This window comes from Rousettus aegyptiacus, unplaced genomic scaffold (assembly GCF_014176215.1).
Source record: "Rousettus aegyptiacus isolate mRouAeg1 unplaced genomic scaffold, mRouAeg1.p scaffold_m13_p_2, whole genome shotgun sequence".
Taxonomy (NCBI): domain Eukaryota; kingdom Metazoa; phylum Chordata; class Mammalia; order Chiroptera; family Pteropodidae; genus Rousettus; species Rousettus aegyptiacus.
In genome coordinates this window covers 114,954,785-115,074,343 of record NW_023416295.1, presented here as the reverse complement: position 1 = coordinate 115,074,343, position 119,559 = coordinate 114,954,785, and the positions used below count along the sequence as shown (strand labels likewise).

The 119,559-nt window shown below is 38.8% G+C and overlaps 1 protein-coding gene and 1 pseudogene across 2 annotated transcripts; one reads left to right on the top strand and one right to left on the bottom strand.

Annotated features, from left to right (window-relative positions):
* Positions 1 to 3,576: 3,576 nt before the first annotated feature.
* LOC107512618 lies at positions 3,577 to 10,634 on the bottom strand (annotated as a pseudogene).
* TPH2 (tryptophan hydroxylase 2) lies at positions 7,478 to 98,444 on the top strand. Of its 2 annotated transcripts, XM_016148373.2 has the most exons (11): positions 7,478 to 10,737; positions 13,195 to 13,347; positions 15,889 to 16,072; positions 16,183 to 16,283; positions 20,966 to 21,033; positions 42,597 to 42,793; positions 46,274 to 46,409; positions 62,008 to 62,134; positions 87,664 to 87,759; positions 95,935 to 96,068; positions 96,197 to 98,444. In XM_016148373.2, the coding sequence occupies exons 1-11, from the start codon at positions 10,633 to 10,635 to the stop codon at positions 96,369 to 96,371; spliced, it is 1,476 nt and encodes a 491-aa protein (XP_016003859.1). In that variant the 5' UTR covers positions 7,478 to 10,632; the 3' UTR covers positions 96,372 to 98,444. The 2 variants fall into 2 exon arrangements, with proteins under 2 accessions (XP_016003859.1, XP_016003860.1); XM_016148374.2 differs by lacking the exons at positions 7,478 to 10,737; positions 13,195 to 13,347 and adding an exon at positions 13,366 to 13,576.
* Positions 98,445 to 119,559: the final 21,115 nt, after the last annotated feature.

Here is a 119,559-nt window from a genome sequence, read left to right as displayed (position 1 = left end):
GAGAACCGTTGCTATAAATTATTTAATGTGAGAATAATATAATTTATGACCCATGCTAATGATTTTATATGTTAAACCTTCTTTAATGAAAATATTTTCAGAGTACTCATTTCCAAATCCTTGGTTTGTATTATCAAAATTTATGTCCAGGTTCTAATTCAGATCTGTGGAATCAATCTTTGGAAGTTAAACCAAGGAATCTGCTTTTTATCAGGCATCCAAGTAGTTCCTGAGCCTTCCCGAAGTTAGAGAACTGCCATTATATATTGTATTTCATAGGTTGACATTTTGGTTTATGGTCAGGTAGACAGGTCCCTGCATTTTTAAAAAAGTAGTTCCTTGATTTTCTAAGGTGAATTTGCACTAGTTCTGATCACCATTTTTAGTAAAAAGTGATGCCAATCATCTTAGCCTATTTTTATGTAGATTTCCCCCTTCCATTCTATGTTTTGAAAATAAGCTTTTAGTGTCACTTTACTTCTAAACATGAAACGGGATTAAATTTGAAATTAATCTGAAAGGTTTCCAGCAGTTATCTAATGTCATTACCTGATTACTAAATACCCGTCCTTATTTGTGTTTTTAATGTGAATACACCGCCATTTGAATGATGCAATGTATTTGGCTTGTTCTCTCCTTGGGTCCTTACGGGGATTTTCAGTTGTAGATTTTTGAGCATTGTTCTGGTTACAAATATTTTTCTAACTTTTTTGTAAGTAGACTTTTTCAGGCTATTCATCTCGACATAGGAAAAAATGGTGTCTTGCTCTTAGATGCAAGGGGTGGGGCAGTCAGGTAGGGCAGTTAGACTGGACATACATGTATAACTCTTGGATATACACTCTTTAAGCCCATGGGAAATTAACACTGTTTACGAACTCACTAAAGAAAAATTACAAAGTCTCTCTAAGAACTACCAGGAATCAGAAATATTATATTTCCTTAATGTAGTTCAATCCCTGAAGTTAAAATTGGAGAGTTAGAATAATAGGCCGACTATTAAATATGCTTTTTAAATATATAGTGTATTGCTCCTCACATATTTATGTGCAAAAGAAGACAGAATGAAAAGAATAAATTGCAGTAAGCTTAGCTGTGATCAATGAGCAGCGGTCCAGTTCTGATTCAGCTTTTTTAATTAAAAGGACTTATTAACCGCAGAGATGGGCTTTTGCTGCCATAGTCAGTGATAGATGGTTTCCAACACCACACTAGTCTCATTGGAGGCATCAGACCCTGTGGGTTCATAGACTGCTTTAAAAGCACAAATAGGGCTGCTTTAAATTGCTTTAGAAGTTGTATGGCCTGGTTGTACAAGGGGCAAGGATCTCTTCCATGGTGGGTCACAGGCTCACTTTGAAAGCAAATTGCTCTCCAATGGAGAAGCTATCAATGTACTTTTGAGTGCTCAGCAATTACACTGTAAGCTGCTGTCACTGTTGGATACTGTTAGGATAGACCCAAAGAAAATTTGGGCCACGTGCTTTTTGTTAGCTGAGTCAAGTGTTAAGTGAGCGAAATGGAGTATTTGCTGACTATGAAGTCATTAACAGTTAATAGTAACCCAAATAGATGATGTAAAGATTTAGATTGCTAAATTGGTTAGGTACTTTTACTTTTTGTACTCTTTAATGGAAGCAATGCTATTATAAACATATGCTCCTATACCTTCCTTTCTACCTTCCTTCCCCAAAAAGACAAAATTCAAGATACTCTTTTGCACATGTCAAGGTGTAAGGAAGGTAAGTCAAAAATCAGTTTTGTTAAATTGCTTATTTTAAATTCAACTTTTGAATAACTTTGGGACAAATATTTATTCTCTTGGTTTACAGAGCTTTTAAGGAGGCTATATAAAGGCTAATGGACTTCCTAAAGAAGGGGAAATCCTGTGTTATGGTTCTCACTAGCTTTCATATATTATTAAGTAACAGTGTTTTTCCAAACTAGCCTTTAACGTTTTTTGTTTAGTATGACGTGCTAACATACTACTGACTGGCAACGGTAGAGGGGGAAAGAATCTCTTTCATTGGATTTTCATACATAAGAATGGTGATGAACCCTAGTTTCATAAACTACAACTTACATAATAGATGGGTTAGTCTTGGCAGAGGCACATATTGAGGAAATTTAAGAAATAAGAAGGTATCAAGTGAGGTTCAGCAAATTAAATTTAGAAGGCAGACTTCTGGAGCCATTACTCAGGCTCAGCTGAATCCTTTTCCCTAATCTAGTTCCTTGGTATTAACAGGACCAGTGAATCATTCCAGATGTGAGAATGCACATTCTTTTTAAAACATTTGTAGAAAAGGAGGTTCTTTACCACAGAAATTCTCATTTCTTTCGGTCACTCTAGATTTGATTTTACAACGTTTTCCCCATGTCTGGGTTGCTGAGTTTTCCATATCTCCAACTGTATTTCAGAATTAGACATAAGGTAAATAAATCAGAGAGGGAGTTTTTTCTGTGAGAGGCTCAAGTAATTGTGAACATTTTTTACATTTAAGTCTTTAATCTGTTTTGAGTTGAATTTTGTGTATTGTAGATGACAGTGGACCATTTTAATTCTTCAGTACACCTTTGATACCTACACAGTGTGGAGAGAATCCTCGAGAAGCGCCACTTCGGTTTAGGAGGTTTCTTATTCCACTCTCTTTCCTAAGTTCACCATAAGGACTCTTAACGTCGTCTGAGAGCATCACCATAACTTTAAAAAATACACACACACACACATACACACACACACAATCTTAAACTTGCTTTTAAAAACCTTAGAGGTTTTGCATGCCTGTTTCTCTTTGTTTTCTTATTTATTTGCTATCACTGACTCAGAGTTTCTTGGTTACAATTTAGAGTTCCATACTTACGTAAATACAAATAATATTAGTTTTATTAGTTTTTTTGGTAGTACTCCTGGGCAAATAGTACAACTTGCTTGAGGCATTTGTTTCCTCAAGGATTTCATGGTGGTTTAAGAGGGTCGTGTATGGATTCTTGTATCACCTTATGGTTTATGTTCTTGCCACAGACGAAGAGTTTATTCTCTAAGCTCTGGGAGTCAGATGTTATAAAAATTGAATCAAACTGATGGAATTATTTATTTCATAAAATGTCCACTGTACTTATGCATGTGCAACAGGAGGGTTAAACTATTTGGGTAAGGGCACAGGTTTTGGAGTCAGCTAGTCATGGATTCGAGACCTGACTCCGCTGCTTCTTAGTTTTGGTGCCATAACCATTCTTTCTTGAGTCCTGGGTTTCTCATCTGTAAGTGGGGATAATATCTACCCCATTCGTGAGGAGTAAATGGAGTACATATAAAATACTTAATATGGTTTCTAGCATGATTAAGCTTTAATAAATGTTATCTATGGCAAGTAAATAGATACTGCCACAGGCCATCTTTTGTAATCTTAAAGCTCTGTGGTTTATTTTTCCTCCCCAAACATACTATTCTATAGGAACATCCTTAGGGCACCATCTGGTTGGTTTCCCATTGACTGAGGTAATTTTTTTTCAATTCAAAACAGGCACTGTTTAATAATTGACCAGATTACAAAAATAACCATGGTAGATACCTTAGTTCATCATGCTAATAAACCTGTTGATCTCGTCTTCCCTGTCGCTAGCATCTCCACCTTCTACAAAATGGGTGGCCTTTTCCTTCATTCTTCCTCATGGAGAAGATAACTTGAAGGGCCATAGGAGGATATTTGCTTCTTTGAAGTGTTTTCCAGTAGTGTAGATCTCATGAATCAGATGCTCCATGTAATCATGCCATGTTTACCAAGAGAATGAGCAATCAATGTGTTATCTGTCAGAGCAATTAGGTTTTTATTGATTTTGCCATAACCACGCTTGTAGATCAATTCATTGACTGACTTCAGATTTGGGTACCCCCACATAGTGTACAGCTCCACCGTCCTCAGCATGTTAATCAAAGTTTTGTTGAGCTTAACAAAGCTGCCTTTAAAGATCTGGTGAAGGCAAAGAAGCTGCAGGACCTTTCGGACCTTGGAGCTTACATCATTGATGCCTCTGATCCTGATGACAAATGCCAATTTGGGTCCTGCAGGTAAATTGAAGTTGCCAGCTTTTCTTGCTATCCTAGTCATCTCAATCTACGTTCTATACATCTGCCTATATTCTTTGTGATAGTGCTTAGATTTTTCATAAGTTTCCTCACCTTTTGAAGCATCTTTTGGGCAAACTTCTTTCTTCGGCGCTTGATCTTCAACTCTGCAAAATTCCTTCGCTTTTTCTTAAGAGTTTCTGGCACAGAAGGAACTTTCGTTTCTGCACCCTTCAGGGTTCCAGCCAGGAAATGAGCTGACTGAGGTAATTTTGATTTTAAATTTGAACTCTGTATTTCGGTTTCATCTGAGCCACTGCCTCACTGACCTCAAAATAAATCACTATCTCCTTTGTGTTTCAGTTTTATTCTCTTTAATTTGCGCTTAAATGTGCTTGCCTTTTTGAAAGTTGTTATAAAATCAAAGATCACAAGATATATCATATTTTGCTTATTAGTGAATTCTGATCATTCTCAAGTCAATCTTCTTGGCCAATATAGCAGATAAAAAATTAAAACGATCATAAAACATGCCTACATTAAGCATTTTAGTAGCGTGGGAAATTACAGGGTCTATTTGACAGAGAACATTTTCTCTCTTTACCTGGCTGGAGGGTAAATTCGTGCCTCTGGGCTTCCTGAGGTTTAGGAGTCTCAGTAATAGTACATAGATTCATTTAATCACCCTCTTTTCAAAATAACTACCCCTAATCTCAGCTATGTCTGGTACCCTTCAGTCTAGAGATACTCTACCCTTTCTAGACAATAAGCACCATTCAATTACCTGGGGACAGGAAGGGAATCGGCTTGGCTATGTAGAATAGGGGAAGGAAATAAGGAGTTTTAACTGCCTCTTCCCCCAAATAACAGCTATCTGAAGATATAATTCATATGCCATGAAATTCACCCTTTTAAGGTGTACGTCTTAGTGGCTTTTAGTATATTCCCAGGACTTACACAACTAGCATCAATATCTAATTTTAGAAGTTTTCATCACCTTCAAAAGAAACTATTAAGTCATCCTCTTCCCACCTCCCTTCAGCCCCTGGTTACCACTTATCAATTTCTTTCTCTTTTCTTCTCTTTCTCCCTCTCCCTGTCTCCCTGTTTCCCGCCTCTTCTCTCTCATCTCCTTGTGTGTGTGTTTTTTACCACCTCCAGACATTTCATATAAATGGGATCACAATATGTTTTTTTGCTTAGCATAATGTTTTCAAGGTTTATTCATGTGATACGTAGCAATACTTTATTCCTTTATATTGCTATTTATATACCATATTTTGTCTTTTCATCGGTTAATAATTGAGTTGTTTCTACTTTTGGCTACTATGAATAATGCTGCTATGAACATTCATGTACAACTTTTTGTGTGGATGTACATTTTCATTTTTCTTAGGTGTATATCTGAGCAAAATCACTGTGTCATAAGATAACTCTAGGTTTAACTTTCTGAGGAGCTGCCAAACATTTTTCAAAATGATTATACCTATTTATGTATATCTAGGAATAGAATTGCTGGGTCATATGGTAACTTTATGTTTAACATTTTGAGGAACTGCCAAACTTTTCCAGAGTGGCTGTACATTTTTCAATCCCACCAATAATGTACGAAGGTTCCAATTTTTCCACTTCCTGCCAACACTTCTCTATCTTTTTTATTTTAGCCACCCTAGTGGTTTGTGAAGTGATATCTCACGTTTTCTGATTTGCATTTCTCTAATGACTAATGATATTAAGCATCTTTTCATGTGTTTTTGGCCATATTTTGAGAAATGTCTGTTCAAATACTTTGCCCATTTAAAAATTCATTTTTTTTATTGTGAGTTGTAAGAGTTTTTTATATAGTCTAGACACTGTCTCTTATGATATACACGATTTACAAATATTTTCTCCCATCCCGTGGGTTGTATTTTCATTTTCTTGATAGTGTCCTTTGAAACATAAAAGTTTTTAATTTGGATGAAATCTGTTTTGTTTTCTTTGGTTGATTATGCTTTTGACATCATATCAGAAACAATTGCCTAATTCAAGGTCATGAATATATACTTCCATGTTTTCTTTAAGAATTTTAGCTCTTACATTTAGGTCTATAACCCATTTTAAGGTAATTTTTGTGTATGATGTAAGGTAGGAGAAGTTTAACTTTATTGTTTTTTTTTTTTTTCATGTGGATATATCCAAAGTTGTCCCAGTGAAATCGTTAAAGAGATTATTCTTTCTCCATTAAATTGTCTTGGCACTTTTGTTCAAAATCAGTTGACCAGAAATGTCAGGGTTTATTTCTGGTCTCTAAATTCTCTTTCATTTATCTATATGTCTCTCCTTTTGCAGTATCACACCATTTTGATTACTGTAACTTTGTTGTTAAGTTTTGAAATTGTTTAATTGCTTCTTAAGTAGACTTTGAACCATTGTTTTTCAGTATCCTTTATTTACCCCCACACCCTGACCCCTAACACACACACTTCTATAGATATTTGAATCTTTAGGGGATTCTACAGTATAAATTGAGTTGCTTCTCCATCTTCATTGATAGATTAAGGTTCAGCTTTCTCATGTCTGCATAGTCTTTGATTACTTTTCATTCTCCTGTCAAGTCTCCAATATTTTCATTGCTGCTGTTTCTTCAATTTATGCTACTATTTTGTGCCTTAAAAAGGAAAGGAAATCCTTTACTGTTGCTTTAATAGGTTTTCTGGAGCAAGCAAAAATAGTTGTCTATATTCTTAATTAGGAAGAGTCCTTTAATATCTTATATAAATGATCTAGACCTCTGGACTTCAGCATCCACATTCTCTTTAACTCTTGTAATCTGGGTTTTATTTCCTCTCTTTTGCTAAAACTGTACCCTTTAAGGTCATCGATGACAAGTTTCATAGCCAAATCTAGTAGTCTTCCTCTAGTCTTCATTCCCTTTCTCTTTGTAGTTTATGAAACTGTTATCACAAGTCATATCTTTATTTTATTTTATTTTTATTTTTTAGGTGAGGCAACCCTTGGTTGGTCTCACAGATTGCAAGGACCTTGTCAGTTTACAATCCCTTATTTTTTTTTAGTTTTTACTCCTACAGCACCTGGTCTTCTTAGGTGGTCTCCCAAGGTCATGTCTTTTTTAAGCTTTCATATTTTACCTCCTTTAATCATTCAGTTACCTGATGACTTCTTTTTTTTCGTTCTACCTTTAATTATAATACATTCACGTTGTTGTGCAACCAATCTCCAGAAGTTTTTATCTTGTAAAACAGAAACTCTGTACCCTATTTTTCCCCTCCCCCCCAGCCCCTGGCAACCACCATTCTATTTTCTGTTTCTATGAGTTTGACTACTCTAAATACCTCACATAAGTAGAATCATACAGTATTTGTCTTTTTGTGACTGGCTTATTTCACTTAGCATAATGTCCTCAAGGTTTACCCATATTATAGCATGTGTCAGAATTCCCTTCCTTTTTGTGGCTGAATAATATTCCATTGCATATATATGCCACATTTTGTTTATTCATTAGTCGATGGACAGACACTTGGGATGCTTCAACATTTAGGCTATTGTGACTAATGCTGCTATGAACATGAGTGTACCAATATCCCGTTGAAACCCTGCTTTCAAATTCTTTTGGATATATATACCCAGAAGTTGGTTTGCTGTATCATGTGGTAATTTTGTTTTTACTTTCTTGAGGAACCACCATACTGTTTCCACATTGGCTGTGCCATTTTAAATTCTCCCTGATAGTACACAAGGGTTCCAATCTCTTTGTCCCCCATTTATATATTTTATTTGGAGAGTTCATGTCCTATATCAGCTAACATCACTGACTTACTCTCAAATTTTTATTGCCAGTTCTAATATAGTTCTCAAACTCCAGCGCCACATTGAATTTTATGCTTATAAAAGTTATTTGGTGTTACTGTGGTCAACTTAAATTCACTGTTTCTAAAATTCCCTTTTTTCCAAAACTTATTCCTTCTTTGGAAGTAGTGGAAATCCCATTATTTCCAGCCATAGAGGCTTTATAGTTTAGTTTAGTTTTTTCTTATATTTGAATTCATCTTCTTTTTCAGAAGTAATAGTCAATGAGCCACCAATGCCTGTGGATTCTTATTTTGAAATTTTCTGTTTATAACTGCCAATGCCTAGTTCAAGTTTTTAACCAATTTTCTTCCTTCCAACTGGTTGTCCTGCCTAGATTAAATCTTACTAAAGAATCATTTTCATTAGGCTATCATCTTAATACAAAAATAATAAATGTATCCTCTTTAAATATACATTAAAAAAAAAATCCTGGCATTCAAATTTGCAATCAGTCCTTTATCCTATCTTTCTTGTTTTTTTTTTTTTGTCTTCTAGAAACTTCTCTTAGCTTTCCTTTTCCTACCTTTCTGAACTTTTTAATTTTATTTTTCTTGATTTTTTATTTTAAATTGCTTCTTAAATTTGGTATTTCCCAGGGTCTGTTCTTGGCTTCTCAAACAACATATTCTCCATAAGCGAAGCTATATTCACATAGTTTCAGTTATTTGATAAGACCAAACTGCTATATTCAAGTAAGTCTCATTTTGCTTATTGGATGTTGTCACTTAACCATTCACATGCAATATGTATGAAATCGAACTTTAAAAAATTTCTCTTAAATTGCTATTATTTATGTGTGGTTTAGGTAAGTGAATGACATTATCATTGATCTCTCAAGTCAGAAATTTGGGAGTTATACTGGAACTTGTTTTTTCTGCTCCCACATCTGAGTAGAGATGTTGTCCTGTGGATTTTACCCCTTAACATCTCTTGTTCTTTCCATTACATTCTTCATGCTTCTAATGTCTTCTGTAGAGAGGTCAATACATTTTGTTTCACTTATCTATTTGCATGTATGTTTCTTTCAGCTAGTCCGTGATCTCCTTGAGGGTAGGCACTGTATCTCACTCATTGTACATCTCAAGTTTCAATGCCTAACACAAAGTGAGTGAACAAATCTCTGTTGAATTACACATCTTCCAAAACCCAGACCTAGCTGAAATAATCTATGTATGACCTCTTGAGTCATGTTAAGATATTTTTACTTGTTTGAAATTCTCAATAGGCGGTATACTATAGTAGTTGAGAGCATGGAGTTTGGAGCCAGACTGCCCAAATTTAAATACTACTTCAATCACTTTTTAATTGTGTGAACCTTTGGCAAGTTACCTAAATTATTTGTGCCTCAGTTTTTCCATATATAAAATGTAAATAGTAGTTACTGCCTTGTAACTGTTGTGATGGTGAATCCAGTTTTTACCTGCTTAGTATAGAAATTGGCAAATGTTAAACACTCAGTAATGTTAGCTACTATTATTATCATTACTTCAGTTAGTGTGTTTAAACTTGACTTTCTTATTAGCTATTCAGAGCTGATTTTTAGGGGACATGCAAGACAAATAATATTTCCAAAGTTAGATCAAATAATTATTTCTCTTCAAGACTTCAGTAACAATTAAAATTCAGTTAATATTAGTTTATTCCTGTTTTGATTTTTTTCACCTTGTTTTCTGTATAGACAAGGAGTGTTAGCTCCTGGTTTTGTGTAGTTATTCATTAAAGCACATTTTGTCAAGAGTCTTCCATTTTTCAGGAAGTTGGCAATATTTTCCTATGACGGTGAATTTTGTGACTTACTAAAGTTTTAATAAAACTACATCAATTAATACATATATTTCAAATTTGTTGGATTTGATCTAGTTACAAGTAGAGAGAAAATTCAGTACCCATCAATAGCATTACAGGAATGACTAATATATAGGCACTTAGATTCCTTTTCCTACCCACTTAGGAGGATTCTAGGGTCAGTGTCTCAACTATATCTATGTAGCTTATCAAACATATGGCTAATGTATTTGTGGCTAAATCAAAGCCTCATATTTTCTTACAGTACAATTGCCTCATTATCACCACGAAGCGGCATCATGTAATTGGGATGCAGCGCCTTTTATGAAAGCTATTACATACACACGCATGCACACAATCATAACACATCAGAACAGAAAAAGCTTATTAACATAAAGTCAAATGGCTTAGGGATTCAGCAGTGTTGATTTTTCTTAAATTATTTTCCTCCTTTTGGAAAGAAAACACAAGCCCTCTGAATTCATAGGCTAAAGGCTGAGGTTAACTTGCCAGTAGCAGGTTTGAGAGATGAAAGCTAATGTCAGGGTACAGATGCTTTCTTTTACAAATAATACCCCGTTATGTATTGTTCTCCACCACCCATACCAAAACTGCTACTCGACCTATGAAACAAATCGCACCATGAGCACAGATAACCCCAGGCTTCAGGTCTGTAATCTGACCGTGGCCATCAGCAGCCCGAAATGAGTTTCTTTCTAATCAGCCTTCCATCAGTCCCCAGTCACTCATATAAAGAAGCCTGGGAAGGGGAGAATTCTCATTGCTCTTTTTTCAGCACCAGGGATCTGGACAGCACCCCGAGTGGGCTACTGTTCTCACGTTCCTTCCTCTCTCAATCTCCTCCAGCGCTGCTACTGCCCCTCTAGTCCCCCCTGCTGCAGAGAAAGAAAATTACATCGGGATCCATGCAGCCGGCAATGATGATGTTTTCCAGTAAATACTGGGCAAGGAGAGGGTTTTCCTTGGATTCAGCGGTTCCCGAAGAGCATCAGCTACTTGGCAGCTTAACAGTGAGTACTGAGTAGCTGGCACTCTCTAGAGAGTTTTCTAGGGTAGCGATCATCTTATCCTGCCATGTGAACACCTGGCGTAGAAGAAGCACAAACACCTCAACACCTTCTATGATCTGTGTACCCTGACTTCCTACTGTCTGCTTTCAGTATTCCTTCTCTCCCCATAAAGTAAAGCAGATGTGCTGATTGCTAGTGCTAAACTTCCTTTCCTCAAAGTTTATAAGTAGAAAGCAAAAAAGGTCCTGAACATTAAGAATGAGGGGTTGTTATGAACCAGTCAGTATCTTACATCCACAACCAAAAAGGTGTGTAGAATTTTGAAAGGCCATTTGTTATGGAGTAGAAACAAGGAGAAGAAATAAATAGATTTCTACAGTTCCTGCAAGATTGTTGTGTATTCTATACCCCATTCTATCCACAAAGCCTGATCTTTAAACACAGAAGTAATTTTTTTCTACTTTTGTCTATAGGTACTGGTTATTGGAATGAAAGAAAGATCGAATTCTTTTCAAAAGTTTTCCTGCATTCCTCTTTACTTCATTTTTTTTTCAGGGTAATTGATGGAGTAGTGAAAGCAATACACTACTTGTTTCAATCTTTAAGGCAGTTTTTATATTTTATTATTAACAGAATAAAAAAGTAATATTTTGCATGATTTTAGATTCTGACTTAAGGTGATAGCCATGGGATTTAATAAAAAAGACAGTGAAAGAAAAATGTATTCAGATTCACAGTCATTAAAAATATTAAATGATATTTCATTATTCTACTAGCAGACATTATCAAACAATTACAGTTCCATCTGTATCATAGAAAAATTTGTTTTAATATTGTAGCTCCAAATATGTGCCAGAGGATTGTATTGTATTGCTATATTATTACTGCTAAAAATGTTGAAAAGTAATCAGAGCAAGTTTTGTAGAATTTATTTAAATCAACTTGCAAAAATGAGATCAAAAACTTAAATTTTTTTTAACACTTAAATATCATGAATATTTGGATGAGATATTATATTGAGGAAATTTGAAGTCTTAATGAACTTCTAGAAGAAAGAAAAGAAAACTCAGAGATATGGTTAATATATGACCATTTCATATAATAAAAATGCTACTTAAAGATATAAGATCTATGTGTTATGTAGTGAGAAACAGGCAGATGTTGAGAGTACATTTCAGCTTTTAATGACTGAACATACTGTCAAATGCCAATATTGGCATAAACTTCTTTCCTTCAAGTCATAAATAATAAAATATTATTTTTTATGATATGTAAATCTAGTGAGGCAATCCTAACATGTGAAAATAAAGCCAGTAGAGAAATCAGAGGAAGACAATGGCAAATCACTATTCACTGGGTTACATTTCTAATGTACGTTTCTGTTTCATGAGAAAGTAATAGATTGGTGTGATTGTATTATATCACTATTTGGCAGGGAGAAATTTCTCTGTTTACTGAATTCTTCATTTGCATGTACAAAAAAATATGCCCTAATTTAGCTTTGTCTGTCAAAAGTTTCCAGCTTTTTATTCTGCATTTCTGACAATGTGACACGTTTCTGAAATCTGTCATTTTTGTCTTTAATCAATAGTACTAATAGTCATTACTTAGTCATGCATTATAGTATCTTGAATGGCTAATGAAGTGTTAATCTTTTTCAGTTTCTCAGATTCTGCTCTTTGCTCCTAATGATTAGTTCTCTCTCTCTCTCTTCAACTCCCTTCCCCCCTTCGCCCCTCTTCCCCATCTCCCCCCATCCCCCACCCCATTTCTTTTCTTTCTTTTTTCTTTTCTTTGTAGCTGAATTTTAACAGTCACTTTTTCAGATATTATCTGCTGACACAGATGGCCTTATTTGAATATATATATTCCTTTGTGCAGAACTCCTGTAGATAGATTTATTCACATTGGCAATGTGGATTTAATTGCAGAAAGTAAGGTTATCAATTTCAGTGCGTGGCCTCACATATTTCAGAATAAAATGAATATTTTGTTTTTAAGACTTAATTGAAACTAAAATGAGTATTGTGAAAAATACATTTAGTCTTTTTTTATATTTAATAATGAATGTAGTTTCCATGGTTCAACTAGGCTCGCAGATCAAATTTTATGATGTAAAATAAATCTAGAAAGGCAGGAATTATTCATATGAGAGATTTTTTTACTTTATGACAGTCAGATTTCTGTTGCTGTTGAAGTGAATCAAATCTGATCCCCCTTTACTTTCAACCACTGGATGATATCTTAGAGCATCAGGAAATAGTTTCCCAGAGTGAATTTGACCAATATTTATGATCAAAAGATATGGGTTGACATGGCAACTTCTCCTTGAGTTTATATGATTGCTGGGGCTTCCAGCATATGAATGGAATACCTGAAAAAAAAAAAAATCTAGTCGTAAAAGAGAACTCTAGAATCCTAATTAATATTTTTGTGTGTATTTCTTCCTTCTTGAAGCTAAATAAAGCTAACTCTAGCAAACATGATGATAAAAAAGGCAACAAGGGAAGCAGCAAAAGTGAAACTGCCACTGAAAGTGGCAAGACGGCGGTTGTATTCTCCTTGAAAAATGAAGTTGGTGGATTGGTAAAAGCGCTGAAACTCTTTCAGGTGAATGTAAAATATTATTGTGTAACTTTAAAAGTGACTGTGTGTATGATTACAAATCTGTCGTCTGTTCTGAAACATTGTTGAATCAATTTCTAGATAATGTGTTGAAAGTTTCAAAGAAACAAAACTTCATGGGGAGTTTGACAAACAATGGAATAAGCAGATTTGTGTGGACTATGTTTTATTAATTCAGAGTTAGCCTACTAGTAGTTCTGCAGACTGTTACCAGGTAAGGAAGTCAGTAATTAAAACATGTGAGCGTCACACATGAAATGCAGACACAACGGAGTCAAACAGGGTATCTTTAATATCAAGAGCCTGCAGCCTTTTTTTTTTTTTTTTTATTCAATGTTTGAAGTACGCCCATGTCCTGGGATAACATTTGCTGCATAAAATGAGATATATGAGAATAGGCATTTGGTATTTCTCTAAACCTCATTGTTTCATGAACTTAGCATGTCTTTTGTAAAGATGAATCATTCTCCTTATGTATTAACTGAGACTACTCTCTTTATCTTACAGAAATGCAGTGGCCTTTTCCCAGGCCCAAATCAGTAGTTTAAATCCTCAAGAAAGAGCCTAGTTGAGGGTGAGGTTAGAAAAGCCTAGAAAAACTATTGCCTTCTTGTAGGGTATACCTGATGGCTTCCCTTCTCTTCAGCAATCACCCTCCCTTACAAATGTATTTTGTTTTGGGGCAATGGCTGCTGATTAGATAAGATAGGGAACACAGCTTTTCATGGCGCCTTGGGCTGCTAGTGCAGTGGAAAGATGGTTGGAGTTATAGTCAGAGGATTCAGACTTGTGTTCTGGCTTGGCTAATCACAGTTGCTTCTTAGGTTCAATTTCTTCATTTGTGAAATAGCAATAATATGTCCTACTTAACAAGGTTGTTGTGATGAAGTAATATGAGTGAATGTGCTTCGTAAAGTGTACAGATATGAGGTATTATTGTAATGCCTCTTTGATGACTATAGAGGGAAAATTAGCAGCCTCATTTGGCAAATATTTCCTTGTTCTCTTTTGACCTTGAAGAAAGGATCAAGCATCATAAACAGTGGTAATGGAAATCTGGGGAAATATTTTATGCATAATTCTATGATCCAGTGCTGTCTCCATACAGTGCCCAAAGCTGGGTGCAGTGGAAAAACCCCTGGAGAAGACGTTAGCAGTCTTGGATTTTTACTTGGTCATCAGCTAGTCACGGGTCCTTAGCTAAACCACTTACTCCATCTGGACTCAGTCCCCTTGTCTAAAAATACCTACTGTGCTTCAACCAAAGGACATTATAAGTCCAAAGTGACTGAATATGTGGGAAGACTCTTGAACTTTGAACTTAATGATAGTCTAAATATGGCGTTAGTGTAAAGGTTAATCAAAACAGAAACAGAGCATTTAGTTTTCTTGTCATGGGACTCATTTTTTTATATAGAAGATGCTGGATGCTGTTTGATTTAATCTTACTCTGGCACTGGAAACTACCTATCTTGCTCCTGTGCCAAAAATTCTGAGACTATCCAGCATTTTATTAGGAGTTGTACTGATGATCAGAATATATCACGTGGAGTGATGGGGAGGTATCTGCCTATTTGGGGAAGATTTAGGGTAGAGAGGAGATCTTAGTCGACACCTAATGACTAACGAAGACTATATCTCTGGGGAAATTTAAACCTGAGGTTTAAGTATTAAATTGTTGCCATTCCTCGGACATCTTATTGGAAGACTTTTACCCTTGAAATCCACTATGGGGTGATAGTTGTAACAAAACATCCTTCTATGAAGCTAGCCTGTGGGGAACTGAAAGAGAACAGTTACTAAGGGGTCTCATTTAGGATTTTTACGTTTGTTTTGTTTTGTTTTTTTCTCAGCTTTCAGAGATCTTTTCTTAGCTGCTTTTCTTCCTTTTCTTTTCCTAGGATGTGGGCTACGTTTGGGTCCATGTTTCCCAAACATCAGTCATTTTTATATCATCTTCCCAATTTCTACTTTATCTGCCTACCATTTGCACTATTTACTTATTTTTTCAAAGATTATTTTATTTTTAACCTTTAAATCATTTATTTGAGGACTTTATAGTAGACTTTATACCACCATAAAATCAGAGGTTTGAGTTTTAGTTATGTTTTTGGAAATGTATAAAAATAAATATAAAAATCTGGGGATTATATGATAATATGGTAAGTTAATGCCTCCTCCCCCTAAATAATCACACGCACCACTTATGGATGTGAACTGCTCTGGGAAATGATGATGTTCTCTATCGTAATATATTTTATATGGCTCTTCACATACCTTAATACCCCACTTTTTTTTTTTTTTTAATGAGACAGAAAAACCTACATACAGTCTCTATTTCTATTAATAGAGACACTGGTGGAAAACATGTCCATATTTTCATCAAGCCAGGAGTCAGGTGATTGTCTTTTTTTCTTCTAGGACACCTGGTACCTTTTTTTCTTAAGGGCACAACGAGAACGGCTGGTGGCATCTCTTTTATTGTGCCCTGGAGGTGATGTAGAACTGTTGCTTATATTTCCACAGGAAAAACATGTCAACATGGTTCATATTGAGTCCAGGAGATCCCGGCGAAGAAGTTCAGAGGTTGAGATCTTTGTGGACTGTGAGTGTGGCAAAACGGAGTTCAATGAGCTCATTCAGTTGCTGAAATTTCAAACTACAATCGTGACACTGAATCCACCAGAGAACATTTGGACAGAGGAAGAAGGCAAGGCCAGTTTTTGCTTGTCGGGTGATCTTGCAATCTGACAAATGTTGTGAAGGAGAAAACACAATCTGTGAGCTAATATTTTTGAAACTGCACTGTGTTTTCAACAGAGCTAGAGGATGTGCCCTGGTTCCCCCGGAAGATCTCTGAATTAAACAAATGCTCTCACAGAGTTCTCATGTATGGTTCTGAGCTTGATGCTGATCACCCAGTAAGTGTCCAGTGAAACCCATTACATACATGCTCTTTCAGCTCTGCCCACCTGCCAGGCTGTGCGCCATGTTCTGTGCCATAATGCTTTATTGTAGAACAATTAATTATTTATTGCCCATAATCGAGAGCAGACTTTTAAGTGATAAAACTTCCCTGTAAATATGTGTTGGCTGCAAGCAGGTTAGAAAGATAGCATTTTCATACAGCATTCATTTTTTAAAGGGTTAGATAGAGAAGGAGATTCTAGATCTTGGAGAATATTCCTGTAGAATTAGACAGTTTGAAATATACTTGCAGATGGCGGCCCTTGGAAAAATGATAAACTGAAATGGATCATTCCTTTGGGGAACTGGGGAGGACTTGGCATTATGGGGTTCAGTGAGAGAATAAACTTTTCCTTGCTTTTCCTTGACTGGAGGTAGTTAACAGTAATGTAGTGGACTTCAGTCTCAATGGTAAGGCAGAGGGTTTAGAATAAAGTTGTGATGGAAGACAAATCTCTTCCCACATCTACCAGAATCTATTTACCATCATCTTTTATCTACTCTAATAAAAACAACCACCTTTAAAGAAATATGATACGTAGGTCGGCATTTCCCATTATTCCCTTCCTCTCCCTTTACATCAGTTTTTATTTAACACAAGAGACCCGGAACTTCTTTATGGGTAGAATGAAGTACAGTTAATAGTCTGGGAGAAATAAGCAATGTACTCATTCATTACAAACATTTTTTTTTTTCCCTCTGTGCCTGTTGTCTAAAAACAGGCAGATAAAAGGGTGAAACTCAAGCAGATTGGTCATGCTTACAGGAGGGCTTTGTGGTCTGAGGGTAATGGCTTATGATATTTGTTTTATTTAAATGGAGGAAATCTAGAAATCTGATAGTGGGACTATATACTATCCAGCGGCCTCAGTAGCACCTGGGAGCTTGTTTTAATAAGCCCACACTTTAGTTTGAGAACTCTGATTTAAATATGACTGCTTTAACAAGAGGGAAATTTTCAATCGAACCAGTCATTTAGAATAATAAACCGGTTCAAACTAATTCATAACATATCTTTCAAACAAATGGTCAAACAGATCTAATTAAATTGTATTATTTCCAAAAAGCTGAATTCATTCCAAGACACAGTATATTACATTTGCCATCATAGCCTAACATTTCAGAATAATTCATAGCAATTCACATGTAAAGCTCCTGAACATTAGTAAAACGCCCAAAAGTGCCTTTAATAATCATCCATTTGTCGTCTTCCCCTTGTCCATCTCCAGAGAAGTCAGAATGAGCACGGAAGTATGATTTAAGAGATAGCAGTATTAGGACTTTCCAGACACCAGCCGTTAGTTTGCAAGATGACCTTAGGCAAGTCCCTCCACCTTTGCTCTTCAAATGCCTTGTGTAAAAAGTGGAAATAAAATTCTTATTGACCTCAAAGGGTTGTTTGTAAAGCCTAGTTAATAAAACAGCATTTTGGCAAGAGTAAATACTTAATTCCAGGAATGGAAAATGCTGTGTTAAATCATCCAGATCGATGCCTGAACAGTAAAGGATTTTTTCCTAATCTCATATTTCCAAATCCTCCCCTTAGTCTAGTTTGAAAATTACTCAGCTGCAGAAAGGGGATCAACCATTTTAAAGGAACAGCCACAGGAACCACTGACCTTGCTGTGAAAAAATTTATTCCAATATGCAGCGTGCATTGTCCAGTGCTTTATTTTGCTCCATTACTCCTAATTACACCCACCTTATGGTACCTTCTCTTATTTTCTGTGCAGCCACCTGAAATAATTGCAAGTACTTAGCAGTCTTCTACCTCCCTCATTTTTTTTTTTTTAACCACACATTTCTTTTACGAGCACACGAAATGTTTATCATGCAAAACTTGATGTTGGCAAGCTGGTGTTTTCTATAAGTTATTATTTGATGAGGATGGGAAAAGTTGTGTAAGAACTTTCTGTGCTTAGGAGTAATCCTGCCCTGAGACAGGGGTGATTGTGAGAGTATGGTCCCTGACCTCTCAAACTTTATTGGACAAATAAATCATCGGGAGGTCTTTTAAAAATGCAGACGGGGGTCCTGAGATTCTAGTGAGATTCCAGTTGAGGCCTATGCTGAAGGTCTGGGGACCACACTTTGAGTATCAGGGATCCAGACTGGGATCTTTCAAAGCATGGTCCACCCATGAGGTGCTTGCTCAAAGTGCAATACCTTGAGGCTCATGTGAAGCCAAATGAATTAGAACTTTCAGGGATGGACCCTGAAATCTGCATTTAAAAGGATTTTCAAGAGATTCTGATGAGCTCTAAAGTAGTAGAACTAATGTCCTAGCTCCATGATTCTCAGCCCTAGCTTTTCCATTCAAATAATCTGGAGGATTTAAAAATATATTGAGGCCAAGGTCTTGCCTCAGAGTGCTTAAATCAGAACCTCTGGGAATGTGGCTAGGTTTGGAGTAGTATTTAAAGCTTCTCAGTTGATCCTAATATTCTATCAGGGTTACTTACTTGGGATAGCTGCTTGGGTGCCAATATGCATTTAGTTGAGCCCTTCAGGGTGGTGGCTTGTCTTCAGTTTCTCTTGATTTAAATTGAGAGAGGAAGGGTGGGTGTGCGGAAGATACTTTCTGGGCCCTAAGGCTGCCAGATTTAGTAAATAAATATATAGGAATGTTTAGTTAAATTTCAATTTCAGATAAACAACAAATAATTTTTTCTTACAGTATGCCCCAAATATTTCACAAGTGTCATGTATTTTATCTGGTAACCTTGTTCCTGGCTTTAGGCCAGAGTAGATGGCCAAGGAATGCCGTGTCTCTGTAATTGTCAGTGAAGCCAGCATCCCTGCTTTATTTTGCCAGTCCATGGTTCAATCCTGGAGGCCATGTATCGCCCACACATTTGCATAATCACTGCCACACTAGGCTAATGAGGCATGTTGAGTAAATTACTCTCTCCAATGCCTGGAAAAGGTGCAGGTGTTTGCTGAGGAGAGACAATTGAGATTCTTCAGGAAGCCCAGCAGATTACGATGCTGTTACCATGGTGTCCGGTTTGGCAGGAACCGGAGAACAGATGCTGTGCTTTTCATATGGCTCTTTCTTTTGTCATGGCCTGCTTTCTTTTTGAGTGATAAAGGTACATGGAGCTCTTCAGTTTAACCAGCCTGGGTTGCCCGGTATTACTAGTGAGTGTCATAACTTGTACTCTCTAGCATGACCTTACATAGCCTCTTCACCAAGATACCCCTTTTTAGGTTGCAGACCCATTTGCGAATGTGGTAGCTATGGTCATAGAATTTTGTATATACATATTTTAAGGCTTCACAAGCTTGCCCAGGAGCCCCAGTTAAAAACAAAAACAAAAACAAAAACAATTCATTGCAAAAGGAAAACACCGCTAGCTTCTAGGGTGGGATACTTTATTTCTGCAGGGAGTTCAATTGATCACAATGCCTTCACTATCTCTCCCTCTATAATTAACTCCCTTGTCATTGCTAAGAGAAAGGTTGTTCGCAATGGAAGTTCTTCATTTCCATCCAGTGGACAGTTCTGCAAAGATTTCTGGCCTGAAATCTGGCCAGTTGTCCTTTCAGCAGAAGAGAGATTGGAAGGATTCCCTATGAGTTCAGGGTTTCCCTTGAAAGGCTAACCTTGCAGAAGTGTCTGAGCTGCGGCAGAGGTGGGCTAGGCACTTGTGGGCCTGTGGCAGCTCTCCTCTCAGAGCTCAGGATCCCAGTGGCCCATTTCCTTGCCTTGCCTCTATTCTCCTAGTGGCCGCTGTTTCCTGGTTATCTTTTGGGGCTGCAGTGGTAAAAAGTTAAGTTGAAACAATTCCTTCTGGGCTTCCAGCAGTTTGAAGAAACAACCCTTGAAATAATTGATTATCTGAAAGTATCAGAAGGGAAGGAAAATGGAAAGTCTTTTGACAAGAGGAGAGATTCTTGAGTAAACCCAGAAATCTTCTTGGAAGGATTCCAGCTGACTGAAGAATGACAGTCAGGATGTTTAATTTCCCAAGTGTTATGACTTGGGATAAACGTGGATAAAAAAAGTCTTGAAGTTGCTAAAGATTAATCAGAATTGTAGGAACTTAGAGTAGAATGGAGCTAACCTGCTATCCTGCGCATGAACCCCCTAAAATCAATTTTGCATTGTGTGGCTATGCTCATAAAATACAGCAAAACCTCTTTAATTCATGTTAATTTGGGGGATTTTATAATTATTGTGAATGCTAGAACTTTTAATGAATGCACATTTATTGGCCATTTATATAAGGCAATTAAATTTAGTTTAACTGATCAAACAACCATGTTAAAGGGATCATTTTAATGACCAAGATAAGATTAATTTGTGATTAAGATCAATTACATGTAAATGATACTGGAAAACCAAAGGATACTGTTCTCAATATCAATTTGCTTAGCTAATCCAGTCTACCTACTTAGTGGAAAGGTAAACTTTAGCTGAATTCTCACACATCGCAAATTAGTGCAGACAAAATATAATGAGGTTTTACTGTAGGAACAATTTGCTTCTGCCTGTGTCATCAAGATGGCCATACAAGGATAAAAATTTACATTTGAATGGAATGCTCAGTCAACGCCAGAGCAATTTTCTTTTAGGCCTTCTGCAGCTAATTTTTTGGCACTCTTAAATAACTTAATCTTATTTTTCTTTAAGGGATTTAAGGACAATGTCTATCGACAGAGAAGAAAGTATTTTGTGGATGTGGCCATGGGTTATAAATAGTAAGTACCTGAATAACTCTTTTCTGCAACTTGTCACTGGCTAGTTAGGAAAAACACATGTTGTGTTAAACAGACCTGTCTTCTCTTCACTTTAACTTTTCCACAAGGCAGACATGAAGCATTTTAAACACTCACCAACTCCGTAGGCTTTAAAGGCTAACACTGATATTTGACATCTGGGTATAACTGTAAAAGAATGAGACCCGTGGGCCCCATGCCAAGTGCTACATTTTCACCACTGTGTTTGCAGCTCTACTAAAGCAAGGAGCCATTTTTGTACACTGTGCAGGACCCAGGAAATGTATTTTGATTTTATTTTTGACTTCACTTTTCAGTAACCTCCTTCAATGTTTAGTTTCCCCAATGAGAGTAGAGAATTCAGCAAGAAATGGCAAAAGGGCTTGTATAAGCAGCTATAATAGAAAAGAAATGTGTTCGTTTTATGTGGACAGGGAACCTTCCTGTAAATTGGCGGGTTTATGAAAGCGTTTCATACCCAGTCCTGGACTAGGGTTGGGATGACATTGAAGAACCTCAGGATTGGGGTGAGGACTGTGCATAGTGCATGGTGTTAAGTAGCAATGACAGGATGTTTGTGACAGGCAATAATGTAGTGTGTTGCTTGCAGGTCATGTCTAGAAAAGTGGAGTGGGCGTTGGGTTTCCGTCTATTCTGCTAACACTAATACAACTTATAGACTATCACAGTACTGTCTTTACTTTATCTAGTATGTGATCAGCCACATAAATCTTGTCATCAGAACAAAATGTAAATCCGTAAGTGGTAGTAAAGTTCTTTTCTAATTGAGACTAGGTGAGAAACTGGGCTATCTTGTGGGGCAAGTTTGTCCTTGGTGAGAATTTAGGACATTATATGTTTTATAAAAGGTGTGCTTTCCTCCCTCCCTCCCTCCCGCCTTTCCTTCCTTCCTTCTTTCCTTTCCTTCCTTCCTTCCTTTTCCTTCCTTCCTTCCTTCCTTCCTTCCTTCCTTCCTTCCTTCCTTCCTTCTTTCCATCCATCCATCCATCTTTTCTTTTCTCCTTCCTTCCTTTGAGAAATATGACACACAGTTGCTTAAAGTGAAGTGAGAGAGAGGATTCTACATCGCACCTCTGATGATACCAGTCATTGCTCATTTCTAATTTCCCTTGATGCTTTGGTTCTCATCCCCTCTTCCTTGCAAGCCCCAGGCATCCTTCATTCTTTCTTAGCTATGTTTATCATCCTGAAAACAAGGACTACTTGGCACATGCTTTTCTACACATGTCTACTCCCTTCTAATCTCCTCTGTTCCACACAACTTCTTGATCGTCTTCAGACTACCGTGACTTTTTACCTTCTCACAATCTCAGTGCTCTGTTAGCTTGTTGTAGCGCAAGCCCAAACTCATGCCCCCAAACTCAGCACCATTGCTCACCAGCCCTATCTTTCAGTGTTTCCTAGTCAAGTAAGCAAGATAGCACCCTGATGGCCTGAGCTCACTGCTCACTTTTTCACATCAGGCCCTGGGAAGTAGTTGTGTGTGTTAAGATTAGCTCACCTTGGTTTACAGACCCTCCCCATGGAATCAGGCCATGTCTGCATAGATGGACCCTTAGAAGAAGTTTGGGCAGGCCATGCCTTTAGGGTATTATCTGTCAGGATATAGTAAATGCTCAGTGCCTGGCAGAGTGTTTTCCTTTAGAAAAAAGATAGATCAAAAGATATTTTATATATAGGTGCTATATGTGATCTATTATACATATAAGAACAATATATGTGTATTTTTATCGTATATAAAGGATTTTGTGAACATAGCAATCAAGGCACCAGCTCAAATGTTACTTATTTCTTTATAGAGCCCAGAAACTGGACAAATAGGCAAGCCGATATTGTGGTGACACTAATAGATTTGACATATATGAGTCAACCAGTTTTAAGAAGCATTGATAATAGGAAGGTTTTTTTTTAATTATTTTACTTTAAAGAAAACATATTTATATGGAGAAGAGGATATAACAGAAATGATGGAGGGTGAGACTCTCAAAATGTTAACGAGTTTTCATTTGCCATCTTCCCTTAGCTAAAGAGAGACACTGAGTAGCAGTGTTCATGGAAAACAAAAGTAAAAATTAGAGGTTGGAAGTGGTGGAGATTTCATATAAAGGAGGGCTGGTTGGAGTTGGAGCCTTCTGGGATCTGGCCCCCATTTATGGAGCTGGAGTGTGCTCAGGCTCAAGGGCCTGACTCTTGGTAACTGACCATTCAGAAGCCTGAGGTAGGGAGGAAACCACCAATTCATCATTTTACAGAGAGAAATTACTCTCATATGACTCTCCCTGCTGTCATGATACCAGAGAGGCCAAATTATAGCCTGAAAGTTATTTGGTGGATATAGAGTCAAAGCGAAGGGTTTTAACTAGAAGAGTTTGGGATCCAGGGCCTCTATAACCCTCTCCCCTGGAGTGCTGAGTTCAGCCTGACTACATAGAATAACAAAGTGATTAAAAACTGGGGCACTGGATTCAGACAATCTGGGGTTTGAGTCCTGACTCCACTGCTTCCTAGCTGGGTGATCAGCATCACTCTGCCCAGTTCTTCATTTGGAAAGTGTGTCTAATAACAGGACCCATCTCACAGGGTTGTAGAAAGGGTTACAAAAGAAAATGCATGGCTGGGCTTAGCACAGTGCCTGGCACGTGATTTAAGATCTGAAGTGTCACTTGTTATCATACCTCCCCTCCTCCCTTTCCCATAGGCCATCTTCAATTTCTGGTTGACCTATTATTTAATTCTGTAGCTATGTTAACACTATTGTTTTTGTTGCCACCTTAACAAATGCTGCAGCTCAAATGTCTTTGGAAGTAACCCTTGGAAGAAAACTCATGTAAAGACTGTTGTATATACTGATGCTTTTTGTGCTGACCGACATCCTTTCTTTTTTTTACATGTCTTTTTATTTTTTAAATTTTAGTTTCAAGTATACAGTACATTAGTTAGACATCTGTTTAGTTAGTAAAATGATCCCCCAATTGCTCTCTCCCTCCCTTGACCCTCCACCTAGCCAATGTATTAATGCTAACTGCATTCCCTATGCTGTGCTTCCTATCCTCGTGACCATCCATCAGCTACTAATTTGTACTTCTTTAACCCTTCACCCCATTCTCCCAGCTCCCCAAACCTCCCTCCCCTCTGTCCATCAACAAATTGTCCATTATATTTGTGAGTCTGTTTTTGATTAGTTCTTTTTATTCCTTAAATTCTGCATATAAGTGAAATTATATAATTTTATCTTTCTCTGTCTGACTTAAATACCTTCTAGGTTCATCACAGCAATATCTTTTTTCCATTCCTTTCCTTTTCATATGTAAAGGTCTTGTTTTCATATCCTTTCAGCCACTCCATCCCTTGGTTGAAGCATTTAATTCTTTTCAATTTAAGGTACTTATTGATAGGAATGTAGTTGTTACCATTCTTTATTCCTGTTTTTGATACATACATGTTTTTTCTTCATAAAAAAAGTCCCTCCAACATTTTCTGTAATTCTGCCTTGGTGGTGATAAATTCCTTTATTTTTATCTGGGAAGCTCTTTATCTGTCCTTCAACTCTAAATGATAGCTTTGCTGCATAAATTATTCTTGGTTGTATATCCTGGGTCTTCATCCTGTTCAAAGATTTTTTTGCCAAGCCCTTCTGTCCTACATAGTCTCTCTTGAAAAATCAGCTGCCAGTGTTATGGGTGTTCCCTTATATGTAATTATTTGTTTTTCTCTTTCAGCTTTTAAAATTCTTTCTTTGTATTTAACCTTTGGCATTTTAATTATGATGTGTCTTGGTGTGGGCCTCTTTGGATCCCTGATTTTTGGAATCCTCTGAGCTTCCTGGGGTTTTATGTCCTTTTTTTTTTTTTTTCACCAGGTTAGGGAAGTTTTCCATCATTATTTCTTCAAATAGCTGTTCAACATCTTGATTTTCTTCAATTATGCCAATCAGATGAATATTTGGAACCTTAATAGTATCCCATATCCTCCTTAAATCATCTTTATAGTCTTGGCATCTTTTTTCTTGCCATTCTGATTGAGTGTCCTGATTGGCTTTCCTGTCCTCTGAATAGGGCACGTGATCCTCTTCTTTATTCACTTTGTTTATTCCTTTGTTGATTCCATTTAATATACTTCTCATTTCAGATAATGTGTTCTCTATTTCAGACTGATTCCCTCTTATAATCTCATCTCCATTTTTATCTCTTTGTTGAGTCCTCTACATTTCCCAAAAGTTCATTGAGCACTCCCAGTCTTATTTGTGTGGATTTGTGAAGTAGGTGACCAGTGGCACAGTCCTAAGATGGGTTCAGCTGCAGGCCAAACTTAGCCCAAGCCTCTGCCCCTCCAGGGCCACCTGCTAAGATTCAGCAAGCAGTCCACAGATGCTGTGCTTATATAGTTGCCTCAAAAGGCCACAACCAGAAACCAAAGCCAGCTGCCCTCCTCCAGTGTGAGTCTCAGCAAGGAGCACCTGACTCGCTGAGGTGTACCTGGATGTGGCTTGGGTGGGGCCCGAGATGGGGAAGGCGGGGCTTCAGGGAATCCTCTGGGTGGAGCGACTTCTGTTATCCAGTTTGATGGTGTCACAGTTATGGTAGCCCTGTGTCCAGTGCACTGGTAGGAGGGAGGGCTCAACAGGGAACAATAGATACCACTGGTACTTCTGTACCAAGTGAGTCTTGCTTCAGCCCTCACTCTGACAATATTTCCCTGTAAGTCCCTCGTGCCCCCTGCACGCAGCCGAATGGGCACTGATGCTTAGAGCTAGCAGGTCCGTCACCATGAAAATCCACTCACCAAGGCGGCCCCTTTAAGAAGAATCTGCCGCTGCTGCCGCCTCTTTCTTACTCAGCCGCTGGGGACTGGGCAGTCCCGCATCCTCATCCCGTCCTACCTTCTGCAGGGTGACTTCTTGGATTTTTTCATAGTTGTATGACTTATTCATCTAGATCCCAGGTGATTTTTCCTTGCTGCTGCTCCTTGTTTCCATCACAACTTTGATTTGGTTGCCAGAGGGATGAATAGAGCCTCTGTTATCTAGGCCATTTTTTTTTTCTCTCCTCCCAACATCCTTTTTTATGGAGAGATTTCATAGGAAGCAATCATATTCCCATTTGTGTGTGTGGAAGCTGCTGGAATACTGATAACAGATCGCCAGTTGCCTTAAGTGCTTCTTGTAAGAAGTTGGAGTGAGAAAGGTGCCTACCAGGAGTGGCTAAATCTGAAAAACAGGAACTTAGGATTCGTGGAAAGTATAGAGAAAAGGTTCATTCCTTAATTACCCTCATGCCATCACTGCTGAAGGTTTGATGAGCATGAATTTGAAGCTGGATGAGGGCTAGCCATGTGTGTGTGTAAACACATGTGTGTTTGCAAATACGCTGAGGAGGGTGGGGCTCAAGGTCCGGTGCTGGTCGGGTTGGGGCACAGGTGTGAACAAGCTCCAAGTGGGCCTGGGCCATTACCTCTAGTTTTCCAATGCAATAAGTCAGTTTTCCTTCTATTTTACAAAAAGTAAAACCAGTTTCTAATTGAAATAGGTTTTTTTTCCCTAGTGTTGATGGCTTTCTGAGTGAGCAAAGGAAAAAGATGTCAATACAATAATTACTTAAGCTAAGGCAGCGTGCTATGATCTGATTTTCCAAACCAAAACTTGGAACCACTTGTTTGAGAAGCAGATTATTTGAAATTGAGGTGGTTTTGAAAAACCCATAGTGTGTGGTCCCTGCAAATATAGTTTGGTGATTAAATTGGGGACCATTCTGACATGGGGAGAATAATTCATTTCCCTGTTGATAGTTGGTTAAGGCTTTCAGGACACTGAGGAAAAGTCAATACATGGTCAGAAATACAGATGAAGATGGAGTGTAGATGTCTTGGGGTTGTCGTAGAGATTGGCAAGATGTGGTTTGAGGTGTCTAAAGGTAAGAGAAAGAGTAAGAAATGAAATACAGAATAATATCTATTGAAACCACGGCGAGGAAGCCCCTCTGGGGAATTTGTGTTGAATACTATATTTTCTGTGATAGTCTTGAAAGGATAAAGCAAGGGGGAAGAATTGACACACGCAGAGAAAAATGAAACAATCCCACTCTATGATGAAAAACAGCAGGCTCAAAGTCTGTATTACCATGAACCTGAAGGAGAAGAGAGATTGGGGACCGTGTCAGCATGCTGAGAACAGTCGATAGGTGCCACTCTGGTGAGTTTCTGATTGACAGCGCTGCCAAGAAACATGATTGATTGCCCAGAGGCCTGCTGCTGCCTGCAGACATGCCTGAGCTATGTGGCCACACGTGTCAGGAAGACCTAATCATCTCACCAATAATAGCAGAGGAAACACTCATTAGTGCAAATATTCTCCATGGAAGACCTGAGGACAAATGCCCTGATTGACAGGGCACTGTTTCTAAATTCATGTGTGAAAGATGTAGATCACAGCCCATCCTCCCCAACCCAAATAAAAGAAATTCTAGTATAAACAGAAAAAGAAGTGCCCCATGATTAGGTAATGTGAAGTGTGCATAGACTTGTAGCTCAGAGGAAATGGAAGTGCGTGGGGGGCAGATGGCATGTGGAGGAAGAGAAAATTATGACTGTGATGTTGTAGCTGTAAGGTTCATCTGAAACGCTGCCGTTTTCTGTCGTTGGCACCTCCATATTTTAACCTTGGCATTAGCTTTGCTGCATTTCTGTGGGTTTCACAATTGCTATAGTGTTGGGGCAAAAAATCAGTAATGCATTTTTCAATTGACTAGAAATAAACAAATTTTTCTTTGGGGGCTGTTATAATGATCATTCCTTAACAATATGCATGCATATTTAATTTAATTATACATGTGGTAGGGGTAGTGGTAGTTATTTCAATCCATCTTACTCTCTTGGAAAGAGGCCCTGAGCTCTGACTTTAATTATGCCACTCTTGTTTGCTTAAATTGATTTTGAATATTACTGTGATTGTGTTTTGTTATGAATGTACCTTCTCTAGGTTGAAATCAAGTTGGTACATGAACCTCATGTTCTTCTCATGGGCTGCTTCCTCTTTGCTTTATTTACTTGTTTTTTAGTTCACGGAATCTGAAATGTAAATAAGTAAAAGCAAATATCAGTGGGTAAGGTAAGCAAGGGAGTTTCAACATGTCAGAATTTACTTAAAGTTGAAAATTTTCCTGATTTGCCAAGAAAACCAGAGGTCCAAGTGGTTTCCTAACATCTCTCAGCCTCAGTTTTTTCCTCTGTAAAATGGGGAGATAATAGTATCTCTCCGACTCACCCTGGGAGTATTTTAAGGATTAAATGAAATCAGTGGAACATTGCTACACCATGTACTTTACTATTATCTCTATCAAAACAATAATCAACAACTCTAGATCAAAAGCCTGGGGTTTGCTCAGACCCCTGACCCACTGGAAGGGCCTCGGTTGCTTTTTCCTTTTCTCTTTTGAGCTCAGAAGCAGTGTGTGTGGAGTGGTTAAGAGGGTAGAAGTTAGAGCTGGACTGCCTACAGTGAGTTTCAGCCTTACCGTAGACAGCTGAGGGCCCCCTGCAACTTATTTGTCTTCTGTGCCTCAGTTTCCTTATCTACTACTGCTTTATAGGATTGTTATAAGGATTAAATGAGCTAATATACTGTCAAGACTTAGAACACTACATACGAAGTGCTATATAATACTTGCTATGTATCCCTGGTAAAATAATTTTTCTCACTTTTGACTAATCTCTCCTTTTGTCTACCTTCCTGCTCCGAATCTTTTTATTACCTTCTGGTTAACATGCTTCTTCAATCCCCTTGGCCAAGACTTTCTTTAAGCCCTGAATTCCATCTAATTTTTATACTGCATTAGTTACTTATTGCTGTATAACAAATTACCCCCAAATCGAGAAGCTTAGAACAGCAAACACTTATTATCTCAGAAAATTTCTCAGGGTTAGGAATTAGGGAGTGGCTCAGCTGGGTGGTTCTGGGTCAGGATTTCTTATGAGGCTGGAGTCAGACTGTTGACCATGCAAGCTGTCATCTGAAGGCTTGACCGGGGCTGAAAATTTGTTTCCAGTATGGTCACTCACATGGCTGTTGGTGAGAGGCCACAGTTTCTTGCAGTGATGACCTCTTTGCTGGGATGCCTGAGTGTCCTCAAAATATGGCAACTGGTTTCCCTGAATCAAGCGATCCAAAAGAGAGCAAGGCAGAATTCACCAAACCCTGATACATCACGTATGGGCATGAGTACCAGGAAGTGGGGTTCGCTGAGGACTGTCTTAGAGATGGTCTGACACACACATTTAACTTGTGTTTAATATTATTTCCTCAAGACCCTCCCCAACTTCTCTACCACAATGGTGCTCATGCATTAACTATAGAACTAATCGACAGGAAACCGAGGTAGCATGGTGCAGCAGAACATGTGGCAGAATGTTCAGGCATTAACGCTGGACAGAACTGGGTTTGGATTCCTGCTCCACTTACCAACTCTGTGGCCATGAGTGCAGAGCTAGCCTCTCTGGGTCTCAGTGTCATCCTCATCTTAAAAGAGGCACAATATCTGCCTTGTACAGTTGGGAGGACTAGCAATGATTATAGGGTCCAGATGCTGACTGGTACAGCTAGTGTTAAATCTATGATATTGTGATTGTTATCATCATGTGTCCAGTAACCAATGGTTCCTTGATTCCATATAATCATTTGTTTAGCTCATTTAAAATAAGTACAGGACTTTAAGAATTGAATGAATTAAGGAATTTCAGGCTCCATGGTGGGCTGGGTTAAAGGAGCTTTTCAAAAAAGTGTGTGTGTGTGTGTGTGTGTGTGTGTGTGTGTGTGTGTGTACACCTTTCAGTTTCATGTAATTCATGCACACAGCTTACTTTTTTAATCTGGAAAAGTGACCCTCTCCAAGGCTTTGCTAGTCCCGTGAGTCTCAGCTAAGGTTAGAGGGTACAGGTTGGGTTGGATTGTGTTGGACTCATCCCCGAATGGCTGATGGTGGTAGAAATGTTTATCATAAGTGGACCTCTCAGCTGGCATATTCGGGTAATTTTAGTTTCCTTTTGTTAAATTCCAGCCATGTGCTGGACACCATGTTAAACACATTGCTTATGTTCTCTTATTTAACCTCACAATAAGTCTTTGAGATACGTGCCATTATTGTACTCTTTTTAAAGATGAGAAAACTGAGGTTCCGAGACATTAAGAAACTTATTAAAGGTGACACAGCTGATCCTGTCACCACCATAAATACCAGTCATTAATGTTTTAATTTCTCTAAAGCTGAGCAGTAAATTGAAGAGTAGAGCAAAAGCAAATTTTTGTAGTCCTAGGTTTATTTCCAAGATGATCAGAATAGTTTCTGAATAAGGTCATTTTCAAGGGTTTCAAGTATGCTTCTCTTATAGGATCCAAATGTCTTTCTTTGCTCAAGAAGCCACATTGTTTTTTTTTTTTAGATGTGGCCTTGCCATAGACTTGCCATAGATGTTTTCATATACAAGTTGAAAATAACAGTGACAGAACTAAGTGGCTTGGAATTTATAAAAGTCATTCTCTTTATAGAATTCTCAGCATATTCGAAATGCATAGTTCTTGTATTTGTTTAATGCACTTTATACTTTATGGAGCCAGGACTCAAACCAGCCCTGTCTGACTTCAAGGCTACGCATTATCTCTCACAGGGGCCTTGGGACATCTGCCCGGCCCTGGCCTAGAGGCACTGCATCCTTGCCCTGTGCAGTGATTACGCTTTCCTCCCCCCCCCCCACCCCCCCCCCCCCCCCCCCCCCCCGGCCCTGTGCTCTTCTCCCGCTGCAGGAAGCCTGACCCTCGTGGGATATATAATGGATTGAAATAAACACAGCTGGGTTGAGGCTTGAAAAACAATTGGCAGGGAATTGTCTCTCTCTCTCTGGCTTTTTCTAGTTGCTAACCTATTTACTTCTTGATTTTTTGATTTACAAAATTGCACCCTTTGTGATACAGTTGCTCTGAGGGTAGGTACACAGCTAAACAGAGACTCTAAAACAAAACAGCCCCAAGTGGAGACTAGCATATTTGAAAAGGCAATCACCAGCCCAGCAGGCACATTCAATTTGGGTGAGCTTGTGAATATTCTACTCAGCTCCATCAGAGAGAGAGACAATTCTCTCATTCAGCATGGAGTGGTGGTGATTGTAACCTCCTCACCCCATCAAAGCAGAGAAGGGCATTTCTTTGCTACCTTCCTTCCCCCAACCACAGCCTCAAATACCACGTGTTGTTAAAATGAAGCTCTCTGAGACTGAGATCCAGTAATATGCTATGCATTTTAAGATGTTAAATAGATACATAATTAGGGAGTGGATGTACTTTGGAATAAACATATTTGGGCTTTCAAGCCAGAATCTTACTTTTCAGGAGGTCTTCTCAGTTTTCTCTTTTGCTGGATGACTTGGCAGGAGTCAATCATAGGTTTACAAAGAAAAGGAAGGTGATGGATGATCAGAGGCAAAGGTAGGCTCCCTTGAGTAGAAGTGTTTGGCAGATACTGGATAGAATGTTGGCTGCTTTGCCTCTTACTTCCCAATGCCCAATGTTAAACAAACAAACAAAAACTCATGGCAGAAAGCTTTTCTGAAAGAAAGTTTTATTGAGCCTTATGCTAGCCAGAAAAGGACCAGGTCCTGGGGCATGAAATCGAAATCGGGAGCAGCATGGCTAGATGGAACGGGCAACGTACCCATTATCGTAGAGTTGACGGGCACTTTTATACATTGTGTTTTTGGGAAGAAAGATGTAAATTGTTTGAAATAATTTACATTGGTTATGAATAAAAAGCAAAAAAAAAAAAAAAACCAAAACAAACAGGTGGAGTGAGGCAGTTCTAGGATAGGTGCACAGTCTGCAAGGAAGAAACATTTACTATTTTTAAAAAATTAATTAATTTATTTATTTTTATGGTGACATTGGTTAATGAAATCTGGTAAGTTTCAGCTGTACAATTTAACAGTAAGGCGTATATATATATTAACATTGTGTTCACCTCCCATAGTTAGATTTCTTTCTGTCACCACATATTTGACCCTCTTTACCCTGTCTACCTCCCCCTCCCCCCATTCTCTGGTAACCACTAGTCCATTGTCCATGTCCACGAGTCTGTTTGTCTTGTTGATTTGTTGCTTTTAGGTTTATATCCTACATATAAGTGATATCATGTGATTTTTCAACTTTTTCTGTCTGGCTTATTTTGCTTAGCATGATTATCTCGAGGTCCATCTGCATTGTTGCAAATGGTAGTACTTCGTCTCTTCATTTACTGCTGTTGGTTGGTTACAGGCAACAGTACTGAATGTTAATGCATGCGCGGGAAGCCATGGGACCTAGTGCTTGGTCGTTGGTTGGTTGGCTAATAGACTCCTGCAGGTTGATTCGAAGCTCCCGCATACATTCAGGAACGTGAACAGTCTTTTGTTAGTTGACCCACAGCTAATAATTGGTTAACCATTCTTGTTTCCTTCTCTTACTCTCTGACCTGCTGTAACTTAATGTGGAACATCTCAGAATTTTTCTCTTGTTACCACTCCTGGGCATATTGGGGTTTCCCTACTCCCAGGTAGCTGTGACCATTTAGTTTTTGTTTGAGCTGGAGGATTACCAATGCTGAGTTTTTCCTGGGAGGCATTTGCAATTACCGCAGTGTGCAGAAAAATAACTGGGGTGGCTCCACCTCTCTGCCTTTCCAGAAATTTCTATTGACCTTAGCATTCCTCATTTCATGTGAGAAGAAGCATGATTTATGGATCCTGCCTGGTTTCAGAATGTAGCTTAAAGAAATGCATTACTAACAGGAGTCGTGAGTGCTACATTATCTATTTTTAGATAGGCAAATCTTAATTGGAAACAAACAAATAGAAGGTGAAGGAAGAATTAAAGGGAAATGTTATGGTTTCTTGACAGGAAAAAAAATGTAACAGGGGTGTTGCAAGGTTTTATCTTTAATGACATTCTCCTCATCAGTTTTATTGGCAGATGGTCACTTTGATGAATTGTGGACTCTTGTAATGTGAGACTAGGCTTTTTTATTTTTTAATTTTTTTTATCTTCTCTGCCTTTTTGAGAACAGGTACCTGAGAAGGCAAATATGTTTTCTTCTCTACTGAGCTAATTTTATCCTATTTCATTATCCTTCATTGATTTGCTTTCCCAGATTTTGAATGAAACTGAGATATATGTGGCTGTTTGGGTACTTTGTGACTCCTGCGTAAACACCAGTTGTTGATGCTTTAATTTCTCTGAAATGGAGCGGTAAATTGAAAAGTAGAACAGAAGCAAATATTTGTAGTACTGGGGTCATTTCCCAGATGACTAGAATAGTTTCTGGGAAAGGTCACATTAGGGGTTTTAAGAGTGCCTTTCCTGTAGAATCTAATTAACTTTCTCTGCCCAAGAGGCCACACCCTTTCTTTCTTTTAAAAAAATCTGCATAGCAACTTTCATTTGACATAGGTGGTATCAAACACAAGTTGAGAACAAGAGCAACAGAGTTAAATGACTTGGGTTTTTAAAAAGTTCTTCTGTTCTACACATATTTCTGAGGATATATGAACTATGCAGTTCTCATAAGAATCTAAAAGACATCAGGCTTTATGGGAGAATCATTTTCATGCCAAATGTTTCTCACTACCTGAAGTTCAGCTCAGTGGCTAAAAGCCTGAGAGTTGCAAAGAACAAGAAAAGGGAAAATTGATTTGGAAAGATTTCTCCTTTTCACTTTTTGGGCTTGGTGGGGTTTTTAGATGTGCATGAATGCCTTGGTAGGATGTTGTCTGATTATAGCATTGGCTCCCACAGCTGTGTTAAACATTAACACAGTATGGCCCAGTATTTCTGACAAGTTGCACCAAATTCTGATGTGTTTCACAGGGAATGAGGTATGAGTATTTTTACTTTAAAATGATTTCCATGAACATGAAGAATTAAAATTACTTCCACAGATCCTGTCCAAGAGATGAATAGATTTATATGAAAAGGTGCTGTTTTTGTCATCTCCAGACCTATTTCCAGCCCTGCAGGGAAGTGATGAAATGTTATTCATTTCTATACACTTGGAGGAAGGGAACCAACCAATATTGAGTACCTACTAGGTCCTAGGCGTTGGCTCAGAAACTCAACAGATGACGTATCATTCGATCCTCTCAGTGTTGTGCAGTTGTCTTATTTCCCTTAGTTTCAAATGAGGGAAATAAGTTTCAAATGAGGAAAGGGAGGCCAGACTCAATGCAGGATACATATTATGTACTCAATACATTGCAGTGAGGTGTACTGATTAAGAGTGAGATCTCTAGAGCTGGTCTTCCTGAACCAGTCCTTGCTATGCCACTTTCCAGCTGATAGGTCTTGGACAGATTATTCTGCCCCTAAGCCTCCATTTCCTCAACTATAAAATAGGAATGCTAAATCATTTACTCACCCTATAAGGTGAGCCTCATATGTCAAAATCCACATCGTGTGCTATTATATTATTGTTACTGTTACGGTTAGATGGATGGAGGAATGAATGGATGCTATTATTAGGGCCACAAGTTGTAGGGTCACTGCATTACCTCATCCACCACTGAAAGAGGTGAGGCCCAGTAGTTACCAACATTTAGTCCCTGTTGGTCAAGATGCAAGATGTATGGGGTTGAAAGTGAAGCTCTAGGAGATGCTAGCCTGGGTCTCTTCATTCCAGTGGCCTGAGATTGTTGACTGCTGTTTTTTTGAATTGCCTTCTTTGAGTTGCACTTCCTTGGGTATGTCGAGCATGCGCATATCAATGAATAGTAGACACATTGTTGGTGTTGATATTTAGTTTCATGATAGTTTTGGCAGAAGAAAATCATTCCTCTAGAATGTGAAGGGCTTTCTGCAAGGTGAGGAAATGGTGGGAAGCCCTAACCTGGGGCACAGGACAAATAAAAACGAATGGCTTCCGGGAGTTGTATCTCCTCTCTCTCCGTGGTTCCCTGGGTACGGTAGTTTATTTTCATTATGTCTCTTATAAGGGCAACACCGATATTAACAGTGGGAACAAAACAAACTCACTTTTTTGTGTGTGCTACTGTCTTAAAGTTCCTTAGGGCCCATAGACTCATTGAAGAAAATTTATGTGCACAAAACTCATTTGCCAAAGCAAATAAAATATGTGATTGCAAATGCTCTTTACCTGACTGGCCTAGGGGACTTGCTGAAAATGAGTGTGTGTCTTGACATTCACTCTCTGGTATAGCTTAGCAGACTCCGGTCGCCCAGTCTCCTCACCAGATGAACCCTCATTGAGCCACATTAGTCAGACATCTTGAATGATTTGAGATCTTGGTGGAACTCAGATGGTTATTAAGTCACTGCGGTGATTCGTGTTTCCTTTTTGAAAAGTAGCATTCAATTATCATGCCCTGTTGGCTTTGAAAATATCTCGGAAAGTTAATTCATTAAGATGTCCAGCCCAGGAAACATGTCTGTGTTAAGTTTGGCTTTCATGTCCCTTTGGATATTTATATGCTGCTTTGTTTCCTGGTAAAAATTTTGGCTACAAGTGGAATGGGTGACAATGCCTAGGAAACCTGAATTGAGAAAATTAGAAAGAAAGAACCCCTTACATGGAAACTAAGTAGTACATAGGGCTAATTGAAGCTACCAGAAAACTTACTAAAATCTCAAAGTCTTTGGAGTTGCTTTTCACACAGCATTTAAAATATATGAGACAGGGATGAGGTAAGACAAATACATCTCTGTCAGACTTTCTGATACACAACTGCAATTTTTCTAAACCTCTAAATTTGTGGCTTGTTTTAACTTAATTGGTTAGCCTGATTACTTATTCAACAAATATTATTTATTAAACACCTATATATTCCAGGCTCCACTCTGGGTGGCAGAGAAATGAACAACGCCAACAAAAAATTCCCGACTTCAAGGAGTGTATGTTGTTATGGGGGTATAGATTTAACAGATTAATATTTTTGAAAGTGTTACTTCTTGTTTTTCTCCCCCTCGGATGTTACTGATTGTATTTTATTATAAAGTTATTGAGTGTAATAACTGAAATCTGAAGTGTAATTTTATCAAATCTGAGAGCCTTAGAATTTTCTTATGGACTCTTGGAAATCGGTAGAAGATAATGGCATTTGCTTTTTGGTATAACTATAATGGAACTCATTTACTCCATTTAGGATATTTTTCCCTCCTTGTTTGTGGCCACGTTTTGTCCAGTCTCAGTGACACAAGCCATTTTCTTGTTGAAAACTCACTGACTCTAAGGCTCCACTCTGGAGACGCCTGGCTGCAGGAGGCACTATTTCATGAAAGTACCACCCAGCAGGTACTAGGTAACATTATGGTGAATCACAGTACTTATCGAAATTTCTGCAGGCTGCTGTGTTGTCTCAGTTGTGCAAAGTGTAACAAATGCTCAGTAACAATAGCAAATTTTGCATATGCTGAATGTTTCTTTTTTTAAAAATTACATGATATCAAAATAAAGGTTATTCTATGATAGTGTTAGAATAATGTCAATCTCATTCTTCTGTATTCCTATGTGCTTTCTTGGATGGGAAGGAAGGAGGATGAATTATGGATAGGGAATGATGCAGAATTCAGGATATGGTCATTGAGGAGTGTAGCACATGCATCTCATAAGTCAAGAAGGAACAAAGATAGAGACCTCTTGCCCACATGTTCAGGTACTCTTTCTCCAAAGGCCCCATCCAAACCTAGAGGGGAGCTGCTAATTGCTAATGAGTTGCAAAGCTGATGGAATTTTTCTCTTCTCATTTCTCTTTTGCAACCCTTAGATGGAAGTGTCAATCAAGAGAGAACTGTCTAAGGTGGGGAAGGAGAGAAAAGATGAGGCAGAGATGAGAGAGACTATCTATTCCAGGCAGATAAACAGCTCTTGAATAAGTGAGGCGTCTCCTGCCCAAGGAGTATGTAACGAAATACAATAGAAAATGAATTCATTCCTAACTATTTCTATCAGATTCACCAGTCCTCTTAACCAATTCTCTGTTTGCCCTTTGCTCTGTTTAGTCCTTGCCACTGAGGAAATCCAACTGTTTTCAAAGGACACAATCTACATTGTGTTTCAGCCAGTCTTGCCATCTTGATGTAAATACTATCAATTACAGCCTGTCACATATTCTTCCACTGAATAAGTGAATTACTGCCTGAATTGCAGTTCCTCTAAAGAGGACACAAGCAGAGAGACTGCATCTCACATTAGGATTTCTAGCAGCAAGGACTCCTGGAAGCAGCCAGGATATACTACCATAATCAAATATCTTTCAGTCCCCCAAATTAAAGAAAAATATGTATAAGGAAAATAGCTTGCTGTTGGACCTGCTGGAGGAGAAGATCAGACAGATAGTTAAATAAAAAGAAAGCATTGTTGTTTATTCATCTGGCTACACAAAGAACTCCCACCATTTCAGCCTCAGCGGGGTACACATCCCAGGATTTCAGCGTCAAAAATGTATTTGTTAAACAACTTTGCTCTAACAAGCTCAGGACTTACATAGAATAACTATCTGTACCTGCCTCTGCTTGGGTTTGTCTATGCATTTTCCACTCTCCCCTCTCTGCAGGGACAAGGCAGGTGTTTCAGAATCATCCCCCTGCCTCTAGGAAAAGTGGGATTTAACCTTATACACAGAGAGATGCCTCCTACAGCCTTCAGTATTTTCAAAGAAAGTTCTTAGTCATCTCTGAGTAACATAGAGCACCAGGGAGCTTTTCCCATTGTCAAGCTTAAATCTCCAGGGTGACTATTTTAGTCCTTTTCCTAGTATGTCTTCCCTGAGCGCTGGTTCCCTATTGCGTTTATAATCCTCAGCATTCTTTGGCAAGAAGGCAGAATCTGCAGTGAATGGAAACTACTGAAAGTGACATCTGTTTTTCTCCAGCGAGTTAGGACTATGTGAATAATAATTTTGGTGGTTGTTGGGAATTCCAGATCCCAACTAATTTCGTATAAACAAAGGAACGGCCTAGATATTTCATGATAATGTTTACATGTGATTTAGTTTGTTGAGGAGTCTCATCTTGTCGGGGTTTATACCTATGTAAAACGTTTTTATTTTCCTCACTCACTGCGTTCAATTATATTGTGTCAAATACTACTTTTCTGTTGGGAAGCTCGTTCCTTAGCAACATCTAATTTCCTGTCATTTTCAATTATTAATATAGTCTCATTTGGGTATTTAAGACTTAGTCTGGTTCATTTTTTAAAAGATTAATCTTGAATTTGATTCAAAGTGTATCCTCCCCTTCCCTCAGTTATTTGTAGTATGCAAGTGTGTAGGCGTGCGTGTGTACTTGTGGGTGTGAATGCTTGTGGGCGTGTGCGCTCTAGTTATGCGACACTTCCTTCCCTCTTCTAGTCCCTTTGGAGTTGGGGCTGAAGGGAGGGAGGGAGGAGGCTGAGGGCTTTTTATAGGTTTGTTACAATGTCAAGGTAGGCAGGTCTCAGGCCACACTCACCCTGGTCCAGACAGATTTTTTTCTGATGAGGCAGTCTCTGCTGCAATGGTATCAGCTAGTGTCACATGTATTTTTCTTGGAGAGGGACCATTGCCTTCACTCTACCCCTGCAGATATGCCCCCCGCCTCCCTTTGGCCTTGTCAATGGTCATACCATCAACCCCTTCTCCAGGTTGGCTTGTGTACCCCTCACCCACTTGTATGTCAACGCTTCTTTACCAGGGCTGATGGGAACCACTAGAGCATTCTTCTGCCTCCTGAGAACTGAGCAGGACTGAAGGGTGGGGCTTCCCCATCTTCCAGGCATACTGCATTGGGTACCATGGAAATCTCTAGATTTTGCTGGATGTTAGGCTCCACATTCGCATTGACCTCAAATTTCGGAGGACACATGGCAATGATCCCTTCTTCTCCACCACAGCACATCATTCTCCTAGGCTTCCAGAAACTCTCCCAGGACTGTTTCCCTACTGCTCCTTTCTCCTGGCAGCACCGGGGAAAGCCTGGGTGCCTGCTGCTCAGCAGGAGTCTGGCTGGGAAGCGAGATGCCAGACCCCGCTTCTCATAGACATCTGAAGTCCTTACAAATGATTCTCATGGCTCAGCCTGGCCTCCTCAATTAGTGAAAGGGAAAGAAATTGCCCTTTCCCTAAACCCTGGTCTCACCACAGTCCTGTGCATCCCGGTTCCCTATGAGACTGGTGGGTGGGGCCTGGGGTAGGCAGAGTGGTGTTCCAAGAGGGCCATTTCTGTGGCCTCTTAACATGACCTGTAGAGTGGTGCCTGGCTTCAACTGCTGGGGGCTTTTTCTAGAATGCAGAGTACTTAAGTGACTAGTTTCAGGCCAGAAGAGAGTTTTAGGATGCTGGAATAAGATGCCTGTTCCATACATGTTATTAACATGTACCCACAGGTAGATGTACAATGATATATGGGTCTATACCCTGGGCCCTGAGGAGATCAGGACACCCTTCTGTCATCTCTCTCATACACTTCATGAAAAATGTACCAACCCATAACAAGTACAAAGGAGAGCAACGCGTTCTGATTTTTCCCTTGACTATAATTTTTATTTTTCTGAATGTCAAATTTCAGTTTCAAAAAAATACACAGATGCTCCTGAATTTCTTGTTTCCCAAGCACATGTTTATGCTGTTGGGAAACCCAGAACTACATCTCAGTCTTACTGAGAAGTGTTAATGAGTGAATAGATATGAAAACATCTACAAAAGTATGTGATCTTCGAACTTGTGCTAACACCATGAAAATAAGTTGGTGGCTAGAATAAATTTTTTATGTCATTGGTATATACCAATCATCTAAGACTACAGACAGTCTTGAGCCAGACCAACTGGATTTTAAGATGGGCACTAGGATTTTAGGCAAACAGCTTAATCTCTCTGAGCCTCAATGTCCTCATCTGTAGAATGAGGATAATGGTAGTGTCTACCTCATGTAGTTGGGAGAATCGAATGGGTTAATTCATATAAAAACAACCTTAGAAAAGTGTCTGGTACCGTAACTCTCAAAGATGAGCTATTATTATATACCTGTATTAACTACATAGAAAAATGGAAAATTTCTTATTTTTTTCTGTATTTGGATATTTTAAATAGAAATTAAATGGATAAAACTAGCCTTTACTTTTTTTTTCTTGCAACACTTAAAAAACATTTTTTTAGCCTTCTTAAAAAGCAATTACCTTAAAGAGTTACCTAGAGGCTGGGGGTTAGAGCTGCGTGAGAAATCTCTTGATGCAATCGGAGTCAGACTTACCCGCCATTGATCAGGTAGCAGTACTATACTGCACCAGCCGGGAACTCAAAGAGCCGGCCAGTAAGTTACTTGGGCGGGGCAGACAAGCGGAAATGAATGAGAATGTACATGGCCATCCGTATTACCAAGGTTGTGACACTGGACATTCATTGCTAAGGAATAGATCTGCATGCCTCTTTCTTTCTACCCCAACTCACACTTGTTTTCCTTCTGCCGTTTCCTGTTGGCTATATTCAGCTCTCTTTTCAAATGCTGCACGTTTGCAGACTGATGTCAAAGGGGGAAGTTTGACCTAATGATTCTTTTCAGAATGGCTTCTCAATATTTCATTTATTGTTCCAGCCTCATTGCTTTCCTACCTTCTAACTGTGCACAGCCCTTATTAGCTTTATCGGCTTACTTGACTCAAATTGATTTCGTTGAATTTTCTGGGACCAGACGCGGACCGTTTATATATTTATTTTCTGGCGTCCTTTCTATTTTTATCTTTTTATTTCAAGCTTTCATTTTAAATTCATCACAGATGCTAAGTCTTAGCAGTCTTGATCTTCTCAGCAGATATTCGTCGGGTTGTAATTTTTAATTTGTTATCAACAGCCAAATTTAAACCACGCTAATCTCGTTCTAATTTGATTTGTATAAGCCCTTAGTCTTGATACTTAGAGAAAGCAAATGTTAATTTCTGGTTCTTTCTTCTCTGTGTGTTATTTCTTCATCCTTCATGTACTGCAATTAATTAAAAATAATAATAATAATTTGGGGCAGCGAGAACCACATTTGGACCCGAACTTTAAACAGTAAGCATTTTGGCAAGAACACAGAAGTATGAGGAGGGTTGGGGGTGGGGACCGTTCGCCAGCCTACTTTGGCCGTTGTCCCGCTGCCTGGTTTTGCTCCTCGGGGTGTTCCGGGGATTCCCCCGCTTGTGGAAGGTGCAGCACAGCTGCAGCAACCCCAAGAGGCAGTCCTGCCTGTGCACGGGTTCCCGTGCTGGCTTATGTAGAGTGCTGGGGCAGAAATCCTAGTTTTAGGTGTATAAATTTGGATTTCCATCTGTGGTGTGTGTGTATTTGCTGATTGACTACAGTGACAGAGTTTCTGACGAGTGGCACAGTGGGCGGTGGGGTGTGCTGCAGGTGGCTGTTGAGAATGTCTTGAGAGGTTTTCTCAAATCCAATTTTATTTTCCAAACAGATATTTTAATCAGAGGCTAAATTCAGATTGTGGGTCCCTCAGGCCAAGGCACATGTCTGTGTTCCCCTCCATCTACTGCTCCTAGTTCGTAACAGGGGCTATGCTCCCTGCTCATGATTGCTGGTTGCTTTTAGAATGGCATTTCTTTCTACATTTCTTTCTGTGTAAGAGCTTCCAGAACTTACCCGGCCAACGAGGCTCAGCTTAAGTTGTGCTTCCTCCAAGAGTCTCTTCTTTAACCACTCCAGTCCAGGGTTACCTCTGAAAACCAAGTGTCCGTATATTATCTCTCACGGGCCAAAATCAGACCACTGCTTGTTTTTAAAGAAAGTTTTATTAGGACATAGTTACATTTATTTGTTTACATATTGTCTATGGCTTCCTTCAAGATACAACGTCAGAACAGTTGTGACAGAGAGTATATGGCACACGAGCCTAAAATATTTACTTTCCGGCCTTTTACAGAAAAAGTTTGGTGACCCCTCTTCTAAACAGAGCACTTAACGTGTGCACCTCTCAGCATGATGTGTAATAAATGCTCCTATTCTGACGTTTTCAAAACTCTCAGTTTGAAATTTAGAATAGTCTTTTTGCATTTCCCAGACATTTTGCTCACTGAACAAATAGTCTTGAAATTACACTTGGAGATAGGGGTGAGTTCCCCACAAGGGACAAAGAGAACCCACCAGCAATTTTATTTTCGTGAGGCAATATCTGTTTATTACTGTTGTCAGGTGATTGCAAATAAGGCTGTCAGAACATAGCTTTGTACCTAAACCAGTTCCTTCCAACCCAGAACTCTTACTTGTTACTGATCTCAGTGTAGGAACATAAATCATTACATTTCCATAAGGATGTGTGAAGATATAACTTAACCAAATTGTTTATTTGGAAGTCTGAATGCACATGCAATTTTAGAAAATTAGCATTTACTTTAAAAAATAATGCTTAATGGGGTCCTCTTAGACACTCAGGCGTTCCACTTTGTAAGAATCCAACTTGGATGGGTACGAAGGTGAGAATACTGATAACTCAGTGACCCAGGGCTAGGTTCATTCATTCATTTGTCTTCTCTCCTGCCCAGCGGTCAGCCCATCCCCAGGGTGGAGTACACAGAGGAAGAAACTAAAACTTGGGGCATTGTATTCCGGGAGCTCTCCAAACTCTATCCCACTCATGCCTGCCGGGAATATTTGAAAAATTTCCCTCTGCTGACTAAATACTGTGGCTACAGGGAGGACAATGTGCCTCAACTCGAAGATGTCTCCTTGTTTCTGAAAGGTAAGGCTTCATACAGGCTGTCTTTTCCTGGCCACCATCCTCTTTTGCCTTCCAAGGACACATATTGCAGCAATGGCCCTTTTTCCAAAAAGAAAAAAAAAATTTAAAAAGAGAAGCATCGAACCAATGATTACTTGGGGCCACCTGCAGGAAGCAGAGTAGGGACTTTGGGCAGGGAGATGGATCAGCTTAATGACATAAACGTAGTGACTTAAAACAACACAAATGTATTAGCTTCTAGTTCTGGAGCTCAAAAGTCTAAAATCAAGGATTTGCAGGGTTGTGTTCCTTCTGAAGGCTTCTGTTTCCTTGTCTTTTTCAGCTTCCAGAGTCCATCTGCGTTCCTTGGCTCACGGCCCTTTCCCTACATCACTCTAGCCTCTTGCTTCCATTGTCAAATCTCCTTCTGTGACTCTGACCCTCCTGCCTCCTTTTTATAAGGATCCTTGTGATTATTTCAGCCCCACCTGAATAATCAGGATCATCTCCCCATCTTAAGATGCATAACGTAATCACATCCATACAGTTTGTTTTTCCAGTTTGTTAGGGAACACGTTCACAGGGTTGGGGATTAGTGATGTGGACATCTTTTGAGGGATATCATTCAGCTTACCCTGTTCTCCAAGAATTGCCACCTCTAGCTTTGTGACCCATTGCGAACCCGTCCTTTTCTTCCCATTCCACTGCCACCATTCAAATTGAGGTCCCCATTATTTTACAGTTTTGATGTCTGCATCTTCTTCCTTCTACTCTCCTGTCCAGTTTTTCCAGGTAAAGCTCCCAAAGGCATTACATTTCAGAAGCTATTTTATTTTTATTGGGGTTAGCAAATTTTTTTTTTTCTGTAAAAGGCCAGATAGTAAATATTTTAGGCTTTGAGGGCCAAGAGGCAAAACTGAAGCTATTATGTAGGTATTTATGTAACCATTATAATGTGACCATTAAAGAATGTGAAAACTATTCTTAGCTCATGGGGTGTACAAAGAGAGTGGCAAGCTGGATTTGAACTACAGGTCATAATTATTTTTGTCTCTGGTTTATACAATCCAGTTCTGAACTACTCAGCCTCAGTTCAAAGCCCCGACCCAGATTTTCAAGTTTGCCTCCTGCTATGACCGTGCCCTCTGTTCTAGCTGTGGGCTCTCCATGCCTTTGCTTAGGCTTTGCCCCTTGCTAGGAAAGTCATCTTATCGCCACCTACTCAAATTCTACCTACTCTTCAAGACTCAGAGCACTGTCTCCTCTATGAATTCTGAACATGACCTCTCCTGCTCTGATTTTGTTCTAGACCACATGCGAATCAAGAGAGGGATAGGCATGGTCTGACAGCTGTTACACTGAAAACCACACCTAGCATGATGGGAGGGCCCATGGATGAACTTCATCCATAATAGTTGTTACTGATGGAAAGAGATTGAGAAACCACTGATTAGTATCACTTAATCTGCACCTATCTACATAATGCCTTATGTTGTTGTTTAACTAGATTATATTTTCCCTAATGGCCCTGCCTCTGACATGTCCCTCTTTGTTTCCCACAGAGTTATCTGCATATTATATATTTGCTATGGGCTTGATTGCTCACATAAGGGGAATGCTTTTTACTGCATTGTTTTTCAAACCCTAGTAATTAGAATACCATCTTATGCTTTTTGCCATATCTGTCTCCCAACTTAACATTTTTATGAGTGGTGGTATGGTATAGTATAGATTCTGGATACAGAATACCTGGGATTGAGTCTCTACTCTGCCAGTTCCTAGCTGTGTGACCTTAGATGAGTTACCTTAACCTTTCTGTGCCTCAATTTCTTATCCATGGATGAAGATAACTTTATCTATCACACAAGGAGTTGGGAGGGGAAACTAATTGACTTACCTGAAAGCCATAACATTATTGCTTGACACACATTAAGCATAGCAGTCTTAGTTATTATTATTAGTGTTGTTATTGTTATTGTTTTTATTGTTGTTTTTATGACCCTTGGCAAACCAGACATTGGAAGTGTGGTTTGCAGCATTCATTGGCATATAGCTAGCACAATGTCTGTGTATGTGTTTTTATTTCATTTAATTGAATCACTTAAAAAAATATCTAATTTATGTAAAAAGGAAACTTTTTAAACAATGGTATCCACAAAGTTTTTGATGTGACAGACATATATTTAAAAAATTTATATAAAAATAAAATATGTAACTATTAAAATGAAGAATATTCCTCTGTGTGCCACCATTCAAATCCCATATGTGGGATACACTGGCTTAATTGAGATAAAATAAAAAAAGAAGAAAATACACTTATCTTTTTAATATTCACTGGGGAACAATCCTAAGCGAAAGCTTTGGAATGAACATAATACGGTTAGAATTACAGGTCTAAGGAGGCCGAGAACAGGGTTATTTCTATGTAGACACCAGAAACTCCAGGAGGACTTATTTATAAGCTTAATTGGTTATTGTCTTTAAAAACCATTTATAACCATTCTGAGGTGCTGTCCTGTTGATCTGAGGTTTTCAGAATGGCAGCCTTTACAATACTGATGTCCGAGACAGGAGTAGCCTTCCTACTGTAAATTTTATAGATTTTATTATATTCTATTTATTTTGTTTCCTCTTACCATAAACCAACAAAGCATATAGAGCTTTAGTGTACCTCTTCAAATTGCAGTAATTGATGTGATTGTTTTCATAATATCACAGAAAACAGCAATATAGAATGAAGGAGTTAAATGGTATTGACAATAGAAAGCTGTAGTGTGAACTGATTCCATGATGCTAGTGAAGGGAGTGAGTTAGCTGTGTGTTGACCGACCACATACATGAAAACTGCACCCCTTACCTAGGTGTGTGTTTTAGAAAGATACCAGGTGATCTGTGGAAAGCATCACTTACAGATTATAATGTTCTCCTGTATATTTGAGCTTTCTTATCCTAATTTGGCTTCTGAATTTAAATCTTTAAATATTTCTTTCACCTTTTTTTTTTTCATTTTAAATGAATGTCTTGTTCCCCTGGAGACCATCGTTTGACAGTATGTTTTAGTAATCAGAAGCCACAACTTGAGAGCTGTTAACAGTACCGTTGACCATTGAATAATGCAGGGGCCCCTAGTGCAGGGGAAAATTTGTATACAACTTGACTGTACAGTTGGCCCTTCCCATCCCTAGATTCAACCAGTAATTTCCATCTGTGGTTGGGAAAACGTGGTTGGGAATGTGAGAAATTTCTTCTTTGATCCATAGTTGGTTGAATCTGTGGGTATGAAACATGTGGATAAGAAGGGCTGAATGTATTTATTGAAAAAATTCCATGTATAAGTGGACCTGCAAACCCATGTCAACTGTATATGTCATTCAATTGTCGAGAATTTTAGGACCTTGATTACTTTGTTTCTAGAACATCCTTATAAAAAACAGAAAGCTCTGCTTGGGCTCTCAGGTGCTGTCGGGTTGATGTTTAGTTGACTTTCTATTGCCTCTTCAGAAAGGTCCGGCTTTACGGTGAGGCCGGTGGCGGGATATCTGAGTCCACGAGACTTTCTGGCAGGACTGGCCTACAGAGTGTTCCACTGCACCCAGTATGTCCGGCATGGCTCGGACCCCCTCTACACCCCAGAACCGTGAGTACCCACCCTGGACATCTGGGCTGAACAGAGACCACCACACTGCAAAGCGGCCAATGCTCACTTGCAAGTGACTTAGGCCCTTTTTTTTCTCCTAATTTCACCCTTCTAGCCAGGGAGAGGCTCAGCGCTCACCTAGGGAAGGAAAGGCTCACTGAAGGGTCAGACCACTCAGCTGGGCACATGGGGGCCTCTAGCTCATCTCTCTAACTTTACCCCAACATCAAACATTTTTTTGTTGTTTTTTTTTGTTAGTGTTTTTATTTTGTTTTTAATTAATTTATTTCATTTTAAATTTATTTTCTTTTATTTTATTTTTATTATTAAAAATTGTTAGGGTGACATTGAGCAACAAAATCCAATAAGTTTCAAGTGTACAATTCAATAGTATGTCATTGTGTGTTTACTGCTCACAGTTATATTTCTTTCTGTTGCCATTTATTTGACCCCTTTTACCCTATCTACCTCCTCCCTTTGGTAAATCACTAGTCCACTGTCCATGTCCATGAGTCTCTGCTTGTTTGTCCTGTTCATTTGTTACTTTTAGGTTTATATCCCACAAACATTTATTGGGAGACTACTTAATGTGCTTGGATTATCTGGGAACAAGACAAGGTCCCTGGCCTCCGCGAAGAAGTGGTGGAGATGAGGGGCTGGGGGATGCGGGGAGATGGAGACAATGGTCAGCATATAAACCGTAGATGGTAATATGGTATCGAGTACAAGTGCTGTGAGCTGCTAAAAGTGCTGTGAAGATAAGCAAAGCAGGTGAGGAGATAAAGAGTCATGGGCACTGCTTTTCTGGATTGAGTCATTATGACAACCTCTTGGGAAGTGAAGTTTTAGCAGAGCTGAGAATATGACTATATGGGGGGGGGGACATTCCAGGGAAAAAGAGAGGAGCAAAAGCAAAAACCCTGAGGCTAGAGGCAGTCACTGGATCTCTGTCCCCTTGGGCTCCATCCACATGGGTGCCTGTAGCCCCAATCTTACTCTAATTTGTTACCCACTTATAATATTGTGATTTATAATAAGAAATACATATTTGTTCTTCATTCCCATTTCTAGAACACAGCTTCTAAAACCTTTGAAATTTCCCTGGTGACAGCAATAAAGTTATCTTTTGTTATATTAGTAAGGTGACTTTTGGAAAGCCCCCATGGGGTTGTGAAGACTTCTGGCTTATAGTCAGTCAGAAGCACAGGTAACAAACTGGACTTATGACTGGATTCTAAAACCCAAGGCAAGGATCGTTGGAACCTCCAATCTATTATTGCTGGTTGGTCTGAAGCCGATGGGTAGGGCAGTCTTATATGACCGAGCCCTTAACTTGTGGAATCCGATGCTATCTCTGGGTAGATAGTGTCAGAATTGAGTTAAATTGTAGGACTCCCAGAGGGTGTTGAGAATTGCTTTTTGTGTTGGGGGGAACTCCCCGTCCCCGCTCCCCTGCACACTCACACCTGGGAATTGGGTACAGGAATTGCAAAAGTTCTTCTGGCCACTGGGGTAATCACTTTGCTTATGATGCTGTTTTACTTGAATAACGTTGTGATTGATAGGCTGCCGTGGTCTTCCCTGGGGAGCAGGGAGCTCTTGGAGGTTCAAGTAGTTGAGTGGCTGATGGCCCGCAAATGCGCAGAGACTGGAGCTGAGCCTAGCAGCCCCTCTTTCCCTTCTAGGTGAGCTTGAGGCTCACTGACCAGGTGGGTCCCTGCAGAGTCACTACACTATTTTTTAGCTCCTTTCAGCTTCCCTGAAAGTGTTTTCAGGGTAAACAAAGGTTACTTATGACTCAAGACATTTGGAAAAGAAATGCTTCTTAGAGTGGAGTGACGGCTCAAAGGAGCTTGTCAGAGTTAGAAAGGCAATCTCTAAATCTAGCCCAAAGGGTTTACAAATGGCCCTGTTTACAAATAGCAAGCACTTTGTTAGTTCCCTTTGAATAACTGGCCCTCCAGAGACCTGTGATAGCGTGCCAATAGGTATGCAGAGAGAGGGTAAAGAAATGAGATTTTAGCCACAGTGGTCTATAAAATTTTGGGATAATGTGTTACATTTTTACCAAAGTACCTTCAGCCAATTCATTCAGCAAACATTTATGTGCAATGCTAGCAGGGAGGTGCAGTGGATTCAAAGATGAATAAAATATAGCAGCTGTTTTTTAAAAGTAGTTCATATTCTGGCAGGGGAGACAGAAACATAAATAATTATGAGAGTGTGTTAGGGCGATAATCGGGCTGTGCACAAAGTCTAAGAGGAGCACAGAGGAGAGAGCAGCCCCAAAAGGCTTTTCAGAGAAGGTGTAAACTGGAGAATCTAGAAGGGAGGATGGGAATTTCTTTTCTGGACAAGGCAGGTGGGCGTGGAGGGAAGGGGAAGCTTTCAAGTCAAGAAATAGCAAGTACAAAGTAGTGGAGGCACTCAAGAACAAGGCTTGTTACAGCAGAGTGGGCAGAGCACGGGGACCATGGGTTACGTATCAGGGATGAAATGTTCAGTTCTCAGTGTAAAGTGTCATCTGTCAACTAGGACCCTTGGGCTTACTTCTGTAGGCAATAGGGAGCTATCCGATGTGCTTAGGCGTGATCGGATAATCTTGTTTGAGAAAGATGATGGGAGTGAGGGCTGGGGAAGTGTAGAGAATGAGCTAGCTGGAAAATCAGACAGGGGAGTCATAGTCCAGTGAAGGAATGTAGTTTGTAAGGTGTTGAACCAGAAAAGTTCAGTGGGACAGGACAAGAGGTTACCCGTGTGAGAAACGCCATTAAGATGGAATTAACAATATTTGGTGACTATAATGGGGGCGAGGAGAGGAGAGGGTCCCTAAGGTAGTGCTGAAGTTTTTAGATTGGGAAGCTGAATGGGTAGTTGTTTCTAATAATGACTGAGAATGTTGGTGGAGGATCTGGCTTGGAGGGAAGAGGGAAGGAAAGGGGAGAGAGGAGGATCTGGGTTTGGGGTATGTTGTCTTTGAGGTGCCCACAGGTGGGACCTCCAGGTGGAGAAGCCCCTGGTAGTTGGAAATGAGAGCTGAGATTCAGAAGTAAATTTAAAGGTCCCGTGACGAATCTGTGTTTTCTCCTTCCTTGACTCCTATGACGACACTGGCAAGAGAAGGCTGTTTTTACACGCTCTTTTTATTGGTGGGTTTTATGCCATTCTTTGAAAAATTATTATTGTTTTATGAATAGGTAATACATGCACATGATTCAGAATTCCAAGCTGGGAAAGGGTATATACTGTGAGCGCTGACTCCCTTTTCCTCCTCTGTTCCTTTGACACCCGCTCCATCCTCTTGCTACCAGTCTCCATTGCATCCTTCCAGAAACACGTGATGCAGACAAAATTCTTCATAAAAATCCCCTTAATCTTTATGTGCTGCAAACTCCTAAGTCCCTTCCCAGCCACATAGTTTGAATCTAAGGGACACTATACGGGGAGTGCTGTTTCCTGCCCAAGAACTTTCACAGATATTGTTTTTTGTAATAAAACCCCATTTCTTCATTTAAAAACCAACAAGAGGGCAGATTCTGCAATTTGTGAAGTTTAACTTAGCTACTGTGTTTGGTGCTTGTACTCTGCTTTCAAATAACTGCCTTCAATCGCTGAACTATTGCAGTGGAGGCAGCACTAATGAGACAAAGTTGGTCCCTAAAGATGCAGGTAGAAATGAGAGTAAGAGCCGCAAAAAGGCATGATCTGAAAAAAGAATTTCATTTTATTCTTTGGTCTAGGTAGAATGTATTTTGATATCATAGCTCTTGGCACACATTGGCTTTTAAACATGTATGGCTTGCTTTTGCATGTTATATTTTAAAGATTCTGAGTTCTCTAACCATGGCCTGATAATGGGACTAGCATTTAAAAAATGATGGCAGATTGGATTGGCTCTCTGGGGAAAGCTTTTTTGGCCTAGAGGACCATAGAGAACGTCCTGGAGAATCAGTGACTCTTGGTTTTTTTGGTAGGAGGCGTTCCTTTTCCATGTGCTCCTACCTGGATGGAAAGGTGCTGATGCTGCTAGGAGTGGAGTGTTATTCTCGTTCTTTCTCTCTATGAGCTGTGCCTGAGACAGTGATTTTGCACTTTGTTGTTGCATAGCTCTACGTGCTTTGATCAGTTGTGATAGCAAATGACTTTGTCACTAATCGAGTATTGAAGTTGGTAAATGGTTTCCATTAAAACTCAATTGGGTCAAATTCAAGTATTCCAATAATAACAATTATTCCTTCTCACTCAGTGGAATGAAAGGGAAAGATGCAGAGTTCCAGGTTGCATGGGTTTGTGAGCATCACCCAGCATGTGGATAGTGGCAGAACAAAAAATCGAGAAGCCCCACAATCTCTAGGTTTCCTCTCTGCCTCTCTGGGAGTCCATTGTAGGCTGTGTCCCTATTGTATCTTCTGGCCACCTCATCTTTTAGGACAAGGTTTCTCAACCTGGAGCTACTGATATTTGGGGCCAGGTAATTCTTTGTTATGGGGAGCTGTCCTGTGCATCGTAGAATGTTTAGTAGCATCCTTGGCCTCCACCCACTAGATGTCAAGAGCATCCTTCCCCTCCTGTCAGATGTGAAAACCAAAGATGACTCGAGATATTGTCAAACGTCATTTGACTGGGGCAACATTGCTTTTAGAGAGAAGCAATGTTCTAAAAAACAAAATTTGACAGGTCATGTTAGCTTGTTGCTCTGTCTGCTAATTATTATACTCCTTACTCTTAGAAGCAATCTATAGTCTTTGTTTCCTTTTTAAAACACAAATCTGAGTATAATACTTCCTTGTTTAACTTCCGTGGATTCCCTGTTACGTATAGGGAAGAAAGTTTGATCTCATCTAGAATATCTTCTGCCTCTCTTTCTGCCGTCTGTAAAACCTTATGCTCCAGCCACACTGGACTTTTCACCATCTTCATGAGCCTGCTGGTTCATACCTCCATTTTTTTGCACAAATGATTCCTCCTGCCTAGAATGACTCTCGTAAAATCCTTTAATTCTCTAAGATTAAAGCTCAGTCACAACCTTCTCTGTGAAGACTTTTCTAGGGCAGATTTAGATGTTCCTGTAGCACTTTGCTTTATTTCTATTTTAGCACTTATAATACTGCATGGTAATTATTTGTTCATGTGTCAGACTCCTTCATAAGACTGTAATTAACTAAAGGCCAGTTGACAAAGGCAATACAGGAACAAGAAGGTCCAAACTGAGGTTGGAGTGGATTCCCACACCTGGCATATAAAGTAAAAATTGAGTCCAAAGTAGGCGGAAGCCATGAACATGGCTTGACTGTCATGTGGGTGGATATGTTGCTGGTGTCTGAAGCAGGTGGGGACTTCTCCCCCAGGGAGGAGAATGGATCAGAAAGGACGGAAGGGATGATGATATTTTCAAGTATTAGGGTCTCTAACATATTAACTGGCTCTGGAGTAAGACCTTTTGAATTTGTCTTTAAAAGCTTCTGGCTGGAAGGTGGTGGCAATCCACTTTAGGAAAGTCCTGTGACTACTGGGAAGAGAAATGAGTCGGAGGGAGGAATTTTTCCCTCACTCCCTGGCTGGTCTGGTTTCTGGCATCAGGCTTCTGGTTTTCAGAGGTTGCTTTTGATTTCAGATATTGTATTTATCTTTTTCTTCCTGGCTCTGCTTTAGTTCATTGGGCTTTTCTTTTCTGAGCTCTTTTCCTATAGGTCTCTGGTCTTCGTAGTTTCTACAAACTTATGTATTGTGCAAGGTGAATGTGGAATACTTGGTAACTGAATGTGCATGTGTACTTGTACTTGGGTATTTTATTTGTGATTATATCTGTAGTCCTACTGGCCAGGGTTGTCTTAGAAATGCAGAACTCTTTAATAAGAAACGCAGTTTAACGAAGCCATATCCCCCTGAGGCCAAATTTCACGTTTTCCTTGTGAAGCTGTATGGACTGACTGAAGTCTCAGAAATGAAGGAAGCGGGGCAATAAGACTCTATTTTCCAAGGCATTCCTCTTATTTACATAGGATAATCCAGTCTTGTTCTCTTCATTGTAGGCCAAATCCACCCTGATCTAGATTTCTGGTTGGCGCCTGCGGGTGGCCCGAAACCTCATGACTCTGTAGGAGATGCCCTTTGGAACATAAAATATTGCCCAGGGCGGTGTCGAAATACACATCCATAGCACAAGCCCCAAAACCCTTTCCTCAGGGAGAATTAACTGGGAATTTAAAATATAAACCTATATTCTTTGACATCAATTCTCTGAGGTCGAGTCAGTACAATATCTGTCTTTCTAGGAGAGCTATTGCCAAAGTAAGAATGCAATTTTGCATCAGAAATCTCCTTTTAAAAATGGTTTAATGAAAACATTTAAAAATGTTCATTTCGTTTTATTTCTCAGATGTTGTGCTTAACATACTAGTAGCAAAAATATACTTGGCACAACACAATTTAAGCTTATTCCATCGAGGAGTTCTATATTCGGGGTTGCATTGGAATGACTGATTTTTCAGCCAACAGTGATGTGGGTGTATCTTCTTCTGAGCTTTTCTGGTGTGTCACTTTTCAAATCAAAGAGCAAACTTTCACCATTAGGAAATAATTCATGACCCCAGTGACTAATATTGCAACGTTTATTGCCATAACACACCTAAATGCCTTTGCATTAAGGAAAATCTTTCTTGCTGCAGTTGAGTATTTTAGAGGCAATTAATGTTATTTTTAAATATAACTGTTTTAAAGTTTAAAAAAGGTTTTGCAGTCAGGTGAATTTTCTTATTATTGCCACAGTGTTTCAATTTTACAAGAAGAATGAAAGTGAAATATTACTGACTATATTTACATCTCTTTTCTATGTAAAAGTAACTGCTTTATGCGGAGTTCTTGCTTATTAGAACAGAACCTTCTCTAAAACTGACAGAAGATGTCATTTATTTCCTTTTCTTGTGTCTCAGACAGTCCTCACTTGTTAAGTGATAGTATCAGCAGGTAAGGATGCAGGCTTTCACATTTCTAAGAAAGGTTGGCTGCCCCTCTCTTGATCAAACAGATGCCTCTCACTAGGTCTGTAATGAGAAGAAAAATAGGATCGTTCCTTTCCTAGTTTTCCCGCCTTGCTGCCATCTGAGAGACTGTGGGTCTGACTTAAGCACAGGCTGTTGGGCGTGTTTTTAGTTTTGGCCTGGCTGAAGTCAAGTCCGAGCAAGGTCTTACTGCAGAGCCAGGAAGATGAGCCAGAGCTTCACAGACTTTAACCTTCACTCCTACAATCTCTGTTCAACTTAAATGTGCTCTTTCCCAGAGGACACCCGAGCCCAGTGCCAAGCTTCCTCCCAGCCAACTGGCTTCCTCCACACTGCTATTTTCATTTTTGCTGTTCAGGATTGCAAAACAGCATTTCTACTAGTGATTCTCAGAAAATGGACATGTTCTCTCAAAGCCCATCCCATTTGGCCTCCCTTTCCTGTGTTTTAACAGAGAGCTCACTAACCCCCCCACTCCAAACATAGCAGCCATTGTCTCCCCCAGGAGACATTTGTTTGAGGCTACAGCCAGGGCCAGTTAAGATGTTAGAGATACCTGAAAATATTGTTGTCCCTTCCATCCTCCAACATAGATAATTTCAATAACAACAAAAACAGTGGCAGCAATGTTTTTCTTTTTCTTCTTCTTCTTTTTTTATTATTAATAGTAAACATGTATATATCAACTATTACGTGCCAGGAACTATTTCCAGTTTGTATGTGGATGAACTCATTTAATACAACAACCATTTGAGTTGTTACTATTATTATTCTGAGTTTATGGAAGTTATGGAAGAGGAAACCAAGACACAGAAAGGTTAAGTAACTTGCCTACGGTCACGCAGCTGGTAAGTAAGAGAGTCAGAATTTGAACTCGGGCAGTAGTGCCAGCATCTGTGAGATTTAACTACTATTTTATGTTAAACAATAGCACTAAATAGAAAAACTCAAAACACATGTGCTGAAACTGAATGGCTTCTTTCTTGGTTTTTCTAATTAGTAATTTCGTATAAGACAGTAAAGTGACACTTTCTTACTTTAATTTGGCGGCCCCGCCTTCACAGAATCCGAAGCACTATGTGTGCCTATTGGATGCTCCACTGCTGCGTTGTCCCGTTCAGTCTCTGGCACAACCACAAGGCTTGTTAGAAGCCTGCCCTCTCCTTTGATCTTCGCAGGGCCCCCATTAGCCTGCCCCATTTATCAAGACGAAGCATCTCCTGTTTCACTGGAAAAAGAGGGGAAAAGTGCATGACTATAGTAGTAATGCAAGAGAAGGCTGCTGTGTCCACGTCCTCAGGCCAAAGGACCTATGGACTCCGTGCCCCGAAATCCAGGCCCCACCATCAGTTCTCAGGGTGACTGGTGGCAAACCACTTAACCTCCCCGTGTGAGGGATGATGAAATAATGCTTTGATCTTTAAAGAAAAAAAAGCTTTATATAAATACCAAGAAGGTCCACTCTTACTTGGCACTGCTTAAATTTATGTAGAGGCTGATGTATCTCATAAAATTGCAGCGTGTCCTTAGTTACAAGGCCACATTCCTAGACCTGGACTCCCAAGTTTTCAATCATAATATTGTATCTAGTTTTGTGACGTACCTAAAAGCAAAAATAACTCCTAAGACTTTTTCAGAGATTTTTGTCTCAAGAGCTCCAAGCACTGTAACAATAGACATTCGATAAAAACAAAACAACCCTATACATTTTTTAAACCTGTGCATTTTGAAACCGAATTTGTGCCTAAGTGTCTGCTGAAGACCTATTTTTGTTCTTTTTGTCTGTTATTCATTGTGACTTGGGATAAAGCTTTCAGCTGCATATATATATGTAATTTTTATAAATTAATTTTTATAAAAATATATAATTAAATATACGTTTAATTTAAAAAATTTTTATTTTTTAGCAGATTCAAAGCAAGATTTATATTTTTCACTGCCCTACCCCGAAACATTTGCCTTACGTGCATGGCGCCTGTAATCCAAAATTAGCACTCATCAGCACCCATACTTGGATCATAATTCACATTCCCTCAGTGCTGTGTAGTCAGGGAGAAGCTCATTTATGTACCTTCGGATGTGAAAGACTGCAATAACCTAGGAGAAATCTTTTTCAGGAATATTTGCATTTTTAAATTGCATGTTCAGAAGAAAAAATTCAAAACGATTGAATATTTTTAGGCAGGAAAGAGGTAACCACTGTTCATACCCTTCACTGCTAGGCAGAGAATTACATCTGCTAGGTAGAGAATTACACTGCAAGAGAGAAAGGAAAAAGGATCCGATGTTAACCACACATGTTCTGTTCATCTGGCATCATTCCACTCATCTCTGTGAGGTAGGCCAGGTCATCACTATTTTACAGACAGCAGTTCCAAGGTTCAAAGAAGTCAGGTAATTTCCCTACAGCCACGCAACTAGAAAATAGCAAAACCAAGATCTAGTCCAAGGCCCTTATGCTGCATTGGAAATTAGGAAAACCATACTTGAGATTCACTTGGGTTTACCTCTATCTGGAGCAGCAGAGTCCCATCATCACTGCTTTATTCAGTGGAGTTAAAACAAGCAGTCATTGAGCATCTATTATGTGCCAGGCTTTTCTAAGTATTGGGAACCCAAAGATAAACATGGCATGACTTCTGTCCCAAAGAAGCTTACTGCTTCTTATTTAAGTGATAAAATATCTTCCAAGAAGGCAAAACTTATTGAAATACAATAGACTTAGGTGTAATTTAAGGTAATATGACTAATAATACATGTTGGAAGCTTATGTTTAAAACATTGTCTTACTACATCGTTTAAAATACTACATGAGATAGGCACCTTTATAATCTGAGAAAACAATACATCCGTACTGTCCAATGTGGTAGAGATATGGCTATTTAAATTTATTAATTAAAATTAATAAAACTATAGTATCTCAGTCGTGCTAGCCACATTTTAAGTGTTAAACAGCCACCTTTGCCAAGTGGCTGCCATATTGGATGATGCAGATATAGACTATTTCCATCATCATGGAGCATCCTATTGCACAGTGCTGCTCTAAGTAATTTGTCTGTGGAGGAATGTGGGAATGGGTTTAGGTCTGACTGAAGAGTATATGCTTTTAACCATTCTGTTATATTGCCTTCTTAATATTTAGTGAAATTTGGTGTTGGCGGCAGGGAAAGAGTTAAAATCTCATTTCTCTAAAAAGTAAGAAATATCTGAGATGGTGGGAAACTAGAGACATATTGACAGTTTTCCCTTGCAGGGTTTCTTTTTCTTTTTCTTTTTTTTTTTTTGTGGTACTTATAAGAACTGGAAGCTTTCTTTCACTGGGTGGGTAGGGAAGTTAGGACTTGCTGTGTAACTGTGCTTTTATGGAACCATAATGTGACTTTGCTAAGAGTTGTATTGGGATTATGTCTTATTTGCTTTTAAGCCTCAGTTCCTAACATAGTACCTGGTACACAGTAAATGCTTCTTGAACTGAATTTCAAAATATATATCTCTAGTATCTTCTGCCTGTCTCAAAGAAATTGTTGTGCAGAAGAATAACATTGGTGGCCTTCCTTATAATTCTCAGGGGGAAATAAGTAAAACAGACTTTTTCTAGGGCAATATCCTGGTGCTTGGCTTCATAGAAAGGCGGCTACATATGTGTTTTTCTACACTGTGATAAGGACATAAGAGAGATGATCATAAGAGCTGTTAAAATCTGGGCCAGATTATACAGTATGGAATTTAAAATCTAAATGAAAGAAATTCTCTATATGGCTCCAAAGCGAGCATTGAAAAAAAAAATCACCTCTATACAAATTAATTCCTCTTGTCATCTCCTTAGTGAAGTGAAAACAAACCAAGTCATCCCCTTTTCAATGCATCTCAATGTGTTGTCCCAGATGACTTGCACTTACCCACCAAATGTGGTGCGAAAGCTGAAAAACACCTCCCCCCTCCCTCTATTTTGGCTCCAGCTCATCCTCCTGCTTCTTTTCATCAATGCAAATGCTCCACCCCTCCCACTCATCTTCTTTTCCTTCTCTTCATGATTTAGCTGAAGTCTTGGCGTCCGTGTCATTTAGAACAACAAGACCTATAGAAATATGGTTTAAAAGACAGATGCACTGATTTGGGATGGGAAGCAAATGCTGGATGCTCACTCACTGCTTCTTAAAGGCTTTAATTTACAGCAGAAATAAAAAGTTGTTCAACACATAGTGTGGGGAGTCAGCTTTGAGAACTGATAAGAGGAAAAAAATGCCAGACTCGTTTTGAATTTGAATTTAACAACCAAGGACCCTTATTTCTCCACATAGCAAAATGCTGGCAACTGTCTTAGAATGATTTAAGAATTCCCTGGAGGCATTTTACCCAGGCCCCTTTGCAGGCCCATTTTGGCAGGCTTTAGAGTCCTTCTAACAGGGCTTATCAGAGGAGATTCCAATTTAGAGCAGCCAAAGTTTAGTGTCTGATATCAGCTCGAGCTTTTCGTTTTTCCTTTCTTTTTTTCAAAAGGAGACATGATGTTTTACAGTGTTAACAGTTCTGAAAGGTCCTACATTTCCAGGGAATAGAGTGCTATTGTGCAAAGGGCTCTGAAAAGCATTATTCAGGCGAAAATGCATCAAAGGGATGTGAGTTAAAAAGAGGAAAGTTTGCCGATGTAGAGATTGGAGGCAGCATGTGCTGACAGGTGCAATTATAGTTAAATAATTGACTCTTTTAAGAGAGGTCTGGTGAGATAAGGTGATAGCTGTGGACTCACATCGGAAACCTGCTCGTAATTAGGTACTCAGGGGTCCAGCTGTGGATGACATAACCAACATAGGAAACTACTTTACCTGCAGGACATAATAGCTTTTGCACTTTGTAAATAGGGTGGAAACGCATGATTTCAGCTCAACAGAATTAATTGATCCAAAAGTTGTGGAGAGAAGGCTCAGCCTTCTCCCTCAGGCTCCCAATAATCTGGAACCTCTTTCAGCCTTGAAGAGTTTTAGTCAACCCAGCTTCTAAGTCCTTCAGTCCCAAAGAAACTGAAGCAATGTCAACTTTTTAAAGTTAATTAATTGCTGTCGTTTGTAATGTTAAAGATCTTTCTGCTTCAGTTTCCTTTGTATACACCTTGAGTGTTAGCTGGAGACACTGGGATAGAAAAAAGTCTGGTGTTTACTTCTGTGACTATTCTGCTAAAGTCATAAAAGGTAATAACTTTCTTTCCGGTCATGAAATATAGGTGCCTAAAGCCTTGGCTTGAGGAGAAGTGGGGTTCCCGTTCATAGTGCGTCTACACGTGCTTGGGAATATGAGCAGCAGTTCTTCCTCAGGGTCTCTTCGTGGAGATGGAGCTGAGAAAAGGGCACAAACTACCAAAATACAGAGAGATCATTTCTACTTATAATGGGGCGAAGGGCACCCCTAACGTGCTATTAATGCTTCTGCTAGACATCTTGCTTCAGGTTTTCATTCTTCATGAGACAATGTAACTTATGTTGTTGTACTGAATAACTGTTTTCCTTTCACAATTATAATTTCTTTTTTCCTCTCCTTTGTATAGTAGGATTATGCGCTCATTGCAATGCTATTAAATGTTCTTAAGCTGGCTGCGACTTACAGGTTTCTGATAATTACCCCTCAATTTAAAATCCAGGTGACAGCTTTTCTACCACAGAGCAGTGACTCTTTAATATCTTTGGATCTCTTGTATTTCCCTTCCTCTTTCCTTTGAAATTGCTGGTTTTCCACTTCCTCTTCTACCTTTTGGACTGCATTAGGACCTAGGTAGATAAAGACAGTCTTCTGCAGGAGCCTTTCACAAGTATTGAACATTCTTGAAAATAAATCTGGTTTTGCACCAAAACCCCACCACCATGGGAGCCATGGTCTTTCCGATTCTCACGTTAGGAAGCACTTAGCACACAGCCTGACCCACAGTAAGCATTTAGTATGTGTTGGCCACAATTATTTTAGTTTCTTCTCACCTTGTTTATTCATACCATGAGCTAATACTATCTTCAGTATTTCCCTAACGTTTGACATCTTGTCTAATTTTGAAATTATTGTTGTCATGTTTTCTTCCTGGATCAGTAGGAGTCCTTTGGTATTTACATCATAGGCTATAATGGGGGTATTCAGATCTATCCATGGCGGGGGTGGGGGGGGGCGGGGAGGACATTTGATCCTAATTCCAACATTGGTGCAGACCGCATGACTTTTTAAAAAGTTGATCACATGAGTGAGTGTATAGGGCCCAGTCCTAGCATGGAAGTTATTAGACTTTTAAATAAATCAAATGCACATGGAAGAATAATTAGCTACCTAGTGAACTTTATGTTACCTCCTTTCATTATTCTCCAGTATTAATAATGTAATTCTAGTGGAATTAAACTTGGGCAGCTCAAAATTACATAACCACACGCAGCTTTAGTTTTAAGTACTAGTTGCTTGACGCCTGCTAACAGAGCTCCTAGCATCGTAAGTTATGACATTGGGTCTCCACCCTGGCTGTGTCTTATTATCACCTGCAGAGATTTTTTAAAAATACAGTCGCTCAGGGGTATCCCAGAGAGTCTGCCTGAATTGGTGTTAGGTGGGGCCCAGTCACTGGTATTTTTTAAAAGGCTCCTCAAGTAATTTGGGGGATTAAGGACCACTGATTGGCCAGAAAAGCGACTTAACGACGTACTGACTACATTTTTACATGTGCTAACCAACTTGGTTGAGTTCTCCCCCTCATAATGTAAGTGGTGGTGCATTCCCACCTCCCCTCGCTTCTCATTTACTTCTCAAATACAAGTTAAAACAAGAAAGCAGAAAGAGCATAGCTTTGAGGCAGAGGAATCTGATTTCAAATCTTGTCTCTGTTATTAACAGAGTGACTTTGGAAAAGATGCTTAAATTTACTGAATTTTAGCTTCCTCATTTGTCGGATGGAAAAAAAAAACACGATTTCTTTGTAAGTGAAGATTAAATTACTAATGTGGTATGAAATCATTTAGCTCAGTATCCAGCATACGGTAAGAGCTCAGTATGTGTTAGCTTTCTTATTTTTTTCCTTTTGTCCTTAATTGCTTTCTAGGAAAAATGAGGGGCTTTGGTAACATTTAAATTCCCCTTAACCTCTAAAATTCAATGAGTCCGATTAACAGCCTTAAACATTGTGATTGGAGAAAACCAATATATATTATTTTCCACAAGTTCAGCTTATGTGCAAGCAAGCTACTGGCACTCAGTTGACAAGGAATGAATTTGGAATTTCTTTTAGTATCATATGCACATATCTCATTTGGCTGCCCTTTCAACCTGACGTGTCTATAAAGTGGCTGGCCAAGGTTGGAGATGTGGTTTTAGTTGTGGGAACAAGATTTTTTGATTGAGTAATGCCATCTGTTTCATGTGGGCATCTATCTTGTTCCTGTGACCACAATTTACTTGCTTCGACCACGTGACCATCCAATCTACTTTTTGCTTGTAATAATGGTGGTAGCACCTGGCATTTATATTATAGCACCTGTTTAAAGTGATATACTTCAAAGAAGTCCAAGTGAAATCTTTTAATGACTACCTGACTAATTTGTTTTTGTCAAGGAAATTAAATATTGCTGCCTCTGGATCCAGTCCCAGAGAGTCACAGGGACTTCATTCCAACATAGCCTGGTATCAGGGAACAGTTTGTGATTCATGGCAATGACTCAGTAAGTCATCTGCTTTTCTTCTTTGTGACACATACTGGCCTTTGCCTGGTCATCTGGCTCCAAATGGAAACTCAGCCAAATGAGAGAGATTCTGAGCTTCTATTATTACCTAGTTCAGGCTAAGCAAAGCAGAGGACTGGGAGGGTCATCCAATGTGCAGGCTCAAGTAAGTTGCTTGTGTTATAGGCAGATAAATTATCCATGGGAGAAGCCACTTTGATGATGATAATATGATGCTCTGCTGTTTCCCAGTGCCTGGCAAAGTAGAACATGAGATGCAGTGCAACTGAAGGGTTGAGAGCAAGAGATCAAAATCATGACAAGCTGGATTCAAATTTTGGCTTTATTAGTATGTATAACAAGAGTCAGCAAACGTTTTCTGCAAAGGGCCAGCTAGTAAATATTTTAGGCTTTGCAGGCCATATGGTCTCAGTCACAACTGCTCAAGTCTGCCATTTTAGTCAAGAGGGGCCACAGATTATATATAAATGAATGGCCATGGCTGTGTCCCAATAAAACTTTATTTACAGAAACAGGCAGTAGGTCAGATTTGGTCTATAGCTGTAGTTTGCCCACCTATGATCTTTGAATCTTGCACTAATAAATTTCTCTTGAGGATTAAAAGAGATAATAGGTATAATAAAATGCTTATCACATTTTGGCATATAGTAAGCACTTGAAAATAGTAGTCACTATTATTTTGTTAAAAATGTTATATATAATATTATTTAAGATGCCATTGATTGTAAAGTGCATCTTGATTTCAGAGATATTAATATGCGATTAAAATCTTAGAATTGATGAAATTTGGAAATTAATGAGAGTAACAAGGTTATGTTTAGGATTTTAAGTATTTTTCTGACAGTGGTAGTTTAAAACTTCTCATATGACATTTCTTTGTGATGGTTTTCTTGTCAGAGATACATGTCACGAGCTCCTGGGACATGTTCCACTACTTGCGGATCCAAAGTTTGCTCAGTTTTCACAGGAAATAGGCCTGGCATCTCTGGGAGCATCAGATGAAGATGTTCAGAAACTAGCCACAGTGAGTCCATTTTCAACTTAAAAAAACTGTTCTGTTTATGTCTATTTGTAACGTAAAGAAAGCTTTAGAGTTATCAACTATGAATTTTAAGGTAAACATTCTGGAGAGAACATGGTGACTTTACCTTTTCCTGTGTTGTGTTCTTTTGAAGCACAGTGCATTCTTGGATTATTAATCACCAAAATACTTGTATTTTATCCTCCTCATTCAGAGATTGGCTAGATAGAACATATTTTAGTCTTGTAGGTCGTAAGATCTCTGTCACAACTACTCAGCTCAGCCACTGTGGTGCTGAAGCAGCCATGTCACTATGTAAATTAATGAGTATGGCTGAGTTCTAATAAAACTTTATTTACAAAAGGTCAGATTGGGCCTGTGTGCTGTAGTTTGCTGACTCTCATTTTATTTCAATGTTGGTTTCCTATAACTAGTAGTAATAGTAAAAGGTATGCATTTATGGTAAAATAGGGATTGTGCTTGAGACCATCTCTTTGGTTAGTTGCTATGGTTGTGGTCAGACACAATTTGAGTCTGCAATAAACAGCTCAGGCTAAACAATTATGATAAATACAAAACCAGAAAAAGATTTAATAGATGCTATAATCTCAGGAAGGTTCTTCTCAAAATAAGCAACATGAGAGGAAATGTGTAATGTTGGTGGCGACCTTTAAGATGCCGAAGAGCTGGATCTAGTAAGCTCATGTGCCTTACCTTAGCCCCATTTAAAGAGCCCAGGGTAAGATTGAGTAGGCTTAGCAAACTTATTTAGCTACAGGGATGAGTCTGTTAGCCTAAATGAGCAAAGCTACCAGAAGAAGAAGTAATGATACCTTAATTTGTGTGTATTTGTCACAAGTACACACTATTGGTATAGTAGACATGTAGGAATATTTTTTACTCCCATTAAGAAATGTTTCCTTGTAGATTTCTTAAGACACACGGGCCCTTTCAGTGTATCTTTTGTTTCCTATTTCTGATGGAGATGTGGGAACTTGCAAATATTTCTCTACTAAAAGAGAAACAGCAGGGTACAGCCAAGCTGTTGGTGTCAGTGTGGGGATGAATAGGGGTTAGTGGGGACTCCGGTGGACTTTCAGGAGCGCTGCCTCTTCTACAGCACAAGGCTGGTTCTCACTTCCTGCTCACTTCTGCCAGATGGAAATGCAGTGCTTCATGTTGCCAGATCTCCAAATTTTTGAGAGAGGCTGGCAATCCAGAGTTCTAAATAAAATTGAATGATTAAAAAATTTTGGCTCATAAAATAATCTACCATTCTGAGCTGAAGAAAATACATTTGTAGATTGAATCTGGAAATTGACTTTCCAGTTTGTAACCTTCGTCTAGGGAATATATCTTATTTATAATGACTGTCTATTATTGTGTAACAAACAATCCTAAAACTTAGTGGCTTCAAACAATGAACTTTTATTATCTCATAGTTTCTGTGGTTGGGAATTTGGGAACAACTTAGCTGAGTGGTTCTGGCTCAGGGCCTCTCGTGGGGTTGCCATCAAGATGTGGGCCTGCAGCTGTCTGAAGATTTGGGAATCTTCTCCCAAGATAGTCACTCATGTGGCTATTGGCATTACAACTGCAGATCAAGTGATGGGAGAGAGTGGGGTGGGGGTGGCAGGGAGAGAAAGAGAGAGAGAGAGGAAGGAAGTAAGTTGTAATGCCTTTTGTGACTTCATATTCTGGTTCATGTCAGCCATATTCTATTCGTAGGAAGGGGCTCACTCCAACCCACATTCAAGGGGAGGAGAATTAGGCTTCACCTTTTGAAGAAAGTGTCAAAGTGTTTGTAGATATATTTTAAAAGTGCCACACATGAATCTTGTTATTATTTAATTCTCGAATCTTGGGTCTGGGTTTAAACTCAACATTTTGGAACCTTTTCCATGACTTTCAAAGTTCCCTTGAAATTTTCTGGTTTCAGCCTTTGTTCCCCAACAGGTCATACTTTTGATCAGGGATGGAAGTTTCACTTACTTGTCTGACTCTGAACAGCCACAAACTGGGATTTAACTCTGCGAGGTTGTGCATGTGTATGTGTATGTGTGTCCAAAGAGAGAAGAGAGAGGAGTAAGGTAGGACTTGACGAATGTGAACGTAGGCAGGTCTTAGTGAGTGATCTTACTTTTTTCTTAAAAGTAGTGAAAGAAAGCAGTTTTACTGTCCCTTGTTTTTACATTCCATTGGGTAATGATTCATTAATTTTATTACTCAAACTAACACGTACAAAAACATGTTATGGTCCTCACTTTTCAGACTTTTATATAGCCTATGTAGATAAAGCCTACGTCGATTTTTTAGAGGAGTGCTGAGTCTTGAAAGATGAGGACAAGTGAGCCAAGTGGTGAAGAGGGAAAAAAGAAATAAAGGGACAGTTTCAGCAGAAATAAGAAATGCCTTTGGTTTGGGGGTTCAGCAGGGAATTGCCTGCTCACCAGTTTTGAGGGCCATGCTGAAGCCCATGGTTGTCTTTTGTATTAGTTTTCTGTTGCTGCTGTAACAAATTATGCACAGCTTAAAACAGCACAAATTTATTACCTTAGAGTTTCATAAGGTTAGAAGTCCAACATAGTTCTCACTGGGCTAAAATTAAGGTATTGGCAGGGCTGTGTTCCTCTGTGGAGACTTTAGGGAGAATCTGTTTTCTTGCCTTTTCCAGCTTCTAGAGCTGCCCATGTTCCTTGGCTCATGGCCCCTTCTTCCATCTTCCAAGCCAGCAATGTTGCATCTCCCTGACACTTCTTCCATTGTCACATCTCTTTCTCACTGACTGTAGCTGGGGAAGGTCTTTGCTTTTAAGGATGTGACTAGATTGGGCCCACCTGGATATTTGCTTGTCTCAAGGATTCATATCCTTAATCATATCTGAGAAGAAAACAGATTTACAGGTTTTGGGGATTAGGGCATCAACATCTTCGGGGGGCATTATTTTTTGTTTCTATCTTTATATTTGCAAGAAAAAAAACTAATCCATGTACCTTGACAACTGTTTTTACTAAGGCCAGTAAATCTACAGGATGAATAAGTTTTCTTTTGGAATTTACATTTCTTAGCATGGCTTCAATACCCTTGGCTGTGGGTTGCCCGAGCTTGAACAGCTAAAAACACTTCCATCTGTTAGAGAGCATTAGGTCATTAATCATATTTCTCTCTCCCTCCCTGCCTCCCTCTTTTCCCATTGTCCTTTCCCTAGAATGTACCTGCTTTTCTGCAAAAGCCAATTCAACAGATATTCTTTAAGTGGCTAAAGAATCTTAGGTGCCATAAGATAGGTACCATGAGAAAGGTTATACTTGTTTCAAGGAACTCCCCATCTAGTGCACAAAAATACAGAACACCCAGCATCAGTGTCATCTTTTATTGATATACATGAGTAGATATGTAGAAGTGGATTTAAGGTGAATCAGCTAAGTTGCGCGTGAGTTCTGAGTTCGCTGTTGGAAACTGGGATTTAGAATAGGGCAGAGGCCAACAGGGAGGGTCTTTATAGAGGAAGTGACTGGTAACAGGTTAGAGAGGATTAAGTGTCCCCCAAGGGAGCCAACTTTCTTAGAATCTTGCAGTGACTTTGACAGCTAAAAAGAACCAGAGAGTGTAAACTTGCAAAAAACTTAATGCAAAAGACTTAAAGCAAAAGTCTAAATGCAGTGGAGATTTGGGGTGAAGAGGTGGTGTCTCACCATGGTTCTGCCTGATCTACTCATTTCTTCTTTCCCAATATCACATGAACCACCACCCCAACTTTCTTTGATTTTCTGTGTCTCACAAACCTTGCAGTTCTAATTTTTCCCAGTTTTATATACTGGCTACTTATTTTGAAAAGTGTTTGGAGACCAAAGAGAAACTTGGAAAGTTTTTTTCTCTGTAATGTGGAGAATACGAATGAGGATAAACTCAGTCTGAAGGGTTAGGGTGAGTTTTCCTGAGACTAAAACTGCCGTTGACTTCTAGAACAACGTTCCATCCCTCAGTTAAAAACAAAGTGATGGAAAACTGCTAGAAAATAGTCTTGAAAGGAAACTCCGAAATAAATAACCCATTGGATGATATGCATATTAATGACCCTCAAGCCATAATGCTGAAGCTAGAAGCCCGACTTAATGACAAAGACTAAGAGATTAGAGCTCAGGTCTCACGAGGAAGAGTAAAAAGTCCACTGGTACGGGATAGTGGTGGTTAGCAAGGGCTGCTAGCTGTCCGGATGAGAAATGGAGGTAGTTTTAGCTGATTTTCTCAAAGTTGTTCCCATTATCTCTCCTGAAGAAGTACTAGACTAAAATGAGAGATGAGACTTACCAAAGGAGAAAAATCCATAGCGAGAACAAATGGAAAAACCACAGAAATCACTATTTATGCAGAACAATGAGACAGGCCATATTATTCTTTCACTCTAGGTGAGATTTATATTATTAATGACTCTGTTTATATAGTGCTTGCCTTTCCTTGTTTAGTGAATTTAAGCACTGATGAAAAAGAGAGTCACGCCTAGTGCAAGCAGACACTTAACTTTCTGTGACATGCTGTCAACACGTCCATCTAACGAACAAAACAACCTGCACTAGGACTAACTGGCGCTGCCAAACTCTGTCTTGTCCCAAGCTGCTTTCGAACTTCTAGGTCTGATTTCAGAAGTACCAGGCTATCGCCTGTAGCTACTGCCTCCCCTTGCTGTATTTCTGCCTCATATTTATTTTGGCGTTTTAATAATGCTCAGTTTTGAGAATGAAGCTATTTCTGCTGTTTTATGTGGGCAATGGTTTCTACTCCCTGAGAACCATTTAAATGAAACTCTTTTGTATCTGAAGAAATTGATGATGCTGCTTGGTAAATGTATTTCAAATGCATTGTTATACATGTAAATAATTTGCCCTCTGGTGGATAATGAATAATGCCACTGGTTTGGCAGCTATACTCTTTAAATACTCATCATAACCATCCAGGGTCTGAGCATGATAGATATGTAAAAATATTCCCAATAAAGGCTGCCTAGAGTGTGCTATAATTTTGAGACCAGCCGTTTCCCACTGTCATGCTGGCTTAAGTGGATTTAATAGATCAGTGTCTTCTTTAAGGGTTATAAACTTAAATGCCTTCAGGGGCCAGATAGGTAGCAAACGTGTGTGAAACAGCCTGATATAAGATAATAAAGAGTATTGGAGCCTGTGGAGAACTGAAGAATACCCATTACACCTAAAGGCCTTCAAATTCAAAAATTGAAACAAAACAAAATATTCTTTGGCTAAAAATTATGTCTGTAAGCTGAAACAGAACTATAGGCTCTAAGTTGCCAGACTTTGCATCTAAAGTTAGACTATACATTAGACTCTGCCATCCCTGAGAGACCAGGCTATCCTACATTCATCTTAATATCGTTTTGAACATCCTCAATGACTGTTTGCTGGGCAACTGGCTAATTTTTTTCCTAAGAAAAGATGGCTATTACAGTGTTCACTAGAAATAAGTATCTCATTGTTGAGAGGTGACTGGTTTGAATTGTAATTTTAAACAGTTATAAGTATGATTGTCATACATGGGTGCTGAGCATGTATCAAAGATTTATTTAACTCATTACCAAGAGGAAAGCAGGGTAGTATGTCTAGTTCGAAGAAGAATTTGAGAGACCGAGACTATATAGTCACTGAAAGAAAGATTCCTGGAATAAGGTGCAAAAACAGTTTTTGTTCTACAGGGCAAGAAACCATAACCTTGAAGTTATCTTTTCTGCTAGGCAGAAATTATTTACATGTATAGTGAACAAAAGTAACTTGCAACTTATCAATCTTCACAAGATAACATCTAACACAAAACATCTGGGCCCTAGTTATTAGTAAATAGAATGTCAGACAAAGGTTATAGCTCTTAGGTCAGTGCTTTTTGAACTGTAATATAAAATAACCTAGGGATCTTATGAAAATGCAGATTCTGATTGTGTAGATTTGGAATGAGGCCTGAGATTTGGCATTTTTGACAAGATCCCAGGTAATATTGGTGCTGCTAGTCCAGGAGAAGCAGGTAGGTAACCTGTTAGACAGGTGGGCCTGTTAGACAATGCTCGAATATGTCTTTGAACAGGTACATGGTGATCTTTTAGTCTTATTTTAATATTGGATACTTTTTCTAAAAACTGGATTAATAGAGTATTAGGAGATACATGTTATGTAGTGTGAGATGAGTTTATTTAGGACTTATTCTGGGCCTGAAAGTGGACCCTTGCATCCATGAGTGCCAGGCTGCTGGTTCTGTGTTGCGTGTCTTCTCTCACGCTCTCACGTCACCTGCTTTTTTGCCACATAATTCAATTTTATAGGAATGCATAAACAGAAACTTGCTGATAAGGTAAATTTAGGAACTAGTCCTAGAAAAATATTGATTTCTCTTCCCCTGAACATTAGGAAATGTAAAGGGGCTCCTCCCACCAAATGGTGAATCCCATCCTGCGATGCAGATGGCTTCAGTTCGGTCTATTCATTTCTCACATCATGAAGGTGTTTGAACAGACACAGCTGTGCATCATTTCTAGGAGAAATCAGTAATCAGTGTGTATACACCACAGATATTTCCCAAGCAGAATACATCGGCCTCTGGCCCAGTTGGCATTTTCTCTATACTGAGAGTTTCGGGTCCTCCATTCAGTCCTGTCAACCCTGAAATGTGTTTCCCTTTCTGTTTCACTTTCTGATGGAGTGGATTCTGTCACTGGGTCTTGGTGATGCTAGCAAGAGAGGAGTCTTGGCCAAGGGTAGTAAAGGAATAGTCCAGTCTTTTCCGGAATGTGTTCCCAGGGTGTTGATTTCGTGAAATGTTATGAGTTCTGTACAAGGAAGGATCCATGGACAAATATGTTTGGGAAACACTGGGTTAAGTAAAGTGAACAGTTTTGTTTTTAAAGTGTAGGACTTTTCAGAGCCTTTAATAACATAATGTACAGAGTAAATCTCCACAATTGATAAAAAAAATTGTTTTTCCAAAATTACCATGTTTTCTCCATTATAAGATGCCATTGGTTGTAAAACACACCCTTAATTTAATAGTTAAGTTTTTAGAGAAAAAAAGATTCAGCTACCAAAATTTTTTTACGTTGTTTGTAAGATGAAGTTCCATTTTAGAAATGTTAAAACACGACAAAAGTGAACTTGAGAATGGAGAAAATACATTATATGGCTGCAGAAGTCTATTTTTATGGAATGTATCTTAGCATCCCAGGCTATTAATATTACAGAGAGCAGTTTAGGATATACAAGTCTAGAATATTTTTTGAAAGAGTGCAATTCATTGTGAGCAGAGACCTGATCATCAGCTATTTTTTTTTTGGCAGGAAAAAATTATCAGGAAATTAATAATGTAGGGTTATGTTTATACTTTATCAAAACAATAATTTATTTGTTCCAAGTAAAAGAGTTTGCATTGATTGGGGCTTTTGATGGCCATGAATCAAGTCCGTTTGATTTCCAGGTATAACCAGTACTTTCTTATGCTGAGAATGGTAATAAGAAGTATAGTCAGTCTTAAACCAATAATTGACTATAATTCACATTAGAAGTATAATTGTAGTTTATGAACTGACAATTAATATTTCCCTGTCTGCCAAGGACATTATCTTATTTCCCGGTCTCTCATGTCTTTGCCTACATGGCTGAGTGTGGGGAACTTTTAAGTGCTTTTAAAGGGCTTATGCCCAACTCTAGTTCTTTCTGAAGATGGATGACATTGAAAGTGACCATTTTAGTATCTACAGAAAACTTGAATTAATAAGCTCCAGGCTTATCTATTCCACGTAGCATGTTTGAACTAGTTTAACTGTTTGGATCATTTGATACAAAGCTGACAAAAGGCTGGAAGGAATGCACTTTTATACATTTTTAATTGAGGTGTTTGGGTGGATGATCAATTTATGTGTTATTTCTATGAGTAACTAAATTAAAAGTTAATAATATCTATCCCAACTCATTGCTTTTGCTTTTATGTCTTCTATGCATATAGAGAAGTAGTAGTGCCTTGCAAGAGACACTATATTTCTTTAACTAGCCCCATAGAGCTTAACTTCTGTTATTTTTCAGTGTTTTCACTACTATCTTCTCTTGGCCTTTTTCTACTAGGGTGCTCCAAGGTCATGCTTTCTCATAACTATCTCTCTCTTCTGCGAACTTCGATAGAGGAGCTAAGGCTATTTGCCCTGCTTGTGTGTGTTTCACGTGTGATATTCATCATTGCCATTATGAAGTGTTTGCCATCTATTTACATCACGATGAGAACACAGCCATTATTTGATATGAAAAAGTGAGCCCTAGATTACCCACTATGTGTAGAAACAAATCCATTTCCAAACCGGAATGATTGGACATTCTAGCAACTCAAATCTTTCCTCGTCATTTATAGCTATATCCCAGGGGCTTTAGAGAGCCATCATATGACTGCAGGTGAGAAAAAAAAAATCCCAACAACCTCCTATTTTAGGTATTTGGAAACTGATGAAAATGAGCTGCCTTGGTAACCGTTCATTCTCTGATTGTGTGCTGAGTGAGCTCTGTGTCCCGGCAGGAGCACCACAAGTCAGCTGCTGGCTCTCTCAGCAGTTAACGAAGCTGCTGTACAGGATGTCTGATTAGCAGTACGTGGTGTGGTGTGATGTGGTGGAAAGAATCTGAACCTGAAGTTAGGCCAGTGGAGTTTGAGGGCCAGCTCCCCGCCACCCCCCGCCCTCCAGCTTATTGAGATATAATTGACACATAACAATGAGTTAAGTTTAAGGTATATAACTTGTCAATATAATATACTTATATATTGCAAAATGATTATTTAGCTAACACCCACATCACACACAAAATTACCATTTCTTTTTTTTGTGGTGGGACATTTAAGATCTACTGTCTTAGCAACTTTCAAGTGTATAATATGATATTGTTAACTATAACAACCATGCTGTGCATTAGATGCCTAAAACTTATTCATCTTATTACTGGAGGTTTGTACCCTTTGACCACTTCTTGTCACCTCTTCCCCTCCCAGTCGCTCCAGTCCCTGGTAACCACAATTCTAGTCTCTGTTTTTATGAGTTTGGCATTTTAGATTCCACATATAAGTAATATCATGCAGTATTTGTGTGTCTCTGTCTGACTTATTTCACTTAGTATAATGCCTCTGGGTCCATCTGTGTTATCACAAATGGCAGAACTTTCTTCTTTCTCGTGACTAGATAATGTTATATATATGATATATATATATATAACATATATATATAACATATATATATAACATATATATATAACATATATATAACATATATATCTTATATATATATATAACATATATATATATTCCATTGAATACACACACACACAAATCCATTTGCAATCCGGAATGGTTGGACATTCTAGCACACATACATATATACACACACATCTTTATCCATTTGACAGACGCTTAGGTTGTTTTTATATTTTGGCTAGTTTAAATAATGCTGCAATAAACACGGGAGTGCAGATATCACTTTAAAATCCTGTTTTTATTTCCTTTGGATAAATACCCAGAAGTGGAATTGCTGTATCATATGGTAGTTCTATTTTTATTTTTTTGAGAAATCTCCAAGCTATTTTCCATAATGGCTGCACTATATATTCCTACCAACAGTGCAAAAGGATTCCCTCTTCTCTACATCATCACCAACATTTATCTCTCGTCTTTTTGGTGATATAAGTGTTGGCTTTGATACTTCCTAACCTCATAATGTACTCAGGGACAAATTACATTACCTCTTTGTGACTCAGATGACTTCTTCAAAATGGTAATATTCTTCTACCCAATGCTGAATGAGGAGCAAATACAATGAAATACTTTTGTAATGTATGTCATGCCATTATCTACATTATACCCAGGTATGATAGTACTCGATCTCACCATTACCCAAGAAATCCTAGCTGCACTGAAAGAGCTGTATTTTAGATTAAATCATTTTAAAGTCATTTCAGAACCTGAAATTCTCTAGTATTTCACCCAGAGCTAACTTCATGTGATTCAAAAGCCCTGGCATTGAACCCTTCTTACTTTTTCTTCCCAGAGTAAGCTAGAATACATTTATCAAGCACAGAAGGTTTTTGCAGTCATTGTAATTTTCATAAAGATATATGAAAGAAGTTTTCTGGTTTAACTATAATGGAGAAGGCTCTCAAAATCTTAGACTTGTATTAGAAATATCTATAGTTTAATTCCATTTCTAGCAAAAGCAGAGAGAAGATGGTTGGGATTTTTTTTTTTTTTTATGAGCTAAGGTAGCAGAGGTAATATTCTATCGAACCATAGGAATTTAATTACCCCATTCCACAAGTGTAGTTTTCATATAAAGGAGTCAAACGGATTTCCAAAGCTATTCTTCTGAACTGTGATATAAAAACCCAGAATGCATTTAATAAATGTAAAATGTATTACTGTACATTATGAGCCACCACAATGAATGGAAGCATAATAAGAAACACGACATGAGATAGAACACACAGTGATTAAAAAATCTCTTCATTCCCTTAGAAATATTGTAATTTGCTTAGAGTTTTATATGCTCGTCACTTTAAGGATGGCATTTCTGGAATATTTTTTTTGTGTGTGAGTGGATTTCATACTGGGGAAAGGTTTCCTAGAAAATGGAAATGCTGTCATTTAAGGGCTTACACCCAGAATAGGTGTAAGGAAGAAGGCTGGGAGGGTTGGGAGGGATAAATCACCTGGGGAGCCTCATCATGCTTTCCAGGGTCTGTATGTCTCTCTACATTGTCCATAAAAAATCATCCCCTGAGCACAGGAAGAAAAGCCAATGCAGGCGGACTTAGGGACTCCTTGACTAAGAAGTCTTTACAAAAACTTTCTCTTCTTTATGATAAAAGTGACACATATTCATTTTAGAAAAAATTTAAAAATAGATAAATAAGGAGAAGAATATAAAGATCATTTGTAACATCATGGCAGTGATAACTACTAACGCTTTGGTATATAGCCTAGTTTTTCTGAAAAGTCGTTTTGTCAAGTAAGAACTAAGTAAAAGGGACTTCTGACTTTGGGAAAAGGAGCAATGAGGTGTTCATCCATTTATCAAAGACTTGTGCTGTCAGAAGAGACTTTATCTTTTACATCAGCAGACGAAAGAATAAATTGGAAGGACACTAGAAATATGGGGTTTATGACTTTTCACTTGGGGTAGTTACGAAGTGTTTTAGTGAGCATGATATGTAGTTAATGTGTTTTGTTGCTTAGCCCTGCCCCACCCCCTGCCTTTTATTTTGAGGAAAGTGCAGATTCAACTTTTTAAATTAAAAAATTGATTTCTATATATTTTTTATCTTCAACCTTCAAATTTTACATTAATCTTGTTCCTGTTAGTGAATGTTACTTTCATCTAATCAACATTCACCCTTTCTATTGTTTTCTTTTTGAATAAGATCATAAACATCCTTACCCATAGCATTTGATCTCAGAAAATCATATCAGTAGGGAGTAAAAAGGAAAGCTGAAATAAAATAGAGTATACTGTATACGACACTACTGGTTTTCCTTTAGCCTGTGCACCTTAGGAAACTGTTAGAGAGGCAGTATAGTGTAGTGGGTAATTCAGAGTGCAGGCTTTTGGGTCAAATGACCTGGGTTCACATCCAGGCTCTTTCACTTATTGGCTGGGTAACCTTGGATATGTTAACTAACCTCTCCATGCCCTAGTTTTTTCATCTTTAAAATGAGAGTAATAACACGGTACCGAATCCTGTAGAACTAGTGAGGATTAATGAGATAATGCGTTGTAAGGCTGCTAAGTGTTTAATAAATGCTAGCTAGTGTATTTGACATGATTGTCTGCTTAGATACTGAGGTGGCCACATCAGTAAGACTCAAGTGCAGGAAAGGACACTGGAGAGAACTTTTACTCTTCCGTCTGACCTTGGGTAATTCTCTAATTTTCAACAACTCAAGTTTTCCCTTCTGAAATGCAGACTATGCAGTTTACATTACAAAGGGCTTTTAGATGGAGACAGCATACAACCATACAAAAATGCGAAGCGTTTTGACCATCAATAATAGAGGTAAGGCCTCCCCTAAAAGATGTCAAGTTCTTGGAAGATGGAGGAGGCCTCCTCTGAGTTAATGGCACCCCGCCCTTGAGTGAACATAGAAAAAAACAGTCATAGGAAACAACTTGGGAAAACAAATGAATAAATATAGTTTGTGCCAGTGAGAGCACATAAAATATGAAACCCTGACTAAACTTTTCAAGCAGGTTAGGAGTGACGCCGTTCATTGATATATGCAGCACTCCCTTAATAACTAAAGAAAGTAATAAATTTGGGGTTTCACATTTTGGCTGCTCCTCCTTATGAGTTCAGGTTTCTGAGAATTCAAGCCAAGTGTTTGCAGTTTGGCTGTAAGATGGTTGCATTAACACAAAAGTATGCAAAGAAGCTATTGGAAGATTTCCAAAGGATGTTGTTTGCCCTAGTTTTGATGCATTTTGGATGTGTCTTCATGTTTGTACACAGGGATCCTATGATGGTGTCTAATTAGCAAGGTTTTAAAAGTTCTCTATACTAAAACATGGTTAGATACCATGTTTAGAAACACTTAAATGTTTAGCTCTCACAAAAACTTTTTTTGGGGGCATTCGCATTTTCCTCCCTCAAATATAATTAAAAAGACAGTTCTCCCAAGATAAAAGTCAAGGCTGTGATTGGTAAGCAAAGGGGCATTAAATTCTGCTTCTTTGCCAAGGTGATTTAGCAAAGGCATGACCTTGCTGGATTCCTACTAAATATCTTTTCTACGGCTCTGATAAAATCAATTATGGCCCATTTATTTACTCATTTGGTAATAACTTCTGAGCATCCACTGTGTATCAGGCACTGGGAATTCAACTGTGAAACAGGTAGATACAGTCCTGCTTCTTGGGGACTCATAGTCTAGTGAGGGATATTGATAAGTGAGCAAGGATTTAAATATAACTTGATAAGTGCAAAGATAGGGGAAGGGGAGTACTTAGGTCAGGTTCAGGGAGTGGTTTCCTGGGGGAAGACTTTCTCAGCATTCAAACTGGTTACAGTTTCCATGCAATATTATATTAGTTTCGGGTGTACAACATTGTGATTAGACATTTATATCACTTATGAAGTGATCACCCCAATAAGTCTAGTTATCTATCTGGCTCAAATTGGTTATTTTTAACTTGTTGTTATATGCTAACTGACAGAATAGGTATTACTTTAGAAAACTTTTGCACCTCATGGTTTATCTGCATATTGGGAGGATCCTTAGGTTGGGTTTTGGGAATCGTTGACCTATAATTAAGTCCACAGTCACCTATTCAGAAGGAATTTCTGTGTAGAATCACAAATGAGTCAGCCATGAAGATAACTATGGTTTTCATAGTCTCAGAATATGGAACGTTCACTTAAGTTATGGCTTATACACTGAGTTAGCACTTGAGTCTCACAAGGGCACTTCAAGATGGGCAAGACTTATATCATTATCCCCTAACACAGTCCCTGGTATCCATGGGGTGCTATACACACAATTGGTGCTCAGTAAAAATTTAGCAAGGAAAGGAATCCCCATTTCATAGACTAATAAAGGAGGTTCAGACCAGTGAAATGACTTGCCCAAAACAATACAGTAAAATAATGGCAGATTCCGAACTGTTAGATTTTCCGAGTCCTGATCTAGTACACCGAACCACTTCTCAGAGTTTAGGATGTCAGGGCAAGATGTGACCAAGTGAGGCAGCAGAGACCTGCACTTGGTGTCTGGGAGGCGAGTTATTGTTACTGAAGTAGGATTTAGGCTCTAAATCATGCTATGATCTAAAGAGATTATAAATTAGTATCCTGTTCTGGCTAATGTCTGTGGGAGAAATTTTATACACACACACACACACACACAAACACACATAAATGTATATATAATTTAGACTAACATATAAATATATATTTGTATATATTTAACATATATATTTAGTTTACACATTGCTTAAATTTAAAAAATGGCCTGTGTTTAGCCATTGGAGACTATCACGTAAACATCCAGATTCCTGCTTCTCTTTAAAAAACCAGCTGCTCTGGCAGTCAGACTGCCTTTACCCAGGGAGACAATTGGCTGGAGTTGAACTGGTGTCCCCATTCGATGGGGTACATGATCCTGAGTTGGGAAGTGAAATTTCTTTAGTTACCTGCCTGTCCTCCTTTTACCAAGTAGGGGACTCTACTAATTAGGGGAAAGGAGAGAAGACAGAGGGATTAACATTCTAGGCAGCAGCAAACACACCTCGTTCTCTTGTTAGCCAGAACTGGTGACTAAGTTTGGCAAAAGAGCTTGTCATGAGACACCAGAAATATTTCAGCTCATGCCGTTCTTTACTGTTGCATGAATTCTCACTATCCCTTACCAGATTTATTTTATGCCCGTCAAATAATGCATCTATATCAAACATAAGCAGATTGTTGTAGTTTATAGCAGTACTATGTAGTATTTAGTTTTGTGCTTTGTAATATGACTTTTTAACATAAAGGCGATGAATTCTATTTCCAACCTGGCCTGATTTAGTGTAGTCTCAGCTCTCCCAAGTGGGGCTGTTTCCCACCAGTATGACTCAGAAGACTTGGCTTCCTTTTATGACTGGCTCCTAGTGTGTGCTCCTCAGTGGCTCCTGACAGGCCTGCGCTGTGTGACTTGGCTGATCCAGGGCTGCAAAGGAGATGAAGCCACCTAGCCCAGTGCAAGGCATAGAGGGAGGACTGCAAGCCAGCTAGACAGAACTGACACACATAAAGCTCAGCTGTTAAGAACATGACAATTCTAATGGCCTGCAGTGTTCAGTAGCTGCGAACAGTGTGGAACAGTGCAAACGACATGGACATAGCGAGTCGGGTACCACCAATTCCATCTTACCTCTATCTGCCCTAAACTTGCTCGAGTTAGTCAAATGAAGTCTCAGCCTTTTCATCTATAAATTGGGGGACTTAGCACTGGCACATATTAAGATTCCATAAATGTTCGTTATTTGTTTTACGGTCTCCATTTTACAGACAAGGAATCTAAGACTGAGAAAGGCTAAATAACTTTCCTAAGGTAGAATACATGGCAGAGCCTGCCCTTGAACCTTGGTCTTTCACTCCAAAGTCAATGCACTTAAACCACCACAGTGAATTATTTTACGGTGTTTGCTTCTTGGGGCTGTTAGCATGATGTAAAAGTGCTTAGCATTGTGCTAGAGTGTAGGTTTCAGTTATTGGCAGTGATTGTTATTAGAGATAAAGGAGCTCAACAGAGCCGAAATGCTATCCAGAGGTTCAGTTACCTATAGAGCCTCATTGTGACAGGGACCCCAATTCACAGGTAAATCTTTTCAGCCCCATTTACACATATAGATGTTAGTGTCAGCTCTGACTGTGAGAGACGATGATGGTAGTGGTGATGGTTAGTGACAAGCAAAGAATCATGACTTCATTAATAAAAACAAAATCGAAGATGGCTCAGTGCAGTGGAGCGGTGAGAATGGCTCTCCTCACTAAACATACCTTTCTTGTCAGTTGTCAGACATATAATCATCTCGCAGGATTCCTGTTCTTGGCTGGAAAGAAACAGGTGAAAAAGAGCAAGCTCTGCAGCCCTAACGTCTAGGAGGGTGTCGCTTTTTGTGATGCAGGGATGAAAATGAAACGACTCTCTAAAGGCAGTGCCAACTGCCCACAGCTTACTTGGGAGTCAGTCAAAACCTCGTTTTTCATACTGGCATTCGAGTGCTGACCTTTAAAATCACCACATCTGGGGAGAATGTGTGATTTGATGCAGAACATTTGAGGGCATGCCAAAGGACGAATGGCTGAGAATGTGCTCATCAGTTTTCTTCTTCAAGGAGCTCAGAATTGCTTAGGTTATAAAAGTCGGTTCTCGGGCACTTCTGAACCTATAGCATTTGCTTAAGTAAGTCTTCTGTGCAAAGTAGATTAAGCACATATATAAATGGAATGCTTATCCATGCACCTGGTATGAAAATGATGGGGGGGGGTATGGGGGTGTAGGTGTGCGTCTTCTCAGAGTGAAGTTTAGTCATTTCAAGGTTGCTAGTTACTAAGTTCAGCAAAGTGTCATTTGGAAAAAGATGAAATCTCTTTAAAAGAAGAGGATAACTATATGAATGGCTTTGTTATGGAGACGTTGCATTGAGGCTCATGTACTACATCTGGGGTCCAAGGAATAATACTGATGAATATAAAACCAGATTATGATTTATGAAACTCAAAATACCTGAAGGTCTAGAAGGCATTAAAAAGAGGCCGATTTGTATTCATAATACACTTTTAAAAGAGGCACGGAATTATGTGGGAAAAAGAATTGGATGGATGGTCATCTCACAGATTCATCTCCAGGAGAAAATAGTGTCTGTCTGATGTTGTGTGTCATCATCTGCTAAATGAAGGTCTGGGCAGTGATGCCAAGAGAAACTCCTCGTAGCTAATTCTGAGCAGTCTGGGCCGTGAGGCATTTCAGGGTTGGATCCATCACAGTCAGACTCCTCCATACCCCGACCAAGCACAGTTAGCGCTTTCTCTGGCTAGTCTCCAGTTGGCTCCAACCTGCAGAAACAGCAAACTGAAAAACTTCCCTCTGATGAGGATCCAGATGTCAGAATCAGTGGGTTTTCAGAGTTGCTGCTTGTAGTGAGGAAGGAGGCCAGAAGCCACTTAAGCACAAGATGGCTGAGCTTCCGCAGGAGACACCTGCCAATCAACCTTCCTTTTCACTCCCGAAGGCCTGGGAGGAGGCCAGCTCCTCCCTTCCTCACTGGCCTGGAGGACATTGGTTGTTTCTGAAGGAGGCAAAGAAAGAAATCAAGGAACAGATCTATTTTCTGAAGCCATAAGTGAAAACTGATTTGATAGCTACAGTAGCGGAGAGGTTTTCATCTTTTTTAAAGCCTGTAATATTGGAAAATTTGCTGATGATAGTAATTACTGGTCTGGAAGATTGGCACTGACCGTGCTGGCTTGGCCAACTGGGAAACTCTTCTTACTTAACCATATCCTTCTTCAGCATTTGCTGAATATCTGCTATATGTCAGGCCGAATGGTAGTGACCAGACGGTAAACAACAATAACAAAAACCCAAGTCAGACCCTGTCCCTGACCGCAGGGAGTTCAGAGCCTGGTGGAGGGGAGAGGCAAGAAGACTGGAAGTTTCAGTATGGACACGTGAGAGCTACGCTGAGGGTGAGAAGAGGACTGCCTAACCTGGCAGACAGGCAGGAGTTCGGGAAGGGTGATGGGCTGTGACAAGAGCATTCCAGACAGAGGGAAATTGGTGTGCGAAGGCTTCGCCGGGAAGCTGAAGAGAGCACAGTGGATCTGCAGGATTGCAAATAGTTCCCTGAGAGGCAGGTAATAGAGGAGGAAGAAGGCTGAGAAGTGAATCTGGAGGAGGCAGGGGCTGGGTCATGGAAGGCCTTTTGTGCCATGTGAAGAAGTTTGGACCTTTACTCTAGGGCCCTGGGGACAGTGAAATTTTATAATTGGGTTACCATATGGCCATCGCGACCCGTCATTATGCCTTGGGGACGGAGTGTCGTATAGTAGGTCTCATCAGAGTTTTAGGGATGGACCAGTTGCTTGAGTGGCATTGACAGCAAATGAATGCTTGTCACTCCTGTTAAAGAGAATGAAGGATGTTTCTTTTTTCTTTTTCTTTTTCTATTTAAATAAAAGAACACCATTAGAACCTGATGTAAAAACTAGTAAATGTTAAATGATAATAAGTCAGGTGACCTCCTTTGAAGTTCAGAAGGCTCTCAGATAAGCTGAAGAAGGGGCAATAAGACGGAAATGACCAGAAGGCACTTAAACAAAATCATCTATTTGCTCTTGAAAGCAACCTAAAAAATATAGGAAACGGTTTTAAGAAACACACAGAAAAATCCCTCCTGAAACAGGGCTGCTGAAAATGGCCTGTGTCAATGTATTCTTCAATAAAAGTTGTTTTCTGCTGACATTTTTTCCTCCTGTGGAAGGTCCTCTTAGATTTGATGGTTGATTTTCCACAAGCTTTGCCACAATGTTTCCTCAGAGCTTAGGTTTTTACATTAATTCATTTGATGGCTGTTCTTCGCCTAAGACAATATATGCTGTTTTCACAGTTCAGGCCATTGTTTTCTAGCTGACAAGATGTTGCTCAAATCTCAATCCGCCTCTTTTTCTCTGCTCGCTTTTGTCTGTCTCGGTTTGAAGAGGATCACTGGCAAAAGAGGCAGCCTCTACCGTTTCAAGTGGAGCCTGTGATCTGGCACATTCCATAATTTCACTTACCTTCATCTTCCTGTGATGTACATTTTTGGGCTCCCCTAAGTCACTCCCACCCAACCCCTCGATGTTATTGTTTCCAGCAATCCCTCCCCCCTTTAATAAGCTCTGTCGAAATTCCATTTATTCTTCAAAGTCCAACGCAAGCTTCATATAAGCACACTGCAATTTCAAGACAAAGAGACATTTGTTGTGGGATAAAAACTGCAGTTTATTATTATTATTATTATTATTATTATTATTTTTATATTAGTCTGGTCTTCCCATCTTTTTGGCACTTTTCTTGAGCATAGACCGTATATTTAGCTGCTTTCGAAATCTCAAGTAGACCTAGAATTTAATAAACATAATTTTTTTAAAAAAATGTGTTTCGATTACGTTGTGACTTGCCAAAAGCTGCAGTGATTTTCATTCAGAGGTGGATGGTAAAGTATGAGTCAAGATAGCTGTGTAGCTACAATTGCATAAGGCATTTGGAAAGTGGTGGTTGGAATCTCTGCAGTGACTGGACTCCAAATCTGTGAACACAGGGGCAGTGATTTCCTTTGCCAAGGGGAGACTTCAAGATATGGAGTGAGTGGTCTGTGGTTACAGAGCAGCTGTGGATGACCAGTGTCTTCCAGTTCTTAGTTTCTAGCATTTCTTACACTCTTATTTTACAAAGGACTAGCTCAGGGAAAAATAATGAAGGATGAAAAATTCCCCTTTCTGCTATGTCTTAAAGCCCAGGCCCAGAGAGTTTTCCCAGTCAGGACCCCTTGCTCGGCAAATATAGCATTGGGGTCGTCATTGCAGCTAATGTGATCTGGCTTTATGTGTATTTATGTATACTCTTAAGAGTATTTGCTAAATGGTCAAAGAAACAACAAAAATTGATGTAGGTTGCAAAATTTTCTTTCTTGTGCCATTTGAGAGATGGCTCAAGCAAGATAGCTTCCATTTTCACTTTTTTCCCAATTTTTGTTAATTTGTATTGCCTTAATATTTCTATCCCAAAACTTCCTGCTTAGCTATCTATCAAACTTCACTCCTGTTCCAACCCTAGCATCATTTATAATTTAATCAACATTAAGGGAATTTGGAGGAAAAGTGAGAGGATACTGCTGCTTGTAAATTAAATTTTGGTGTAGCTAAAATTCAAACTCTAGTATCTGAGGATGAGTGGTAGAGGGTGAATGAGTGAAAAGGGGACCCTGATTGGTCTCCACCTTTTTAAACAATTAAGTGTATCCTTTGGCATATCAGCTGTTCAAACTAAGATGGAAAAATGTTAGAGAAAACACTGTGGAAGCAGACTACGAGACACAGAGTCTCTTTCATGTGTTTTTATTTGCACTTAGTAGAGGTGCAGACACCTGATGTTAGAACACCTTCAAGTGGCATTTTTCCATTATGGGATTAATCCTCTTGTTACATGGGCACCAAATAGAACAGAACAGATGCTTATTAGACTTGTGTGGGGGCAATGTTCTGGCGGTGCTGGCTTTAAAGCTGTTGAGCTTTTATTTGCTAGATAATGAAGTGGTAGTGGTGGGGAGGGCAGTGGGCGCAGAGCCTGAAAGGGCGCTGGGGTAGTGTGAGTGGCTGGAGGTATTTGGGGAGTTGAGATAATAGCTATTAATATCTATTCTGGAAGTGTTTCAGTATTTCTATGACAAGAACTGCTGTGCCAGTATGACTGGCTGATAGGGGCCCTGCATCCATAAGTGCACGTATTAATGAGGAAAGAATGTTAGATTTGAAGTTAGGAAACTAGAACTTGACTTTTAGCTCTGCTAACTATGAGTTGTGGAATCACTTGGACATTGAGCCTCTGTTTTCCCATCCATAAAATGGAAATAATAATAACTGCTCTGTCTCAAGTTGGTAGTAAGATAATTTTGTAGTAAGATAACATAAATGAAATACTTTACTAAATTGGGAAGGCTTCTGGCTAAGTTTCTTTATCATCCTGAAGTTTTAGCATCATTGTCGAATTCTGTTGTTTAGCGAAAACTTCAAATATGAAAGTGTTTATGTTTTTTTACTCAAATATTATATTTCTGTGCTTTTTGAGTTGTTGGGTCTGCTTTTGTGTGTTTTTCTTGTTTGTCTCTTATGTTAGGGTTTGGGCTTGGAAGCTATATAAGTAAACTTTGTTTGAGGTATGTATAAGGTAAGGATAAATAAGGCCTGAGTGAGGGCCTGAGGGGATTCCTTTATATGTAAAGTAAATCAAGTTTGGCCCATGAGTTTTTGTTATGTTTAGTACATCTCAATTTGGGCTTTTTCAAATTCTTTGCTAGCTTCTTGCTTTCTGCCTATGTCCTGGATATGTGGATAATGGAATTCTAGATGTAGAGTGATGTGTGCGAATATTTAAAAATATACACTACCAATATGTAAAGATTAAATTTTTAATGAAGGTGGTAGAGAAAATATATCACTCACTCTCTCTTTCACTCAGGCATTTATTAAATGACTTATGTAGCCACGTTCTTGGAGAAAGGACACCAGGCTTCTTCGGAAGTTTGTGTGTACCATTTTAATCCAGTTTAAGTATTTAGCATGACTCTCAGGAAGAGGTTATATAACTATTTCCTGGGATGCAGGGCATGGGAGAAGTGAGAGGCAAAAGGACCCTTTTAAGAAGATATTTGGAACAGTGCATTTCTTTTCCATCAAGAATCTTTTAAAAAAATTGTTCATCTCTTTAACTGGAATATGTGCCTTCGCAAGTGCATCAGTTACATAACACCAAACATGAGAAGGCTTTTGCATCGTGTGCTTCTGTAAATCACCATGTGCAACCAGTGTATATTTTGCTGGTGTGTTCAGTCTCTGGACGTTTTTCTCTCAAGCACCTCGTGCCCGTTTGGCTAGGCTAGAACTGTTGCATGAGAGGTTTACTACCAGTAGTGATCTGAAGATGGCAGCATTGGGCGACCTATCTCGTTTCCCTCAGCACACATTCTGAGTTAGGTGTCGTATAGCTTGTTCCCACAGCAGTGTTTGGATTTCACATTGTCACTCAGACTTTCTTCTGCTGAATGATTGTATATATGTAAATGACACTACTTTTCTTCTGCGTAAGAGGTCTGATCTATCATCCTTGCTTTGGTTTTCAGTTAATGATTATATGTAATTATATTCAAATAAAATATTTATAAATAATTACATGTAATTAGTGGTATGTAATATTTGGAATTCATAAACGTCAGATTTGATGAAAGATACCCTATAATTTGGGAGGTGTTAGTCTTAGTATTATTATTTGTTTCTGTTTAAAAGACATTAGTGGCCAAGAATCTGTAATTCTCTTTTACCGGTGTTCTTATAAGGTTCAGGGTTTTTTTTTTTTTTTCCTTTCTGTTATTTATTTTTTAATAATAGGTAGAATATTTATTTAACAAATCTCAAGGGAATTTATTATAGAGTCACATCTGGAAAATCCTGCGAAGAAAACAAATGATATTTTCTTGAAATTTTTGGAAGCAATTAGTTCTTCTTGAATCCTGAAAGGACTTCAAGGGGTTGTCCAGTGGAGCTCTAAACAGGCTTTACAGTTAAAACCAGACAGAAGATGTGTGCATTTGTCCCCTCCTCCACATCAGTGATCATGACCAGGACGTCCTGCATTGTGGGGTCTCCACCGGTATTGAAAACAGAAAGAGAATAATTATTTCGAGAAAGTCTGTAATTCAAATTGTGCCAACACCTGAGTTTCAGGTACCTTTTACCATTTCTCTTGATCTGTTTGCCACACATGGAGCTGCACATGGAAAACTGTCTCAGAGCAAAAGGTCTAGTTCTCTGGGGAGAGCGGACTGTAGAAGCAGCATCTAGGTGCCTTCCTTGTTTGAGGACAACAGGAAATCAAAGGGAAAGGTAGATAGGGAAAGAGCGGATGGACCTGTGTAAGGTCAAAGTTTCTGGAAGGGTTCCCAGACAAGGTATGGGGGCAGGGAGCTTTCCTAGTGATGGGGAGGACAATGCAAAGTGGCTCCTTTCTCTGAGGTTGCCTTGATTTTAAAAGCACACGGACCAGAGATGTACTGATAGATTTAGCTTTGGGTCTTTAGTTGAGTTGATACAGACCTTTTAATTTCCTTTAAAATAGGATGGGATACCAAATCTATGTGCAGACCGTGTATATGGCATGCTAGAATTTCTCAGGGTACCCTCAGCCTGTTTTACTTAGGTCATAACCATGTATTCATTGATGTAGCATAAGGAAAATCAAAGATGCTCTTAATAGGCTGACACAAATGCTCCTGTAACTGGCTCCATATGTGTGTTTTAGAGGCTTTAGAACATGGCAGCACTTTTTTTTTTTAATGCAATGTTAAGGCTCTAAGGATTTTATATCACATGCCATAAATATAATATACATTAGAGAAATCAGCTAAAGATACATTAAGAAGAGGCTATGAGATTCTAGTTTTCCTGTTTTAGACCTTTATTTCTCCATTTTTTACTTGTAAGGGAAAATCATGCATCTATTAATCTTTTCCTTAGAAACTTTAAAGTGTGATAGATGTCGAGCTCTTTAAAATACTGAGCTCTAGATCTCTTAAATGTCACCATCTAGACTGGTCCTGGGTAAATCACTTCATCTCTTTAAACTTGAGTTTTCCTTTCACTAAAATAGGAGGCTGAACTTCCAGTCTTTTTGTTCTATGATTGTGTGATCACTTCTCTTCGTTGTGCTCAGCATAGCGCAAAAGTTTTTGGAGAACAGACCTGAGGGCTGTATTTTAACTTTTCAAAACATATTCGTGTCTCCTGTTTTGGTTCTTTCCATGAGGCCTTTGTGATATTGACTTCTCCCAATCCCCTGTTACCCCTGCTTCAAGGTCATATTCAAAGAGCCACTCAACTCTCTTGTCTTTTGGCTACCACTTCCTTCTAACTGGTCTCTCTACTTTCACTCTTGCCCCTCTACGATTTATTCTTTAACCAGCATGAGCGTGATCTTTTGAAAACTTAATTATAACGTGTTTGTCTTTGCCTAAAATGTTTCAATGACTTCTCATGGCCCTTAGAAATACAAATTCATTCCTGCCTCAGTGCCTTTGAACTTCCTCTGCTGGGAACACTCTTTCCTTTAGATCTTTGCACACAATGCTGCTTTTCAAGCAGGTTGCAGCTTAAATATTACACTCTCAGAGAGACCTTCCCTGACCTCTAAAACAGCTATGTCTTCTACTTAATATCTGATGCATTGCCTGTTTTTAAAAATTTATTTAGCATATTCTACCTGAAATTATTCCATATATTGATCTTTGTAGTTATTATTGCTTGTCTCATCTCAGTATAGCACATTTGCTTCCTGGGATTGGAGACTTTTTGCTGTGTTCACTGCATATCCTTAGCAGCTAAAGCAGAGTTTGGCAGATAATAGTTACTCAAGGAGTGTTTGTAGAATAAATGAATGAATGAATGGATGTCATGAGCAGGAAACCTACATGCTAGAGAGGCTGTGGTCACATAGCTCCAGGTTATTCTGCCACACAACAAGCCTAACTGACACATAATTCTTTTATTCACTATTTATTTATTCACCAAATATTTATGGAGCTCTTATTATGTTTCGGACACTATTCTATATCAATAGTTCTCAACCAGGAGTGATGTTGCTCCCCTGGGAACATTTTTCAATATCTGGTGGCACTTTTGGTTGTTACAACTGGGGTGGGGCATTCTACTGGCATCTAGCGCTTAGAGGCCAGGGATGCTGCTAAACATTCCACAACATGCAGGACAGTTTCCCCCTCCCCCTTGTGGAGAATTATTCAGCCTGTAATGTCAATAGTGCTGAGCTTGGGAAACCCCATTGTAGATGAACAGACAGATACCAGCTCTCATGGAGTTTACAGTGGAGAGTGAGGAGACAGATGGCAAATAGTGCATATTATACATAAAGAAATCAAAAGCCACGTCAAAGAAGTGGTGTGATGGAAAAGAAAGAAAAGTCAGAAAAGAGTAAAGAGTTCTGGTGGGCACTGTGGGTGATGGAGGTAGGAAGGGCTATAATTTTAGTTTCCTTAGGAAGCAAACTAGGAAAGGAAGCTTTGCCTCTGGAGGTTCAGCTCCGTGACCTGAACCGACCAGTCCTTCGGGTCCAGCCCAGCGCTGCCTGGCATTGACCCGCTCAACTTGAGATTTTTCTCACACTGAAAAAATATAGATAGAACCCTTACTTTCTAAATGAAAAGAGAGAAAACTGCCTTGGGCTAGAGGTAATAATTATTTTTCTGCCCCTTTTCAGGAGCGTTCAAACCGTCCCCTTTCTCAACACCTTCAGTGCTCTATCATCACTAATACAGGGCAGTGTTAATTTGATGCAAGTTTTATTGCTCATTGTCAGCCTCTCACTTTTCTAATGGAGCAAAAATAGTGGGATTTCAGCCTCTCTCAAGAGCTTTGTGAGGTTTTGGCTGTACAGAGGTTTCTGTCTGTCTAATTTGATTTCCTGAACTCTATAGAAACAATTGTAGGTTTTAAATATCTTGGGAAAGCTATAATAGTTGATGCTGGTAAAACTCAGGTCAATGAAATGGTTACTGTATATGTTTATATATTTATGTATACACACATGCATTATGTGTGTGTGTGTGTGCATACATAAATATACATTTAAAATCTCGCTAAAAAAATCATGTGAAAATTGTGGTTTCGGTAGTTTGTAGGCATGTACTTGCTTTCTTGGTCTCTCTCCTGTTTCTTTACCACAATTCTTTACCAAACATTGGCACCTAGTAGGTACCCAACAAATATTTGTTAAAGGAATAAACAAACTACACGAATTAGTTTGGGATTGTTGGATTCCAAGTTAGTTTTTCACATTTGCATCAAGTTATTTATATCACCAAAATACAACTTGTTAAAAATCGTAGCATATTCTTATGATATTATCACTATGACATATTCATTCATTTCTAAATGTTTTTCTATTTTTAAAATTATTGCACGGGGTTTCTGAATCTAGTAAGCATAAGACTTTTAGTAGTAAATACCTTTTCTGTATATATTTAGCCTAGGGAGGGATCGTTAAGCAAGAATATAGATTTCAATGTATTTTTTTATTCAAATATATTTAAATTGACATCGTTGAAGAAATTATGTACAGTTCACCATTTTATTTTGGGTACCATTTTATTCTATACAAGAACTTGTTGACCAGCTCTCTGGATGTGTGTTGATTTTTTTTTTTTTTTTTTAAAGTGCTATTTCTTCACAATTGAGTTTGGCCTTTGCAAGCAAGAAGGGCAACTGCGGGCATATGGAGCAGGACTACTTTCCTCCATTGGAGAATTAAAGGTATGAAGCTGTGAATGAAAGTATACTTCCTAAGCAAACTGGTTCAAGGTCATGGAAAATATTGATTTGTTTGTCTACACATTTCTTCTTGCAGATATTCCATAAATATTTAACACAGAGGATTTGGCACCTCAGATATGGGTGCTGACCTAACTTTTTGCACTTCTGAAAATGGGTCATGCCTTTCTGGGTTTGTGGTGTGACTCAAAGGAATGAGCAACCATGTGCACAATCAACAGGAATGACAAATGTATGCTCAAATGTTGGCTAACAAATGACTTGCCTAAATTTAGTGCTGAAAAGTAGGCAGTGAACTAGCAGTCATTCTACTGATTAAAATTTCCTTGTTAGGATCGCTTGGGAGCTCTCATTTCCGTCACCCCTGTGGCTTCCATGGACTCCCCGATATTTATTTCCCAAAGGGGAATTTGAGATTATTTTAGCTTTTTCAAAATTAATGTGTGTTAAAATATTTGTAGACATACATAATTTAGAAAAAGCACCTAAATAAACATGGTCTGAGACATATCTATTATGTATAGTGATGCCTAAGAAATGCTATATATTTTTTTTGCCCTAAAATACAGTAAAATGATTGTTTATCTAGAAGTGTTTGGGCCTAGGGCATCTTATAATTTAAATATTCTGCTTATTTAAGGACTACTATCTATATCATGTTTTGTATGGTAAGTTTTAATGAATTTAGAATGCGATGTGATATATGATCTGGAAATGGTACTGAAAATTTAATCTTGCTTTGATTATTCAGACCAAGATCAGGCTTATGGACTATCCTAGTGCTTTATTTTGAGTATTGATTATCCTTACATAATATAATTGGGAAATATATGATCATTGGAACTTTTGGGTTGTTTCTATTCTTGAAAGATGCGATTTAGTTTTATCAAATCCTCTCACTTTATGACTCCATCCATTCATTCCCCAAACATCTGGTTGAGCACCTACTATGTCATACACTGTTTCAGTTACTAGGGTATACAAATACAAATAATAATGATGAAGAATAACAACAAGAAGAAGATAACAACTACCTCAATGGACACTTAAATAAACTGTAATATTTTAGGCTCTTTAGACATATAAACCCACTTAATTCTCATAACAACCCAATGAGATAAGTAATATTATCATCACAGATGAGTAAACTGAGGCATAAGGACATTAAAAAGCTTGCCCAATGTCACACAGCTAAGAAGTGCTGGAGCTGGACTCAAGTCCAGGCAGTCTTGGCTCCAGAATTTGAGTCTTTAACCACTAGGCTACACTGCCTAGGATCCCTGTTATTAAGGGGTTTAAATTCTAGTGCAAGAGATAACCAATCAGGTAATACAAACAGTGTGGCAATGTACCTGGCCATGCCTAGGGCGGCTTCCTGATGAGAGCTTGCTGCCCAAGCTTATTCTAGTGGAATAGAAAGGGTGAATAAGGAGAGGATGAAATGCACAGATTAGTCATTGGGCAGCAGTGTATATGCTCTTGTCAATGCCTGGCCTGTTTAGGGAGCTGCCTGAGGTTAGGAATAGATGAATATTTAACATAACCAAAGCCCGATGCAATGTGACTTTTTAAATTTTTTACTAAATTCTCACCAAAAATATCCATTTGAGGCTAATCTCAGTGCAGTGTCCAGAGCCCACATCAATAACATGATGTCATATCCCTGAAAACCCCATGCCTTCTATAGAGTGGCTCTTGATTTCCCTGAAAAAGGAATTAGCTGAAAACGATGTAGCTCTTGAGCTACATCTATTTACATTCTCCTCAGAGGGTTTATAAATTACACCAGAAACAAAAGAAACAAATCTCTCTCATTGCCCTAACTTTCGACAGGGTCCTCTGGTCTGGTTAATGAGGCATGTGTAGGCAGCACTGGGGTGAATCTGTTGTTTTTGTTCCTATCGGTGCGGACAGAATCATCTGGAAATGGAAATCAGCCCAAAATATGTACACCGAAGGGCATTGTCTGCTGTGGATCTTCTTGTTCTGGTCCATCACCTCTGGTCATCAGCATTCTTCCATTCTCAAATTTCAACACTCCAACATCCCTATGATTGCAACTTTGGACCGTTTTTACAATTCAGAAATTCTTTCTATAAGAAATACCTTCTGATGGTTCACAGAGAATACATAACATGATGCAGATGCTTTTCCATAGCACCCCTTCCCTTACCACCATCCCCCTGCCCCTGGCCCGCTCTGTGTAGGCATCCAGAGCCCTCTTACAGCACTTCTGAATACTTCTAATTTTTATTTGAATGAATGGATGATAGTCCTGGACCCAGGTAAGGATAACTTTATTAATAGCATTATAATAAGTCCAGTATAATCACGTTTACAATTTTGAATGTGGTCAGCTAAGTTATTGGAGCTTTTGGTGTAGTCTTTATAACCTTTACATAAATATCCACAATTCCCTTTCTCTCCTTGAACAGAACATATTTTAAAATTTGTTAAACTTTTAACAAAAATTTTGTTGATGCTAGATTTTCCTGGGCATGAATGTTACATTTCACAGCTGGCCAAGTACTTCAAGTAGTATATCTAGAGTTTGTAGGATAACTTTCATTTCTCCCATTTTTTTTTTATGATAACAATGCTTTCTCTAAAACAATTTTTTGACAGAATTTTGACAATTTTTACAGCCCAATTTGGCAATAGGAACGTCAAAATATTTTTATATTTGGATATAGAAACAAAAAAAATGTGGAAAAGCTTGTAAAAGCTAACAATAATCTGATAACCATGAAGACTATTTAAAAAAAAAAATCAGCAATGGTTGCTCTCTTTCTTGTCCCAATTATCTGTTCTGTCATGATCTTTCAAGAATTCCAAAAGCGTGTTTCGGTAGGAATTTTTCATACCTTCATCACTGTGGAGAGCAGCTAATAATGAACTAAGTCATCTGGAAAACTGACTTAAAAAAAGGTTGAAAATAGTATAACTGATTGCTATTCACCCACAGTCTAGCCTATGTCTTTCCTTTCATACTCTTTTTCTCTCTGACCCAGAGCTGACCTAACTATAAGTCTCTCATTTAAAATTTTTATTATTTACTCCTTCATTCATTTATTCATTGTATTAAAAAAAAATTGAAGGTCTCAGATTTCTAGGAAGTTGGAGCCTCTAGTAGGGAAGGTCTAAGAAAGTGACTTATATGGGTCTGTTGAATCCAGTTCTCTTGGAGAAGTAATGTTCGTTCGTATTAAGCAGTAAGGAAGTGGTTGCTAATCAATGAACTGGCTGAGTCATCTCAAAAAGTTAATCTATCTCTAAAGCAAAAGGCAATTTCTCCCTTTTTCCCCCCATGGGTAATTGTAAAGTCTGGTTCTTTATTTCTTTAAGGACAAAGATTAGATTTTTTTTTGGTAAATGGCCTTAGCTAATGGTTTTAAAAAATTTAATTATTATTATCTTTTGGCTTCAGTTTTAAGATATCCTTGCACAGTGAATTTATTGTACTCCTGTTTTATAGCTATTAATCAGCATTCACAGAACAGGTTTATATATATTATAGTCATCTGTATTTACTACCATTTGCAGCAACTCTGTGAGGTGTTCAGAATTACTGCCAGGCTGTAGCAAAGACACTTGAGACACCTTGGGTTCTCTAAGGACATCTGGTATTGTCAGCAGCGTGCCTAAAGTTAGGACTCAGTGCTTCCGAGCTCCCGCACACTTACCCTGCTCAGCTGGCTTGTGCCTCCCTTCCTCGTCCTGTTTTTTCCTCTCCTGATAGCAATGTTAATAGTGACTGAGCAAATGCTGGGACACTGAGACCTGGAAATGGGACTTTGGCCTTTATGAAAGGATTGCTTGAAGTGGGAGTTGGTTCCCTTGTCCCTGCAGCTTATTTAAACTGATGAAACTTTCAGGATCCTCATTAAAAAAAAAAAAAGTGCAATGTCATCGTCACCCAATTTGGCAATACGGATGCCAGTGCCATGTTGTGCTTGATTAGCAGCAAAGACATTTGAGGGAGGTTCAAAAAATTTTACACACTACATACATACATACATACATACATACATACATACGTGCATATACAAATGTATATGTTTGTTGTCCTGATGTAGGAAAAGATGATTTTAACGCCCTTTAGTAAGGGTGTTTGCAAACTTTTATTCAGAATCTAGGGTCCAAGCTACCTATAAACCTAATTTCACACTTGAGTTTTTCTCCAACTTTAACCAGTCCTAATATAGAGGGTGAGGTTCACAGGATTTATATCTAGATTATTTGAGATGGTAACTCTGGCATTGCAAGGCAGGGAGAAGGAAGATTTAAACTGGCGAACCAAGGGCAGTCACTGTTGCAGTGTAGGGCCTGGAGGCCTCATAGCCATGGCCATGTTTATATACCTGTAGGCTCTAGACTCTTGAGGAAGAGGAGGCTGAATACATATGTACACCAAGCACCATCTTGAGACTAAATCAGCAATGATAAATATATTGAGCACTTCCTATGTGCCAGGTACTTTGCATGCATTACCTTGTTTAATTCTTACCACAACTCTGGGTTACAGATACTCTTAATATTCCCATTTTCCAGATGATTACTGGAATAGGTTTATACAGGTAGAACAACTTGCCCAAAGTCATGTAGGAGCTTTCCCCTAACACAATTAGATCCAGGGAAATATTTGATGTTGAAAGAGATTTTTTTAATTTAAAAAGCTAAAATGGCAAATAAGTATTAATTTGTGCTCTGAAACCAATTAGTTAGTAATGACCATCTCTGTTGAGGAAGGTGGGAAGGCCGTACCCAGAACCAGTGGCAAAGGCTGCTGTGGTCAATTAAAGCTGACTGGGGTGGAGGGACAGGATAGGGGTATGAGTGCCGTGTCTTTGCAGGCCCTGCTAAGATGGTATTGCAAGAAGACCTTTACAATTCATAGAGATCAATCTTTTCTGTTTATCAAAGGGGAAATGGTCCCAACCAGGGGAATTTTTACTCGTGTGATATGATGCCTCTGGGACAGCTAGTTTTAGAACCCAGGTCTCCCAACTCCCAGTCCCTTGCCCTTTAGCATTATGTGTAAATCCAAAACAACCCCTTTAGATGACAGGATGTGATTCTCAAGCATTCCTGCACTTTTAAAATGACTTGAGAGTAACAGATTGTCAGCCAAGTTCTCTCAGCATTATAAAGCCTCTCTCTTGCAGACTTCAGCGTACCTGAAGAACACTTCAGGAAGGATTCACCACAGAGTTCCCTGGGGACATCTGCAGTATGGCTTGATGTTTACAGAGAATCCACTCTGGACATAGAGGAGAGAGCGTGATAGCTGCTCTCCAAACCCTGCGGCTTAGAGAGACATGGATAGTAGTTGAGGCACAAACTCTGTAGGACTTCACTCCAGTGTGCAGTGGATTTTGGAATTAACAAAGGCATGGATGCTTTTTACATTCCTTATGTTACACTCTAGTATTCAGAAACAGGGGACCTCCTGGGCTGCATGGATGTTCCTGGCAGTCATCACACAGGAGACTATTTATAGGTGTAATCATTACATCATTTATTACTCTCGCTCACTGGCTGCTCCCCTAGCTCCAGGCTCTTGTCATTCTTCAGGCCAATCTTTGGGTACCATTATCATCCCTATATTTGTAACAGCCACAGAGTAGCAGTGGTCCCATATTCCATGAATAGAGAGGTCCTCAACAGGTAACCAGGTTATTGGACACATCAGGCTCCTGAGGATAGACTGTATTTTTGAAAGCTTAGAACAATCAGCTTCCAATTTTTCCTCTGAATACATGAGGCAAGTATGATTTGTATTGTCTAATGGTCTTTGCCTCAAATTATATGTTGTGAATTCAGTGAATTTTCTTCAAGTCTTGGACAGAGCACCTGTCCTCTGGAAGTTTTCTTGGTCTGCTCTCATCCTCTTTACCATTTAAAATGACTAAACAAGATCATCTGAATTTCTAGTGGAGTTGTTACATGATATATTTTTTAAAATCTATGCTGATTCCAGTCTCTGGTATTGCATGCACACATTCTGGAGGCATCCTCTACACATAGTGTCTGCTAAGGTGGCTAATTTCCTATCAATGCATTGCAGGCCCTAGCAGATGAATTTTACTTCTTTCTTGTGCTTGTCCTCGACCCAGTGAAAAGTCTTGGGCTCAGCATGGATGCCCTAGGGGAGCTGTGGCTTGACCATTATTACAGCCTGTTCTGCTTTGACTCTGCCCGCGCTCCTGAATGTGAGGCTGAGAGAACAGAACGATTAAGGACACCGAGTCAGTAATATTCCTTCCTTTAATATGTACTGATGGATGGATGAACAATAAGAGCAACATACTGAAGTAAAATGCTACCAGAAAATATGGCTGCAAACCTATGGCCTGCTTATAGGAGGCCTTTTCTTTGTAGAGGAGCAACAGCTCTCCTGAAAGGACAGTTTGTTTCTTGAAACCAAAGTTATTTTAAACATGTGGACAGAATTATTAGTCATGTGAAACCAAAATCCCCTGATGTTCAGTGCACTGCACTGAATCTAGCACAAATGCATTTGGAGGTGTAGTGACCTTCTGCTTATAATGAAGTTGTTTGTGGGCCAGAAAAATGAGTTCACTTCAAGAGGCCATCCACATTCCCTGATTCACATATGCATTGATCTGGACAACGGAACTTGTGAGGAAGCAAATCTCATACAGCATAGGGCCACGTGCCTTTTCTTTTGCATGTCAGTCCTTTGGTTCACAATTATATTTTCAAACTTTGGGAACCACAGCCTTCTTCATGGAAGGCAGCAAATCATTCCATGTGTTTTGAAATTGTTGGGGGAATGTACCAAGAATACTAAACAGCAGAGGTTTTTCCACATTTCTCTGGGAAACCTTAGCAGTTAGAGATTGAGAAAGTAGAAAAGTGCTTAGGGTGGAATCCAGAGGCTGGAATAGAATGTGTCTTCAGAAATCACCTAGCCCAAACTTCTCTGAGGAAAGGGAGGCACAGAGAGGTGAAGTAATTTGTCAAGGTTGCCTGGTTAGATGGCAGCAACATCTGGACTAGAGCCCAAGTTTTTGAACTCCCAGTTCAAAAGTTTATGCTACCCCTTTTCCCTCTCACAATGAATTTACCCTTTCGATTAAGAAAGAGATTGAATCTAGTGAAATATTTATCAAAATATGGTTCACAACCACTGAAGTCTGAGTCACCTTGGATGCCTTTAAAATGCAGATTTCTAGGGTTCATGCAGACCTACCAAATAAAATCAAGGCCTGGATTTTATTCGGTAGGTCTGGATTCTTCATAAGCTCCTTAGTGATTCTTCTGGACATTCCATTTGAGAATAATGGATTCACAGTCTATAAATAGGCAGGTGGCACATGGCAGAAAATGACGACTAAATTTTCACATCACTGAGTTTATATTGAGAATCCAGTCCTTCATTGTTCCTTGCTATTCTTTGGGCCAGTCATGTAATGAGCCGAATGGAGCTAATGATGGTTTGAAGTGTAATTACACTGGCTTTCCTGTTTTCCTAATGCCTGCTTTGGCCATAACTATAACTATTAATACTAGCTCTTTTTTTCCCACCTGGAAATATTTATCGGCTCTATTTTGCTCTGCTGTACTTGGTACAAGGTAAATGAATGCTTCGCAAATATCCTCAAATATACAGACCCACTCCAGACTCTGTTGCTACACAGTACCTGGCCTCAAAATGTCTCTCAATGAGTCTGCAAATAGTTTAGTCAGAGTCCCAATTACCTCTTCAGGCAGGTAATTATTACTTCTGCCATTTAAGTGAAATTTTAGTACCTTGCTTATAGCAATAAATTTAGGACCATATTTATGCTTTCCCTGCTTCTATTCATAGCACAGATTGAAAATTACATTTCTGTTGAGATATAGCTTTGAATTGTTCTTCCGTGTGAATTTGGCTGATAATAAGTAAAAAAAAAAAAACCACCATAATCTCAGCACTGAACATACTTAAAACAACAACAACAACAACAACAAAACAACGACAACCCCCCTAACACTCAGTTTAACCCACATATGAGAGAGTTTCATATTTCATGGCTGACTAGTAACTGAGCCGCTCTATGAAATCACTGAGCTATGTTGTGGAAGTGTGACGTCATGGCACTTCAGAAGTCTCATTATGGAGTTTAATGGGTTTTGTGGTATGTTTTGCAGCATGCTCTTTCTGACAAGGCATGTGTGAAAGCCTTTGACCCAAAGACAACTTGCTTACAAGAATGCCTTATCACCACCTTCCAGGAAGCCTATTTTGTTTCAGAAAGTTTTGAAGAAGCCAAGGAAAAGATGAGGTAAATTTGTTTTTCTCCCACCTAGAGAAAATAGCTTCTTATTTTTCTGGCCCTGTTCCTTCCTTCTGTCTATCTCTTGCACCAATGAAGGTCGATCGCATATCCTTCTATTTCTGTTTATTTTGCAGGGACTTTGCAAAGTCCATCACCCGTCCCTTCTCAGTGTACTTCAATCCCTACACACAGAGCATTGAAATTCTGAAAGACACCAGAAGTATTGAAAACGTGGTGCAGGATCTCCGCAGTGATTTGAATACAGTGTGTGACGCCTTGAACAAAATGAACCAATATCTGGGGATTTGATGCCTGGGACCAGTGTTGTCGCCAGAATAATCTTTTGGGGGTTTAGCAGTCAATGTCATCATATAACACTAATGACCATCTGTTTCATGGCTTAGCTAGTAAGCATGTGATTCTGTATATCTCTATCTGCATGTAACTTACTGTGTTAATATGTGAAATACCATAGAGAACCCAGTAACAGGTAACCAATCATTGCATGAAAGAGTGTAATATGTTTAAATGTCTTAAATTGATTTGACATTCCTGCTTAGTGTCTCTAACCAAGCTGCTTCTATGTAAAATTTGTGACAAATAGCCCTCTTATGATTCTAGCTTATGACCTTTTTAGTCTCAGATCGGAGTCTTTCCTCTGTGTTCATTAGATAAAATGAAAATAGCAGTGAAACTGTTTCTATTTTCTATAGTGTCAGTGCTTTCATAGCATTATTTGAGATAAGCCCAGAATTGTGTGAAACTTCCCATCATATTAACAAAGATTCAATATTCTGTTTCAAAAATTGTTGAGGTGACACACTAGTTGGAATGATTTTTAGGTTGAGGATTTATGCAATGTAAGACAAGAGAGATTCTTAAAAATGGAATATGTAGAGTGCACTGACCTTGTAGAAAATGAGTTGTGACTTACTTCCCAAGGTATTTTGGAAGAAAATACTTCCAGAAAGGATATTAGGAAAGACTAACAGTGGGGAATAAATTTCAGGACTATTAATTTTATGCTGGAATAAAGTGAATTATCATGTTCAGATGTTTAACCCATTTCTCTTAGAGGACAAAAATCATAGAGCTTTGCTTTCAAAGATGTGAGAATTGAGTCTCAGAGATGTTAAGTGATTTTCCCAAAGTAGCACAGTTAGATGTGCAATGACATTTATAGCCCATTGTATATTGCTTTTGGATTACTAAGAACTTAGTAAATTCATGTTTTTATGTATAGTCAGAGAAGAGAAGCTAATGCTGATCAAAACTAATTATCAGTAAACATGACTTGGTTTGTGATTAAGGCTTGCCAACAGTACAGACTTTTCCTCTTAGAGGCCCAAACCAAACCAGATCTCTGGGAGTCTGTTCATTTGCCCCAAATTTTGGCAAACAATAGTAATACACCACATATCTCTGATTATGGTTGCCATAAGAGGTATAATCAAGTGAAAAAAAAAAACTGCTGAACAAAATAATGAATTTCGCCTTTGGATTTTCTCAACAGACATAACACTATTTCCCTAATTCTGCTTTGTAGGCACAGAATCCTGGGGTGGGGGGAGGGGATGAAAGAGGAGATGAGAAAAAGAGGAGGGAAGGATGATGAAAGTTAGCTATTCTAAAATATTTACTAAAGAAATTTCCCAGGATGTTCTTTTAATAAGAAATTACATATAATTTCAAACTAATTCATACTTTTGTAAGGACACATGATGAGTCAGAAATATTTGGACTAAATGTATTCAGGAAGAACATGAGAAAGAGTTAAAACATACATCAGAGAAAAGGAAAATTAAAATGAAAAATCAGAGTTTTGAATATTGTTTTCCTTAACTATTTGTTTACCTTAACTGCAGATCTTTCATTTCTGCAGTATTCTCAGAACAACTGAATTTTTGAAAAAGGATTTGGTGGACAGAATATGAAAGTCATGCAATTTAAATGCTATTCTAGGTGAAAGAGATGGTAGCTTGAAAAATTATTGGTGGTAGAGAAATTATGAGCAAGCTGAAACAAATAAAAGAATAGTTTTGGTAGTTTATAGATCCATAAATACATAGTGTCTTACATTTTGCTTTGCTAAATCTAGATGATCTTGAATAATTATTTACTTATAAATACTATTCCAGAAATTTCTAGAACTACTTGCTGAATTTTCTCAGAGGAAAAAATTGGCTAAGAAACTCAATGTCTGGTTGTCTGTGTTGTTTCCATCATTTGGTGTTGCTTTAGACACCATTAAAAAGAGACCCATAAGTAATCATTAAGCTTTTCCCTTCTAGCCTGTGAAAGGGAGCCTCTTAAATGTATTGAAGGAACAATTATGTTTAATTGTAAATAAATTCCCTCAATAAAAATAACATTCAAGCTGTCTTCTGATTGGCTTATGGTGGAATCTTCAGTTTTCTTACATGTACAAAATCTGTGTTGTTTCAAAAACAGAAGAGTTGGAAAGTAAATAGACTTTCTCACAGAGTTTATATAGGTATCATAGAAGGAGGAAGAATTACTGTACTTGGTTCTTTTTTCGATTTGTTCTCCATTTGGAAAAGCAGTTACCATGGTTTTCACTGTGTGAAGCATTGGGATCATGATTTTCATTTGTTGCGAGCATTTAACATGCAAATGCCATTACAGCTAATGGTAGGAAAAACCCTATAAAATTTAATAGCCATCATAGGACAAGTGTTGACAGAAAAAGTCCCTAAATGAAAACACTACAACAAAATAATCACAGCCAGTTTCTTGTCATCTCTGATACCTGCTCAGTGTAACCATTATCTTAATTATCACTCATGACTTAAAACTAAATTAAATAGATCCAAGGGCAATTATAAATTTAAAGACACTTGCTCACTGTCATCTCACTGTACATCGCTACCTGATTTTTGCTTTGCTGCTGACTTCAGTAATCAGCTAATCAGAAGTCAACCCAAGGTTCCCAATAACACCAAGTTTCTTATGTACCATGCTTTGCAAAAGACAGCCAGAATCTGATTAGTTGTTTCCTTCTGGAAGCATTTTTGTCTGTTATGAGTTAGGATCATGCATCCAGTGTCTTCTTAGATGATCAGTTTATTTGGCATAATAAGAGCATAATAGATTGTTTATAAGTTTATCTTTTCAGAGTGGTAAACTTTGACCCGTTGGTTTAATTTTTTGTTTTTGTTTTTGTTTAGTGGTAAGGGTTGTGAAACTTGGGTTTCTGGCTTAGTATTTATTTACTGTGAATTTAGAAATGATTCTTTATGGGGATGATATATCTGTGCTTGTCTTACTTGCACATAGTAAATAGGCCTGAGCCTAATGAATGTAAAACATCACAACATTTACTAACATGAAAGTGTGAAATGAAAAACAGTGTGCTTTAAAGTGGAAGCAAATAGAAATACAAAGTTTCATTTTCAAATGGAGTCATGGCTCACATCATCTCATTTTCTTCCTTCGAGGAGGAAAACATTAACACAAGATGCAGTTGGCCTCCAATTCGTTTGATCTAATTTTCAACTTCTAGAGAATCAAGCGCTGATGCTTACTCTCATGAACCTTGTCTTACTTATAATGAAAAAGAAGGCAGCCCAGAGTTTTCACATGTCTGAGTTTTTTTTTCCTTTTTCAGTTTCCAAAGACATTCCCTTATTCTGAGAAACGATTCTTATGCAGATGGCCATCTTCTGAGAAGGGTCAAGGGAATTGATAGTGGATACTGCTTCTTCTATTAGTAGATTTGCATGTGTTCAAAATAAACCCGTTCTGGAACATGAAATGATGATTTTTTTTTTAATATAATGTGATTTGGCGGTCACAAACATTCATTCAATAGTTTAGACAATATTAGGGACTGTATCAGGCACTGTTCTAGACACCGAGGATATAGTGGTGGATTAGACAGAAGTTAATGCCTACTTCAAAGTTACATTCTAGTGGACGATAGAATGTTGCCATCAGGCAACAAACTAGATTATTTAATTGAGATTGTGGCACATTTTATGAAGAAATTAACGAAGGGAAGTGTTAAAGAACATGGAGGAGGCAGTAAGGCGGCCAGAGAAGGCATTTCGAACAGATGACATTTGATGAAGAACCATGGGATGAGAAGAAGCCAGGTATGAAGGGAGGTGTGGAGAGTGTGCTCCCGGAAGAGGGGATGACAAGATCAAAGGTTCTAAGGCAGAAATGAAGTTGCTATGTTTGAGGAAGAGCTAGATTGCCAGTGGGCTGGAGAGGAGCAGTAAAGAATAGCATGGGGTGTGATGAGCGTGGGGGAAGGGGACTAGGATGAATAATATGGGGATCTAGAAGGCGTCAGGTATATTCTAAATGCAGCAGAAAGTCCTGGAGGGCTGGAAGCAAGATAGTGACAAGATCTGATTTACATTTTTAAGAGGTTAGTCTGGCTGCTGCGTGGAAACGAATTATAGTGGGGTTGGAGGGTGGGTTGACGATGAGAGTAGAAGTGGTAAAACCGATTAGGAGGCCATTACAATGTCGAGGGAATGTGCAAAGTCAAGATCTTGCTGGATTATGGTGGACGTTATTAGGAATAGTTGTAATGAAATAGGTTACAAAGTTAAATGAGTGGGTCAGAACTCTCAGATGAAACACGGGGGAAACTGAAATAACTGGTACCTAGGTTGGTTATTTTGCTAGAGAAGCAGATATCCAATGATATCGGCATCTTTTTCAAATACTTAAAACTTCCTTTGACAAAACAATATCACATTAAAACTGTTCTGGCAAGCTTTTAAGGACAAAAAGCCAGACTGGCTTTTTTTTTTTTCGTGACTCACAGATAATGAAGCCAGCCTCAGCCAAGGTATGAACAAAAGAGAAGTATGGTGACTCGCAAAAATGAAGTAGAGAATAGGCATTCTTTGTGACTATTGGTGGTGCTGACATTTAGGGTAATTCAGGACAAAAAAAACTACTCCACCTCTAGGCAAACTAAATAGTTGTGTTCACTGTCCACTCTGGCTATTTCTGTAGGAATAGCCCATAAAAATGTAAGTGAATTAGTTAAGTCTATTTCTACTCTTCTCCCTGCCTCTCATCTACCCAAATAGAAATTTCAGATACCCAGAAAGGTTCATTTGCTGTGATTTCTTCTTCTCTCCAAGAAAGGTAGGTCTGGTGCAGCAGCTGGAAGTGTATTTCTTCCTCTGGGAAGATCAGCATGAGCCTGATGTTCAACCCAAGGGCATCTGTGGTTATGGGGCCTGTGAACAGCATTCTCATAATCCATTCTGGATATAGTTTTTATAATTGAACAGCAAAAACATCTGACAGATGTGGGAGGGTAATTTGAGAGCTAGATGGCACAAAGAAATCAAGTTCATTTTCTGTCAAAATCAGATCTTTACAAAAGACTCAAAGCTAGCTCTCGTTTGTATAGGTAGAGAAAGATAATATTAATCACGGGAAGATGGTAGGCCTTTGCCGATTCTTCCTTCACTCCTTCCAGATCCCTTGCTTGTTTATTTCCATGGAGCTAGGAAAATGCTGATTCAGTAGGTCTATTATTCCCAAAGGTTTGCAAACCACTGAACACATCTAATGTACAGCTTGTCCAATTTTAGTGAACAGCTAACTTCACAGACGTTAATGAGGCCAATTATTGGCAAGTGAATTTGAAGTCAAGAACACATTAGGTTTGCCACTACAGCAGTTATTTGTTTATCAGGATTGACTGAGGAAAACTTCCTTTTGATCATTACATCTGATTGATCACTGCACATGGCATTATGAAAGAATGAGGTTCCCAAATCAGACTGTTTCTTGGATGAAAAATCTTCACCTTGCAAGGGCAAAACATGTTCCCTTATCCATTTCAGTGTGAAAGCCTAACCATTAAGTTGGAATGAATCCTAATTAGCCTCTTCACAAATCTCTAACACTTTTTGGTCTTTCCTGTTAAGCAGAACTTAAAAGAAATCTATTTAAAAAAAAAAAAAAGCCCGAATTTCTCCCTAGTCCACATGTAGTCAATATCAAAGAAAATAACTTGCAGGGTAATACTGCTGAACATGAGTGCAGACATAGCAATCCTGATTTGAAGTGGCATTGGAAAGTATAATTTGATTCACCCAGCCAAATGATTACTGCTAGTACAGATCATCAGCACGGCCCACTCCAGCACATTTGAATTGGTGATCAGCTGACAGCTAATTGCCAGACCGAGTCTGCCTCTTGAGATTCTGTTTGGGAAGAGGGGAAAAATCCCCATGACTCCTACCAAACCTGGACAGAGGTGTTTTCCCCCCACCCCCCTTTAAGGGTGGTTGTCACTCCGCTTACATTCATAGCTGTTGCTTACCCAGCATCTGTATCCACTTTGTCCAGTAACTGCACCATACTTCTCTTTTGTTCATACCTTGGCTGAGGCTGGCTCCACCTGCCAGTCACAGGGGTGGGCTTGTGACCGAGGCTTGGTCAATGAGATATTATATGCCCCCGTCCACAACGACTGGTGCAGGGGTGGGCCATGACCCGTGGAGGGCTAATTAAGGGCAAACCCTGGACTTTTCTGGAATCATTGGGAGAGAGGTATGCTGCTTTCTTTTGTGACTAGTAGGTGGTGGTGTGTGAGTCTGGAGTTTCTGGGGACCACCACATAGGGAATGCAGGGCCAAGAGTAAGAGGCAGGGGCAACGTCTTATTGACATTGTCAAGCCCATGGATTTAGCTTTGCCTGAAGCTAGATATATTTTTGGACTTTCCAGGTTGTGAGCTAATAAATGGCCCCTCTTCCCTGCTCTCATTTTCCTGCTGTCATCACTGACACCAAAAGCATGCTAATATCCAGAATGAAGGCACAAGTGGAGAGGGCAGGAGTTTTTCCATTTGCTTGCTTTACATTTTTCTTTTTTGGTTTAGGAAATCGTGACTTCGTGAAGAAGTACTATTTGTGTTTTTATTTTTTTTTTGGCATAGTCTGTACCATAGAAATATGGGATGCCTAATCTGTTTATCTTCCTCTAATGCTGGGAACTGTATGACTTCTGGTGAGATGTGGCCTGCAAAATTGTTCAATAGAGGTGTTTAATTGGATTCGAGGCGACTGTTTGAGATTCAATCTGTCGGCCACCAATTTGATTCATGGAAAAAATATTAAGGAAAATTAAACTTTAGATAACTGGATAAGACATATTTGTTTCAATCTTTCTCCTCCTCCTCCTCCTCCTCCTCCTCCTCCTTCTTCTTCTTCTTCTTCTTCTTCTTCTTTATTCTTCTTTCTCCTTCTTTTTTACTGTAATTCTTAGGAGGATCTGATTTTCATTAGGATTGGGCACCTTTAAGGAAAAATTCTCCCCCAGAGTATAATAAAGATCATGGACTTTGGAATCAGTTAACAGAGGTACAAATTCTTGTTTTTCACTTACTAGGTCTTATTGATACAAAGAGCTCTATGGTCTTATTGATACTTCTGAGCTTCAGTTTTGTTTTCTATAAATGGGTGAGAATACCTCATTTACAGAATTACGAAAATGTTATATATATATATATATGTCTAACTTTAAAAATTAGTTAACAAATATTAATTTCCTTTTCTTGTTTTTATTTTTTCCTTCTCTTGTTTTTAAAGCTATCAGCTCTTACATATCTCCAGCTTTCCCCATACTTTTAGATGATGAAATCATTGTAATTTAATGGCCCGAAGAAGTACTAAAGCAGTGTTATGGGTCATCGTTTTTGTTTCTGTGACCTTTCACACTTTTATTTGACAATTTTGGTAGAACTGACTGAATCTCATTCAGATGTAAATCTGTAGGCTTGTGGTCATTTGCATGATGGCCTTAAATCACTACCTAGAAATTCAAAAGCAGTGGATATACACCGATTCAGTGACCTCAAAGATGTTTTGCATTTCTTTCTGGACGTCAAAATTTATATCTATGAAATGGGAATAAAAACGTATTCAAATTGATGAAACAATATAAAGGTTGGAACTTTCTGAAAGAAAGAACAATAAGCAAATCAAACTATTATTCATAGCGCGTTGAATTGTGACGAGATGGCTCTGAGCCATTCCATAACTGTCTATCCCAGAAAAACTGAAATAGAAGGTAGAGTGGTTGGTGGGTATATGTTCCAGTGACCAGTCCCTCTACCAAAATGCATACTCAACCAGCCTCTAAATCAGAGATACTGTGTTCCCAAGGCTCCAATTCAGAAGGCAATTGCTTAGGGTTGTCTCTGGGAAAATAAAGTCCTGGTCAAAAGGAACAAATTAAGGCCAGAATATAAATGCATTTTATTTGCAGAGCAGGAACGGGAAGTGCTAAGTGAAAATAGGAAATTGGAATATTATGTGTTGGGAGAGCAATTCCTTTCATCCTTGCAGCTAATGGACCAAACAGAAAGTGAACAATTTGTTTCATGTGATGATTCACTAACGCTAACTAACAAGGTTTCCATTTCTGAATCCTGTTCCACATTCGGCTGCTTGTTTTGTAGTGAAATAGTACAATTATCTGTCTATCTATTGCATTGCATAAACAGGATGGCTGAAATATATGTGAGGAATAACCAGAGCTGCTTAAATCCTTCCTGTTAAAGGCAATATAGAGTGTCTCCTACTTGCTCTACTAAAATAACCATCTGTTTCCATTGTGATGGCCTCTTCTTTGAGGAGCTCACTTTTAGAAAAATGTTCTAATATGAGAAGGGAAACAGGAGCTGGATTCGATTTTACTTTGAGCTTTATTCTTACCTCCTTTTCACCTTGGTTGTAAATGAAACAATTTTGAATGGGGTGCTCGTTCTAACCCCCAGTCCAGACACAGAGCAATTATCCTTGTGGCTTGCATTTACATGAGGACCTAGGTTAGGTATGAGGAGAACTGGCATTTGACATGAGAACTGAATTGGATCTTCATTTCAGTAAGAATTATAATCAGACATCGATTAACTATTAACTTTATTTTCCATTCTTAAGCATTTACTTTGTCGACTTTTATTTTTGTATTATTTGTACAATTTGGGTTAGCTTGGCAAGCAATGGGGGGTTTATTACATAAAACTCATGGAACCCAAGACCAGGGATGTACTGGGCCTCGAAAAGGGACTAGAGCTGGCAAGTGGAAAGGCCTCAAAATTTTCTCCTGCCTTTACCTTAGCCTACTCGGCACATCTGTTTCATTCCATTTTCTGGAACTCTTTTATCTTCTTTTTTTTTTCTCCTCTGCAGATGGAATTTTTCTACTTACCCATCTGCATACTGGAATATGATGACTCTAAAACTTCTGAGTTTTACATGTTATAGTTTTAGCCAAAGACAGTCTTGTCATCTCTGATTTCAAATTTCAAATTCTTGGGAAAGAGAATCTGATTGATTCAGTATGGATCAACTGTCCATTCCTGGTCCAGTTGGCTGTGGTCAGAGCGGAAGAGTGAGGGGGTTTAAATATAACTGCAGAGACCCTTTTCTGCAGGTTGAGAGGCAGTTCTGGGAGAAGATGGTGGGACAAAAACCCAAATAGGTTTTTACAGTCCAGACTATGACTATTGTCCCATTTTAAAAATCATTGTGCTTGATGGAGATTGTCCTTAGGTCCCAAATGAGCAGACTTAGGGTGGGACTTTACTTCCCATTTTTTCATATTTATCACTCCATTCTGGACTTGCTGACTTCCATTTCAAACGTCCCAGTTTTTGAAGTGGGTGAAGTGAGCTCATACCAGTGGTAAATGCCAACTTTGGCCAGTCCATTCTCACCTCTCTCCACTCCCCAGTAGCTTTGTATCTGATGTCATCTCACATACAGGCAGGAAAGCTAGCTTGGGGGGCTTTCACGGTGATGGACAGAGAAAAGAGAAAGTGCAAAGAGAGAAAGAGCATCGAGAAAGGTAAGAGAGTCAGGAATGTGTGGTCCTGGAAGCCGAAAGAGAAGAGCTTTAAGGGTTAAGGAGCTATGGATTCCACAGAACTGAGCCTCTAGCCCCCAAGGGTATGGATGGGGCACCCCTGCACTGGACATAATCGCGAACCTGGCCAGGCACGTTTCGTGCTTATGGACTGACTGTATTGTCCTACTGGGATTCTTGCTTCATTTTGAGAGTGGTATTTCCCTTTCTTTAGAAAGTGAAGTTAATTTTATTGTGGCCTAGTTTCAATCCAGACGGTACCTGAAAGGCAGGATGACACAGTGGATTGACTCCCACTTGACAACCGAGATGCGATCTATGTAAGAGCTTTGTGGTACGTACTGTGGGAAAATTTGGTCCTGCTTCCTTTTTTTCTGTCTCAAAGTTTTCCAGGATTTTTTCCCATTGGTATTCTGTGACCTTGGGGCTGTGATGATTTGGACTGTATAACTTAGAAACATAAGGGCAGAAGGTCAAGCATAAGAGGTCTGTGTAGTGTCAAATGCCTCCTTTAATCTTAGAAAGAAGTTATTAGCTTCACTAATGCTTCGGAGTGGAAGTCTCTACATATGCTAAAAACATCATCTTCAAATGAACACACTTGATTTTTAAGGATATTTATAGCTTTCCTCTTTCTTTTTGAGATGTGTACTATTTCTTAAAAATGAAGTGTTTCACTAGCTAATCATAGCTTCTCATTTAGAATTACCTATCTCAGTCCAGGGAAAATTAGATGGCTGTGTGCTAATATTAATTAGCTTGTTTTGTCAGGATTAGTTTAATATCCATTATTTTTAGTATGATTGTTATACATAAAATGAAGTCAAAGAGAACATAATGGTGGATTTGTCTGAACACGACATCACATTGCCCTATTTTTTAGAGGTACACACCATTAAAAATGTCTCTTTTATCTTATAGAGTAATTTTTCTGGTTCTTCTTTCTGAGTCAAGTTCAAAGCTTATAAGCAGCCAGTGTTCTTCAAGTGTGGATGAAAAAATGGGTTTTCTTAGGCCTAGCAGATGTGCAGTTTTTCTTTCCTCTGTGTTGCATTGGCTACAAATTCAGATGCTGGGATCAGATAACCTAGCTGAGTACCCATTTTTGCTACTAACTAGGATAATTGGCTTAATCACTTTATTTTACCTGTGAAGTGGGAACTAATAATAGTGATCTCACTGCATGACTGTGAACATTAAATGAGATGATATATTTAAAGCACCCAGAATAGCGTATATCACCTAGCTCACAAGAGTTCTTATGAATAGAAAAATATGTGAAAAGTGTTTGGCCCAATGCCTGCCCACTCAACACTTGTAAACACGCAGTAAATGTGGGTTATTTTTATTCTACCCATTGTTCTCTGTTAATCATATGGTTCTATCTTCATAACTTTTCTTATGCAATTAATACATCAGTACATTTTTTTTTTTCAATTGGGCAAGAGTCAAGAATACAAAAGATAGGAGAACAAAACATGAGCATTCTCTTTTTTTCTCCACCCTCACCACTGCCCTCCACAAACTCAATGGTAAACTTTTGGTTTAGGGAGATTTTGGTCCTCTCATAATCTCTATCAGTTGTCCCACACCATATTTTGACAGTGACACTTTCTATCTATGCAAAGTTCCAAGCAAACACAACTTGGAGCTCTGTAATATTCTCTGACGGAAGGCCAGGATAAAGCAGGTTCTGGAAACTAGTGTCATCTGAGAAGTACCTGAAGGAGCTGGGAGATTTATGGGAAAGAATACCTACTGCTGGGTAGGAGAACTGCCTTCAGCTACCTGAGTGATTTCTCTGGATTGCTGACCTTACTCCTACGTGCATTCACAAAACCTGTATTTTGTGAGTTCTTTTCTACTGCCACTGCCAGCTTGGCCAAATTATAGCCTGGCTCCCTGCTGAGCTTTAAGGGAGTCAGACCTCTTGAAATGGTGGTTTTCTTTCTTTCTTTTTTTTGACTTAACAGTAACAAAAAGGTTCTTCTTCCTCCCTCCCCACCATTCTTCTTTAAATGAACTTTTCACCATACTTGGGAGATTTGGAAGGCATTCAGTTTTTTGGAACATTTAAAGATAATTCGAAAGGCAAAGAAAGATAAAATGACTCCCAGTTGTGTAGAGTTTTTTTTATTATTTATCAAAGACCAGTGCTGGGAGAAGCCCTTTAAATGTATTATCTCATTAATCGTCACGAAAACCTTATGAGGTATATATCTTTATTATACTTCTTTTTTTCTTTCAGATAAATAATCTGAAATTCAGAGAAAGTAAATAACTTACCTAAGTTCGTGCTGAGGCCTGCTGTCATTTTTAAAAAACTAATAATGTTTGACCCTATAGCCCAGTTTCTGAACTTCAGTGCTATACAGCCTTATTTGTGCTGAAACTAAGCCAGGCATAAGAAATGCATAGATTCTTGCCCCTGAGGTCCACTGTCGAAACAGAGCTAAGGCAGAATCTGGTCGCGGCCTAGCTCTGGAATCAGACCTTCTTGGTTCAGAGTCTAGCTCTACAACTTAGTAGCTGAGAGACTTTTGAGGAGTTACTTAACCTTCCTTTGCCTCAGTATTCTTGTGTATGAAATGGGGATAACACTAGGTAACTGAGCTTGCTACTACTTCTCTCCCAAATTAGAAACAGTTTCTATCTTGATAAGAACTCAGTATCCAACTCTCCAAATAACAAATATTCAATCCTGTACACATACGCATTGTCCATTAGTGACTTCTTTGGTCCCAGTAATGACATATAAATGTACCATAATTTAACCATTTCTCTAAATCTTTATGTATAAATGTCTGCTCACTCTGTTCTATAGACTGAATTCCTAGCTGTAGTATCACTTGGTTAATAGGTGTGAGGAATTTATAGTACCCAAAAAATATCTCTTTCAGAAAAAAATTTTCTGAAAGAGATGATATCAGCACCAGAATTTCGCCTGCAGTAGTTAATAGAGTTACAGTTCTGTCTTGAATCACAGCTTCTACTAATACCTGGACGCGGGGCTTTAACTTTGAACTTTGATTTTGACTGAATTCACAGTGTGAGATGAAAATACATAGAGTTTAGTATTTGGTTAACATAAGTCTAATCATATATGGAAAACTTTAAGTGACGATTATGAGACCAGAATTTCAATTCATCCTCACTAAAGAATGAGTATAAACCTTAGCTAAATGTGGCTGAGCAAACTGGTTCCAATTTTTTCTCTTGTACCATCCAAGTTTTTTGATCCTTTTCTGTGTGTCTATGGTGTTCTTGTTCTAGTTTAGTAAGCTACTTCCTTTGAACAAGACATCTCTTACTATTTGCAGCAATTAGCTTACTATTACTTTCCTTCTGCTTCTTAAAATACAGAGTTCATTACAGTGTTCAAAATTGACTGCTTTCCACTTCTATGATGCTAAATTGCTTCTCATCTGTTCCTTACTACCCTAGTAGCAATGCTTGCCCTGTTCTTAGAGTCCTCTGCAGGGTCTCTCTTTGTTTGATGCACTACCTGGTTGTGGTGGTTTCAAAGTAATATTCTGGATTTGGGTCAAATTGTGCCATAGCATAATTGCTGTTATATTTCCTATGTCACACTGTTACATATCCTTTTGGATTAGAGCAGGTGAGTTTAATTATTTAACCTACTTCACAACCACATTCACGCAGCCTACACTAGTGAATGATGAATGAAAAGTTACAACAATTTTACATCAAAACTCTTATACTGATATAAAAGGAATCAAAGGGAAACTTCAATGCAGAAATTCTCATTTATTTAGGAATTCGGGAACAGCCTGTCTTCAAGGCAGCTGTGCTGCCGTGATGCACTTACAGCATCGTCTCCATCCCAGTAATGACAAGACTTTACACAAATCACAGTGAAAATCAAAGTCACTGCCCAGTTCAACCAGCTAATGTTTTTCCACATTTATAAAGGACTAACTGTAGGATTGAATCATTTGATCTTTGTGGTTTGCTTGTCTAAATTCTGGTCTAGTTTAAAGTAACATCAGAAGCCCTTTAATCTAATGCAATCAGGGCAATAGTTAAAAGGGTTAACTGAAGAAGTTGGTTAAAGCAGAAAGTTATTTTGAAAGACATCTTAAAGATTTTACTTACCTTAAGAACATATAAATTTGTGTTAATTCACCAATGTATCGCTATAGACCCACTTTCTTCAATTTGAGGATGTGTCCCCTGATTGGAGTTCAGTGTCATCTTTCTTGCATGAACTGCACCCAGAATTCATTGTCTGTGAGTTCTGGTTTGGCTTCTTGAAGTGGAGCAATAACCTAAGGACATGACTATGGCAACCTGAGTGCTGACGCCTTCTATATTTTCATGATTCTTTAAGAACATGATTGTCTCACTCACATCTCATCTGACAACATAATTTTCAGTGAGTCACCTTTAAAAAATCTTTCTAAAGCATTCAATATGGTTTTCAAAGAAGAAAATGTTTTGCATTCACATGTCATTGATACATGTTATTTCATTAAATTTTGCAATTATGCAAGTACAAAAACAAGTTTAAGAGGCATAAACAGGGTTGGGAACAAACATAGCTGACTTTTGGCAAGCACCCAACTCAGCTGATGGGAGCAGAACTAGAGAGTGGTCTCTGCTAGTGGTTTTCTCATTGCTCTGGGTTTCAACAGAAAAGCTTTACAGGGAGACAGGAGCTATGGGAAGTCTGGCGAGTTGGTTAAGTAGGGTCAGTTAAGAACATTCTACTGTACTTCTGAGATTCCCATTAAATGTTTTATATGGAAATTTGAATGCCACCTACTTTGATTTCAGTTAAGTTGTGAAGTAAGTCTTGTGCAAAAATCAAAACCTTTTAATTTGAAAGTCTGAAAGATTTTATCTTTTAGTTCACTCTAATGCTCGAACACTCATCTTGATGTAATTATTGGCAGTTTCAACATCTAAGACTAGATAAATCTTCCAATACTTTGACTTTTCATTTCCTTCACCTCCTCTCTTCCACACATCTTGTCCTCCAGCCTTCATTCTCAGGTATGTCCTAACTTTGTTGCAGTCAGTAATGCAACCTCTCTATAAGTTCTGTTCAAAAAACTACTTCCCGCCACCTCCACTCCAACTTTGCAGCTCCTTTCAGTAACCTCACTCTAAAAGTCCTTGGACCCAATTTTTTCACTTTCCTTCACCCCTGCTCAAACTTATTTCTCTTTTTACCTTGCTTAAATTCCACGATCAAACATTATCATTTCCCTGTATATATACTCAACTCCCTTGATACATTCTTATGCTTTCTAAATTTTGTTTGAGAAACTCCCAACCTTGGAACATCTAATTATCTTCCCACTCTATGAGCGTAACAGAAAGTGGTTGTTTGTAAACAAACACACAACCGTGTGATCGGTCTCACTTTAAATTCATGATCACTCACCTCAGGTGGACCTTACACAGCCTGGCCTTATGTAGTCCATTGAGTTTCCCACTCTTCCAGACAATTATTTTATATGTTCTCCTCTCTCTTTAAACTCTCCTATCTCCTGTCCCATCCCTTCTCTCAGCTAACCCTGCTTTCTATTCTGTTGAGAAAATATAAGCAATCAAAAAAGACTTTACGAAAGTTCCCATCCAAAACTATTTGCCTTTTAGCATTGGTTCCCATGTATTCTATCTTTTCTCTTGTATATCAGTTGTCCACCTCTCTCATCAAGTTCTTCTCTTCTGCTGGATCATTACCATAGGTATCTGAAAATAAAAATGCCATTCTCTTTCCCATTGAAAAAACAAACTCCTTTAAAAATTCTCATTTATCCGTCTAGCTACTTCCCCCTTTCTCTGCTCCTCTCTACAGAGCAAAACCTTTTAAAGAGCAGTCTGGGACGTGATTCCATAGTGTAGCAGTTAGCATGTCTGCTTTACACACATAGGTCCTGGGTTCGCGCCCCAGTGGAGCCATGGTTCGTGGTCTACCACCATGACACCCTGAACAAGCCTGATGTCTGATCTTGGAAGCTAAGCAGGGTTGGGCCTGTTTAGTATTTGGATGGGAGACCACCTAGGAAGTCCAGATACTGTAGGCATAAATAATAATAATAATAATAATAATAATAATAATAATAAAGCAATCTGTACATACTGATCCTATTTCTCTCTTCCTACTCTCTCAAACTTATTTCAATCAAGCTTCTACTTCTACCACTCTACTAAAACTTAGAAAAACCACTGGACCTTCACATTGCAGGACCCAATGTTTCAGTCTTCATCCTTACTTCACGTGCGGGCCAACGGACCAAGTACTCTGCATGTCACTTCATTCACCAGGCTTCCAGGCACCATCCTCTTTTGGGGCTTCACCTATACCTCTGTCTGCTTCTACTTAGTATCCTTTGCTGATTCTTTTTCATTTCCCCAACTTCTTCACATTGAAATGTCCCAAGGCTTATATTTCTTCCATTCTTTACCTCCAATCATTTCTTGGAGATCCTAACTAATCTTATGGGTGTCAATGCCGTCCAAAGTCCTATGACTCTTAAATTTATATTTTAGGCTAGACCTCATCCTTAGTATGTACAATTCCTATTCAATCTCCACTTTAAAGTCTAATGGGAAACTCAAACTTAATATGTCCAAGATCCTGATTTTCTTTCTCCAACTCACTTCTCCTGCAGGTTTCCTTATATTAGCAACTACAACTCTATCCATTAAGTTGTTCAGTGTATCAGTTAGCTATTGCTTCATAACAAACCACCCACTCTCAAAGGCTTAAAATAACACTCATTTATTATTAGTCACATGTCTAAAGATTGATTTGGAATTGGCTAATATAGTCTGGCCGTGGCTAGGTACCTTCGCTTTAGGCTTCAGAGGTTAAGCTTCTGCTTTCCATTGCAGATCTGTTGGTCACCTGAGCTGCTCTACTCTCCTTGTTTTTTATCTTCCTGGAAAAAGCAGGCTGGTCAGGACATAGTCTTCTCAGGCTGATGACGGAGATCTAAGAGGGAAAGAAGCAATGTACAAGATCTCTTAAGGCTTAGGCTCAGAATCTGCAAGCAGTCACTTTCACACACATGTCATCGGCCAAAGTTAAGTCTGTGGCTGAATCCCATGGTTGAGAGGGAAGACAGACAATGCTCACATTGAGCACATGAGAAGGACACCGATGCTGGGAAACGTGAAGACTCCAGGTCAATAATTCAATTGACCATACTCAGCCCAAATCCTCAGTGTCATACTTGACTCCTCTTTTTCCTACTAGCCCTCAACATCTAATTAATAAATCCTGTTAACTCTGCCTTCAAAGTACACGCCACATATGATCAGGTCTCATCACCTTTACTCAGGCCCCACCTGCCGCCACGTCTTATTTGGATAATCATAAAGGCTTCTGTCCAGTTTTCTGGATGCTGCCCCTTCTTCTTGATGGTCTTCCTTAACATGGCAACCAGAGTGATCCTGTTAAAATACAGGTCAGATCATGTCATATTTTTCAGATGCTTCTAAAAGCTTCTGAATTTAGAGAAGAAGCCAAATTCCTCACAATGGCCTAAAAGAATGCACATGATCTTAAGCCATCCCCTTACCTCTGTGATACCATTTTTACTTGCTCCTGCCTCACATCACTCCAGAAATACTGCACTCCTTGATGTTTCTTGAAAATGTCAACCATACCTCTGTCTCGGGGCCTTTGCACTCACTATTACCTTTTCCTAAAATGCTTTTGCTCTAGATATCAACATGTCTTGCTCTCTTCACTTTCTTCAGGTCTTTGCACAAATTCTACCTTCTCAGAAAGGCCTTTATTATTCAATTTTCTCCCCCAAATCTTGCCACTGCCAGCATTCCCCATCATCATTTCCTGCTTTATTTTCCCATAGTACTTATAACTGTCAGACATATATTTTATTTATTTTTCATCTTCCTTAACTAGAATAAAAGCTCTCTTCTCGATCCTTCTCCTTGAGATTTTCTCCTCTCTTGTTCACTGCTATACCTCCAGTGTCTAGAAAAATAGTCGAGACCTTCAGTAAACATTTAACAAATAGAAAACCTTCAATAACTATTTTTTCGAATGAAAGAATAATTGAGTGAATTTTACTGTTTTACCAGTATTTATTTCATAGTGGTTGGAAATAATTACCTTAGAAATGTTTAACTTTCTAAATATTGTTGATTAATCTAGTTTTCTGAAGCTGGCTATGGATTTAGGAATTGTTTCATCAGAAAATTTTTATAATTTGGATGTTGATTACTTATTAAAGTATATAGTAGGGAATATAGTCATTGAAATTACCTCTTCTCAACTGAGCTTCATTTTCATCTTTCTTTCTTTTTTAATCCATAGTACTTACTCTGGACAGTAAACAAATCTTTGTTACTTGTTCCTTTTATTTTGCAGAATGACTGGCTTTGCAATCTCAGCAAAATGGCCTCAGTTGGGGAAATAAATAAGTTTAATTCTCCTTTAGGTTTTGAGATGATTAAAATTGAGAATAGGTGGGATGTTTCTTTCACATGTTATTTCTTCAGCTTTAAATTTTATGTTCAAGCTAGTTTATTTTTCTAAGCCCTCCCTGATTCCCCCTCCTCTGAGGGCAAAGTAAATAGCTTTACCTTGCAGAAACGTGCCAGAAGCATCCTGCAAAATCTTTGACGAAGCTTATCCATTGTCATTAATTTTGGAAGATTCATAGATCCCTGTAAAAGACATAAAAAGTCAGTGCTTGGAAGCAGATGATGATTATTTTTTACTTTTCTTCCCTTTCATATGCAAGGGGGAGGGTGGGCATATTTCCTTAGTTTTAATGATAGTGATACATGATCAGAGATAGTCTTTCTTCCCCTGCTCTAATGGGAGGGAATGACTGCTCATCCAAAAAAGCTTGGTCTTCAGTAAGAATTATGTGTATCTGGATAAAGGAAATTGGTTTGGGTCTCCTAGCATATATCAATAAGTTTAGTTTCCTTTGTATATCTTAAAAAGTTCCTTTCATTTCTTTTACTTTATGAAAGGTGATTGAAGTAGAGCTTTAAAGGAACTAAATATATTGCTGCAATTCCCTGCAACTATTATGTTTCCTTCCATATGTCAGGCTGAAGACAATTATCAATAAAATGTATAGAATTATTATTTGGCACTGACACTCACCACTTATCACACACACTTACAAAGGCACAGGGGATGTGCTGGGTCATGGTTTTTAAGTTTTTACAAATAAATCTTTTGATCTTTGATTGCTTTAATTTGTATTTAATTTTTATAGTTATATTTTAATTTTGTATAGGGAAAATAAAATTCTCACTATCCAGCTTTTTTGAACTTCGCATTTCAAAGGAGGTTTTTTTATTTTGGTAGGAATGTATAATCTTATCCACCTCCCTCCCCCACCGAATGATCAAAAGCTAGCTTTTCTTTATGGGAAAAAATTGAATTTAAATGGTATCATTTTTAATGCCTGGCATATATTAAGAAAAACACTTTATGGTCATTATTTGATCTCTTGCCTAAAACCAAAAACAACAGATAAATGAGTCTGTGAGAAAGAGTGGTCCCTTTAGCATTCTCTTACAGAAACCTTTTCCATTTGTCATTAGTATCTTGTAATATTTTCACTGTGGCCCAGTGATCCTGAGCCCCCATGTCTCTTCCAGGAAAAAAAATATGTGAGACTTTGCTTTAAAGAAACAAATAAGAAGAAAAATGAATGGACATATCACCCTGGACATACTTTGCAGATATTTCCAAAGTTAATTCCTCCCTAAGGAAGGGCGATAAACATGCATCCACTTTGGAAGGTCAAAGTCTTATTTTTAGCCATTTAAAATGGGAATGTTAATAAGAACACAATTAGAGTAAACAATCTACAGCCCATGTGAGAATCATCAAAGTTATGAACAAGAGGAGGCATTTAAGTGGTAAACATAATTGCTGAAAGCGTGTTGGAAAAAAAAAAAGGAGATTAGACTGAGAACACGCTGTTGGATTTTAATCAGATCTTCACTCCTTTATACACACTCTCTTCTACCCTCCTCCCACAAGTATCAGTCACTCTGGTCTTGCTGTTGGGTCTGGAGTGGAGGGAGGGTGAACCTTCAGAGACAAGGTAGTGATTACCTGCTTCCCCTTCCTATTTCCCACCTTGTCACAGTCTCCTGGCCCAGCTACTTCCCATAAGCTTTACCTCTTGCTGGATCCAGGCCCATAGGCACTGGGAGGAAATGGCGTTTTCCTTGTGTGAAGGCTTTAATGAGAGAGGCATTGATAAGGCTTTCTCTATTTCTATAGAAAACTCAAAAAAGGTACTGTTTGGACCTTAGGACACTGTTTTTGAAGCTTAAAAGCACTAGAATAGGCACTATCGTGGAAGAAGACTAAGTTTCTGCTTTTGGAGATTGTCAAGGAAAACACTCAGTTCGACAGCTATTCACTGAGGCTTATTTAGTTTTAGTGTTCAGTTTCACATCTGCTCTCATGTGGCTATGCCAGGACACTGAGGGCACATGGTATTTCTTGTTCCACATGATTTAGACTGCTCTCGTCTGCAGGCACAAGGCTCCCCCAGCCTGAAGGGCCAGGAAAGCAGCTGGCTGATAGAGACCCTGGTCTCCGTAGCCAGATTGCCTGCCTTTGTGACCAGTTCTTGTACTCACAAGCTGTGGGACCTTAGTAATTTATCTAATCTCTCTGTGATCAGTTCTCTCATCTGTACTATGGGGCAGTAAATTACTGAGAATAGTGTCTGACACATTGCATCATGAGCTGGGAACAGAGGAGGCTGAGAATAAGAATCATTCTACTTTGCATTGAATGTGAAATGTGACCGAATTCTACAAAATTAAAATGACTCATTAAAAAGTGTGACAACAGCAATACATTTTATTCCACCCCAACATTTAGGTGTGAGACACTTCTTTTACTTCTCTGAATCAAATTTAATCTGATCCAAGACTTCGCCTCATTATGTTGCCTGGCAATTCAATCTCAGGAATTATTGAAGTTTCCTGTGTCTCCAAATTGGGCAAAGGCGAGGATGGGATGGGGGTGGGAGGGAAGAATGTGGATCCTATAGTGAACATATTTGGGCATGATTCTCATGCTTTTGGTTCAAATGGATCTCTGCCCAGGCTCACATCTATCTTGGATGGGGAGAGGCTCTGATGCTCCTCTCCCCCTCTTCCCCCACCCCTGAGCTTTATTGAGGTATAACTGGCAAATAAAATTGTATGTATTTAAAGTGTACAACATGATGACTTAATATACATATATATCATGAAATGATTGCCACTATCAAGTAAATTTACACATTCATCACCTCACGTAGTTACTTTTCCCCCCACTGTGGTAAGAAGCTTAGGATCTACTCTCTTAACAAATTTCAAGTACATAACACAGTATTCTTAACAACAGTCACCTGCTGTACATTAGAGCCTCAGAACTCATTCGCCTTGTAACTATAAGCTTGTACCCTTTGACTAACATCTTTCCACTTTTCCTACCCCCAGCCTTTGATAACCACCATTCTACTCTCTGTTTCTATGAGTTAACTTTTTTTTTTTCAGAGTTCACAAAAAGTGATACCATACAGTTATTGATCTTCTTTGTCTGCTGACTTTATTACAAGCTGAGCCTGGGTCTTTGTGAGGCTGAAGGCCTGGGCATCTACTTTCCAGGCACCCTGCATGTGCACCCAGCAGCCATTCCTTTCAGGGGTCCTGCCATTTCTTCACTTTGTGGCACCTCCTCATTGTAGAACCTGCAGATTTCAATTTTTTTTCTAATCTTGGGAGAAACTCTCCCTCCAGCATTCATCTTATTTCCTTCTCTTCTTTCTCCACAGACCTACCCTAGATCCCTAAAGAAGTTTAGACTTTTAGAGACAAAAAAAAGAAAAAAAGAAAAAAAAAGTCTAGAAGGATGCATAATCTTTAGGCAACTTGTACTTAGGGTTGACAATGTGAACTCCCCTCAGAAGAAAACATAAAGACTTGGTGGCCATTTGGAACAAGGAGGTAAACTTACAGGAAAAAGAAGACACATATACATCTCACCATTTTGGTTTTAACATTGTTTTCAGAGTGTGGGACATGGGAGTTAATTTTCTTTAAAGTTCCTTATATTCTTGTAAGAGTCATCTTCTCAGTCACTCACTGAAATCAACAGTCAAGTTAAATGGCAGTCAATGCAGTTTTAGTACTTCCTGGTCTATCCTATGGCCCCTATATTTTCTTTCCTTGGAAAATGCAGCGTGATTCATCCCACCACAGAGATCTCAAATGGTGGAAGGGCAATGTACACCAGAGCAGGTCTGAAGGACTCAAACGCACCAAAGTAACACTGAATCAGTTACACTTAGTCCGAATTTTAAAATAGATGTTTCATTCTATATAGTTGGAGGAGGTCCTTGAGAGGACATGACTGGTGACTGCTGTTTGACCCACAAGTTGGACCTGGACAATTGGCTGCTCCTCACCCAGTCCCCTGTCCTTGGGATGTATGTCTTACTCCACCATTCCCATAGCATAGCTTTTGGAGAGTAAGGTGTTGCTAATACTGTCTGGACTGAATACATGACTGAACCCAGTAATGGCCTCTCTATAAACTTCTAAGATTCGGACAGGCAAATGCAATATAACCCTTGTAAGTAAATTTCTTTGCTTATTACAACTGGCGCTTACCAATCTGGAGTGGTCTGCCTCTTTTCTTTGATCTCTTCTTGCTCTCTGTGTTTGGGGGCCTGTTTGTAAGCCAACATGGAGAATTGAATTACGCCAATTATTTTTACTTCTGTGAAATACTATGTACTAGACTTAAAAAAATACAATGAACTAGTCTTTGGTCATCTATGACCCTGGAATATTTATGTGACCTTGAAGGAATCCTTGACAACCTGCCATTCCCTACCACAGGCTCATTGATCTCTTTCTTTCCCTTCCCTTCCCTTCCCTTTTTTCTTACTATTTCTTTCCCTCCTATTCTATTCTCTTCATCACTATTTACTCTATCTCTCCATTTTCTCTGTTCTCTTTCTCTGTGCTTTCCCTAATTTTCTATTGCAGAATAGTAATTTTCCAGCCCCACTGAGGACAGTCAGCACTAAAGAGACTATTAATTTCTACGTGGAGGTGTTTTCTTTCTTTTAATCTGAAGAGATGCTTTATTTTCTCACTACAAGACTATCACAAATACGGTGTCCATTTGTTATCCTTTTTTTCTATCCTAGGTATATATAATTTAGGGAAGCAATATAATCTCAGTAAATATTATTCCCAGAGTTCTCATCAGAGAAAATAAGATCAGCTTTCTCTACACCAGGACAAGTATTTAGGTTTTTAAACTGATACTCCCTTGGATCTTTCTAAGACCAAGCAGTAGTATTGAGGTCAGGACTTTGATTGCTGAAGTCCAGAGATTTTTGTTTACATTAAGAAGCTGCAAAAAAAAAAAAAAAAAAAAAAAAAGTCTCATTTTTCTGGAGGTGGTTAGTATAAGTTACCATTGCTTCAAGTGAATACATATATATTTATCAGCAAAGATCAGAGTCCAAAATCAAAGAGTAAAGTTTGCCAAATAGTTCAGTTTAATTCAACAGACTACCAAGATGATAAAAGTCGTTCCTATCCTCAAAAACAAGATTCAGCAAACTCTGTCCCAT

What these genes read in the sequence shown, in the direction of transcription:
- TPH2 (XM_016148373.2), top strand. Translation starts at nt 10,633, where the DNA reads ATGCAGCCGGCAATGATGATGTTTTCCAGTAAATACTGGGCAAGGAGA. An exon ending in AAGCGCTGAAACTCTTTCAG is followed by an intron (nt 13,348 to 15,888) that starts GTGAATGTAAAA and finishes ATATTTCCACAG; the next exon opens with GAAAAACATGTCAACATGGT. An exon ending in CCTCCATTGGAGAATTAAAG is followed by an intron (nt 87,760 to 95,934) that starts GTATGAAGCTGT and finishes TATGTTTTGCAG; the next exon opens with CATGCTCTTTCTGACAAGGC.